This window comes from Gigantopelta aegis, chromosome 6, assembly GCF_016097555.1.
Source record: "Gigantopelta aegis isolate Gae_Host chromosome 6, Gae_host_genome, whole genome shotgun sequence".
NCBI classification, from domain to species: domain Eukaryota; kingdom Metazoa; phylum Mollusca; class Gastropoda; order Neomphalida; family Peltospiridae; genus Gigantopelta; species Gigantopelta aegis.
Window position 1 is genome coordinate 96,289,940 of NC_054704.1, and position 113,904 is coordinate 96,403,843.

At 37.4% G+C, this 113,904-nt stretch overlaps 2 protein-coding genes across 4 annotated transcripts; one reads left to right on the forward strand and one right to left on the reverse strand.

Annotated features, from left to right (window-relative positions):
* Positions 1–9,451: 9,451 nt before the first annotated feature.
* LOC121374096 (dynein intermediate chain 4, axonemal-like) lies at positions 9,452–76,269 on the reverse strand. 3 transcript variants are annotated; one of them, XM_041501018.1, is made up of 24 exons: positions 76,178–76,269; positions 42,287–42,455; positions 41,629–41,745; positions 40,899–40,990; positions 39,585–39,679; positions 38,755–38,936; positions 37,995–38,102; positions 37,578–37,647; positions 36,511–36,657; positions 34,726–34,749; positions 32,626–32,747; positions 31,639–31,741; positions 28,350–28,489; positions 27,144–27,230; positions 26,723–26,800; positions 25,690–25,763; positions 23,631–23,785; positions 22,923–23,049; positions 22,485–22,572; positions 21,701–21,829; positions 21,126–21,223; positions 20,306–20,381; positions 19,529–19,606; positions 9,452–10,094 (listed from the first exon to the last, which is right to left on the reverse strand). In XM_041501018.1, exons 2-24 carry the CDS (start codon positions 42,431–42,433, stop codon positions 10,017–10,019), a joined length of 2,415 nt encoding a protein of 804 aa, XP_041356952.1. In that variant the 5' UTR covers positions 42,434–42,455; positions 76,178–76,269; the 3' UTR covers positions 9,452–10,016. The 3 variants fall into 3 exon arrangements, with proteins under 3 accessions (XP_041356952.1, XP_041356950.1, XP_041356951.1); XM_041501016.1 differs by lacking the exon at positions 76,178–76,269 and adding an exon at positions 45,269–45,315; XM_041501017.1 differs by lacking the exons at positions 34,726–34,749; positions 76,178–76,269 and adding an exon at positions 45,269–45,315.
* LOC121374815 (mesoderm induction early response protein 1-like) lies at positions 45,647–59,540 on the forward strand. Its single transcript, XM_041501927.1, has 12 exons — positions 45,647–45,655; positions 45,959–45,986; positions 49,879–50,006; positions 50,807–51,071; positions 52,757–52,839; positions 53,309–53,378; positions 53,643–53,699; positions 54,787–54,884; positions 55,388–55,469; positions 56,911–57,005; positions 58,157–58,284; positions 58,816–59,540. Exons 1-12 carry the CDS (start codon positions 45,647–45,649, stop codon positions 59,360–59,362), a joined length of 1,590 nt encoding a protein of 529 aa, XP_041357861.1. The 3' UTR covers positions 59,363–59,540.
* Positions 76,270–113,904: the final 37,635 nt, after the last annotated feature.

Below are 113,904 nucleotides of genomic sequence, written 5' to 3' on the forward strand. Positions count from 1 at the left end.
TGATAATATCTGGGGTGGGTATGGACAATGATAATATCTGGGGTAGGTATGGACAATGATGATATATGGCGTGGGTAAGGGCAATGATAATAATACCGATGATGTAACTGACAACCGCTGTGTTGATACTTGTAACATACTATCTAGACAAACGTTTTTAAAAAGGAATTGAAAACAGCATTAATAATTAAATTTGTCCTCGCTTTTAACATTTATTAATTTATAGTACTCGTTGCATTGTGGTGAAGTGCTTTGTTGTCGTACGAAGTAGAGGGCTGATCAAATTTACATCGATTTTTAGTCAGGTCACGGCTTTCACTAAATATCCCAAGACACTTTCTCCACTAGATATGTTATGGGTTGCTTTCTTTTTTTAGTTTGCTTTGCTCAGTCTTGTGCACTTGTTTTTATTTTTATTTCCATTTGTTCAAACAGAGAAAAGCAAAATAATAATAATAATAATAATAATAATAATAATAATAATTGTGTCTGTGTTTTGATTGTTTGTTTGTTTGTTAGATCTCAAGCATCATCCAAAGGCACGAAAGTTGACGTTAGAATAATTACTTTTCATAAACTAGACGGGTTCCCGTTTCATAATATATATACTCTTCAAAAGAAGAAACGCAAAACCACATTGTCGTAACATTTGGAGAATTGATTTAATTATTGAATGGTGAGTCCCATAATTACCAAATGTTGCAGGATTGTTCACAATTCACTCTAGTCCATTGTAAGTAAGTGATAGGACACACCACCAAGGTCAAGGTCATCTGGAGTCAATACCGGGTGTGGCCTCCGCGTGTGTTGACAACTGCCTGGCACCGCCTGCCCATTGAAGCAACCTGAGTACGGATGACGTCCCGGGGGATGGTGGCCCACTCGGCCTGCAAGGCTGCTGCCAGCTCGGGCAGGGTCTGGGGCTGATGTTGTCGCTGTCGGAGGCGTCGGTCCAACTCGTCCCATAGATGCTCAATTGGGTTCAAATCCGGTGATATCGATGGCCAAGGAAGGACATTAATGTTGTTGTTCTGTAGGAAAGCCGTTGCGAGACGTGCTGTGTGAGGCCTGGCGTTGTCATGTTGGAACACTGCGTTGGCGTTGGCCATAACTGGAACGATGTGTGGCCGGAGGATCTGGTCAATGTAGCCCTGTGCATTCAGGTTGCCCTGCACGTGGACCAGGTCAGTTCTGCCAGTGTGTGAGATGGCTGCCCACACCATGACACTACCCCCGCCAAATCTGTCCACTTCCTGCACGCAGTTTGCCGCATAACGTTCACCACGACGCCTATACACGCGACATCTTCCATCATGACGTCGGAGCAGAAATCGGGACTCGTCACTGAACCACACCTGTCTCCATCGCAGTTGAGGCCATTGTCGATGAATCTGGCACCACTGCAGTCGGAGTCGACGGTGTTGTGGTGTTAAGATGATACCTCGAACTGGACGTCTGGCACGAATTCCTACCTCACGTAGGCGGTTCCGTACGGTCTGGTCGGATATCCTGCGCAAACCTGGTATTGCTGCGGCTGTGGAGGTGGCAGTAGTCAATCGTTCCCGAAGGTGGCGTACCCGGATGTAGCGGTCCTGCCCGGGGGTAGTGACCCGTGGTCGACCGGATCTAGGGAGGTCACGTGTTGATCCATGTTGCTGGTAACGGTCCCACAGTCTGGAGATGGTGCTTGGGGACACATGGAATGCCCTGGCAACGGCCGTTCTGGATTCGCCTGCGTCTAGTCGGCCGATGGCATTGTTTCTCTGCGGTTCACTGAGACGTGGCATGTCCTGGATTGTCAACTGTCGGCCAGATACAGAGGCCAGGCAAGCGAACACCCTGCACTTTTATACTGTCGGTGTTCATGTTGCACATGCAGACAACGCACGTGCAGTGGTGACATGGTTTGCACGTGGCTGCGTTTTTGCGAATATTCACATTTTGGAACTTTATTGTACAGTAGCTGCGTTTTATCGAATGTAACCGTGGGAATGTGTTTGGGACATGCAATGACCTTATATTCACAAAGCATGAACCGGTAGGAAACATAAAATCGGAGTTATAACCCATTTGTACCCTTTTGCGTTTCTTTTTTTGAAGAGTATATAACGTGCACTTGTTTTTTTTTCTCTCTCTTTTTCTTCTTTTTTAATTGACTCAGGCCGCCTGGATAGTTGTTTTCATTTTCATTTCAACTTATTTTCGTGCTAATATCCAATTAAGGTTCAAACACGCTGTCCTGGGCACACACCTCAGCTATCTGGGAAGTCTGTCCATGACAGTGTGTTAGTTGTTAGGTAGAGAGAAGAGGGTGTAGTGGTCTTACACCTATCCATTGAGTCGTTAAAGCTCGCTCTGGGTGGAAGCCGGTACCGGGATGCGAACCTTGTACCTACCAGCCTTATGCCCGATGGCTCAACCACGACACCACCGAGACCGATTCTTTTCAACAAAACCTCTGAACGTTGTTGCAATCAGCGGCTATTAATTGCCAAGCATCACAATTCAGGCAACACACCACTATCTGTTGTGTCGTTACTTGCTGTAGCACTTAATATAGTGCGGTTTAGGAAATAGTTCCTCATAAAAAAATACTTCAAACAAATTTTGATGTATTTTTTAAAATCTTTCTTTGACGATTATACGTAGGTAGTATTTAAATAGCCCATTGGTTTGAAGTATACTTGATATATTTAGTACTAACTGATAACTGTATGGTACCACTTGTATAACAGCAACACGAGGCGGTGGTCAGGCATAAAGGCCTAAGTTGATTTTTTACACGGTACTTGTCAGTCGAGAGCACTTCCTAAAATTAGTAGTCACGTGACCCTCTCGACTGTGTTGTATTTTTCACATAATATATTCTGACATAGAAATTGTACTGAACTGCATGGAGTAATTAATGGTGGTGTGTAACCTTCAGTTCGATCAATTCAGTCCTATTCTATTAAGTTATTGTACAGGTATATTCTATGGAGCACCACGTACAATGTCTGGACCTTGAATGGATGTGGGTTTAATAACCTGCTTTGGATTGGGAGTATACAATATAAAATAAACATAAACGTGTAACAACGCATATACCGTACAGAGACAAATATATTTAGATTAGGGTCCTGGGCACACTTTTCTTTCCCTTATGTATTGTAATTGTACACCCGACTTCGTCAGTTAGTAGTGGAATCTAATTCAGTCGGTAGAGTGCTTGGGTCGAAGGATTGAATCCCCTTGGTGGACCCTTTCTCCGAGGTTATTATTTTTTTTACCCATTACATTTTTTTTTCATTAATAGCAAGAAATATTATATATGTACTTTGTCACAGACAGAACTGAAAAATATATCGACCTTTGATATACCAGTTGTAGAGCACCGGTTGGGACGGAGCATAAAATAGACGAACATACATAATTATAGCCTACCATGATAATTAATGTACCATTCGTGACACTGTTGTTGGAACAGGAAACAACTGAATGGATCCACCGAGTGCATACATGGGCTCGATTCCCCGATTCATCGACAGCACCTGAGGTGAGTACTCAACCCGATGGAATCATGGGCGTACATGGGGGGGGGGGGGGGGGGGTGGGTGTTCGATGGGTTCGACCGAACCCCCCCTGAAATCGCTTTTTTTAATAATTTAATATATCTGACATTATTATATTTACTCAACACAGAAATATATGCCCAATATCTCTGCAATCTATTTTGGAACCCCCCTTTTCAAAACTCAACATAGAAATATATGCCCAATATCTCTGCAATCTATTTTGGAACCCCCCTTTTCAAAATCCTATGTACGCCCATGGGAATCAATGGGAAAACAATAAAGAAAATTGGCAATCCCGTTATCTGTGAATCTGTCAACCAAATATCCGGCCGTACGTTTTAGTGACCATGTTGAGAAATCGACTGTGTATAATCAATTATATTGATGTTCTAAACAACAGTACAAAATGTTTCTGGGTTTTTTCTCTCAAGGTAACGCAAACATGTGTATCTATGTTTAGATAGAGATTCGCAGGAATCAAAATAGAAACACACATAGACACACACACGTACTGGTTGGCTCCACTAGATAATGGACATTTCATTTCAGGCATGGATCTATAGAAGGAAGGAAGGAAGGAAATGTTTTATTTAACGACGCACTCAACACATTTTATTTACGGTTGTATGGCGTCGGACATATGGTTAAGGACCACACAGATATTGAGAAAGGAAACCCGCTGTCGTCACGTCATGGGCTAATCTTTTCCACTAGCAGCAAGGGATCTTTTATATGCACCATCAGGCCCGTAGCCAGGATTTTGAGGAGGGGGGAGTGGGGTGTGTCGTTCAGGCCGAGTTGCTTAGGGGTTCCGGGGGCATATTGAAAAAAAAAGTCACCGGTAGGGGGTCGACCGAGTCCCCCCCCCCCCCCCCGATCCCCATTGGCTACGGGCCTGACCATCCCACAGACAGGATAGTACATACCACGGCATTTGTTACACCAGTTGTGGAACACTGATTGGAACCAGAAATAGCCCAATGGGTCCACCGACGGCGCATCAAGCGGACGCTTTACGACTGGGCTACGCCCCGCCCCGCCCCACCCCCCTCCAGAAGCAAAGGATGCGCGCCCTTCTCTAAACCACTTGCGTAGCTCCCTAATACCTCTATTTTTCACCACCACCTTTTATGTTCGACTGTCGTTCCATAACACGACGACCGAATAGACAGGGTACCGCGCCCCCTCCCAAATGTGGGTGCCACCAATATCAAATCTTAGCCACGCCAATACTCCAAACTTTAATGTGCCCCAGAAATCCTGTATTTAACGAATAAATATAATGAATTGTTTTCTTTTTAGAGATGAAAATGTAATAGTTTGATGAATTGTGTGTTTCTGTAGAAAAGCTGCGCTTGCATGTTTAGTGTTCTTTGGAAGACTATAGTTGGCCATTTTTACAAATCACGCAGCTTTCCTTGTACGCGTTTGACGTGTTCAAAAATTTCGATGATCAAGAACCAATAACCCTGACCGTGCTACAGATGCGACTACTGAGTCATCTATTTGTATATATTAAGAATTCATGATAATTGTAGCCCTAAGTAATGTGTCTAGAAAACCCCAAGGCAAATACTTGACAAAGCCGCGAAGCATGCACTGTAGGTCAAAACAAAGATGGCACTAGGCAGTTGCAAAAGGTTACATTACCCCAAAGGCACCGTTCGTACTGGTCACCATCTTGGATTTCTGTGTGAACAGAGATTTAAACAGGTTTTGACATGTTTCATGGTTCATTAGATCTACACTGCAAGAGTGATTAAATATATATATATATAATGTGGATTTAAGAGTTTAAAGAGAAAATATAATTTAAGTTATTTTGAAGTTTGTACTCTAGAATGACCTCATTTCTTGAATTTACTATTCAGGCTCACTTCCTAGAAGGGGGCTCGCTCGGCTGTGATGTGAGTGCAAGTAATTTTGAAATTGTGCTTCTTAAATGAACTTCTCTAATTTACAAAGCAGAAATCCTGGCTGGATGATTGAAAGAAGTGTGTTTCACGACATTGTATTACATAGGTTAACAGCCCCAGTACATAAAATGCATGATCAAAATGTTTGAAGGGATTCTATGCATAACATTATTATGTAAGACCTACAGTTAACCATCAAGTGCATAGCCAGTGATGAACGCCTCTCGTAACACAGAATTCGGAACATCCTAACGAATGTTGTCCCAGACGAACGTTGTGCTGTTCCTTGACAATATACCTACTCTCGTCAGTGGTCGCCATGGATCCTCTACATGCCTGTAACTTCCACTTTATCAATCAATCACTGTATTCCACAGATCTAACACTGACGGACTTCCATCTATTTTTTATCCCCCAAAAGGAGTTAGCTGGGGGCATTAAGCAACTAATAAAATGATGTCATTTCCGCTATTGAGGAGTTTTTGACCTTTAGGAAGAATCCTCCTTCATCAGATAGATCCAGAATTTCTGGCCTACTACCTTGAAAAATAACAGGTAGCTAAATCCATCCTAGTTAAGCGGATAACTTTTTGTTAATCCCTCGTACCATAGCCTCAACTGACATACTAGAAAATAACTCAGTGGGACTAACCGAAAAAATTACATTATGATCCATCACACCTTTGACCAAGCTTTCTTGGAAAGAACTATGTGAGATTGTTGCATCACACTGTGATCAAAATTTAGAATTGCCACATCGGTCAATGAAATTAATATTAATAAACCTGACTGCTCTGTGACGTACAAGTTAACTGTGGAAGCACGACTGCCATAGTAGTGTGTTTTGGGTTGTTTTGTTTTTTTTTCTTTTTCTTAAAGACATTTAAATCTCTTCTAAACCTTTTTTTTTAGGATATGTAAGAAAGAGAGTGCATTAGATACCATTTATCTTACAATTATTTAAAAATATATATCCAACTTGCTTTCAGCAGTTTGCTCATTACTTTTGAAGTACCGGTAGTCCATCATAACATAAATGGAATCTAACGACCACTCCTATATTCTATATATACTCTTCAAAAAAAGAAACGCAAAAGGGTGCAAATGGGTTATAACTCCGATTTTATGTTTCCTACCGGTTCATGCTTTGTGAATATAAGGTCATTGCATGTTCCAAACACATTCCCACGGTTACATTCGATAAAACGCAGCTACTGTAAAATAAAGTTTCAAAATGTGAATATTCGCAAAAACGCAGCCACGTGCAAACCATGTCACCACTGCACGTGCGTTGTCTGCACGTGCAACATGAACACCGACAGTATAAAAGTGCAGGGTGTTCGCTTGCCTGGCCTCTGTATCTGGCCGACAGTTGACAATCCAGGACATGCCACGTCTCAGTGAACCGCAGAGAAACAATGCCATCGGCCGACTAGACGCAGGCGAATCCAGAACGGCCGTTGCCAGGGCATTCCATGTGTCCCCAAGCACCATCTCCAGACTGTGGCACCGTTACCAGCAACATGGATCAACACGTGACCTCCCTAGATCCGGTCGACCACGGGTCACTACCCCCGTGCAGGACCGCTACATCCGGGTACGCCACCTTCGGGAACGATTGACTACTGCCACCTCCACAGCCGCAGCAATACCAGGTTTGCGCAGGATATCCGACCAGACCGTACGGAACCGCCTACGTGAGGTAGGAATTCGTGCCAGACGTCCAGTTCGAGGTGTCATCTTAACACCACAACACCGTCGACTCCGACTGCAGTGGTGCCAGATTCGTCGACAATGGCCTCAACTGCGATGGAGACAGGTGTGGTTCAGTGACGAGTCCCGATTTCTGCTCCGACGTCATGATGGAAGATGTCGCGTGTATAGGCGTCGTGGTGAACGTTATGCGGCAAACTGCGTGCAGGAAGTGGACAGATTCGGCGGGGGTAGTGTCATGGTGTGGGCAGCCATCTCACACACTGGCAGAACTGACCTGGTCCACGTGCAGGGCAACCTGAATGCACAGGGCTACATTGACCAGATCCTCCGGCCACACATCGTTCCAGTTATGGCCAACGCCAACGCAGTGTTCCAACATGACAACGCCAGGCCTCACACAGCACGTCTCACAACGGCTTTCCTACAGAACAACAACATTAATGTCCTTCCTTGGCCATCGATATCTCCGGATTTGAACCCAATTGAGCATCTATGGGACGAGTTGGACCGACGCCTCCGACAGCGACAACCACAGCCCCAGACCCTGCCCGAGCTGGCAGCAGCCTTGCAGGCCGAGTGGGCCACCATCCCCCGGGACGTCATCCGTACTCTGGTTGCTTCAATGGGCAGGCGGTGCCAGGCAGTTGTCAACACACGCGGAGGCCACACCCGGTATTGACTCCAGATGACCTTGACCTTGGTGGTGTGTCCTATCACTTACTCACAATGGACTAGAGTGAATTGTGAACAATCCTGCAACATTTGGTAATTATCGGACTCACCATTCAATAATTAAATCAATTCTCCAAATGTTACCACAATGTGGTTTTGCGTTTCTTTTGAAGAGTATATATACCATTCGACAGTAATACACAAAGTTCACGGTTAGTAACTGTACAACACAGGGAGAGATTTAGCTCAGTTGGTCGAGTGCTCACCTGAGATGCTTGGGTCAAGGATCAAACGACCACTCCTATATTCTATATATATATACCATTCGACAGTAATACACAAAGTTCACGGTCCGTAACTGTACAACACCGGGAGATTTAGCTCAATTGGTCGAGTGCTCACCTGAGATGCTTGGGTCAAGGATCAAACCTCATCAGTGGACTCATTCTCTTATTAGGTTTTCCCATCCCAACCATTGTTCCATGACTAGTATATCAAAGGTTGTGGTATATGCTGCCCTATTTATGGGAAAGTGCATATAAAAATATGCCTAGCTGCTAATGGAAAAATGTAACAGATTTCCTCTGATTATAATCAAAGCTGATTATAAAAAAAATCAATGTAGTGTCATCAAAGAAAACCAACTAACTATACAGCACAGTGAGGTGAAATGCTATCTTGTCCATGGAACAAGGGTGTGATGTAGCTCAGGGGAAGAGTCGGTCCTTGGGGTGTGATGTAGCTCAGGGGAAGAGTCAGTCCTTGGGGTGTGATGGGTCCGAAAATGGATCATCCTTCATGTATTTGGGGTTTGCATCATAAATGAGAACATCAAAGATCTTGGTATGTACTGTCCAGTCTATGAGAAAAATATCATAAAAGATACTACTGGTTTTTTTGGTAGGAGTAGCAGTAATGGGTTTCCTATATCTCTCAACCAAGTGTCAGAATAACTATATGTCAGACACCAAATAGCTATAGTTCAAAATGTACTAAAAAGTATCATTCAACAAATGAAGAGTTCCTTTCTAAAATGTGATATATGCCACTTTCCAAATTTTGGAGTTAACAGTGTTGTTATGCATCTCAGTACAACTCAACTAATTCAACATTCAGATTCCCATGAATGATGAAAATGAGGATGTTTTGTCCAATGTCATGAATTCCTGTCCACACCAAGATGCTACCAGCACCACATCGGTCACGTTCAGTGCATGAGGCGACGACATTGTACAATGTCAATGCCCAATGTGCTCAGACATGTTTCTGACAATTTTCAGATTTTCGCATATGGACCCCAAGCACCATTTAACAAGACAGTCACACATTTTATTTTGTATTGAAAATCTCCTGTAACTTATACTGACAAATGATGCCTCAATTAAATGCAGTGTCGGATTCTATTTTTTAAGTCACACATTTTCTTTTATTCCAGCACATTTACCAACTTGCTAAACGTTGTTGACAAACTAAATCATGTTGCAGCAAAATTACTTTTTTCTAAAAATCATGTACATGAATATATCACATTTTGGAAATGAACTCTTCAAATAATCATTTCCTTTCCACTGGAACAAAATCATGTCCAAAACATTTTCAAAAAATAAATTTTTATTGTCCCAGTTCTTGATTTGTCCAAAACATTTGTCCTAAAACATGTTGTGTTCAACATATAATACAATTTCAACTGCACAGTCAAATGATAGCTTGCCCAATGAATATAATCACCTTCAGATACTTCCTATAAATGTTGGAAAAGAGACAAAATAAATAACACAGTTAATAATACACAACAATAAACATAAACGTATGTCAACAAAAAGGCTGACAGAAACTCAGCACATCACAGCTAAGACATTTTAAATGTAGTTTTCATTTGGACGGAATGTACTTAACTCAAAATCCAGGTCTTACCGAGTCCGAGGTTTGATACCGAGTCCATGAACACAAAGGTCACAAGGTGTATGACCATGCATCAATAAGCAACCAAGTCTAATTTACATGTGGTTGATAGCAGCTTCCAAAGTGATCTCACACTAAATAATGGTGGTGGTCTGTTCCACCGGAGAATTCAATGGAGTCTTGACTACATGCAGTGTGTGAAAATTCAGGACCACGGTGTGTGTATAAACTCCTGTACATGTTTACGCTGCTAAAGCTACTGTTCTGTTGCTTCTGTAGTTGTCTCCAGCTGACTGGCCAGTGTTGACTTGATCACACGATTTAAAGCGGCCACCTAATGTACAATAGAAATAAAAAGAAAGATATAATGTATTAACTCTCAAAATCAAATTTAAAAATAAAGAGAAACAAAACACAACCCCACACCCTGAGACCGTTAAAGTGAAGGAGAAAGAAGAAGAGGTGTGGCTAGAAATTTATGAGTGGTGGATACCATTGGCATAGTAGGGGCACGGGGGCCAGTCCACCCTCAATCAAACCCTTTTTTGTTTTAAACTGTTACCCCCCACCTCCCAATATGGGTTGCCCACCCACCCTCCAATATAAAATACTGGCTATGCCATTGGTGGATACAGCATATCAAATGCATGTTAATGAGTTGTCTGGTGTGAGATTAAGACTTAATTATGCTGACATTGTACCACAAGTGATGGTCAGCAATACTATACTACTGGCAGCAACAGTGCTGTTGAAAACCTTTGAAGAACTGGGGCAATTTCCAGTCGGTGACATATAATCTGCTGTCGGTTGGGAGCGTCACCGATAGCACTTTTGTGCCGCTGGATAAAAATTACTGACATTAGTAAAGCTCCTCACTGATGGCAAAATATATAAACGTGTATGAACATTATCTGCCAGTATTTAACATGGTCGTTTGGGTCCTGGTTGGAGTTAATGGGTGTTTAGTTAGTACCACTTGAACGAACTAGTCGTGCGCGTACCCCGTATTGTTGTCTAATATACGTTCTCACTGCATTTTGCCTCCTCGCTTTCATGTTATACCGCCCCTTTTCACATTTGGCAGGCTCATTTGTTTTTCTAGGCCCCTCTTTATTTTTCGGCATCCTGTTATCATTTACAGCATCCAGCTCTGCTATTTAAAAATGCACACTTTTTATTACACTGTGCCCCATACCAGTATCTATTTATATATTTGATACACACAATAAAAGTTATATTTTATTTTAGCAAGAAAAACATTTAGTTTTTATCGTTTCGGCTATCTCCGACTAACAAAAAAACCTATTTGGCACCAAAGAAGTCACGTGATCAGAACAGTCATTCTATCTTTTGTGTCCACTAACTTGTCTGATATTGTATCCTCAATTGCAGATTTAATTGGGTCGTAACTAATGATTTTTACTTACTGTCATTTGTTTATTCAGCAATTCTTTATAATATATTAGAAACGTTTAATTATTATTATTATTATTTATTTTTTTTGGAGGGAGGGGGGGAATCACCACAAATAAAAACAACGGAAGTAGTAGTGTTCATTATTAAAATCATTTATCTTTGGTGCCAAATAATATATACACCGCCTTTACAAAAACGAAACTACTTTTTATCAGCTGATACTGTCAATGCTATTGATTCACTCGATGAAGATGGAAATAAAAAGAACTGGAAAATGTTATCCCACAGTAGGGGATCACTTAAAAAAATATCTTTATTATTTTTCAGATATCTTAAAATTTGTATTAAAATAATAATTTTAAAACTTTAATCGGTTTAGCAAAACGAATACTAGTGAATGTCAGACTGACACTCTGTTTTAACTGAACTATGTTGTAACTAACAGTGCACAAAAGATAATGCAGCTTGTACATCATACCAACTTTTCAGTACCAGATAACAAGGTGCAAAATAAGGGATAGGTATTTCCACAAAGTCTACCAAAACAACGGTATACGGTAACCAAACATTCACTTTTTTTTTGCTTTTCAGTGGGTTTTTTTTTTTTAGTAGTTTTTTTAAATGATGGGGTGGAAGGCTGTGTGAGAGAGAGAACTGCTAAAGCAATACATGTCCCCTACTGAGCCCCACAAATCTAAGTTCAAACGCCATAACACTTTCAAAAATGGATGCTGTGAATACATTCCCATCAAAGGCAAACTTCATCTGGCCATAGCTCTGTCAAAATTGGGTCAAACCCCACGAACGTTGTACACAATGTTTCAGCTCAATACCGTGAAGCATTGTGAAAAAAGTCCAAAAAACTATGTGGGACAGATGGAGACCAAACCTATAGTACCTTCCGGTCGGACCAGTACACGACTAAAAATAGCACAAGAAGAACTTATCTTTAATTGTCCGATCACAAGGATCCAATACTTATAACATTTATCATGACACTTATATGTACCTTTAATTGTCCGATCACATGGATCCAATACTTATAACATTTATCATGACACTTACATGTACCTTTAATTGTCCGATCACATGGATCCAATACTTATAACATTTATCATGACACTTACATGTACCTTTAATTGTCCGATCACATGGATCCAATACTTATAACATTTATCATGACACTTACATGTACCTTTAATTGTCTGAACACATGGATCCAATACTTATAACATTTATCATGACACTTACATGTACCTTTAATTGTCCGATCACATGGATCCAATACTTATAACATTTATCATGACACTTACAGTTAATTGTCCGATCACATGGATCCAATACTTATAACATTTATCATGACACTTACAGTTAATTGTCCGATCACATGGATCCAATACTTATAACATTTATCACGACACTTACAGTTAATTGTCCGATCACATGGATCCAATACTTATAACATTTATCATGACACTTACATGTACCTTTAATTGTCCGATCACATGGATCCAATACTTATAACATTTATCATGACACTTACAGTTAATTGTCCGATCACATGGATCCAATACTTATAACATTTATCATGACACTTACAGTTAATTGTCCGATCACATGGATCCAATACTTATAACATTTATCATGACACTTACAGTTAATTGTCCGATCACATGGATCCAATACTTATAACATTTATCACGACACTTACAGTTAATTGTCCGATCACATGGATCCAATACTTATAACATTTATCATGACACTTACATGTACCTTTAATTGTCCGATCACATGGATCCAATACTTATAACATTTATCATGACACTTACATGTACCTTTAATTGTCCGATCACATGGATCCAATACTTATAACATTTATCATGACACTTACATGTACCTTTAATTGTCCGATCACATGGATCCAATACTTTTAATTGTCCGAACACATGGATCCAATACTTATAACATTTATCATGACACTTACATGTACCTTTAATTGTCCGATCACATGGATCCAATACTTATAACATTTATCATGACACTTACATGTACCTTTAATTGTCCAAACACATGGATCCAATACTTATAACATTTATCATGACACTTACATGTACCTTTAATTGTCCGATCACAAGGATCCAATACTTATAACATTTATCATGACACTTACAGTTAATTGTCTGATCACATGGATCCAATACTTATAACATTTATCACGACACTTACAGTTAATTGTCCGATCACATGGATCCAATACTTATAACATTTATCACGACACTTACATGTACCTTTAATTGTCCGATCACATGGATCCAATACTTATAACATTTATCACGACACTTACATGTACCTTTAATTGTCCGATCACATGGATCCAATACTTATAACATTTATCACGACACTTACATGTACCTTTAATTGTCCGATCACATGGATCCAATACTTATAACATTTATCATGACACTTACATGTACCTTTAATTGTCCGATCACATGGATCCAATACTTATAACATTTATCATGACACTTACATGTACCTTTAATTGTCCGATCACATGGATCCAATACTTTTAATTGTCCGAACACATGGATCCAATACTTATAACATTTATCATGACACTTACATGTACCTTTAATTGTCCGATCACAAGGATCCAATACTTATAACATTTATCATGACACTTACATGTACCTTTAATTGTCCGATCACATGGATCCAATACTTATAACATTTATCATGACACTTACATGTACCTTTAATTGTCTGAACACATGGATCCAATACTTATAACATTTATCATGACACTTACATGTACCTTTAATTGTCCGATCACATGGATCCAATACTTATAACATTTATCATGACACTTACAGTTAATTGTCCGATCACATGGATCCAATACTTATAACATTTATCATGACACTTACAGTTAATTGTCCGATCACATGGATCCAATACTTATAACATTTATCACGACACTTACAGTTAATTGTCCGATCACATGGATCCAATACTTATAACATTTATCACGACACTTACAGTTAATTGTCCGATCACATGGATCCAATACTTATAACATTTATCACGACACTTACAGTTAATTGTCCGATCACATGGATCCAATACTTATAACATTTATCACGACACTTACATGTACCTTTAATTGTCCGATCACATGGATCCAATACTTATAACATTTATCATGACACTTACATGTACCTTTAATTGTCCGATCACATGGATCCAATACTTATAACATTTATCATGACACTTACATGTACCTTTAATTGTCCGATCACATGGATCCAATACTTTTAATTGTCCGAACACATGGATCCAATACTTATAACATTTATCATGACACTTACATGTACCTTTAATTGTCCGATCACATGGATCCAATACTTATAACATTTATCATGACACTTACATGTACCTTTAATTGTCCAAACACATGGATCCAATACTTATAACATTTATCATGACACTTACATGTACCTTTAATTGTCCGATCACAAGAATCCAATACTTATAACATTTATCATGACACTTACATGTACCTTTAATTGTCCGATCACATGGATCCAATACTTATAACATTTATCATGACACTTACATGTACCTTTAATTGTCTGAACACATGGATCCAATACTTATAACATTTATCATGACACTTACATGTACCTTTAATTGTCCGATCACAAGGATCCAATACTTATAACATTTATCATGACACTTACAGTTAATTGTCTGATCACATGGATCCAATACTTATAACATTTATCATGACACTTACATGTACCTTTAATTGTCCGATCACATGGATCCAATACTTATAACATTTATCATGACACTTACATGTACCTTTAATTGTCTGAACACATGGATCCAATACTTATAACATTTATCATGACACTTACATGTACCTTTAATTGTCCGATCACATGGATCCAATACTTATAACATTTATCATGACACTTACAGTTAATTGTCCGATCACATGGATCCAATACTTATAACATTTATCATGACACTTACAGTTAATTGTCCGATCACATGGATCCAATACTTATAACATTTATCACGACACTTACAGTTAATTGTCCGATCACATGGATCCAATACTTATAACATTTATCATGACACTTACATGTACCTTTAATTGTCCGATCACATGGATCCAATACTTATAACATTTATCATGACACTTACAGTTAATTGTCCGATCACATGGATCCAATACTTATAACATTTATCACGACACTTACAGTTAATTGTCCGATCACATGGATCCAATACTTATAACATTTATCATGACACTTACATGTACCTTTAATTGTCCGATCACATGGATCCAATACTTATAACATTTATCATGACACTTACATGTACCTTTAATTGTCTGAACACATGGATCCAATACTTATAACATTTATCATGACACTTACATGTACCTTTAATTGTCTGAACACATGGATCCAATACTTATAACATTTATCATGACACTTACAGTTAATTGTCTGATCACATGGATCCAATACTTATAACATTTATCATGACACTTACATGTACCTTTAATTGTCCGAACACATGGATCCAATACTTATAACATTTATCATGACACTTACATGTACCTTTAATTGTCCGATCACATGGATCCAATACTTATAACATTTATCATGACACTTACATGTACCTTTAATTGTCCAAACACATGGATCCAATACTTATAACATTTATCATGACACTTACATGTACCTTTAATTGTCCGATCACAAGAATCCAATACTTATAACATTTATCATGACACTTACATGTACCTTTAATTGTCCGATCACATGGATCCAATACTTATAACATTTATCATGACACTTACATGTACCTTTAATTGTCTGAACACATGGATCCAATACTTATAACATTTATCATGACACTTACATGTACCTTTAATTGTCCGATCACATGGATCCAATACTTATAACATTTATCATGACACTTACATGTACCTTTAATTGTCCTAACACATGGATCCAATACTTATAACATTTATCATGACACTTACATGTACCTTTAATTGTCCGATCACAAGGATCCAATACTTATAACATTTATCATGACACTTACATGTACCTTTAATTGTCCGATCACATGGATCCAATACTTATAACATTTATCATGACACTTACATGTACCTTTAATTGTCTGAACACATGGATCCAATACTTATAACATTTATCATGACACTTACATGTACCTTTAATTGTCTGAACACATGGATCCAATACTTATAACATTTATCATGACACTTACAGTTAATTGTCTGATCACATGGATCCAATACTTATAACATTTATCATGACACTTACATGTACCTTTAATTGTCCGATCACATGGATCCAATACTTATAACATTTATCATGACACTTACATGTACCTTTAATTGTCTGAACACATGGATCCAATACTTATAACATTTATAATGACACTTACATGTACCTTTAATTGTCCGATCACATGGATCCAATACTTATAACATTTATCATGACACTTACAGTTAATTGTCCGATCACATGGATCCAATACTTATAACATTTATCATGACACTTACAGTTAATTGTCCGATCACATGGATCCAATACTTATAACATTTATCACGACACTTACATGTACCTTTAATTGTCCGATCACATGGATCCAATACTTATAACATTTATCATGACACTTACATGTACCTTTAATTGTCCGATCACATGGATCCAATACTTATAACATTTATCATGACACTTACATGTACCTTTAATTGTCCGATCACATGGATCCAATACTTTTAATTGTCCGAACACATGGATCCAATACTTATAACATTTATCATGACACTTACATGTACCTTTAATTGTCCGATCACATGGATCCAATACTTATAACATTTATCATGACACTTACATGTACCTTTAATTGTCCAAACACATGGATCCAATACTTATAACATTTATCATGACACTTACATGTACCTTTAATTGTCCGATCACATGGATCCAATACTTATAACATTTATCATGACACTTACATGTACCTTTAATTGTCCGATCACATGGATCCAATACTTATAACATTTATCATGACACTTACATGTACCTTTAATTGTCTGAACACATGGATCCAATACTTATAACATTTATCATGACACTTACATGTACCTTTAATTGTCCGATCACATGGATCCAATACTTATAACATTTATCATGACACTTACAGTTAATTGTCTGATCACATGGATCCAATACTTATAACATTTATCATGACACTTACATGTACCTTTAATTGTCCGATCACATGGATCCAATACTTATAACATTTATCATGACACTTACAGTTAATTGTCCGATCACATGGATCCAATACTTATAACATTTATCATGACACTTACAGTTAATTGTCCGATCACATGGATCCAATACTTATAACATTTATCACGACACTTACATGTACCTTTAATTGTCCGATCACATGGATCCAATACTTATAACATTTATCATGACACTTACATGTACCTTTAATTGTCCGATCACATGGATCCAATACTTATAACATTTATCATGACACTTACATGTACCTTTAATTGTCCGATCACATGGATCCAATACTTTTAATTGTCCGAACACATGGATCCAATACTTATAACATTTATCATGACACTTACATGTACCTTTAATTGTCCGATCACATGGATCCAATACTTATAACATTTATCATGACACTTACATGTACCTTTAATTGTCCAAACACATGGATCCAATACTTATAACATTTATCATGACACTTACATGTACCTTTAATTGTCCGATCACAAGGATCCAATACTTATAACATTTATCATGACACTTACATGTACCTTTAATTGTCCGATCACATGGATCCAATACTTATAACATTTATCATGACACTTACATGTACCTTTAATTGTCTGAACACATGGATCCAATACTTATAACATTTATCATGACACTTACATGTACCTTTAATTGTCCGATCACAAGGATCCAATACTTATAACATTTATCATGACACTTACAGTTAATTGTCTGATCACATGGATCCAATACTTATAACATTTATCATGACACTTACATGTACCTTTAATTGTCCGATCACATGGATCCAATACTTATAACATTTATCATGACACTTACATGTACCTTTAATTGTCTGAACACATGGATCCAATACTTATAACATTTATCATGACACTTACATGTACCTTTAATTGTCCGATCACATGGATCCAATACTTATAACATTTATCATGACACTTACAGTTAATTGTCCGATCACATGGATCCAATACTTATAACATTTATCATGACACTTACAGTTAATTGTCCGATCACATGGATCCAATACTTATAACATTTATCATGACACTTACAGTTAATTGTCCGATCACATGGATCCAATACTTATAACATTTATCACGACACTTACAGTTAATTGTCCGATCACATGGATCCAATACTTATAACATTTATCATGACACTTACATGTACCTTTAATTGTCCGATCACATGGATCCAATACTTATAACATTTATCATGACACTTACAGTTAATTGTCCGATCACATGGATCCAATACTTTTAATTGTCCGAACACATGGATCCAATACTTATAACATTTATCATGACACTTACATGTACCTTTAATTGTCCGATCACATGGATCCAATACTTATAACATTTATCATGACACTTACATGTACCTTTAATTGTCTGAACACATGGATCCAATACTTATAACATTTATCATGACACTTACATGTACCTTTAATTGTCCGATCACAAGGATCCAATACTTATAACATTTATCATGACACTTACAGTTAATTGTCTGATCACATGGATCCAATACTTATAACATTTATCATGACACTTACATGTACCTTTAATTGTCCGATCACATGGATCCAATACTTATAACATTTATCATGACACTTACATGTACCTTTAATTGTCCGATCACATGGATCCAATACTTATAACATTTATCATGACACTTACAGTAAATTGTCCGATCACATGGATCCAATACTTATAACATTTATCATGACACTTACAGTTAATTGTCCGATCACATGGATCCAATACTTATAACAAAAACTGCTAAATATTTAAAAAAAACAAAGAGACCAAAAAAATCCCTGCTTTTATAATGCTTGAATGTTCAGACAATGTGTAAAAAGTAAGAAAACCCCCCCATTCCAAATGATGTCTGCAACTGCTTAAAGCTTCAGCTGTCTCTAAGGAATTGTTTCACAGAGGCAAAACATATTAAGAGTAACAGTTCTCTTTTCTCGTACCTGGTCTTCTGGTGGATTGGGCATACTGCTCAACTGGTACACGGTTACCTGCCCTTCACTGTCGCCCACTAAAATACACTGAAACAACAACAAAAATAATAATATTAACAGCCTCTATGAAAGTTATTTTTTCTTAGAAGAAGCATTGTAACTTTGTCAGAATAATTATTAAGACTTATTTTTATAAACATATCATTGGTGTTTTGATTTTTGTAGTAGAAGCTCAAAAAAGGGTTTTACATTGCTAAAACATTCAAGTTAATTTTAAGGGTTTTCCTGTGGAATTTCAATGGTCAGTGGAATTAAAAAAAAAAAAATCAACAAACATTAGCTAAGTATAGCCAAAAACATCCCCACAAATTGGTGGATCAATTGTAATTGAATGAAAAGACTCAACAATTTAACTGCAGGTCAGTTACTCACCAGGCTACAAATTCAATAGGATTCCATGCTTCTGCAAATCCCATATTTGGGATCAGAAGTGTAAGATATATACAGTGATCCCATTGACACTACTTGAATAGGATTCCATGCTTCTGCAAATCCCATATTTGGGATCAGAAGTGTAAGATATATACAGTGATCCCATTGACACTACTTGAATAGGATTCCATGCTTCTGCAAATCCCATATTTGGGATCAGAAGTGTAAGATATATACAGTGATCCCATTGACACTACTTTAATGGTCTGAGAATCATTTTCTTACAATATTAACATTTTAAACTTCTTGTGCTGTAGACTGCATCAATTAATAAATCCAATTTACTTCACTTACGTTTGAATTTTTGGCAAATACAACAGTGGTTTGTGTAGCTTCTGAGGTTGGATTGTTTATAATAACTGGATCTAACCTGTAAATAAATGAATAGATAAAAGTGTAAAATCGGTATGCAATATTACATATATTTGATATTCATTATAAAGGCTTGTCTTAATCTTTAACAAAAGAAAACCTGCTCAGACCTCGACATTGAAGTAAAGCTGTGACTTTCACTCCCCAACACTCCCATGACACTAGTTGAAGCAAAGTAATTTTTACCTCCCCTTAGCAGATCAAGTCTCGTGGTAATATTTTAAATGGCTCCCCATAGCATGTAATGCCTCATGATAATATTTTAAATGACTCCCCTTAGGATATCAAGTCTCAGGGTAATATCTTAAATGGTTCCCCATAGCATGTAATGTCTCGTGGTAATATTTTAAATGGCTCCCTATAATTTAAATTCCCCTCAATTTGTTAATGGCAATGTCTGACTACATACACTTCACTTGATCGAGCATATTGCAGTACATGTACCAGTATCACACTTGACCGTGACAGCTCAGTCGGGTGTCTCCATCAGTTTCATCCTATGGAGGTAACTCAAACTCAATATGATGTCACCTTTTTGTTCTTTTAGAATACTGGCTTCTGAGGTATTCCCCAAACCTTTCCTAAGCCACCTATCTCCATGTCCCCCCCCCCCCCCCCCCCCAATCCTGTGTACAAGGCACATACAAATAGATGATAACGAGGATTTATACCATTTCTATTAAACAAATTAAGATTCAAAGTGACCTGCAAAACACAAAAGATGCCAGCAGACAGAACTCACGTGCTAGTACTGAGATCCCAGACTTCCACGGCTCCGTTGTTGACACAGGCGAACACAGTCGAGGATTGCGGAGACCAGTCCACGTCATTGACAGGTTTCTAAAAACAACACACAGTTTTATACACTGTACAATTAGCTCATTTAGAATTAAAACGTCCGGACAAGTGTTTCTTAATGATTTGGACAGCTCCCCTCTTATCAATGGTTCAACTTTATCTTTAAATTTTCTTGTTCATGCAGTTATGAACCGAAATAACACTGTGCACTCTTTCTCATAACTCGGGTACACATGTGCTCTGTGTTTTTTCAGTTCGTAACTACATCAACTGTAAACAATGTAGGCTGTCAATTTGTACTGGAATCGTGGGGATCATGGCTGAACTGTTAACAAGAAATCGGACATAAAGGTTCAAACATGTCTGTCTCAGGATTGAAAGTTAACTTTAAAACTGTAATGGCGAACTGACCCGTATCAGATTTCACTAGCCCTTTAATAATTGCAATAAGTGTTTTTATTATCTAACATATTTTGAATAAATACCAGTTTTTGCTGTCTTGTTTGCACGTGTACTCACCGTGGAAGAAAAGAAACTGAGGATGGGTTTCTGCTGATCTTGGTGCCACAGCCGCACACTCCAGTCAGCACTACAGCTGAGGAAGATATCTTTGATGTACGGTGACCAGTGGATTTTATAGACTGGACCCTGACACAAACACACAAACAGAGGTACGTTAATCGGCTGTATAAATAGCATGATACTGAACACTGTATACAACACCTAACTTACTTCACATCCAATGTACACCACAACAAAACTGTAGCATACTTATGAAATACTAGAAGGTACATATACATATAGTGACTCTACTTAATATTTTAATACAAGAGTTAAGACACTAGGCAAATCAGAAACATTTAGTTGAAAATGCAGAACAGTGCACAGACCACATTTTACTTAAAACAAATGGAAGGTGGAGAAAAAAATTAATGTCTTGTGCTTCAAACAATTTCAATTTTATGTACACACCACTGGTTCATATCAACCATAAAAGGTATAAGCACTGTGCATGTATTCTTGTACAGGATATCAAACAAAACATTTACGTGGTTATCTCCACTTTCAACAATTTTAGACATACCATGTTTTGTAAAACATTCTTCAATTTACATCACTAAATGCATCCATCAGACCAATTTTTCACAGCATATATACACACCAAAGTGGAATTAAGATAAATCCTTTTCACATTTTTGTTTTGGTTTAGGACAACCTTTAAAAAAATAAAATAAATAAAATTAACTTTTGAAAGCGAACCTCTAGATAAGACAGAACCACAGTGTGTGCTGCATGTACTCACTGTGTGGCCTGAATAGGTCTCCAGATATTGCTCGTTGTACGAACACGAACACTTGTGGATCTGTCCATCTTCTGTACCAGCTAAATAACTACAAACAAGCAGATTCATTTAAGCTACTAACCCTTAATTATCAAGCATTATAAAATAGTTTAATACATGTCAACATAATATCTTGTACAATAATGCTAGGCTCACAACTAAAACAAATGAAACATGGCACTTGCAACTATGATAATGTAAATTGCATTTAGAGTAATGTTTATAACATCATAACTTTTAGTTTTTTAGTATTAAAAGAATAATTAACTTTTCTTCTTAAATATATGAAAGTATGTTTTATCATAAGAGATATTCAGCCTTAAACGTGCTACATTTCATCATATATAGCTAAATTCTCTACCTGTAAATGGGGCAAGAATCAAATGGTGTAAAACTCACACATTGGAATCTCTTGAGTAAAAGTCGAAACACAGCCCACCAGCGTTTCTTGAGATAAATGCTTCTGTTTTCTTTTCTTTGGCCTTGCCTCCCATTTTCATTGGCACTCTTTTCAGTCTCATCAGTTCTGAGTTTGTCAAACAGAATGTTTATCAATATAAACTTGTTGATGCATATATGCATGCATATTTTTTAAAGAATACTTTTTCAAACATTAACAGTACATATTAAAACTAAAATTAAAACTAGTATTATTTTAGTTTTTGGAAAAGAAAAGAAACTCATTATTTATTTTTTTGAAAATAAAATAAAAGTTAACATCATGTATAAACTTTAAGCTATTATTTTAATTTTTATAATACCCTCTAATCTGGACACCCATGGAACATAGTAAAAAGTCTGGTTTAAGGGGTACCCAGTTTAGACAGTTTCTGTTCTGTACTGGTATTTAAAAAGTAACCATAAAAAACTACCGGTTTTGAGGGAATTTCAGTTTACTGAGAATCTGGTTTTGAGGGAATTATGGTTTACCGAGGATTAGGTTTTGAGGCAAGTCCAGTTTACTGAGAATCTGGTTTTGAGGGAATTCCAGTTTACTGAGGATCGGGTTTTGAGGGAATTCCAGTTTACTGAGGATCGGGTTTTGAGGGAATTCCAGTTTACTCAGGATCGGGTTTTGAGGGGTTTCACTGTACATGACAAACTTACCATAGCTCTCAAAACCTTTCCTTATTGACCACTGTGTAATTTTCCCATCTGTCGAGACTGAAACGACGACCTCAGTTTTCTCCTCCCCACTCCCTCGCTCCTTTTCAATCCACTGCACCTGCCAGACTGGTGCTGTGTGCTTTCCGGGGTTCCCACTGTATAATAACAATAACAACCTTCAGAGAGTACAGCTAAAGCAATACATGCCACCTACTGGGCTTCTACATGTATGTTCAAGGGCCATAACTGTCAAACTAAATAAATTTCTTTTTCTGACAGAGTTATGGCCGTTGACAATATTCCCATGAAAGTCATCAAAGATTTAACAATAACACCATTCTTGGTGAGAGAGCCATCAAGGTATTGCACTCCAATTAAAACAAAGGACCCAGAATTTGCAACTGGTTACAATCAACACCTATGTACGGAGCTCTGTTGGGTCGAGTGTCCTAGTCCGAAGCAAGAGGCTTTTGTGCAATACAAACTGCTTGAAATAGCATAAAATATACTGAAATAATCTATAAATGTATTTATTGTTGACTGTTCAATGTAGTGTATCCAATAAATAATAAAGGATTTTAAAATTAACATAAGGGATCCACCTTTTTTGTTAACAAGTGGGAGTGAGTAGAACAGCTATATGTACTGGTTATCTCTAGAGCCAGTAGAGGTCAAATTTCATCCAATCAACGATGACGTTATTTAATCTCTTTGTCTAAACATGTGCTTGCCCAGGGTGTCAAACGCTTCAACAGTGCCATCTTTTATTAATTTTCAGGACACAGTACTAAATACTCATACTTTTTATACATATATGGGAATTAAAATTCATAACTTTTATTCCCTTTTTCATATTGTTTATTCCATTATGTAAAATATATACAATTTGGGTTGTTTTTTTCACTGATGTGATAAAAAAAAATTGTTTCATGTTTTCATGTTTATCGTTTCGCATTCATAATTCAAGATAAAACTATACAAACGTCAATATGATTAAAAAAAAAAAACTACCCGTATATGGCAAATATCGTCTTTTAAATGTTCTTTTTTATTTTCCTTTCTTTCCCCCCCACCCCTCCCCCCCCCCCCGATAATGATGACATAAGTGGGACCGATTGACAATTTTATTTTCCCCCAATCCTGCTCACAAGTCTAATGTACTTCTTTCAAATAAAGACATTTTAAAAAAAGAAAAAATCCTTATTCATTACTACAAATGCATCTGAAGAGCAGATGGTCTATAATAATTATCTCATAGTACATGTACCATTATTATCTAGACACAGTTTTCAATGACATCGTTCAGGGATAAAAAAAACCCCAATATATTCAATTTGGGGTAAACTGCAAGGTAATAATCTTACAAGTTGTCTACAATTGGTTCATCCTTGGTATTCCTGACATTGTATATTGCAACTCCACCATCGTCTAAACATGTGCTTGCCCAGGGTGTCAAACGCTTCAACAGTGCCATCTTTTATTAATTTTCAGGACACAGTACTAAATACTCGTACTTTTTATACATATATGGGAATTAAAATTCATAACTTTTATTCCCTTTTTTATATTGTTTATTCCATTATGTAAAATATATACAATTTGGGTTGTTTTTTTCACTGATGTGATAAAAAAAAATTGTTTCATGTTTTCATGTTTATCGTTTCGCATTCATAATTCAAGATAAAACTATACAAACGTCAATATGATTAAAAAAAAAAAACTATATGGCAAATATCGTCTTTTAAATGTTCTTTTTTATTTTCCTTTCTTCCCCCCCCCCCGATAATCATGACATAAGTGGGACCGATTGACAATTTTATTTTCCCCCAATCCTGCTCACAAGTCTAATGTACTTCTTTCAAATAAAGACATTTAAAAAAAAAAAAAAAAATCCTTATTCATTACTACAAATGCATCTGAAGAGCAGATGGTCTATAATAATTATCTCATAGTATATGTACCATTATTATTTAGACACAGTTTTCAATGACATCGTTCAGGGATAAAAAAAAACCCCAATATATTCAATTTGGGGTAAACTGCAAGGTAAAAATCTTACAAGTTGTCTACAATTGGTTCATCCTTGGTATTCCTGACATTGTATATTGCAACTCCACCATCGTAAAGCCCAATCTGTAATAAGAGAAACAAACACATCACTGTTTAATAACAAACATGATTTAGATTTCACCACTAATTCCTAATCACATAAGCCACATTAGCAGACAGCATAAAATCCATAGTCATTACATGGACATGAATGCAGAATATAATCATTAACAGCTCTTATTGTAATTATACCAAAACCATTCAGCTGATTTTCACTTAACACCACTGAAGAAAATGTCAAAAACTTTTAGAAAACTTAAAAAAAAGAAAAAGAAATCATGATTAAAGACCGGATCAAACCGCCTTTGACCTGCATGTACTTAATAATCACATTACAAAATATTGCTAAAAAATATATCTACATTTAAGTTGTCTTGAAAGGTCTTTAGTTTTTTTGTTTTTTTTATGAGACCACTAGAGCACATCAATAAATGTTCAATGGCTAATGAATGTTAAACATTTGATAATTCAGAAACTTAGTAATCAGAGGAAACCTGCTACATCGATTAGTAACAAGGGATCATTTATTTGCATTTTTCCCACAGACAGGACATCACATACCACAGCCTTTGATCTACCAGTCATGGGGAACTTGTTGGGATGGGAAAAAACCAACTGGTCTGCTGAGGAGGTTTAATCTTTCGACCTAACCATCTCAGGTGAGCACTTTACTGACCGAGGTAAACACGCTCCCTATTTGTCTTGAAAGAACTTTATTTAATCGGTGACATAGTCATCACATCCCACTCGGTATTAACACTTTGATATATAATGAAATTATAGCTACATAGCCATAAATCAGACAAATAGCTGTACTCGTTTTCAGTTAATGCCAGCATTCAAATCTTCTCTGTCTTAATTTGGTAGGCCAACTCTTGGCAACTGTCATGCCTTTGAATTCTTTTTCTGATTAAGCTTATTCCATACATCAACCAACTCAGTCATATCAACATTTCTAATTTTGTTAAACCATGAATACTCACCGTCAGAAGATTTGGATTTGTACGAGAGAAGTCTAAAGCTGTTACTCCTTCTTTGCAATTGTATACTCGCTCTGGATACTAAAACATGAACAAAATAGGGTTATCTAATTAATCACAACTTCTCTCAACTTATAAAAACAATATTTTAGTTTAGGAATTTATGTTTGTGTTCATCTATGAAAAAACCAAACCAAAGTCGCCAATAGGAATTCACACGTATGTAATTAAGTATTACCGTAACACAAAACATTTTTCAAAATTAAGTAAATAATATAAAGTATTATCTTTACTTTCTGCTTGCAAAAGATATAAGGGCTTTAAATATTCAGAAACATGAACAGGACAGAAAGACATATAATGGTTTGAAGTCAGGGTATTGGGCATTGTGAAAAAAGAATATAGTTTAATACTGTCCTCTTACCTCTATGTTTTTCAGTGACCAACAACAAACAAGACCTCCTTTTTGATTGGTGAATTCAAACTGTCCATAGCCAATAGCAATAAGATCCTAAAATAGAAATAAATAAATTATTAAAGTGCATGTTATATTGCTTTGAAAACCAGATGTCACCAGCTGGTGATGTTTGTAATGGTTATTTGGACAACAAATCTGCATTCTGTGTTGTTGACGAAAACAGCTGAAAATAGAATATGGAGAACCATATTGTGTTTTTTAATTTGCTGACATTAAATCAATTAAATATATTGCACATTACTACATAATTGTGCCAGCATACATCAATAAGAACAACATATACTGGTAGCTGTACTGTCACAAATGTTCCACTTTACTGGCTCCACTAATGCTAATTTATAACAGAAAACCACTGATAAACTTGAGAGAACAATGGTTCTATCATCTCAGTTTATTATAATGATGAAATCACTTACGGGATTGAGTGCGTTCTCAGTTTGTCGTAATGACGAAATCAGTTACGGAACTGAGTGCGTTCTCAGTTTGTCGTAATGACGAAATCACTTACGGGATTGAGTGCGTTCTCAGTTTGTCGTAATGACGAAATCACTTACGGGACTGAGTGCGTTCTCAGTTTGTCGTAATGACGAAATCACTTACGGGACTGAGTGCGTTCTCAGTTTGTCGTAATGACGAAATCACTTACGGGACTGAGTGCGTTCTCAGTTTGTCGTAATGACGAAATCACTTACGGGACTGAGTGCGTTCTCAGTTTGTCGTAATGACGAAATCACTTACGGGACTGAGTGCGTTCTCAGTTTGTCGTAATGACGAAATCACTTACGGGACTGAGTGCGTTCTCAGTTTGTCGTAATGACGAAATCACTTACGGGACTGAGTGCGTTCTCAGTTTGTCGTAATGACGAAATCACTTACGGGACTGAGTGCGTTCTCAGTTTGTCGTAATGACGAAATCACTTACGGGACTGAGTGCGTTCTCAGTTTGTCGTAATGACGAAATCACTTACGGGACTGAGTGCGTTCTCAGTTTGTCGTAATGACGAAATCACTTACGGGACTGAGTGCGTTCTCAGTTTGTGGTAATGACAAAATCAGTTACGGGATTGAGTGCATTCTCAGTTTGTCGTAATGACGAAATCACTTACGGGATTGAATGTGTTCTCAGTTTGTCGTAATGACAAAATCACTTACGGGATTGAGTGTGTTCCAGACCATACAAGAAACGTTCCTGCCCTTTGTCAGCTGACAGTTGTACGTCCAGAGTCTCTCCAGATTTGGGCCCATGTCTTGGACAGCAACCTGTCCTTTGTTGTCAGCTGCTCCATCAATATCTGCAAGCAAGGGAAATAAGCATTCTGAGAGTAAGTACTGCTAAAGGTTGGACTATACCAATTCAAATCCCATAGGCGACCATGTTAACGTTTGTGCTTAAAAACACTATATGCAATATATCAACCAAACTTTGACCCATAAATATCAGTACTACAACCCCTACCTCAAAGTATTAACTGCAGAAAATGGGACCCCTTCCATGGCTCATTTTTGGTATAACCAGATGTTTCTGCAACACCCCTAGTTTCGCACAAAATTTAAGTACTTTTTTTTACAGGTACCCCATACATGTTCCAAGCACAAGGCTACTTGACACGGTGGTACTACATCAAATAAAATTGCATACATTTTTAGCCCAGATGAAACTAATTTTTTTTACAACCAACACACTCACATTTATAACCAATCACAGGACTTGTGGTGTTAACTTCTCTATCAAAAGTTCGGTGCACCTCGAACTTCGACCCAGCCGGAAATTAATTGGTATAGTGCAACCTATACTGATAACATACATGTTTCAAAAGGTGGCGATTCATGTGTTTTTATGAAAACCAGGATCTGGTGTCTTCTGACATAAACTGACAACCTCACTGAAACTGTTGTTTCTACAGTGCAACCTAAGTTAATGTACACCTCACAAAGCACAAGTATTTTGTACAGTTTTGTACAAATGCAATATGTCATATTTGAAAAAATAATAATAATAATAATAATACTGCTGAAGATATTTACTGTCAGATGTATGTGTGTGCTCAGCTATATATGTAGAGACAGCATGGCTATTCAGAGTACCTCAACCCCGTAAACTTATTCCATTGAAACACATGTACTTGACTGACCCCTAGATTATGAAGACCTCAATAGGCACATCAAAGAAATATCAGTATTAAAAAAATACAATGTCTGAGGAAGGAAACACCAACATGACTGCATCTGTATGAAGTAATGACTTAATGTCCTGCACATCACTGTTGGAAGGAAATCCTGTATGCTGAGTGTGGGCATCTTCAAGTTACCATGTGCGGGAATTTTAAATCCATCAGCTATGCAGATTTTCAAATTGGACCATCAAAACCATAGGCAGCCACCAATATTCCTGACTATATTTTATGTATACCCTACTGTAGTTGGAGGTTTTAAATATTTGTGATATCTGGAATTATCATGCAGCTTTCGCATATTTATTTTTGATTCATTACTAAAAAAACCTGTTTTTAAATGACATAATTACCCGAACATCTATTTTATTGCATTATTTTCTAATCCAAATCAATACAATATGTATATTGGATGTATTCCTACAATCTGTAATCCAGCATATCATTTAGCTATTAACATTGGATAATACAGCATTAACAATAAAATAAATCATCAAATTACACCAAGGTGGATAATCAAATCTGGAAAAATTGGTTCTAAATCTAGTATACACTTAAAATACATTTCATGGGAGCAAACTAAGTGATTATTTTAAAAAAAGATTTGATCTGGAGACCTAAAGATATGTTTAACAAGCTTATTGTTATGTATAAATGAGAACAGAAGGCACAATAGTGACCAAAAGTTTAATTATGGCTTTGGTAAAGTTTTTCTTCAAAGTAAAATTTTGTTTCCCCTAAAACTACAAATTAGTCTAAAATATGACTTAGCACCCTATAAATATGCCAAAAGGACAATAAAAATCAAGGTCTTTAAAAAGTTAAACTATCAGAAGTACATACATGAAACATTAACTATGTTTATAGAAGTTAAAGACATTACCCCAGTATTGGCACATGTTATTTTTAATATAAAAATAAATTGCTATTAAAATATAAGTTCAGACTGCCTAGATATATTAACATACTTAAGAGCAGTTGTATATGGCAAGTCAAACACCATGTAAATAAAAACATTCAAATCTTTATAGTATGAATTATAGGCCAAAACCAACTTTTCCTCAGTGCTAATTTTTTTTCAAACTCCATTCACAGTAATTATTGTCAAGGTCAAGGTCATTGTGAACTTGCATGGCCGAGTGACGGCTAATTAATCAAATAGTGTAGTTTAATTTAATTAAATCACAAAAATCATAATCTTTTTTATTATGCACGGAGTATGTGCTATAGGTTGGACTATACCAATTCAAATCCCATAGGCGACCATGTTAACGTTTGTGCTTAAAAACACTATATGCAATATATCAACCAAACTTTGACCCATAAATATCAGTACTACAACCCCTACCTCAAAGTATTAACTGCAGAAAATGGTACCTTTCATAGCTCATTTTCGGTATAACCAGATGTTTCTGCAACACCCCTAGTTTCACACAAAATTTGAGTACTTTTTTTTATAGGTACCCCATACATGTTCCAAGCACAAGGCTACTTGACACGGTGGTACTACATCAAATAAAATTGCATACATTTTTAGCCCAGATGAAACTAATTTTTTTTACAACCAACACACTCACATTTATAACCAATCACAGGACTTGTGGTGTTAACTTCTCTATCAAAAGTTCGGTGCACCTCGAACTTCGACCCAGCCGGAAATTAATTGGTATAATGCAACCTAAAGCAATATATGTCCCCCACTGGGTCAAACAAGTTCAAGGGCCATAACTCTACCTCCACATATAGCATACACTCAATAATTAGCAGCAAGGAGACCTCTATATGTACCATTCCAATGACAGGACAGCACATACACATCCTATGATGATGGAAGTTATACCATGATGTTCACAAACCTGATATGACGGGGAACCCACTGTAGTGTGCTTGTTTTGACTGGTACGTGTTCAGCGATGTTCACAAACCTGATATGACGGGGAACCCACTGTAGTGTGCCTGTTTTGACTGGTACGTGTTCAGCGATGTTCACAAACCTGATATGACGGGGAACCCACTGTAGTGTGCCTGTTTTGACTGGTACGTGTTCAGCGATGTTCACAAACCTGATATGACGGGGAACCCTCTGTAGTGTGCCTGTTTTGACTGGTACGTGTTCAGCGATGTTCACAAACCTGATATGACGGGGAACCCTCTGTAGTGTGCCTGTTTTGACTGGTACGTGTTCAGCGATGTTCACAAACCTGATATGATGGGGAACCCTCTGTAGTGTGCCTGTTTTGACTGGTACGTGTTCAGCGATGTTCACAAACCTGATATGACGGGGAACCCTCTGTAGTGTGCCTGTTTTGACTGGTACGTGTTCAGGTTGATCACTCGCTCCATGAAGAACAAGTCTCGCTGCAGTGCCTCCGACTAACAAAATACAAAAAACTTCTGTTAATTCAGTAATTACAATCACACCTAATTCTAAAGGTAAAATCTGGGATGGATGTGCCTGAACCTATTTTTGGATGTGGGCATGTTAAAATAGTTCCCATACCCATATTTATTACATACCTATTTAATCTTACTATAGTGATAAAGGCCTTTTGAAACCGTGTAATAAATTTATCCTGTATCGCACATATGTTCTGGACCAGAACTTTTAAATGGGGAATTCCCTTTTTCTTTTTACTGCAGTTAGTGCCTTTTATTTACTTACGTTGTATATGATTTACAAATGACGTCATATCGTATTTGAAACATTACACAAGGCTGCCGCAGAGTATGATTCTTAACGTTAAATGAATCCATGAAAGGAGTTTTGATCATAGATTTAATAGTGTTGTTATGACGTTAAATTAAAAACCGTTTTTGTAAAACATAAAAGAAGGTATGTAATAAATAGAGAACTTCACATACGTTGTTTTTGCTTCCTATTTATTGCACTCGTTTATTTTGCAAAATACATAGGCTACCTCGTGGTATATATTTTTGCACAAAATAAAGTTGTGCAATAAATAGGAAGCAAAAACAATGTATGTGAACTTCTGTATATATCTACTGGAGCGAGGGGAGGGGAGGGGTCATAAAAAAAGTGCACTAATAAGGGGAATAATTAACTGCTCCCAAACACATGATTTAGGGGAGCTTTTTGAGATACAAGTATTACCATACTGTTATAATGTAAATTCACATGCTATGGGGAGCTAAACATTATTCTCCTTGAATTAGGTTTAGGGGGGCAATAGGGAAACAATGATAACTCCCCTTAAATGGTGAGGTCTGTAACGTGATGTTAAATAAAAAGTACTGACATGCATTATTTTTTCTTCGTCATGGACGTTGATTTCGGTGGACATAACTGAGCCAACAAGATCACGTCCAGGAAACAGACTCTCCAGCCCTGTGGTGGACGACCCAACTGTTGCTTGACTGTCTGTAGAATAATGATAAACAGAAGGTTATTTTTACTGACAAAAGATTTTGTCACAATAAATAAATATGACCTGTACCAAATAAAATCACATAAATATCAAAGTCAAAAGGTGTTTAATCCGTGACTTAAATATTTGATACTAATCTATGGACTAAAAATAAGGTCACCAGTATGGGTAATAAAATTGACATAGTCACAGATATAGTGGTGAACAATTAACTGATCATGGTTTCTAACAGGCTATATCTTTTAAAACATACACTCATTAAAAAATTCATCTGCTGTTTCCCTTGTAGTATATCATATAACGGAATAAACAATGAGCTGATATTGGCCCAGTAATAACTACTAAAAGGTGTAGGCCAAACCATGCTAATATAATTTTTCCACAAACAGGGTGACTGGTGGACAAAATGTAGCCATGATGACAGCCATGACAGATGGTGCACAGGAAACAAGAGAGAATCAGTTTTATGCATACACTACTGGAATGTAGTGATTAAAGACCCCACATGGGTATCTTTACTCCACTCATTCCAAACCCTAGTCAGAAATAAAACTCATAAACCAAGGGAAAATTGAAAAGAAAAGGATTTTAGAAAAACAGTATGCACCCCCAGCTCCTCAAGACAAATAGTGATCGATAATATCATACACAAGTATTTATGCGCAACACAAAGACAACAATAAAAACAACAATAAAACAACAAAAACAAGATTAAATGAAAAACAGAAAAGCAATCATATAATATAATATATTTTCACACCAAACCAGCGGTGTAGGTTTTTATGAATACCACTGATTAATTATTGAAGACACCAGAAACATGATAATGTGACCAATTGAAGTATAACAGATTAGTGAACAGACAACCACCACATAAAGCCATGCATATAACAGCAAGGGTAAGTATTTTGAAGTATGAACAAGAATCACTGGAAGTACATGTGTTAGAGAAAGGAGTATTAGACATGACTGTCAGCAGAGTTACAAGGCCAGTTCTAACAGATGTGCATTTTTAACTAAATAAGTTGTGTTGTTTGTAAAACAAATTCTAACAATTGTTTATAATTTTGGAGTAATTTATCCATGTATAACAAAAGATTGTTTTTATTTAATGACACCACCAGAGCACACTGATTTATTAATTATCAGCTGTTGGATGTCAAATATTTGGTAATTCTGACATATAGTCTTAGAGAGGAAACCTGCTACATTTTCCCATTAGTTACAAGGGATCTTTTATATGCATCATCCATCCCACCGACAGGATAGAACACACCACAACCTTTGATATACCAGTCATGGAGCACTGGCTGGAATGAGAAATAGCCCAATGAGCCCACCGATAACAATTGATACCACACCGACTACACATCAGTCGAGTGCATTACCACTGGTCTACGTCCTCCCCCCCCCCCCCCAATGTATAACAGTCACACATTTAGTAAAAAAAACATTATAAGAATAGTTTGTTATTTTGTGATAATTTATCCATGTGTAAGTCACAAATATAGTATAAACTCACTTTGCTATGGTACACAATTTTATATAATTTGTGACTGCTACACATCGATAAATTCACCACAAAATGACAATGATAATATAACAAGGTTCAAAACTGACAGGAAGAAAGAGGCAATTGCCACTAAAAATACAAAATATAAGTTTTACAATGTGCTCTAGATGTATTGTTAAATAAAACAAATTTTTTCTCTTCAAGAATACAATTTGAGAAGCAAAGATTGCTTCTGACTCCACAAGATGAATTTCAAGCCTTGAATAATTATATAACATGACCACAAAATATTATCATGCACACTGCTTTTGTTTGAAGTATAGGGATAAGAACCCACCACCAGTAAAACGTTGGCATTCCCAAGTGTTAGGTGAGAGAGAAAGTTCAACGACAGTGGAGTGAAACATAAGGCCAGTAATACAACAAAAACCTCACTGACAACACGATCACTATCTCACCTGTCATGCTGGATATACCGCCCTCTGACATTTGCAAAACAAAAACAAATTTTCATAAGAATACACACGCACTCACATATTAAATATGTCACATCAGTATTTCACATCAGCATCTCTAAATCATGCAAGAATACGGGCAGCCTTCAAGATTCATCTCTAAATCATGCAAGAATACGGTCAGCCTTCAAGATTCATCTCTAAATCATGCAAGAATACGGGCAGCCTTCAAGATTCATCTCTAAATCATGCAAGAATATGGGCAGCCTTCAAGATTCATCTCTAAATCATGCAAGAATACGGGCAGCCTTCAAGATTCATCTCTAAATCATGCAAGAATACGGGCAGCCTTCAAGATTCATCTCTAAATCATGCAAGAATACGGGCAGCCTTCAAGATTCATCTCTAAATCATGCAAGAATACGGGCAGCCTTCAAGATTCATCTCTAAATCATGCAAGAATACGGGCAGCCTTCAAGATTCATCTCTAAATCATGCAAGAATACGGTCAGCCTTCAAGATTCATCTCTAAATCATGCAAGAATACGGTCAGCCTTCAAGATTCATCTCTAAATCATGCAAGAATACGGGCAGCCTTCAAGATTCATCTCTAAATCATGCAAGAATACGGGCAGCCTTCAAGATTCATCTCTAAATCATGCAAGAATACGGGCAGCCTTCAAGATTCCATTCATAAGTTGTTTCAAAACATATCTAATGAGCAAAGTGAGTTTGATATATTTTTAAACAACAAGTTCTAAGATAGATGGTATCTAACAGACACGAATGTAGTATTACATTTTTTACCTCAAAAACCACATTTGAAATAATTTAAAAGCCTTTTTCAATTAATACATATTTACAGCGCATGTGCTTGCAGTTAACATATCCATCAAAGAGCAATCAGTTTTTAGTGACGTATACACCAGAGAGCAATCAATATTGACTGTGCTCATTTCACTGGCAGGCTTTTGTAGGAGATATCGCTGGCACTATCATTTGCAATATCTCCTGCGATATCTCTGCAGGAGATATCGCTTCTTATAATCTTGATTGGTCAAATTTTAATCACAAGACAATGTTTTGTGACATCACTGTGTTTGTTTCAGCGCTAAACCTACCATTAATGACGTCATGCCACTGCTGTTCTGCTAGTTAACGAGTCTACCGCTGACATTCAACCCACATTACTGACATTGTTTACAACTGTCACAAATGAAAAGAATGATAATGGATGATAAAAAGAATACCCCCTCGTGTCGTGATATAATTTATCAGCACTTGTTGATAAAAGTGTACTATCCTCGGCAAGCCTTGGATTTCATACTTTTATCAACTCGTGCTGATAAATTATGATATCACAAGACACCCGGGGAGTATCTTCTATATATTGAAATGCCATTTCAGAATGATACACTTCTAAGTTAGACATTCTAACCCAAAATCGTGAATTCATCGTTGCATGGCACAGCCAGGATTTTATATTTGGAGAGGGGGGAGGGGGAGGGGACCAACCCACACTATGTATGTATGACTTTATAAAATTTAATACAGTAAAAACAAGCAAAAAAGGTTTGATTTGGAGGGGGGGGGGGGGGGGGGCATGGACCCTAGATGGCATGGCTGTGGTGACTGGTTCATTACCTAGGAGCAGCCAATTGTATGTCTTTAAATAAATAACACACATTATATGTATGTATGTTATTTCCGTATGATATCATAAATTAGCATGAATATCACAGAACCAGTCTAAAGAAGCCCTGACAATAACGATGATTGTTTACTGACCTTTTCTTTTACTGAAAGAGTCCATGGTGTTCTCTTTGGAGGAGAGAAGCAAGGAAGCGACATCATCCGCAGTTTCTCCCTCGGGACTCTTGGGAGTAGCTGGATGACTGATAGTTTCTTCTACATCGTCCTCTTTGTCTTTCTTAGCTGAAGAACGGAAAATATCAAGGAGTGACAACCACATATATGTTCTTAGTCATGGTTTTCAGATAAAGAAGTCTAAACATGTAAAAGATAAGAAAATACGAAAATAAAAGGGATTTTTTCTTCTTTACAATTACAGTTTTGTAGGACTCCTAGCTTGTAAGTACAATCTGTTGAAGGTCACTGATATTCTATTTTTGGATCCTCATTTTATTAAGTATCACCTCCAAAAATACAAAAACAAAAGAATTCAAAAAAGAGAAAAAAAGAGAAAAAAAGAGAAGAGAAACAGTAGACTACTCTTAATTCCACAGTGTGACATAACCAGTTGAGGTTCTGTGCTTATAAAACTTATAAAATCTAAACTCCAGTCTTTAGTACTGTCTTGACACTTTTAACATCATGGCAAGACTGTACAAATTTCATGCATGCGACGTCATTAAAGATTTGAGAGGAAACCTGCTACATGTTTCCATTAGAAGGTCAGGTCAGAGTGTTTAACGTGCACATTTAGAGCTAGCTGTTGTAGTGCATGCCTGTTGTGGGTGCAAGTTCTTGCGAAGCAAGCCCTTGCATCCAAAACAGGATGGGGTGGGGGGCAGGGGAAGGGAAGGCGGGACTCTCGCTTATGAATTCGGCACTGCTGAATTCCATTAGCAGCAATGGATCTGTTATATATGCAGTTTCGCATAGACAGAACAGCACATACCACAACATTTAATATACCAGTCATGGAGAGAGCACTGGTTAGGATGGGGAAAAGAAATTTGGTTCTGCTGATGAGGTACGATCCTGGAACCCAAGCACCTCAGACGAATGCTCTACCAACTGAGCTAAATCCTACCCCATATTTATGATTGTGTTTTGTATCAGCAAACAATATTAAAGACTAGACAGGTGAGATTGCAGCTTTTATAAGTTACCTTTAGTTTCTTTGTCTACTTTTTCATAGGTGTCAAACATGTCCCATGTTGTACACATGATTCCAATATCCTGAAGGAGACAATATCAATTTATATTCATTCAGCAACATTCACAATCTATAATGTACCAAGTGTGAAAACCACAAATAATTTAAAGCTAGTTCAGCCTGTTTTTACACATTTGCTTTGCATGTCAATTTAAACAAATGAAACATATGTACCAAACATTTACTTAATGGCACTATAGTACATTAAATTAACATTTTAAAAAATGAATAAAAAATATATATATCGATATTCAATGAAAAATACATTTAACAAATGCATCCATCGGTTTGTTTTTGTAAACATTTGCAACTTTGGTGATTGCTATCACATCTAAATACATGTCATCCACGAACATTGTAAGAATCTTACCACACGTGTGATTTTTGAAGTCTGTACGTTTTTCAATTTTCGAGGTTCATTGAAAGTATTCATTCCTCTTTCAGCATAAAGGTCATTGCCAAGCCGACTTTTCACCAACTGAAATGCAAAGAAACCAAGGTCAAGATCATAGGAATATGCAAGAGGATTTTTCGTGTTTACTGTCAACTGTGATCGGTAACTCATCGAGTGACGTCTGCAATCTTGTAACTCATACAGACATAAAAAAAAATTGCTTTGTAATCAACATTTTTCATTTGAGAAAGTATAAATGGGCAGAAACCCTCCCTCCCTCCCTGCCCACCCACCCCACATTCCTCCAGCATATAAAAGATCTCCTTCTGCTTTATCAGTTGGAGAAGCCTATGCCGAAGCAGCCAATCTCTTTTATCTCTCTCTTGACCCAGTGTTGAAATAACCCTATGTCTAAAACAGGCCCATACCCAGGGTGTGCACCCTGCTGTGGACACATAAGATCCACTTTTTAAAAAATATTTACAACAGTCGCTGCCTTTTACGATGTTGGCACTCACAAAAGACCTTTTTCAAGTTATATCCCCCACTCCCACCCCCCAAAAGTCCTGTGTATTTAATTAATTTACAGTAATCAGAAATTGAGTTACATTCGCATAGGTTGTATTCCATTCTTTGATGGCTTTCGCACTCACAACAGACCTTTTCCAAGTTATACCCCCCTCCCCCCATAATCCTGTGTATTTAATTAATTTACAGTAATCAGTAATTGCGTTACATTCGCATAGGTTGTATTCCTTTCTTTGATGGCTTCCGCATCTGTGGCCTCGCTCGACACCAACACATCTGGCATGTCCAGCAACCAAATGGTCTCTGTTTCCGACAGTGTCAGATCAACAAACAGTTCAAGGTCTTCCGGGGTTAAAAATTCTTGAACTTCTTCACGTTTGTGCCGAATTTCTGTAATGACATTTGTAATTAATTTAATGTGGCCTACACAATTAATGACTGTAAATGAAAAAGATTTATATCTGGATCTAAAATAGATGATCATCAAAACCAAAACAGCAAAAATACCAGCAACCTCAAGATGTTGGCAAAATTATTACAGAACAAAATTCCCAATTTGAAGAACACAGAAAATTTTGAAATGTACTGTTTTGTGAAAACAGATACAGTAAATGTTTTAGGGTTGTTGTTGAGGTTTTTGGTTTTTTGTTGTTTTTTGTGGGTGTTTATGATTTTTTTTTTTAATTGGGGCGGGGGGGGGGGGGGGGGGGGGGGAGGGCAAACAGGCATTTTTGTAACACAAAATACTTCATTTTCAGAATCAAACTCAATTTGCTATATTTTTACTTTACACTTTTGTGCCTCAAAATATTAGATTTTTTGGCTCAAAGACAATATATTTTGACAGATTTTTGCAAACACAAAATTCAAAAAAAGAAGAAAAAAAGAGAAAATATTCTCTCATATTTTACAGGTGATGCATAGGCAGGAATAAAAAAAACAAAAACATGCAGTATGATTCAGTGTGATAATTAAAAAAAAAAAAAAATTAATGAAAGAAGTGTGTTAAAAAGAGTGTTGTTACTAATTAAAACTGACCCGCCCACGCGGACTCTGTCGGGGCGTGGTCTGCATGATGTAGGTCCTCAGTGCCTGATCCTGTACCCGTGTCATACGACTGACTGAACACTGACCTAAAATGAAATAACAACAGGACTGACTGGACATATTCAAAATGTTTACAAAGTCTCATAGTGAAATACCTGAAACATCTCAATGGTATAGTGGTTAAACCATTCGGCTTTGAATGAATCAAATAATGAATGAATGAATGAAATAATGAATGAATGAATGAATGAATGAATGAAATAATGAATGAATGAATGAATGAATGAAATAATGAATGAATGAATGAATGAATGAACAGACGGACGGACGGTGGGTGGATGAATGAATGAATGAATGTTTATTGACACCTTAGCTAGCATGAAAACTATATCGGCTGTTGAGTGTCAAACGAAGGTACTATAAGGTTGGTAGGTACCCACTGGGTTCGCATCCCAGCTAGTACCAGCTCCCATCCATAGTTTTAACGACTCAGTGAGGTGGTGTAAGACCACTGCACTCCTTTCAAAACTAACCACCAACAACCATTAACGCCTGTGCTAGACAGCCAGACTATATAGCTAAGATGTGTACATAATTTAAAATTAAATTTTACACCGAGTGAAATGAAAAAATATTCCTGAAATTGGATTAAAAAAAATTCAGGCTGTTGGATTTTCATATTTACTTGCCAAGGCCCATATTTTTAAGCTATCTTAGCGCCATGAAGTCATAAAACCATTCGAAGCTATGACACCACTATGGCATATGCTGTAGTGATGTCATAGCCTACAATGGTGTTATGATTTCGTATCACTAAAATTACATTGAAAATTCTTAGCCTGGTTGGCTAGTAAATTTTTATAGTTCCACAGGCCTATTTAACTGTAACTAAGTTATTTAGTGAAATTACCTTGAAAATGGGCTCACTCGTAAAATGTTTTAGTTCCACAGGCCTGTTTAACTGTAACTAAGTTATTTAGTGAAATTACCTTGAAAATGGGCTCACTCGTAAAATGTTTTAGTTCCACAGGCCTGTTTAACTGTAACTAAGTTATTTAGTGAAATTACCTTGAAAATGGGCTCACTCGTAAAATGTTTTAGTTCCACAAGCCTGTTTAACTGTAACTAAGTTACTTAGTGAAATTACCTTGAAAATGGGCTCACTCGTAAAATGTTTTAGTTCCACAGGCCTGTTTAACTGTAACTAAGTTACTTAGTGAAATTACCTTGAAAATGGGCTCACTTGTAAAATATTTTAGTTCCACAGGCCTGTTTAACTGTAACTAAGTTATTTAGTTAAATTACCTTGAAAATGGTCCGCCACCCAGAACACTTGCAGCAGTTGAAGCCCCTGTGTTGTAGATGGACATAGAAGCTGTTGACATAAAGTCTGTTGGCTACAAATACAACACATTATATTTTTAAATTTTCATTAAAGTAATGCAATAAGATGTTAATTTAAAGCATTAATCACAAACAGTTTTGATAAAACTGCAAGGTAATTTCATTTGCAACAGTATTTGAATGTCTGTCTCGAAAACTATGACAGTATTTAATCATTTAGTTTTCAGCATCATCATGTTCTTATTTAATGCAATTACATATAGTACAAAACTGCATAGCTAGATTTATTCAGGTTTCTTGAAAAGACATATTATGTAGCTGTGAAATATACAACCTGCTTAAATCGGAGGGCATAATTAATCTGAACAGCCAAATAAATATGTCACTGGTAAAACAAAGATCTCAAAACATTATTTAGAAAATATAATTTTTAATTTTTTTTTCACATTTCTGTTTAATGCATTGAGAATGGTATATTATGATTCTATGCTAAAAACAGATTCTTGATAAAAGAAAACTGAATTATTTCTAGTTATTTCCTTCTCATGACAGCAAGTAAGGCCGGGCTTCCATTTTATAAGTGCAATCACTCTCAATACAAACTTATAAGTATGTTTTATAACAATGTTTCAAAACCATGTTCTTGACAAGGCTGCTTTAAACTATGACTGACAATACTAGAATGACTCACTGTCCCTCCGGAACTGTCTCCAAGTATATTGCCCTGATTTTTTCTCAAGGCATTTGGGTCAACATAAAGAAGAGGAAGTGGAGTCACATCAAGTCCAGACTCATCAAACACATGCACCTGAAATATTAAGTAAAAAAAGTTAAGTTTGTTTCGTTTAATAACACCACTAGAGCTATTGGATGTCAAACATTTCGTAATTCTGACATGTAGTCATCAGAGAAAACCTGCCACATGTTTCCATTAGCAGCAAGAGATCTTTTATATGCACTTTCCCACAAACAGAAATGCACATACCACAGCCTTTGACCAGTTGTGGTGCACTGGTTGGAATGAGAAAAAAACCCATCAGTTGAATGGATCCAATGAGGTGGTTCGATCCTGCAATGCAAACATCTCAACCAACTGAGCTAAATCTCGCCCCTGAAAAATTGAAATAAACAAGTTGGTTGAACTCCAACATCTGAACATCACAGAAATAATAACTTTCAGTAGTGTCTCTATTGGATCTTGGGAAAATCATGTTTTCTCTGTTCACGTAATTGCTACTTCATCAGATCTATGGTCGCAGATAACCAGTAAATACACAGTATATAATTTATATTGTTTGAATAATGTTGTGGAAAAAAACATAATCTAACAGTATGAGTAAAAGTGACACCTGGTGGACTTTCAAAGATTTCTCCATTCCAACACTAGGGCTCTTCTTGTTCGCTGATGATGAGACACGCGACCCAATGTGGCTCTTTGGGATCCCAGCATACTTGGGCCTCGACCCAGAACTCGTACTCTTCTTGGCAAAAGACATTTGGCCCTGGCCTTGTACAGGTCTAAAAATATATTAACGGGAGAACAAACATAAATTTTGCTCTAAAAATAAGACGTTTGGCCCTAGCCTTGTACAGGTCTAATAATTAATATATATTATTAAAAGAAGAACAAAAGTTAATTTTGCACTAAAATAAGATGTTTGACACTGGCCTTGTACAGGTATAAAAATATATTAAAAGAACAAAAGTTAATTTTGCACTAAAAATAAGACACTAATTTGGCCCTGTCCTTGTACAGGTCTAAAATATTTTAACAGGAAGGAAGGAAGGAAATGTTTTATTTAACACAGCACTCCAACACATTTTATTTATGATTATATGGCGTCAGACATATGGTTAAGGACCACACAGATATTGAGAGAGGAAACCCGCTGTCGCCATTTCATGGGTTACTCTTTTCGATTAGCAGCAAGTAGTGATTTCCCTAGAAATTAGGCAAGGCATGGTAGACCAAACAATTTTGGGGCATTTTCATCATTTTCGGGGCACTTGTTTTTCATTAAAAATACACAAAAATTAATTGAAATAAACATTAATGTAATTTATGTGCTTGCTTTAATAAATGAAAGGCAAAAGATATAAAAGGCATATTTTATTAATTAATAATACCTTTTTGGGTGTTTTATAAAGGCAATTTTAGAATTAATAACTGAAAAAGGCGTGTTTAATCTCAGGGCAGCATGGTGCTGATTAAGGCAAGATGGTGTTATAGATTATTGAGGCATGGTGCTGCACCATGCTAAAACAAGCTAGGGAAAACACTAGCAAGGGATCTTTTATATGCACCATCCCACAGACAGGATAGTACATACAACAGCCTTTGTTACACCAGCTGTGGAGCACTGGCTGGAACGAGAAATAGCCCAATGGGTCCACAGACAGGGATCGATCCTAGACTGACCACGCATCAAGCGAACACTTTACCACTGGGCTACATTAAGAGGAGAACAAAAGTTACTTTTGCACAAAAAATAAGCAAACATAATTGTAACATAATATCATCTATAATCTATAATTGGGTTTTGTATAGTCCAGTCCTCAGTTGCAACATAATTGAAACTTTAAGAACTGAAAGAACAGAACAGAGTACAATAGTTAAAAGTGTCATAGTTTGTCTTTTGATATCTGTTTGTGATAAATACCTAGAAATAGATCCCACACATAATCTTTGTATAAACAAGTCATGAATATTTAATTGTAATCTGCTTTCAAACAGTGTCAAGACAGCCATGCTGCACAAAGACAGCAAACCTGTCGGTAACATCGCCTGTGTCACTGTACAAAGTCTGAGTTCAGGAGTATTTACCTCAAACATAATGCCCCGAATTCCTTTAGTTGTTCTCTAAAGATTCTCCAATAAAACAAAAACTCTGAGCACTAATAAATTGGATTATTTGGTTGTAATGTTTTATGGGAATGTAGTTGAAGGTACATGTATAATGATTACATTTCAAAGACATCCTTATAAAATGCTCCAAATTATATAAATATTTGACCGAGCAGTCAATTCTTTTTATTTTTGGCTTGTAACTTTTCTTTTTTTTAAATTCTATTAACTTTTTTACTAATTGCTATTTTAAAAATTCTGCCCATTTTCAACAATACCCCCCCCCCCCCCCTCCATCCCGAGTCAGGCCACCGATCTTATCTAATTTCTTTCTGACCACCCGATCTAATTTAGCGACCAAATTTAATGAGTAGAATTTTCTTTATTAATTATATTAATTAGAGATGCACATAAAAATTTTAAAGGCCCACTATTTAATTTTTGGATGTAAATTTCAAAATTGTCCGCTTAATTTTTTTTTTTCACAGGACAAGCCCCTGGCTATCCAGAGACAGGCCCAAGGACGGACATGCTCGAAACTCTAGTGGTATATGAACATGTAAAAATTATTCGCACTCGCACTCAAAGACAAAGTTGAGAAAGAATATTGTTGTTATGCAATTTCAAGACTGCACCTTTAGCAGATGTATGTACCTTTAATACTGCATCATAAAATATGTATTAATCAACTATGTAGCATAGTCTGTTTTAAATGGATGCATCACACAACAGAGAAAATTTTACAGTATGGTAAGGATTATTACAAAATGTAATGATGATGCTTATAGTGACTTAATGTATTATCATTATCACCTTTAATGCAACGAGTCAGTCTGAAATAAATCTCTAAAGTTTGTTTTAGGTACAGTTCTAATCCCTTCTGTGTCATAATTTTCCACTGAGCATTTACTTTAATTAACTTAATAAACACTATCAGTAAATAAATTATATTTCCCAGTGATGTTCTTTTGAGAGAGAGAGAGTTTTTTTTTTAAACTTCATTTCTTATTGGTTGTTCATATAGGCTATTATTGTATTGCATGGTACAACAGACTACACATTGTTACAGCTACACCAATAAAAAATATATTCTCAATACTGAATACAGGACATAGGCATTAGAAACAGGGTTTTGGTGGGAGAGGGCACTTCCATCAACATAAAGCACAACCCAATCCTCCCACTGAAAAATCAAAATTTAATATACAACTGCCCCTCCCTCATCCCCACTCATCACATAAACTAGTGATCTGCACTCATGAATATACGCATTTGTTATATTTAACAAGCTGTATACATTCATACACATGACCGTGTATATCGTTTACGCTACACATTTACACGGTGACCGATAACATAGCCTCGGTTACATCTACTGAATCATATTACACATAACTATAGCTTTAACAGTTACAAAATGATGTATAAATAATACTATATTGCAATAGTTCGCAACATGAAATAAAAATACATTTTAATTATTTACCCTGGGGCCAGAAGTGTTTTGCCCTTTCCAGTTGACATGTTTGTGTGATACCCATGTAATACTACTAGTAGTTGCTATGAAAAACAAAAATGTGTTTATAACGTGCCTTTTCATTGGCTAGTTATTATAAAGCAAAGAATAGCATTAATTTGTGATGCAGGCAAAAGGATCTCAAAACATACAATTAGAAGAAGAATGTAATCAATATGATTTTTGACAATTAATATTTCACACCACATTAATTGTTGTATGTAAAATCTTATTGAAGAATATTGACCTAATTAAAAATTTACCACTTCCAGAATTAGCCAATGATATTGTATGTCTGTTTTCTGCAAGTTGCCTCGTTTTGGATCTTATGCCATCTAATTTAGGAAAATGGCGGAGGTTTGTAGACTGGGTTTCATTTTTTTTTATGGAATCTCCTTTAGACCTTATAATCCTCGTATTTGCTGTTATCCGCAATGGTGGATTTTAGTAAACAATACTCTACCCTACATATATATAAAGCAGTGGTTATCGGTGTAATTTATGTGATCCTTATTTCTACAATTTCTTTCAGTGATTTCGCGGGAAAGATTTGACATTCCGGTTATTCGATTAGTTATTGTTAACTATAAACTAATTTCGTTGCTTTATGCATGTATTTAATTTTTTAGAAGGTTAATACTGTACTTTTGTATTTTACAGCACAATGGTAGCGAGTCCAGCAGTCCGGGTTAGTGCATATTAATTTTTAGTTGTCGGCTAGCGGCGTTCACAAAGTTTTATGTAAATGAGGTCATCATAGCTTCAGTTAAAGGGGGATATCCCAAGTTGCTGATTTTTGATTGGACAAGTTGAGAACTGTCAAATTGTTAATTTTTGTACCCCTAAGACAGATAAATTTGTGTTTTAGAAAACAAATGATATAACTTGTTAGTGACAGGAATAATAATTATTATTGACAACAAACTGATAAATGTGAAGATGTTTTAAAACCATTTATTATCATTATAGTCCATGACTTTTCGCACCCTCATTTTGACTTTGCACACAATAAATTTTTAATATTATAAATATAACATCCAGTGTAACAGTGTTAATTTGTTATACAATATATTTGACAAATGGTATTTTGCATTTCTTTTATCTTTTAAAACTTAAAAACTCAGAGCTTCTAGAATTTTTTTAAAATCCACTAGCTATGGGATCATTGATTTAAAATTTTTACTAGCCGGGATTAAAAATTCACAAGCCCTACTTTACTTTAACTTAATACAATTTGACTAAATAATAGTAATAATCAGATATGTCACCTAAAGAGGGAGATAGAGCTTAAAAACACTAACATTGGGGGTTGGGGTGGGGTCAGGATATTCATATTTACAAAATAAACTTAACTGCAACATTTGACCAAAAAATTTCACTAGCTGTCGGGCATGACAATAGTAGTTATTTACTAGCCCAACATTGAATATTACTAGCCATGGGAATGGGACTACCATAATCTAGAAGCCTAAATAGAAAAAAATATTTTGTCTATAAATATAAAACATAAAAAAATTCAGACCTGTAACCAGCATTGTCTACTCAATATAGGACTTGTAACTCTTTTGACAGAGGTCAACAGTGTTTCTGCCAGAAATAAATTTTTCAGTATGGTCCTATGTCTTGAATGCAATCAGTCAACAGAGGGTATTGGGGGCCTTCCCCAGAAAGAAAATGGGTTAAGTTTATGGTTAGGGTTGGAAAATCATACATTAATGATAAGAGCAATTAATTTTGTCAAAAAGGTTAACCTAAAAAGAAAAACCCTCTGGCAGAAACCCTGGTCACGGTAAGTAGACAGTTTTTATTTTAATGTGGTGATGCATTGTAATAATATAACTACTTTTAAATTAAATTACAACAGTACTTCAATGAAATTACTTTGCATCTGCTTACAATAAAAATAAACTGGGTACAAGACATTTCCATTTTCAGAATACTGGAAAATTTCATTGAAAAATTGCTATTGAAAATATATGAATTGGTAATTATTATGTTTATGAGGGTTTTTTTTCTTTCTTTCTTTTCTTTCAAAATTGTTGCAGTTAATGTTAAAATTACAAGAAAAAATTGACAAAGTTGCACTTACTGTGCATTATTTGTAATGATTGTTTTGCTGACAACAGCTTGATTTGCACATTACCAAATAAAAATATTTATCTTTGTCCCAACAACATATCTTGACTTCCATGACTAAAAATAATAAAGAAATGAAAAACATTTTAAAAACCCAACAAACCACTTACCGGACTATGTAATTCTTTGGGGCCTCCCACGATACCCAAGTGATAATTTTCTTTTCTTTTGGACCACATAATTGGTAAGTTTTGTGATTTCTAGATGGGGAAAGAGTTTTACATTTACAGTAATGAAGTATGACAGAAAACAATGATGTCCATAATGAACATTTTAGGGGTGGCAGATTATTTCACAATATACTGTGGTGTTAATAATACCGATATTTATTTTTGTCTTGACGGAAATAATAAATTTCCATGTCTGGTTACCTACTGAATATATACCCGCCAATCAGGAATCACAGGTGGAGGCAGTTAAAAACAAAACACTCTGATTCTCATTTCAGTACATAGGTTAATGCATGGAGAAAACATGATACAGTTATTTCGACTTTGACAATGGTGGTTTATTTTGTATTGAGAAATAATATATATTGCTGGCTTACTGTGATAGATATTATTACAGAACATTGCGATGTATGCCAGTTTCATCATCCCACAAAAATAAGGCACGTTTGTTTGTTTGTTCAGTTCTAAGACTAATTCCTGATGTGACACGTGAAGTATACTCTTCAAAAAAAGAAATGCAAAAGGGTACAAATGGGTTATAACTCCGATTTTATGTTTCCTACCGGTTCATGCTTTGTGAATATAAGGTCATTGCATGTCCCAAACACATTCCCACGGTTACATTCGATAAAACGCAGCTACTGTACAATAAAGTTCCAAAATGTGAATATTCGCAAAAACGCAGCCACGTGCAAACTATGTCACCACTGCACATGCGTTGTCTGCACGTGCAACATGAACACCGACAGTATAAAAGTGCAGGGTGTTCGCTTGCCTGGCCTCTGTATCTGGCCGACATTTGACAATCCAGGACATGCCACGTCTCAGTGAACCGCAGAGAAACAATGCCATCGGCCGACTAGACGCAGGCGAATCCAGAACGGCCGTTGCCAGGGCATTCCATGTGTCCCCAAGCACCATCTCCAGACTGGGACCGTTCCAGCAACATGGATCAACACGTGACCTCCCTAGATCCGGTCGACCACGGGTCACTACCCCCGGGCAGGACCGCTACATCTGGGTACGCCACCTTCGGGAACGATTGACTACTGCCACCTCCACAGCCGCAGCAATACCAGGTTTGCGCAGGATATCCGACCAGACCGTACGGAACCGCCTACGTGAGGTAGGAATTCGTGCCAGACGTCCAGTTCGAGGTGTCATCTTAACACCACAACACCGTCGACTCCGACTGCAGTGGTGCCAGATTCATCGACAATGGCCTCAATTGCGATGGAGACAGGTATGGTTCAGTGACGAGTCCCGATTTCTGCTCCGACGTCATGATGGAAGATGTCGCGTGTATAGGCATCGTGGTGAACGTTATGCGGTAAACTGCGTGCAGGAAGTGGACAGATTCGGCGGGGGTAGTGTCATGGTGTGGGCAGCCATCTCACACACTGGCAGAACTGACCTGGTCCACGTGCAGGGCAACCTGAATGCACAGGGCTACATTGACCAGATCCTCCGGCCACACATCGTTCCAGTTATGGCCAACGCCAACGCAGTGTTCCAACATGACAACGCCAGGCCTCACACAGCACGTCTCACAACGGCTTTCCTACAGAACAACAACATTAATGTCCTTCCTTGGCCATCGATATCACCGGATTTGAACCCAATTGAGCATCTATGGGACGAGTTGGACCGACGCCTCCGACAGCGACAACCACAGCCCCAGACCCTGCCCGAGCTGGCAGCAGCCTTGCAGGCCGAGTGGGCCACCATCCCCCGGGACGTCATCCGTACTCTGGTTGCTTCAATGGGCAGGCGGTGCCAGGCAGTTGTCAACACACGCGGAGGCCACACCCGGTATTGACTCCAGATGACCTTGACCTTGGTGGTGTGTCCTATCACTTACTCACAATGGACTAGAGTGAATTGTGAACAATCCTGCAACATTTGGTAATTATCGGACTCACCATTCAATAATTAAATCAATTCTCCAAATGTTACGACAATGTGGTTTTGTGTTTCTTCTTTTGAAGAGTATATTATGTAACCACCGGCTCGCCAGAGGGATTATTCACTGGGATTGAACAAAATGGCATCACCCATTATATATAATAGCTGTCACATATAACCATTTTATTAATTCAGTATACCAATATACTTGTTGATATTAATCAGTAATGTGCATTATATATTGTTCAATATGCCTACCAGTCCAAAAGCCTTGCTTTTAAAAGCATTCCTTTAATTATTTATTTTTTCACTTAATCAGTTTATGGGAGGCGAGTCCTATAATTCCACTGAATTTTTGTTTATTTATAGAGACTGACAGAGATTTTGATCCATCAGCAGAAATGCTGATTCATGATTATGATGATGAGCAAACAATGGAAGAAGAAGAAGCCATGAGTGGGGACAGTTGTTCTGGAGAACTAGATGATCTGACCAAGGTAATAGACTGGAAATATCCTAACATGTTTTCTGGAGAACTAGATGATCTGACCAAGGTAATAGACTGGAAATATCCTAATATGTTTTCTGGAGAACTAGATGATCTGACCAAGGTAATAGACTGGAAATATCCTAACATGTTTTCTGGAGAACTAGATGATCTGACCAAGGTAATAGACTGGAAATATCCTAACATGTTTTCAGAATACTTTCAGTGCTGTGCTATCATCAAGAATGCCATTTGCAACCACAAGTGTAACAACTGGTTGCCCATTATATTGTGAATAAAAAAAAAAAAAAGGTCACCAAAACTTTACCGATAATGGATTACAAAAATGGTTGAGACTTCCTTGACCTTTTGAAGTACAAGTTATTTTTGGTGTGATTTGGCTCAGAGTATTTTAGGATTTTAAACTTTTTTTTTGGTATGTACCGATTGTTTTGTCATTTCACCGGTGTTTCTGAACAATATGAATCCTTTTATCGGGTGTTAATTCACAGTTACTGTCAAACCTTTCAATGTCATTTAATTCACAGTATAGCTGCTGAATAAATCACTCAGGTTTTGGGGATGCAATTTTACATTTTGGAAAGGAAACAAACCACTTCGCTGCATATGCTAAACTAATCTTTTTTAATAATAATATAATATAAATAAGATATTTTTGTGACGGGATATAAAACTCCATATAAAGCTTGCTGTGTAAATCGTATGCTAAATGCAGGGACCGTCTACAGCTGATGTAGCTTTTAACTTTAAAAAAGATCTTCCAGCAATACATTGTTTTGTTACTTTCAGGAAGGAGACATGCCGATAGATCAGCTTCTTTCGATGTATGGGTATGGTGCCGAGGGCTACAGTGTGCCTCAGCCTGATGATAACCAGGACAGTACTCGGTCAAGTAGCGAGGAAGAGATTCTAGAAAACCAGGACCTGACCCTAGACAAGGATGAGATTGCCCGTGATCTGCTCATCAACAACAGTGAAGCTGACAACAAAGAGACGTCTGTCGTCGACCTGTTTGAAAGCGTGGCCACGTCACATACAGTTCGACTTCTTCGATGTAAGGACAGTAAATTGTTGTTAATACAGGCCTCTAAAACTTGCGAAAGCAGTTATTTCGTTCATGTGTTGCTCGCACAAATCTAATTTGCATAAACAATTTTGTTTTACCATTTATTTGGAAATTATGGGTTACGCAAAAATGAAATTACCTGTTGCCTGGATTTATTTCTGCGTAACCGATACAGGGCATCAAATTACCTGTTGCCTGGATTAAATTACCTGTTGCCTGGATTTATTTCTGCGTAACCGATACAGGGCATCAAATTACCTGTTGCCTGGATTTATTTCTGCGTAACCGATACAGGGCATAAAATTACCTGTTGCCTGGATTTATTTCTGCGGAACCGATACAGGGCATAAAATTTGAATTTTTTAAACAACCAGTATGTCGTTTGTATGGTTTTAGTGTTTACACAAACAATTTTCTTCAGTTTTTCAGATACAAATGAAAAGATTAATGGGCAACGATATTCAAACAAACGATTTTCATAACTTTTCTCCTATCATAAATACGAAAATATACTTTTTTGTGTGCTAGGACTAACTTAAAAGCTACCAGGCGAATATAAAAATTAGGTTTGTTTGTCCTAACCCAACCAACCCACGGAAATTGACCTATGTCAAAATCTTTTTTGACCTCTTTTGGGGAAGATTTTTAATTAAAAAACTCCCCAAATATTTAACCAATTTCAATTTAGGCTTAAACAAGTATAATATTAATCTGTACATTTTAAAACCTCGATATAACCAAAATTTATTAACGTCTGTTTCGATTCGTTAGAAATTAGAATTTCTGTAAAATGCTATAGTAACGAGAACACAATTTTCCAGCAATGGTAGCCTGAGATCTCGCGCACCGTGGTGCATGTTCGTAATACATGGTACATGCTATTGTGACAGGCAAAATTGGATTTAAACTGAATCAATCTAATAGTAGCTGCACAGGTACCTTCGTGTGAGCCAGATGAGGCTATGTATTGTCATGCTTTGACAGTCACAAAGTTATTAGCGGTCATTTTGTCCCGACACTAGGTACAGTTGCTAGAATAACATCACGTGTGCTATTAATAGACCCGATTCAGTCCGAAATAACCTATACAAGTGCCATAATTGGCCGACTTATTCCAATTGGCTTGGAATAGCAGTGAGATATATTTTCGTGACACCTGTCTATAATTTGTTTAACATAGTTTATTTTTATTAGTGTCATTAAATTGTCTCGGTTTATAATATTCTAAGAAATTAACCATAAAGTTTCTGTGACGTGCTTCAAACTCCGAACCTTGTGACGTTAGGACTTTGAGAATTACAGCAAACTACTGTAAATTGTAAATTTTATAACAAAAGTACATGGATATATTGTATCTTTCTCATACTGGCAATTAGGCTTATTAAGTATAGGTATTACTTTTTTGGCAGCTGCAATAGTGTCACCTTTTGCGTTTAGCTCAGCATTAAAGTTTTGCATACTGAGATGGATGTAACTGTCAAAGACATCAAAATGGTTTATGGTACACGAGACTTAATTCCGTGTAATTCTTGTTCTTTAAAATTATTTACACTGTTAGTCTGTAACATTCTTTGCAGACATTAATCAAATATGCTGTGTTCTACATGTATAATGGTTATATATTTAGTTAGTTTTAGATGGTGTTTTCTTATTGAACAAATTACTATTTTCAGCAAGTAGTCGTCCTGGAAGTTCTGACGAATCCGATTCAGACGATGCAGACTACAATCCGGTACATGATGAGGATTGGAAAAAGGTACAGGCTGTTTGTAATTTACATTTGACAATGTATTTTTGTAACTATTATCACTACTATTGGATTAAAGTTTGACAAAAACTAGGTCGAGTGGCTTCAAGTTTATAACTTTTGTGCACTTGTAATAAATCCATGTTAAAAAAAATTGTGCTGTAATAAATTTATTGATATTGGTTTTGTAACCTCAATCTGTATAGGACAATTACAAACATGCTTAGGCAATCTTTCTTTTTCTTTTTAAGAATTGGGTCCAGAATTTTAGAAGTAACTGCAAATCAATAGCCCTTTACCAAGTTTCATGTCCGATACATATGCCATGGGTTGACTGCACTATAAATGTAGCATAACTGCTTTTCTATATTAGACTCTAGTAAAGAGCATACAAGCACTTACATATTTTAAAATAATACATGCATGCTATTGTCTGATTCTGTGTTTAGAATTATATCTTTATTTTTCTTTTGTATAGGTGATTCAGGTGGGTCATGATTACCAAGCTGTTGTTCCGGAAGGTCTTTCCAAATACGGTGATGCCCCAGGTTTGTTTCTTCAAACAGATAGTGGTTTTGAATTTCTGTGACAATCTGTTGCAAATTCAACGAAACATTTGTAACAAAACTATTAGTCCAAGATATATATATATATATATATATATATATATATATATATATATATATGCGTGCACGCGTGCACACACACCCTTGTTTTGTTTTTGTCGCCATTTTTAATTTTGGACTTCTTTATGTATATGTCATTAGATGTGGTTCAGAGTAAATATTTATACGTCTTTTAAATATTTTCAGCTTATGAAAATGAAGATAGACTGCTTTGGAATCCATCAAAGACAGAAAATGCAACTGGTAAGTCTTTATATACAGTGCAGATTCAGAAGCTGAATGTGTCCCTAATGGCGACACCTGACTGAGAACATGAGAAGCAACTCGAATACATAGAGATTATTATACAAGTTTGTGTGTCGTATTGATTTTACGAAACGAGTGTCAGGATTCTTGTATTACCAGAGTGACAGAGAGGGTAATAAATGAATCCTGACACAAGTTTTCTAAAATCAGTATGACACACAAGCGAGTGTAATAATTTCTTTATTATCCATATTATTTGTTGACAAAAAACATGCCAAGTTTTAAACGAAACTTGCCTCCATTGTGAATGGATTGTGAACAGGCTTATGGTGACACACTCACATAATCCTACATGCATAAACAATAATCCCATAGATACAACAACCAAAATGAGCACATGAAAAGGTTAATGCAACACATATTTTTTTTACTAAGTGTTTATTATGTTAGAAATATAAAATTAAAAAATGCAAATGAAAATGCAAATATAAATAAAATTGACAGTTCTGATTTGTAAAACACTAAGTGAAGGGATGTATGGGATTTAGCTGAGTAGAATGCTTGTCTGAGGTGCTAGGATTGAATCCCAACAACTAGGTTTTTTTCAGTGCCAGTGCCCTAATTCTGGTATGTGGTATGTGCTGTCCTGTGTGGAAAAGTACAAAAAATCCCTATCTACTAGTGCTAATGGAACAAATAATTAAAAGGTTTTCTGTATCAAAATTAACTAATATTTGAAATCCAATAGCCATGATTTAATGAGGTGCTCTAGTTGTGTCACAAAGAAGGCTTTACCTTATTGTACCATATTTTCTCCAATACTGTAATACTTTTTTTTTATGCATCTTAGAATATTATTGTAACTTTAAATTAATGGAAACTAATTCTCAAACAGTTTTTGTTAGAATTTCTGTTTTTATTTTTTACTTAATTTTTTTTGTTCATCTGAAAATAATTTTCACAACATTTGATCTGAAAGGCTGGAAAGTATGGTATAGAGTTTTCACCTTTTTATAAAGAGTTCATTTCAGTATTGTTTAAAAATGGAGTTCGCATCCCTTCTTTGAAATTGTTATTTTTGTAGTTGAAAAATACTTGAAGGATGTTCATAAGCAGAATCTGCAGATTAGTCAAGGTGTCAACTCCATTCCAACAGGTGCCCATGTAGCAGATGATGAGCAGGTGAGTGCATACTACACATTCGGTGTCGTTCTATTTTCAATTTAATTTAATCGTCATTTCTAGTCATCTCGATATGGTACTTTTATGATGCTACACTGAACACCTTTACTGTCTTTTGTGTAATAGTCATTTATTTTCTCATGCATTTGGCACCAATCAGTTAATTGTCCTGCATTCTTAACATACTCCATAAATTATAGAGCAACAGTGTTTATCCTTGCACAAGTAAAGTGAAAATGAACCTTCTGTGACTGAAAGTGAAGACAGAACCAGATTACAACTTCAAGTGCAAATTATGAAGCAAATTGCTGAGTAGTGAGTTGTGCTTCCCATTTTATTACCCATTGTCATTGTGACTTCATGGAAGATTTCAAACATACTAATCAAAACGTTGAATATGATGTCATGTCGGTTTATTTAAATGTCTGGCATCTTATTACCCATAGGGATAATATATTATAATACACCCTGCATTTAACCAGTCTGCTTTTTGGTATTTTTAGGCTTTATATTTGCTGTTACAATGTGGTCATAATGTAGAAGAGGCATTGCGGAGACGAAACATGCAGGCTGTGGCCACATCAGGTGAGTTAATTAGAGTTCCTTTGATGACTAGGGTCTTTTCTGGCATAACTCCATTTTGGTCCGATTGTGAAAGATGCTATGATTGGATTTAATTGTACTAGCACCATTACATGCACACACGCACGAGCCTCTGGTGAGCATAATACATTATTTTTATTCGTAATATATGATATTGACGATACCGAAACACATGTGGGCCTTGGAGGGTAATAATCTCTTTATCATATAATCTCAAGCTTAATACAACATATTTTTATAAAATGTACACAAAAACTTTAATTCCAGTCCGCCATTTTTAGATATTAAATGACTTAAGAATATGTGATGCAGTATCTTTTTTAATGGAAATGACGTCAAACTCGAATGATGTCATGTTGGATGTCATTACATCAAAATAAACTAGTGCATAACATTTTTTGTTTTCTGAACACTGGACATCTTTCAGTCTAAAATTGCTATTGAAATGTTTTTATTTGATGACTATACATACATCATTTATGGAGTGTTACCCGAATACGTTTGCTTAAATGTCAATAAACCTAGTGCCATGACCTCGATTAATTTACATCTAATTTGCAAGGTTGTCAAATTCTCAAAGTATGTGATCTGAAAAATATCACATGCTTTGATTGCACTGAAAATGTAAAATATTATGATATATATATATATATATAGAGGTTATTACCAGAGTGTTTTTTGGTATCGTCAATATCATATATTAGGAATAAAAATTGTATTATGCGAGCCTCTGGCGAGCATAATACATTATTTTTATTCCTAATATATGATATTGACGATACCGAAATACCCAAGGGTAATAATCTCTTTATCATATAAGCTCAAGCTTAATACAACGTGTTTTTGTAAACTGTACACGCAAATTTAATTCTAGTCCGCCATTACTAGATATTCAAATGACGTAAGAATATGTGGCGTGGTGTATTTTTGAATGGAAATGACGTCAAACTCGAATGACATCATTTTGGATGTCCTTACATCAAAATAAAGTTATGCCTAACGTTTTTTGTTTTCTGAATGCTGGACAGATTTCAGTGTCAAATTGCCATTGAAATGTTTTTATTTGATGACTATGAATGTATACGTCAATCATGGAGTGTCACCCAAGTACATTTGCTTAAATGTCAATAAACCTAGTGCCGAGACCTCGACTAATTTACATCTAATTTGCAAAGTTATCAAATTCTTAAAGTATGTGATCTAAAAAATAAGATATATGATAAATATATATATATACACAACAGGCTTAACATATAAAATGTACTTAGTCAGATTTTTATTGGTTTCATAGGTGTTTACTTTGTTATTGGCAGAGGTTGGCCAGTGTCAAATGTCAAACCTATGGTTAATCAGGAATATCGGATATGAAATATATCACACTGGTAGGTTCTGTCTTTTAATTGAGTTTATTTTAAAATTTTAGATCCAATGAGCCTATGGTCAGAGGAAGAGTGTAGAAATTTTGAAAATGGTCTTCGACTTTATGGAAAGAACTTTTATCTTGTACAGCAAATTAAGGTATTTTGTTAAGATAGTATTTATTAATTAATTGTTTGATTCCAGGACATGAGTGTTTGAAGGAGGGCTAGATGATTTAGTGTAATGTAGTAATAAGCCAAGACACATTTTTATTTGTGATGTGTTTTAGTCTCCACTTTAATTTCATAACCATAACTAGTGACTGAAAGAGATTTCATAACTGTGTTTTGTTATGCACATTCCCCAAAGAAGAAATGATTAAAAAAACAAAACAAATTATGTATATTTTATTTGATGGGTTTAAAAATTTGATTTCGTTTGACTTTTTAAAAATATTATATATTGTAAAATTCATAAAATATTATTGATCTTAAAATTTAACAAAATTCAAATAAGTGACATATTACAAGGTTTTATCACCTATGTTTCTATACCATTCCCCACCATTCCTTAAAAGCTATGTCGTTTTTATTCCCAATTTTGGAATAAAAAATTGCCAATCAATATAAATAATTCTCCTTTTTTATATTATATAAAGACATATTTTGAAAGCAATATATAGACTAGATATTAATTTGAATAAAAAAATACAAGTATATGTATAGTATTACTCTTTTCAGTTCTAACAAGGCATACTAAGATGTTTTTTAAATGGAACTAAAAATTCCCTTAATTTTGTAAAGCAAAGCTAAAATTCCCAAAGTCAAAGCCAAGGGTTTCAAGTCAAATTTTAGATATAAAACCCCGTATTGGCGACATAAAACTTTTGCGAGGTCGCTTATTAGAAACTTGAAAACCCCCCAGAAACTTAAGTTGTAGGATCAGGTGAAATAATATTTTTTATATATTATGACAATTTGCAGCTCACTTTAGAAAAATGCAGTAATATGCATACTAACAATTGCTATCCTTTTGTTTCTGTTAATCCTCCACAAAACTATCACATAAAAGGTTTTTGGAATGGTCTCTCGTACGTCTCTTTAAATTTAGTATTATGAAATATTACCTTTGTATGTCCTCGCTAAATTTGCTAATATTGTAGACTCGCTAACATTTCCTCCATTTTAGTAATTTGGAAAAACTGCACCCTAACCATTTCAAGACATTGGGTAGTTAACCTAATTAAGGGATGGTAATTGTATTTTTGTTTTTTGTTACATTATTTATTTTTATTTTTTGTTGTGTTGCAGGTTCGAACTCGGTCGGTAGGAGAATTAGTTCAGTTTTATTACTTATGGAAGAAAACTGAGAGACATGATGTATTTGCAAATAAAAATAGATTGGAAAAAAGAAAATATGCATTACATCCTGGTGTTACGTAAGTCGCTATGTTTTTTGTTGATTTTCAGGACTATTTGTTAATTTAATATGTACTGCCTGCATTGTTCATTTGAATATTTGTATCAAGTGTTTAAGCACATTTTATTGTTTGTAACTTATTTATACATTTTCTACATATTACCTCCATGTGAATGAAATAATGATTGATTCACTTAACGTGTTACAAAGCAATGTTTTGTGTTGTATAACAGTATACCGACTTGAGAGTATTATATATTTTTTATCAGTCCTCTGCTGGTTCAACCCGAGGGATTTTACCTCTGTCTCACATAGTTTTCTGTACTTCTGTACAATATAGTGAACTAACCTTTTGTATGTAGCTTTATCATGTAGCCTTGTAGATAAATTTGAGTTACATGGGGATTTGCCGTTTTTGTTTGACAGATTTTTGGCTCCTGAACTCAAGGGATTGAAACATTGTTGGGACCAGTAAGGAACATGTATTACTCTAGCAGTACTTTAAAAAAATGCTTGTTTTGTTCATTGTGTGTTCACTCTTTCCTTGCAGGGACTACATGGACCGGTTTCTAGATGATGCAGATCCTTCCAACCCACCGCGCGACCGATCTTCAAGCCCGAACTTAAATTCCTTAATATACGGCGACCCCAAGAGGGCCCACATCAAACAGGAGCAAGAGGAGCGGGCAGCATTCAGCAGTATACGACATATGGACGCTGATGTCGTCACGGCCACCACAACTGCCACAACAACCACTACAACTACTACAGCAAAAAGTGCTAATCGTGATAGCAGGACTAGCCAGTCTAGTCCCAAAGACTCTGTTCCTACGGACACCAACGTGAATGGAACAAAAGATTCGTATTCGCCTGTTTTAAAGAAGTTGAAAACTGAGTGTACAACAGTGTCTATATCAAAACCTAACGACAACTGTTTGCATGTGAACCATCGAGATAGTTTACCAGTGACATCGCTACCCAGTGTGTTGGGCGGTGGCGATACTAGTTACAGTGATAGTAATTACAGTGCCAGTTCTCGGGAGGTTGCTGGTCAAGAAGTGCGACTCATTGGTCAACCAGAGCCCATTGCTCAGTAGTCACAAGTCATTCCAAGTCATGCAGGATTAACAATCATCTTAATGTGCAATAAGAACCCTAAGCCGGAAAATTATTACTTACAAGTATTTCCTTTAAATGGAATCTGGTCTCAGTTGCATATGTACTTGTTTATTTACAAATGCCACCATCTAAAGCTTAATTAAAAACTAAATTGGGTATCTTGTTGGTTAAAAAAAATAGAGAAAAATCTATTATTGCAACAAGACTGATTCCAGGTTCTCAATTCAGGGCTGGAAATCATGGGCTGCAAAAAGTGAAAAGTGGTCTATTTTGTTAGACCTAGCAGGAGACATAAAATTCACCTGCTAAAATTACCAAAAAGTCACAGAGCTCATTTTTCAAGAAACAGATGTATGTATGATCATCTCATCTATGGCCGAACTTGTGACTGTTATATTTGTACTATATAATGCTCTAAGATGCATCTCAGAGATCCAAATTTTCTTCAGTCACAAACCCTCCACTCACCCCATGCTGTCTTACTTCCAGCAGGCAATATTTCTTTTGGCCTGCTATTTTAAAAAAATAACAGCAAGCCATATTTTACTTCCTATTTCAAGTCCTGGAATTAAGTTGTTACACTGACAGGAACTTGCTATCTTGTGCTTGTCAGCCTCCATTTAAAGGTTTTTTGTTTTTTTTGAACTCATTTCAGTTTGGAAAGAAGAAAAGTATATGTGGTTTGGGAAAAATAAAACTATACCATTTTTGTGTGCAATTGAAAAAAAATCGGTTAAGAAATAAATAAAACTGTAATACATACCATTTAAAAAAGAAGAAGATGGTGCTTACAGTTTTATGATCTCCATTTTGTTTTTATGGATTGGTGTTGTCTTGCAATATGAGAACTATTTTATTAATTTCACTACAGAGGGAGTGACAAGAAAACAATCTGAGCTATCTTATATACTATAGCAAGACTACACCAGTCCATAAAAACAAAATGGTGACCATAACGCTGTAAGCGTTTTCTTAATCTCGAGGCTGAAATGAGTTTGTACTAAAGATGAATATTTATAAGAAGACATTGTGTGAAGCAATGGAAGATTGAAGAAACATTCAACCAGTCAGTATGTGGGAAATTATTCTGCTATTAATTTTTGGTGTCCAGCTTAAACCCTATTTATTGTGTGGAGAAGTTGATTGCATCTTTCAGTTTCCAGTATTGACATCTCCATGCCTGTTGTCAGTTTTTAGTTTGGTAAAGCCAGTATATTAACATTCTAGTTGACAGAATTTGTGATTTGCAACATGTTTATATTCAGTAGGAATCATGCCAATCTTTGTTGCAAGAACAACCCCAATGGTAATGCTTTGGCTATCTATATGTTCAGTATAGAGAAAATGTAGCACTTGATCGAATATGTCTATCGGATATAGATCTTCAAATTGAGGTTTGAGACGAAAATTTATGAAGGCTATTTATGACAAAAAAGGGACAAATTACACCTACCAAATATATATCAAGAAAAACTACTGCATTGGATGTATAAATAGTTGGATAAGATTTGTTTGTCCTTCTTTTGTGCCAATTTATCGATGTATAACCATCAAAAAGGGGATAAATTTGTTACCGTTATACATCTATAAATTCACAGAAAATTACTAACAATTCTTATAATTACAAACAACACTTCTATTAAAGTTAAAAATATTAAAAAATCTGGCATTTTCTGATTTTCATCGAATGATAACATTCAGTTTTATTAATGATGTCCAATTGGAATAGAGTAAATCATATACAAATTTATAATTATAAACTGATGATCAAAAGAAAGTATACCAATTATTTTTTGAAAGTATTAGAAACAACATAAAACACAAGTTGATGCAAATGTTATATTTTGAAAGTATAATAATTTGGCGATAAATAAACACGAGGATACTCAATAAAACCCATAAAATAATATCACAGTGCACAACAGCACTAGGGTGAAATGTGCGATTTCATAAAGGACCACTCATAACGAAGGTGAATAAATTTGACCACAAAGAACATGTTTCAATAGCATGTATGTCCACCATGTGCAAGTATGCAAGCATGGACCCGACGTTGGACAGATTTCCGTCAATGACAATAAGGTCTGTCCGCTGTTGGCCACAGATACTGGTCCAAACCATCACAGATCGACCACCAAACGGTTCAGTCTCCTGAACACAGCACGGAGCTGTTCTCTCTCCTGCACGTCGGTATATCCAAGTCCTGCCATCAGCTCTGAATAACTGGAAACTGCTCTCATCAGAAAAGAGTACACATTGCCAGTTCCGATGTTGCCAACGTTGAAACTGACGTGCCCAACATAAATGTCGAAGTCGATGTTGCCTCATCAATGTCATCCCTCTGAATGGTCGATAGGCCCTGATACCATGCTGTCATAGTCGACGATGTACAGTGTGACGACTGATGACATGTCCAAGGCCAGTCGCTGCAGATGACGTCATAGTGAGGAATCTGTTACGTAAGTGTAAGATGCGGAGATGGCGGTCCTCGTTGGCTGTTGTGACGTGGAGTCTTCCACTTCATGGTCTGTCTGCAGTCCTGCTAGTCACCTTGTAACGCTGTATCAACCTGGTGATCGTCAATTTTGTGCAATTCAGGATTCTTGCCACATGAGCATAACTTGCACCCAACTGCACCATACCAATAGCTCTCTCTTTCTTCAGCAGTTAGCCTTGCCATTTTTTCTGGTGTTTTACTGTTGACTGAGGCATGTTCTAAGCAATGGCACCCTTTTTTACACCCTTAAGTGCACAAGTATCGTGTTTCTCGTGCAGTATAAATTTGATGAATAAACTCATTTTGCATGTGCGGCATCGCCCAAACGCAGCAATGTGCGACTATTCGTCGTTGATTAACGAACAATACTGGCACCTATCTAACCTTTCATGAACATGTATTGTGTTCATTTATAATAAAAATAATTGGTATACTTTCTTTTGATCATCAGTTTATATTAATAAATGACTCACTTCGATTTTACATACCACCATATACATAATAGATTTTAAATAGTTGAATTATTCACTTCATGGTATTGTCATTGTTTTCCTGTATTTTTTTTTCATCATGAGTGAATGCTGTACAAAAGCTTACAGTTACGTAATAAATATGTTCTACAAATATAATATATAAATAAATAATTAATATAAGAAATAATTTAAAGACCCCAATACCATAGCTATGAAATTTTTTTCAAATTAAATTATTTTTAATGATTATTATTATTTTTTTTTTTTCATTTGCAATTTAGATCTACCACATTGGGTAACATAAATAAACAAACAAAAATGCTGACATAGGCTACATTATTCTTATGTTTTTGTTTTTGCGACCTCATCTGATGTGGTGCATCTAAAAAAAATTAAAATAACAAATATGAATAAATATGTAAATATCTACAAATAATTTAAATGAAATAATGTTGGAGGCATTGTTTGAATGTGCATAAATATTTTTTAAATTTATAATACTTTTAATGTGTTCATTACTTGAGCTTGTATTCAATCATGACAAGGGAAAAAATACATGAAAACAATCAAGATTGGAAATATGTAGGCATAGTGTCCTTGAAGAAACATCGAACTTCATTTAAAATGTATTAAATACATGGTGGTATGTACAAAGAAGTGAGTCATTTATTAACATACAACCAATTATACATCCAATGTGGTGTAGTTCTAGTTGATTCATTTAGTATGTGAAGTTTGGCGATTTTTATATTTTTATATATTTTTTTTATAATTCATTTTATGTTTGTTGCCAAATATAGGCCATGTGTCTTATTTCCTCTATAAGCTACTATTAAAGACTCAAACACAAGCTATTAGGCAGTGTAAAATAGGTTCAGCTTTTATAACTTTCTTGCTTTTAGATTGCACATTACTGACATTGATTTTTAAAAATTATTATGGCAAGTCTAATGTGTTTTATCATCATCCTTGTGTTTTGAGGTACTTCAAAATGCATTCTGTGCGTAAATAAACTGATTCACATTTACTTTTATTCTCTGAATCAGTTTTAATGGAATTTAATGACTTTGTGCTACTTTCTAAAGAAGGGAATTTAAAAACGCTGTTTGCAGAATTGTTTTTGGCAAATATTGAAACAGTTTCTTCATGTCAAAAACCAGTAGTATATATAAGCGCAGACAAGTCACTGAGAAATAAATGGTTCAGGTTGGATTTTAAATGGCAAGAAAGGTTGGTCAATGTCATATCGAATATGCTGTTATAGCTAATTTGACATGAGTTATCTTCCTTGCCATAATGACTGGGAGGGAATAATAATATATGATAGTAATTATAGCAGAAAATTGAATAGCATCTAAATAATGTGTTGTACTTATTAACAAAAATATGTTTTAAAATATGTTTTAAAAAAGCATTATTAAATTATTAATCAATAAACCTACATCAAGGTGCATTCACTACTTAAAGACATCTATGATTGGTACCTGCTTCTGTCCCATATATTTTAAGATCATCATAAAAGCAGAAGACATAATTATTTGAGTAATGTGGGCAATACATGACCCTGTGGCTTGCTAAAAGATCAAGGATGCCAAGTGATTATGTAATGTCATAAAGAGGTATATTCAGAAGTCAGATGTATATTTGTCCTTAATTTGCTGTGTTAGAAGGTGTGAATTCCAGTGTAACAAACAGAACATAATGACATCATCGATGTACATTTGTTCCCAACAATGTTTGATTGGTAGATGTAAATGACATTGCAAGGAGGTCTGACTACACATTTGTTATTCCTAAGTAAAATGCTGCACAGTCACATGATTGTGGTTGTCAAATTTAATTAGCTTTTAGGTGAACTTACTATATATTTTGACAGAAGGTTGCTTATACCTAAAAATATAATTAACTGTTTACTGTGAAATCCTTTATTATCATGGGCTTACGTTTTCATGGTTTTGCTAAGATACACATTTCATTGAGTACTTAATTCGTTGATCGAAAAGGTACTATCATAAGTTTGTATTATGTGAATACATGTATTATATTTTTCTTTTATTCTTAAATCTGTTGACTGCACTAGTCCACTAATGACACGAAAATTAGACCACCATGAAACAAATTATTTGACAATATTGAATTTAATGGGTAGGGGTGTCATTAAAATTCTCTCTTTCTTTGTATTGCCTAGGTATATTATCTAAATTTTGATGAGTTTTGTGATACTGTTAAAGCTCTAATTATAATTTTGCTTTCTACGAGTAATGTGTATGATTGGTATTCTTGTAATACTAGTTATTTCCCCTTGTGCATTCCTGTATTAGATGACATTATGTTAGACAGTTAATATTGGAGATTTTTAATGAAAAAACAATGCTGTAATACAATCGACATTGTATGTAATAGACTGAAGACACAATAATAGGTCATTTTAAATTTAGTTTTGTAGTTGGTAGTGGGGGAGAGGGGAATATGCTAAAGAATTCTGTTGTTCACTTAGTGAAATGTGAACTATCAAGACATGGTACACAAATTCTTTAAATATCAAGTTGAATAAAAAGTAAATTGATTAAAAGGTCATAATCAATTTTGAATTTTTTTAGGGGTGGTGGTGGGTGGGTGGTGTTTCTATTGTATGGTGTAATTTATTTGAGGGGGGTACCTGTCCTAGTGATGTGCCAATGATCGATTATAATTGAACATTTATTGCATTGGCTCCACCGATATGATCATAAAAATCTATAATCGATTTTGTTGGGGAAATGTTAACTGTAATTGTTCCCCCAGTTTAGATGATGGAATTGATGTAAATATGTTGGGACTGGGAAGAAAAAAGATGTACAATAGTTATTAAAGGTAAAATTAGCCATTGTTAACGTCCCTTCCAGTTAAAATGATGTCTTTATAATCCAAATCCTCTTTATATTCATATAATAGTGTAATCGAAAATTGATTGATTATAACCCATGATCGATGATGAAATTCCAAGTTATTCCCAGCATTAACATGTACAAATAATTTTAGTCCTTATCATGACCTGATTTGAATGCACAAGGTTTATTTTCATGTCCACTGGATAACCACCAAGGCACATTCTGCTTGTTCGAATAGATTTTCACTTGTCAGGACAAACTGTCAAGTGTTTATTCTTTTCCACATTACCTGTCCTCAAACAAGTGCACTTCCAACTACGGCTAGTAGTCTGGTCCGAACATCCCAAAAACCAATGGGATGGCCTAAATTCTTCTAGTGTATGCTCCCTCATAGTTACAGTCACGCGACCGGAACTAGAGTATGCTCCCTCATAGTTACAGTCACGAGACCGGAACTAGAGGGAAGAATTTAGGCCATCCCATTGGCTTTTGGGATGTTCGGACCAGACTACAAGCCGTAGCTGGGAAGTGCACTTGTTTGAGGACAAGTAATGTATCTATAAAAGAGAAAACACCTCAAGTTTTCTCCAATTTCGAACACTGTTTGCTGTACCTCAAAGTATTGCATAATGTTCGCAGACATAATGGTGCTGCTGCATATTATTAATTTATTACATACCTATTCAATCTTACTATGGTGATAAAGACATATTCAAACAGTGTGATAAATTTATCTTGTATCTCAGATATGTGCGATCTGGACCGGAATTCCCATTTCAGATTTACAAATTGCATCACATCGTATTTGAAACATGAAGCAAGATTGTCCCAGAGGATGATTCTTACTGTTAAGTAAATCCACGATAGGAGGATTGATTAATAGATTTAACAAAGTCTTATGATGTTAAATTAAAAATCTGTTTTTGTAAAAACTAAAAGAAGGTATGTAATAAATACATACTTTGTTTTCGCATCCTATTTATTGCACAAGTTTATTTTATGCAAGAACATAAATATATATTTTTACGCAAAATAAATTTGTACAGTAAATTGGAAGCAAAAACAACATGTGAAGTTCTGTATATGTATCAATCTTTATTCTAATTTAGAGGGGTTATTCAATGTTTTGTCATTTTCATTAAAATCCTATGGAGTTTCTAGTTTAAAAATTTTTTTTTTTTTTTTTTTAAAGTTATAGGCGTAACTATATTCTAGGTCAGGAATTTGAATACAACACCATGTGCATTGTGGTACTAAACATGAATTCTATTTGTTCTAGCACACACCATTGACTGGGGGAAGTGTGCTAGAGTGTTATAATAATGCTGTATATCCCACCCAATTTCTTTTTTATATTGTACATGTATAATGTAGCTCTTTGGTTTAAAAGTGTGTTATTCTGTTCTTCTGTAACAGATGTGTTTAAGAATGGTGCTCATGTGTTTCTTTGTAAAAATAGTTTCATATGGTGTATATTTGACACTAATATCAAAGACAACTGGTTTATTTTCTCTATATTCTCTAAAAGAACATTTCACAACAATGCGACAATAAGTAACATTTAAAATCACCAGAATAGTTCCCTTATTTTCAAATTTAATTTTTTTCAGAGATTTAAAATATTTACTTTTCGTTTCCTTATAGAATAATTATTATATCAAATTTATTTATTCTACTTCATTTCAAACTGAGTTTTAATTTTAGGAATGCCTTAATGTATGGAATCTTTTAAGTACTTCAGAGCCTTTTGTTTTCCGGGCATCAGCTGATTGATGGGTTGATAATGTGGCTCTTGAATGCTAAGAAAACTAATACTCCTAACTTACTGCTATGTTGTAATTTATAAACTTAAATTTGATTCCACAATGAGGAAACTAACATGGTGATACTATCTCTGAAAAATGGGCGGGGAGGTGGAGCGAGGGCTATGAAATATGATTTTACAATCTTTCCATCTGTATATTCATGTATAGTTAATACTACATGTAGCCGTGTTTACCACAATACATGCACTTATGATATATGCATTTTTGGTATGCTTTCATTGTTAGAGAATGTTAAATGTGCGTTATGTGTAGAATTCTGTCAATACAGAAATTATTACCTTATGTCAACTGTGTGTGTAAACATGCAGCGTTTTTAATGAGGTAATGTTGTTTGTTAGACATTGTTTTCATCATTACTGTAACGTTGTTAGTTTTTGCCCTGTGAGTTTCTGTTAAGTTTTAGCGACATTAAGAAATATAACATGTTATTCACGTTTTGTTGAAATGCGTTACGGAATCTATCTAGTTATAGAAAACACACTGACTGCCTGTTGTACATGTTTGTCTGGTTGCAACTCTTCGAGGGCGTGTACAGCATTTGTATGTGTTTCACCAGGTCGATACTGTAAATTTATCGAGGTAATTTTAATTCAAATCCATCCATACTCGTATAGAGTTCTTGTTTTGTTTTTTTAGCCAGTTATACAGGCAATTATTGCCAGCTGTCAGCAAGGTTTACCTGCCTGGTTATTGCCATTACTTATTTTCTACATTGTAGCATACCGTTGTAATCTTCTGCTGTGGGTTTTCACAAGAAAACCTATGCACATATATATACTTGTATATTGATGCATCTGTTTTGTTTCGTCTAATGTATTCATTCCATGTAGCTAGTATAAGAAAGAGAAAAAGGAATTGTCTTGCTCAGCATATTTTATGTGCACCTAATGTATATGTTATGCATAATCATCGGTAGTATTTACAGGTGAAACTGTCAAATGATTTCCTAGGTAGATACCATTATATACCTGTCAGGGTTTCTGCCAGAGGCTAAAATGGGTATGGCGCCATACCCAGTTTTTTTGCAGGTTTTTTGTTTTTTTTTACGTTAATCTTTTGACACAATTATGATTTTTAGAACTTTAACCCTAAACCTAAACTGTTTTCTTTCTGAGGGAGGCCTCCCATAAAACACCCGTTTGACTCTGGTTGCATTCAGCACACACATTGTAAATATTCAATTTCAAAGTGCCATACCCAAACATTTCTTTCTGGTAGAAACACTGCCTGTATGGGTAGATATATACCTGTACGGCTTGTGGCCTTGTGTTACAGACACAATGATTGTATACACATTTTTTATTAAGCTACTCTTTTCAAGGAGTGTTGCTATCTTATATATTTGTATAAGTTTTTTATAGTTTTATAAATTACATGGTGCAAAATATTACTTATTAATATTATAAACTCTTTCAAGTTTTGTCTTTGGCAGTTAGTGCACCAGAGGTCTTGCTTTAATGTTCCTTTAAGCAATAGAATTGCTTGAACATTAAAGTTTATATATATATACGTTGCACATAATATCTTGTAAAATACCTTTAACTTTGGGGACATGAACATTAAATTTTATATATACTGTGCTCATCAACTTGATTCATTAACAACTGTAATATCTTGTAAAATACCTTTAACTTTAGTAAAGCATTTCCAATCCCATTATACAATGAATAATAACTGTCTCTATCACAATACATGATAATATTCATACATTTAGTGCATATTACATATATAGCAATAACAAAATATTATGCATCTGATGTAAAGTACATTGTTACAAAATGTGCCATGTTCATCTATGGACTACTGAGCCATTTAATTCACCATATGTTAAGGAAACCAAATATGTAGAACCGGTATTTATGTATTATGGGCTACATAAATAGGCTAATAATGGTGGAAAGATGTATATTTTGTGTGAACTGAGCTTGTGTTGTGTTTAAAAGGTTTCTGTTTATGTTCTCTGATAAATGAACATAATATGACATATTTATGATTGTATATAGTGTAATTAACTTAAGAATAAATTTTTATAATACGAATATACTGTATTTAGGTTTTTTGTTTTTGGTACACCCCTCCCCCATAAAATTTCTTATGTTTTGGGGGTTTTTTTTAAACGGACAATGATGCCAAAATTATTATCCCCTCCAGACGAGTTCTGGGCTTGTTCCACGAAGCAATCTTAGCCCTAAGATTACCGTAAGCGCATAGCTACCCTATGCACTTAAGTAGGGAAGTAGCCTAGTGGTAAAGCACTCGCTTGATGCGCCGTCGGTTAAGGATCGATCCCCGTCGGTGGCCCCATTGGGTTATTTCTTGTTCCAGCCAGTACTCCACAACTGGTGTAACAGGCCGTGGTATGTACTATCCTGTCTGTGGGATGGTGCATATAAAACATCCCTTGCTGCTAATCAAAAAGAGTAGCTCATGAAGTGGCGACAGCGAGTTTCTTTACAATATCTGTGTTGTCCTTAACCATATGTCTGACGCCATATAACCGTAAATAAAATGTGTTGAGTGCGTTGTTAAATAAAACATTTCCTTCCTTCCTGTATGTATGATTTATAAAATTTAATACATTAAAAAATAAGGGTGGGTGGGAGAGAGAGCATGGGCCCCGTGCCTACGTCCGCTACGCCGCTGCTTCTAAGAGAATAACGCTAGAGGACACTCGAGCTAATGGACAATATTTTGCGGTACATTCGTATTCGTTTTAAGTTCAAGGGCAATAACTCAAACCTGAATGAATTCCATGTTTGACAGAGTTATGGCCCTGGAATACAGTCTATGAAACTCCAACTTGGTCTGGCCATAACTGTGTCGACAATGGGTAAATTCCCACGAAACTTGATCTGTAGCTAAATTGATAAAAATGTACACAATATTTCAGCTCAATAACATAAAGCATTGTGAAAAAAAGTCCGGAAAACTATATGTGGGACACACGGACGGAGAGCGCGACAGAAGCCTGAGATGTGTCATGTCATGTCATAGGGTTTAACGTGCACATTCAGAGCAAGCTGTTGTAGCGCACGTCTGTCGTGGGCGCAAGTGCTTGCGGAGCAAGCTCTGTCGTCCAAGACAGAAAGTTGTGGGGGGGGGGGGGGGGGGGGGACCGCCTGCACTGGCAGGTGCAAGGGAGCACCAGCAGTCCGACCGGGATCGGTAGCAGGCGGGGGTGGGTGGTGGTGCTATGGAATTTTGAATGGAGCAGTTAATATGCCAGAGAAAAGGTGCGCAGTTTTGATTTGAAGCAATTTTGGCGCGAATTTTGAATGGTCAGTCTAAACTGTAAAGGGTAGTAGAGCTAGTATAAGTTTTGACTTTCGTATATCGAGAGTAGCTCGTTAATTACACCTAAGCCTGAGAAGGATGGACACCTATATATAGTGCATCCCATCCTTCTACAAAATAATTTTTTTGTACCTAATTATTTCAGTTTTGTTTGACGTAAGACGAAAAGTAAAAGTGTTTTGAGAGTAACACATTTTAAAAAAATTATTATTATTACTTTTTAATTATTACTATTTTTGTGTGCAATTTAGAAAACAATCTGCTCAGAAATAAAGAACTTGTAGTAAACATTTTTAAGTATGAAAAAAGGCGTTCCGTGGGAAGGACTATAGTCCGGTTGGACCAGTGGGGGACTAATAAAATTTAATGTTGTTATTCAAATTTGGGCATTTTCGTTTAATTCGGGCAAAAGCCAGCCTGTCACCCCACCCCTTATAAATGTGAGAGAAACCTGCTGCCGCCACATTCGTAGTGCACGGCGCACATTATAGTCCTGCAAACAGTACAGGGCCACCTAAATAGAGGGGTACCGGTACTGGCAGGGTCACATTAGTTCACATGGCTAGACTTATTCATTATGGTGTGGTGATCATAAAACCACATGACATATTCAAAACTGCGTGCGTTTCGCATGGCGGCCATTTTTTAAGATGGCTGCCGCCATATTAAAGAAAACTATATGCCATTTTTTCACACATTGAGGTGATTTTGGTATCAAAACTGTTTTTTGTTTTACTTTTTTTTTGGGGGGGGAGGGGGGGGGGGGTGAGGAATATGACAAACATGCTTCCAGACCAATTAGATTTATTCTGAACAACTTTTCAAGATGATTTCACAAAAATTAAACACTTGTTACTGTATTCCTGACATACTAACATCATACTAACAATGCCATATATACTCTTCAAAAGAAGAAACGCAAAAGGGTACAAATGGGTTATAACTCCGATTTTATGTTTCCTACCGGTTCATGCTTTGTGAATATAAGGTCATTGCATGTCCCAAACACATTCCCACGGTTACATTCGATAAAACGCAGCTACTGTACAATAAAGTTCCAAAATGTGAATATTCGCAAAAACGCAGCCACGTGCAAACCATGTCACCACTGCACGTGCATTGTCTGCACGTGCAACATGAACACCGACAGTATAAAAGTGCAGGGTGTTCGCTTGCCTGGCCTCTGTATCTGGCCGACAGTTGACAATCCAGGACATGCCACGTCTCAGTGAACCGCAGAGAAACAATGCCATCGGCCGACTAGACGCAGGCGAATCCAGAACGGCCGTTGCCAGGGCATTCCATGTGTCCCCAAGCACCATCTCCAGACTGTGGGACCGTTACCAGCAACATGGATCAACACGTGACCTCCCTAGATCCGGTCGACCACGGGTCACTACCCCCGGGCAGGACCGCTACATCCGGGTACGCCACCTTCGGGAACGATTGACTACTGCCACCTCCACAGCCGCAGCAATACCAGGTTTGCGCAGGATATCCGACCAGACCGTACGGAACCGCCTACGTGAGGTAGGAATTCGTGCCAGACGTCCAGTTCGAGGTATCATCTTAACACCACAACACCGTCGACTCCGACTGCAGTGGTGCCAGATTCATCGACAATGGCCTCAACTGCGATGGAGACAGGTGTGGTTCAGTGACGAGTCCCGATTTCTGCTCCGGCGTCATGATGGAAGATGTCGCGTGTATAGGCGTCGTGGTGAACGTTATGCGGCAAACTGCGTGCAGGAAGTGGACAGATTCGGCGGGGGTAGTGTCATGGTGTGGGCAGCCATCTCACACACTGGCAGAACTGACCTGGTCCACGTGCAGGGCAACCTGAATGCACAGGGCTACATTGACCAGATCCTCCGGCCACACATCGTTCCAGTTATGGCCAACGCCAACGCAGTGTTCCAACATGACAACGCCAGGCCTCACACAGCACGTCTCACAACGGCTTTCCTACAGAACAACAACATTAATGTCCTTCCTTGGCCATCGATATCACCGGATTTGAACCCAATTGAGCATCTATGGGACGAGTTGGACCGACGCCTCCGACAGCGACAACCACAGCCCCAGACCCTGCCCGAGCTGGCAGCAGCCTTGCAGGCCGAGTGGGCCACCATCCCCCGGGACGTCATCCGTACTCTGGTTGCTTCAATGGGCAGGCGGTGCCAGGCAGTTGTCAACACACGCGGAGGCCACACCCGGTATTGACTCCAGATGACCTTGACCTTGGTGGTGTGTCCTATCACTTACTCACAATGGACTAGAGTGAATTGTGAACAATCCTGCAACATTTGGTAATTATCGGACTCACCATTCAATAATTAAATCAATTCTCCAAATGTTACGACAATGTGGTTTTGCGTTTCTTCTTTTGAAGAGTATATATAGATTTCCCTGGAACATATGATTGATTCCATTGAAATTTGCCATTTAGAAAATTAAACAAATCTGCCATATAATTTAAAAACAACGGGTTTACTTTAAACTCGTGTTTCGGAGCGATCTGGTAGGGTTCAAACCCATTGACCATAATCTGATATATTATACAGTCTTAATTCAGTCACGTTTTCTGAGACCGTCTTCTCATAACTTCTGGTATATTCCTCACACGTAATTTCAATTTTGATATTTCCTGTAATTGATGAACGTCATCATATCAATTGTTTAGTCAATGCGTGTATATATTCAGAGTAACCATGTCCTCTGCCAGCGTGATAAAGTATGCCAGTATGATTAAGCCTTACAAGACTGTCCAAACCCGAATAGTATTTGGAAAACAGCCGGGATAGCGTGGGTGCAACAACTGTAAACCAGTTTCGCAGAGCAGCCTTTACAATCCATACCGTGTGAGCAAATGTTTTCGTGAATCGGCAGAGGGTGGTTTATAGCATTCCTCGCTGTTTTCGAGGGATTGACTGACGCAAACGCCTAAGCAAATCAGCGTACTGTTGACCCTTAATATGGACATATGAGGCATACAGTCGATATGGATTAGTCCCTTGGCATCATAGAGCATGGTCTTGCTCGCACTGGGTTCTTTGGTGTTGAAGAATTGACGTCCTTCCACTGTTTCAAATGTTGCTTAGAAATCAGGGTGACTGTTACGAATCCATGTTTGATACCTGGTTACTAAATGCTGCATAAAACGTTTCCAGTCCAGATTCATCATCTCGAGATTCTCTTCCGAACATCGAATCTGCTTTCGCTTTTTATTGTATGTCAACATTATCGGCATCAAGTGAGTCGAAGATTTTGCTCATACCCAAATGTTCATAAAGAATGGATTTCACTCAGCCATAACTAGCCCCAGAATATTTACAATCTGTCACACTGTCTCTCTTCAATCCTCCATCACAATTCGTTTCACAGTCTTAACGTTTTCCAACGCCTACCAGACCTGGGGTCATCTTCAACAGGTTTCCTGCCACAATGGAATTCTGCAGTCAACCTCTTGACTATAGAATATGAAGGTGACTGGTCCTGGTACACGTTGATCATGCGAGCAGGAAATCTCTGAAGGCGTTATTTCCTTCTAATGTTAAACTATTTAATGACGGCACTGTACTTCATTTTGACGTTTTCACTCCACTAGGATGTAAAGCTGTAAATAGGAAACCTAAAAGTTATAGGTTTTACATTAAAATTACACTTCAAATCATTATTTTTGCTTTACAGCTATAGGAGTGACACTTGAAACCTTTTGATCACATACATGTAATATACTATTACTAGTCATGTCATACCAGGCAAATAGAAACCGTGTCCCCACCCCAGCTCTAAGACGAAAATATACGGGTTTTTGTTTTTCTATCCATCCCTATATAAAGAAAACAGATTGGCTTTTGCCCCCTACTAGACTAGTAGAGACTACTAGAGATTGTGCCCACCCTCAAAATACTGTTCCTACAAGCCTGCATATAGGCCAACGTGTCATTCAAACAAATTTCGAGTTCAGTTGAGTCCTATTTATTACATACCAAAGACTATGAAAGCAGAAAAGCTTTTAGTGGGCTTCGTTTAAGTTCACATTCACTTATGATTGAAAAGGGAAGACACAAGAAACCACCTGTCCCTGCGAATGAGAGATATTGTCCACACTGTCCCCTAGAAGTTGAAGACGAATATCATTTCATTATGACGTGCCCTATATATAATGCTTTTAGAAATGATTTACATCACAAAATAATAAAACAAGAATCACATTTTTCTTTTTTGACTAATAATGAAAAATTCTTATCTCTTACACGCAACAATATTCCGGAATTATGCCCTATCATTTGCAATTTTGTAAAGAGATGCTTTAAGTTGCGTGAAAGCATATGAGTTGGAAGTAATTTCAAATTGTTTGCATTTCACATCTGTATAAACTAATGGAGAATGTACGAGGGTGTGTGGATTCGTGAAAAATAATTCACGAACGCCATAGTTGATGGTTTTTTATGGCTCTACACTTCTGACAATATTTGCTTTTACCTAAATATTTATATCACTAGTAATAAGGCTTAAATTACATACGTATTTGTTGATTCAGATGTTTGTTCATGTAATTAATGTATATTTATGTTAGTGTTACTGCAAATAAATGTATATTATATTGTTATTTTTGCTCTGCCCATATTCGGGTGTTATGCAAATAAATTATTCTTATTCTTACTCTTATAAAGTATTGTCGTTTTCATTGGGAAAGACTGCAAATCGCTAATTTTACGTTTACTACCTATTCAATATCTGTTTTCGTTTCTTTGTGTACACATAAAACAAAAACCCAAAGCCCAGCATATTCAGCGTACATGTAGTGTGAATATAGCACCTGGTAAGGCGGTGGCTGCAGGATCCGTGGGCATATAAGTTGGGTCGACGAGTTAGGTGGCTGAAGATATATAGATATAGAGCCGCAAGGAAAGCCTCTGTTGGGAGTAAGGGGAGTATTAGGGACAGTTCAAAGAAGCAGAAACTAGAGGTTTGTGCACCAATCATCAGGCCTAAACCAATTAGTATTGGCCACATATCCTCGGTGTATATACTGGGTGCTAAGTTGAGCCCAGAGTAGATAGTGGATAAAATATGGCGTTGAAAGTAAAATATACATATACACACGATAGTGTTTTTGGGTGGGTTTTTTTGTTGTTGTTTGTCTGTTTGTTTGGGTTTTTTGGGGGTTTTTTGGGTTTTTTAATCTATGTAAAATTTACATCAAATCATTTTCCAAATATGTTAATGTTCTCTGACCCCCAAAACACAGGGTTTGACACCAAAAGCACATTTCTATCTGGAACATTTTGAACATTGGCCGCAATTTGTTTTTCGCACACATTTAACGCTGTCATCAAGTGGTTTTATGCCCGCAACACCCCAATGATCAATTCTAGCCACGAGGACAAATTTTACCTTTCCGTGACCACCTACTCCAAAACTAACCCTCTTTTATGGCTCTGTTTGCAGGACGATTAACCACCACTCTCTATGTCCGTTTGGACTACCACAGTGACATTCGTTACTCCTACAATCAGCGCTGCAATGTATTTATTATTCTTTCTTTTTTTTTCTTTCTTTTTTTTAAGACAGGCTAGCACCGCTTTTTATATACAAGTCGTGAAACATCAACTGATAACAGAACCCAAATGTGTATGTCAATGTTCAAAATATAAAATTATGCAGTAGCAAAAAAAATGGCTTCTGTCAGTGTCACTTTTCGTAGAACAGGTTGTTTTCTTCCTTTCCTTTCCTTACCCCTACCCCCACCCCCATCCCCTATCCGCAGTACAAAAAAATCATTCCATAGTAAATGTTTTCTTTGTAATTGTAAAACAATACTTACCTCAACTCTTACTACTAAGTAACTGTCTTTTAAAATTCGCTTTCAGCTCGTTTTTACTTTATCTGACACCACTTACTATGGCCACGATCCACTCCCTTATGACGTCATTATTTGTCTCTATTACGTCATTCCCAAAATGTGTCATATTAAAGTTTAAAGATACATGTTCCACTATTCCACATTATTCCTTTTTCGATATTTATGTTAAATATTGACATACAGGACATGGAGGTGTGTGTGTGTGGGGGGGGGGGGGGGTCACAGAAGAAAGAAGCAAACCAATGGTATTGCAGTGTCTTGGAATATTAATTTCTAAGCGTTCGATACGTATGGTATATGTGGGCAAACTTATAAATGATTGTTATGTTTTCTGTCCAAAACTGTTCAAATGGGTATGTATTAACGCTAGTGAATTTTTGGGCAGGACAGGATATTTGTCTTTGGGGGCATGGTTTGTCGCCACGTATTAATGTTATAATGACAGACTGAAGTAAAACTCTAAATGTGCCCATTTTATTATGTATTAAAATGCATTTAACATACACATATATTAACACCTTTCTTTTTATTTTGGTACATCAAAATGTAATACACATGTATATCAAATTTATATCAAACATTTTCAGTTGTACATTTTGGCGCGTATTTGAAATATTTTCACAATGTAAATCAGGCAAATTAAAGTCGATAGAGAAGCTCCGTTAAACTCCCTCCCGTATACCCGGTATATATAGAGATCTAGGCTACACGGACAAACGCACGCACGTAGCCTATAAATGGAAATGGTATCTTGGCTTGTGAAGATGTCATTGGATAGAAACACGAAAATAGAATATAAACGAATGATTTTAGAAGGGAAAGCCTTAAGTAGCGTTCGTTACAAAACGTTTGTTATTTGGGATTTTTTATTTTTGACACACCCATTGGTGAGAGCATCATGCGTTATTTTTGATAACACATGGGTTGTTTACCCATGTACGTGTGTTAACAGTTTCAAGACATACGACTGGCTGCTCCTAGGTAATGACCAGGTCACCAGTGCTATACATCCAATGAAAAACAACACGGCAGAAATAGATTACACTGTGACGTAAAGTTAATCTGACAACCATGTGTCTGACACTTAAATTAGCTACAAGTGCAACGGCTGTAAATAACTTTTAGTCGAAAAAGATGTTAAAATTTGCTTAAAACCTGGTTTTTAGGGATATGTAAGAAATAGATTAATACAGTCGTGTCCGTTAGATACCATTTATCTCACAACTCGTTTTTTCAAAACATCCAAGTCGCTTTCGTTCGTTATATACATTTTAAAGCAACTCGTAAGATAAATGGTATCTAACGTATTATTCTCTATATAGGCCTACTTATTTTCGTGCTTAGGCCCTATATCCAATTAATAAAGCACGTTGTTCTGGGCACACACCTAAACTATCTGGGCTGTATGTAGGTTAGTGGTTAGTTGTTTGTTAGTGAGAGAGAAGTCGGTATAGTTAAACTCGCTCTGGGTGGGAGCCGATCCCGAGATGCGAACCCAGTACCTTCAAACCTTAAGTCTGGTCACTCTGGTGACTTAACCACTACCATCTTCGCACGATGAACACCAGATCACCGAAGCGTTACAAGGGAGGAGGTTTGTATAAAAATGCTACATTTTGTGATACGCTCTTCAAACAAGTTCACGCTGGATGTAGAATCGAGCCCATTTCACTAAACATCGTGAGTTTACGTCTGCTACTAGCAGTTATACCGGTCGTGCATTTATACGTGTTTGGCATCAATTCCTCGCAGGAAATTACATCATTATGGAAGCTGGAGTATTTTAAAGACAAAAGAAAATGAAATATGTGTTCTTCTAACTATATTTGTTAAACTATAATAGTATTATGAATTGTGGTTTAGTCGTAGATTTACGTTTACGTGCAAAACTAGGCTTACGATGTTTTGTGAAATTGAGCCCAGTACTAATCCATGTGAACCCAGCGTTAGAGCTCAGTGGCTTAACCATAAACTAGTATATACCGCCGGCGCCAGTTTATTTTCGTTTATTTTCGTGTTTATATCCAGAATAGCTTCAAGAATGTTAACCTGGGTACACACGTCAGTTAATATTACACATCTATATTCGTACAAACGTACAAACCACATGCTGAGATTGATGTGGGAGGAGGGGGGGGGGGGAGGGGGGGTGCCAAAAAAGAGAACGACATCCACACACACCCACCCACATATGCATGTATGTATGTATGTATGTATGTATGTAGCCTATGTATGTATGTTTGTATGTATATTTATGTATGTATACGGGTGTGTGCGTGCATTCGTGGGTATGGGTGTGTGTAACAAGTATATAGATATGTATATACAGTCGAGCACCGTTGTGTGGAACTTGCTTGAGTCGATATATCGCTTCTGCCGATATGACTGGCGGGTCCCGGCCAAAACATGCATTAACTATCATGTTTTTATCTCGACTGAGTCGATATTACGTTTGTGTCGATATATTTTTGGTCCCAACGTAGCCTTTTATATGGAAAAATGTCTATGTATCGATATTAATATTGTGTGTTAAAATAAATAAAATATTTAAAAAGGTAAATATGAATTGTGTGATATGAAATCAATACCGTACCGGTATTGTGAGCATTTAACCAACCATCAAGAGAGTTGCCAACATTTGACTGTAAACACATGATAAAGTATGTGATCTGAAAATGTAAGATATTATGTACATTATCATATAATATCTTACATTTTCAGATCACATACTTTAAGAATTTGATAACCTTGCAAATTAGATGTAAATTAATCGAGGTCACGGCACTAGGTTTGTTGGCATTTAAGCAAACGTACTAGGGTGACACTCCATAACTGACGTATGCATTAATAGTCAACGAATAAAAACATTTCAATAGCAATCTTACACTGAAAGCTGACCAGCGTTCAGAAAACAGAAAACGTTAAGCACTTATTTATTTCGATGTAATGACATCCAAAATGACGTTATTCGAGTTTGACGTCATTTCCATTCAAAAAGACACCGCGCCACATATTCTTACGTCATTTGAATATCTAGTAATGTCGGAATGGAATTAAAGTTGCGTGTACATTTTACAAAAACACGTTGTATTAAGCTTGAGATTATATGATAAAGAGATTATTACCCTTTTGTGTTTCGGTATCGTCAATATCATATTTTAGGAATAAAAATAATATATTATCCTCTCCAGATGCTCGCATAATACAATTTTTATACCTAATATATGATATTAACGATACCGAAAAACACTGGTAATAGACTCTATATACATATATGTATCTCTCTGTCTGTCTGTCTGTCTGTCTGTCTGTGTGTGTCTCTCTCTCTCTCTCTCTCTCTCTCTCTCTCTCTCTCTCTCTCTCTCTCTCTCTCTCTCTCTCTGTGTGTGTGTGTGTGTGTGTGTGTATGCACAAAAATAAATAAACAACTCAAATTGTCTTAAATATAAATAATTAAACAACTAAGTAGACCTTTCACCAATATATATATATATATATATATATATATATATATATATATATATATATATATATATATATATATATATGCATGGGCGGATCCAAGGGGGGGGGGGACCAGGGGTCTATATTGTAGATAAATGAAATCAAGATTTTCGTGTACATGCGCAAGCTTGCAGATATGTGTCTGTGTTATTGAGTCTCAATGGGGCCCCATTGAGGTTCTAACGCGAGTGACGCCAATTTACTTCATTATTGCTAGTATATTATGACGTAGAACTGTAGGAATTCATATTAATTGTAAATATCAAAACTTGTAGTAAGGTGCCCTTTTGACGAGTCAATGTGCCCTTCTTTTTTGGTCCCCTACATGCACTTTCAAACAGGCGTGTATTTATTTACATAAATATGATGAAATTATAAGGGTGTGCTATTGAAATTGAGACAGACACGAATTGTAGATTAGTTATTGTGTAGAGGTAACCTGTACCTGGACACCTCTCTTGTTTGGTTCCGCTGGTCGTTTGTTTACTGGAATCAATATCAAAAAGACATTAACACCCGTGACTAAAAAGCCACGACAGCACTCGATAGACGAACATTTTGTCGATTTTTGTTACATGTAATACTTTATGGTGAATGCCTTTTCAGTCAGATTCAATTAAATGTTTTATTCCGTTAGCCACCTCTTTTGTACTGCCAAACCAAAATAGATCACCCATTAACCAAAATAGATTCCAGATCAATCTAGATTAGTGTTCGTGACAATGGGCGCTAGAAATATGAGCCGTGACGCGAACCGCTAGAGGTATATGCGAAGGAAAAACGTCACAAAGAAAGACTTATTTTGCCAATCGTGGTGCTGGCTTGGAGCCAGTTACGAAGCATTGACAATAAAGCACCATTACAACGATATTTGTAATCAGGAGAGAAGCAACAAAGTAGCTGTTCCTTCAAATATATAAATAGAGAGACAGGGAGGGCAAGCCTCTTATCTTTAGATCTACGAGACAGACTTGAATCGGATCTTCGTTACGAGAACTACGCTCCTAGATGTGTCAAATTAATCACACTTCGGTTTTGGTAAATCAGTTCTAACTAAACTTGTTTTTTATATAAAATTTTAAGCACGACTGAGAGACAAAGCTCTGGTGATTGGAGTACAGCAATAATTGTAAACTACAAAACGGTTTAAGTGTATTCTTCGCAAAAAAAAACCCGTCATTGTCTCCCAAGACTAAGAGAGATTCTGTTTTACGATGGCGTCTGAGTTTTACAAACAAGCTCTTCGGTGTTACGAACTAGATATCCAGCTCAATTTCGAAGACGACGATTCCTCGTTGGATGACAGTTGTTTTTGTCAATCTGACAATAACTTTTCTTACAACTTTCAAAGACGCGAATCTTTGACAACGAAGGATTCAGAGGTGCCAACATGCAGCGGCTGCGACAGACCTCACGGCAGTTTGACCGCGCGCAGTACCCGAAGGGAGACAATTTCGTCGACCAAAGAAAGCCAAAGACACGTTAAGTGGGCAGACGAGTGTCAGCAGGATAGCAAAAGTCAGCACAAAAAGCGATTCAGACCTAACTTCGCAAAACCACAGAAAAGATCCATTCTAAAAGTTCAGTAGCAACAATTTCTGTGATACATTATTTTGACATTATCTACGTACGTCCCATTGTTCATACAACTGGAATGGATGGATGGCTATGTCTAGAATCGGGCTACTGGCTACAGATCTGACGGCAGTCTGTCTTTCTAAGATATCGCTGTTCAATCGGCCATGGCCGAATTCGCAAATGGAAGATCGGAAGAAAACGGACGTGTGGTGTTGGGTACTTTTTGAACTAATTTCAGTGCAATGTCGCTAGATTTAAATATTCAGCTATTCAGTGCCGGTATGCTTGATACACTAACTATCTAAATACTATCCACTACATCAGTTATGCTGTTTTGCCTTAAAAAATACTTTTGATCCATAAACGAGAACGTGTTTGTCTTAATTCAATGTTTTGTTTGTTTCAAAATATGTGTATATAGAAATAAAGCAAGCACTGAAACGAAGCAGAAATATCTTAAAACATTAATTAATATGTAATTGCTGTTAACATTAAGTGCCAAGTTTCAAAGCAAGTTAAGACGGCAAGAAAAGGACGATACAAAATGTTGTATTACAGCATGGTGGCCATTTTATTACAAGACGATATACAACTTGTTTCTAACGCAGATGTTACATATTAGAACTGGACAGAGTTCACGTGGCTATGTTAGTCATGTGAATCGTGTTATAGGTGGTGTGTAAGAGATGTCTTCTTGATGGTTCATAAATCATTTACTATATACTGTATTTTAATTTCGTTGTATTTTAATAGTTGTAGCAGAGGTCAGTACTATTTATATCGTTATATATTAACATCAGAGATGGGGCGATTACTTGACAGAAGTAATCGATTATGATTAAAAGAAAGAAAGAAATGTTTTATTTAACGACGCACTCAACACATTTTATTTACGGTTATATGTCGTCAGACATATGGTTAAGGACCACACAGATTTTGAAGGTAAACCTGCTGTCTCCACTACATGGGCTACTCTTTCCGATTAGCAGCAAGGGATCTTTTATTTGCGCTTCCCACAGGCAGGATAGCACAAACCATTGCCTTTGTTGAACCAGTTATGGATCACTGGTCGGTGCAAGTGGTTTACACCTACACAATGAGCCTTGCGGAGCACTCACTCGGGGTTTGGAGTCGGTATCTGGATTAAAAATCCCATGCCTCGACTGGGATCCAAACCCAGTACCTACCAGCCTATAGACCGATGATCTAACCACAACGCCACCGAGGCGGGTACTTACTTAAAGGAGTGAGACATTTTACAGCCATTTTGGCATGTGAATGAACTCTTGAGCAAGTTATACTGTATTTTCTAATTAAATGATTACATCCGATCAAGTGAAGCAGACTGTCTTGTTTCCACTTTGTGTTGAATAATAACCGTGTGGTTCCAGAAGCTGAATATCTAGATTAATGAACACGTTTATAGAGTGTGGGTTCGTTTTGTATTTCCGCTGTCCGTAGTTTCCGAACTACTGGAGTTTAGATTATCGAAGTCTCACTTTATACATATGATGATCCCCTGTTTCGAAGGCAAATTATAGTTCTACTATCAGTTCCATTGACTAGTGCTGCAATCATCTACAGGCACTGTTACTTGAATTGATGCTAAACAAAAGAAGTAGAAGACGAAGAAAAAGAAGAACAACAAATATTTTATTATAGTGTCACATGATGTACATAAATCATGTAATATAAATCTCCTAATTTCAACTTTAGGGTGAGGTACGCACCGAAACTTCACTGAAGTTCTTCGCTGAGATCTGTGTAGGACAGAGCGAACATAGGGCTCTACAGACGGAGAATTCTTGAATTGCCTATAAGTTTCCAACTTATTGCCATTAATTGTCCCCCTGTCCGTAAAGCCATGTTTCAACGTCTATATTAACCAATTTGTCTTTTATTAGAAAAGAAATTCGAGAGTGATACGTTAAATACATTAGCAATGTAATCGATTATGATTTCGATTACATGACCTTCTTATCTATAAATTTAACATACATGTACGTTTTAATATAGGGCGTAAAAATGTGTTATAATAATTAAAATAGCTTGCTTTTACGACTATAATCTATATGATGCTGTATTATTATAATATATTCCGAGACCTACAAACGTGATGACGCTTTATGGAGCTCGAGATTTGCATATTATTTCTTGTGATGATGATATCATGACTGATGACATTTATGCTGACGATGATGATAGCGCTGGTGGTGGTGGTGATGATGATGACAGCGATTGTGATTATGATGATGATAATATTGATGATGATGATGATGATGATGATGATATTAATTATTTTGGTGTCGCCGATGTTATTGTCAATTTTATCGGTGAAGTTTCTTTAATGATTTTGTACAAACCACAAAAACGAAACAAAAACCCACAACCCCCAACTCCCCAAACCCTCCCCCCCCAACCCCCCCCCAAAAACCCCCCCAAACAAAACAACAACAATAAAACAAATCCACAACAACAACAAACAAACAAACAAAAAACCCCAAACAAAACCCCACAAAAAACAACAACATAAAACCCCAACAAAACAACAACAACAGACACACAAATAATCAAACAAAGAAAATCAAACAAAACCAACACAAAAGCAGACAAACAAACAAATGAAAAACAACCCCAAAATAAAGTCGACAACTAGCTGACTGGGCATTAAATGTATTTGGTCCTCTTTCTATCTAACACGTACTTCATTGCTTCACTGCGCGTTTAATCATCTACAAACCCGCCCAGCACTCTCCACAATCCATAACTTTCACCATATACTGGCCAAAAATAACATGGACCATCTCGTTAAAAGGGCAACCCAATTTAATTTTACCCCTACCCCCGATATTAGAGGCACTTGTACGCAGGCATCTCCCTCCCTCTCTCTCGTTCGTTCTCTCTCTCTCTCTCTCTCTCTCTCTCCTCCTCTCTCTCTCTCTCTCTCTCTCTCTCTCTCTCTCTCTCTCTCTCTCTCTCTCTCTCTCTCTCTCTCTCTCTCTCTGTGGCTCTGTGTGTGTGTGTGTGTGTGTAAAACCGTATAACCGTATAACCGTTTTGTCAAATAGTTGGCCGTGGTACTGCAATAATGACATATAATCTATGCGTAGTTGCTAACAACAATAGTTAATACCCAGATCAAAAGATAATCTGACCTTCTTACACCCGTTGGTGAGAACATCATCCGTTAGCTACCATTTACCTTACAACTCGTTTAAATAGAGAATAAGGAAGGACATGTTTTACTTAACGACGCATGTCAGTGTCTGTCGGGTAATCATTCCCCATGATGGGTCAAACATTCGAGGGAAACCCATGATTGCATCCGATACCGACCTCCTTGCGTTGGTATAAGAAGAAATGTTTTATTTATCGACGCACTCAACACATTTTATTTACGGTTATATGGCGTCAGACATATGGTTAGGGACCACACAGATATAGGGGGAGGAAACCCGCTGTCACCACTTCATAGACTACTCTTTTCTATTAGTAGCAAGGGATCTTTTATTTGCACCCTCCCACAGACAGGATAGTACATACCACGGCCTTTGTTATACTAGTTGTGGAGCACTGGCTAGAACGAGAAATAACCCAGGGAAATAGAGAATACTACATGAGTGGCTGTACCGGCTTCGGCTGTGTCGTGCCTAAGCTATCGGACATAAGAGTAGTATAAGGGCCTGTACAGTGCCATGACCTACTTTCCATGACCTTGACCTTGGTGCACTTGGTAGGTGTCTGGCCTTGGCGTGAGTCATAGTCTGGCCTTGGCATACTTGAGAGGTGTGTGTCATAGACCGACCTTGGCACACTTGCCAGGTGTCTGGCCTTGGTGTGAGTCATAGTGGTGTGGTCTACTAGGGTGAACGATAATTTACGTAACTGGTCAGTTCTATGGTTTTAGATGGAAAAGTCTACTTAATCAATAGTTTTACAGAACTATTTACAGTAATAAACCATGTCCATTACAATTTTAGGGGCGACAGGTAATATTCCACAATACCGGTATGTACTTTTGTGTCTAGACAGCGTCAATAATTTGGCTCGTCTGGTTACCATTCAGGAATCACAGGTAGAAGCAACTAACAGCATAGACCAATTAAAAACACCCCGTGTATCATTTCAGTACGTAGGTTAATGCATGGTCAAAACATTGTTAATTGTTTCGACTTGTTGTGTAGCCACTTTGATAATGGTATTTTATTTTGTATTGAAAAATAATATATATAGTGCTAGATATACTTATTGCTGGCTTACTGGGATGTGTATTATTACAGAACATTGCAATGTATGACTATTTATCATCCCGCAAAAACCAGGTAGATTGTGTTTCTCTAGTTCTAAGGCTCATTCCTGACGTGACGCGTTAAGTATTACGTAACCAACAGCTCACCAGAGGGCGTACTCACTAAGATGGTACAAAATGGCTGCGCCCGTTATATATAATAGTCGTCACATTTAACCGTTTTATTAATTAACTATACGATTATACGTGTTGTTGATATTAAGCAATAATGTGCATTATATATCGTTGAATATGTATACCAGGCCAAATGCCTTAATTGTCCTCTCCTTTAAGAAGAAAGGCATATGCGTTAAGGAGAAGAAAGGAATATTTGTTAAGGAGAAGAAAGGGATGTTTGTTAAGGGAAGAAAGGAATGTGTGTGTGTGTGTGTGTGTGTGTGTGTGTGTGTGTGTGTGTGTGTGAAACATCCCCAGCCCATTGCTTTGAAAAAAGAACGCGTGACTGCAACTCAACCCTCCAACCTAACCTATGAGCTTTTAGCTGCATTTTAAACGCAAGTATTTCCCTAGAGTACAAGCCTTTTTACAGGCTTTTTAATTACCAAATGGGTAAATACAGTGGTCGATCTAGGATCGATCCCCGTCGGTGGCCTATTAAGCTATAGCCAACTAGTGTATTATGTCTGGTATATCAAAGATCGTGGTATGTTCTGTCTTGTACACACAGCTCTTGCTACTATAAAGTAGAGGTAGAAATATCCAATCACAAATCTAGTCATAGAGTAAAAAACAAAAAACAAACGCAATGGTTTGGTTTTTTAAAAAATTTTATTTCTAAATTACAATCACTGGTCTCTCTAGAGACAACTACACATGGAATGGACACACACTGGGTTACATCGAGAGGCCTTAAGGGCGACATGTGAATAATATGAGTGTTCATTTCTCTTCATCACTGTTGTCCTCCTCATCCTCGGTATCGTCGTCGTCTTGTTCATCCAAATATTCGCCGATCCATGAACGATACTGATTTAATTTAGAACGAATCTGTGGTCTCACATCTTTGTCTGGATTCACAAACTGTAAACATTTTCTGGTGTTGATACCTTTGTCAAAGTAATGCATATATGTCTTTATTAGCCATACACATCAGGTCGTCCAACACGATGAGATTTCTGACTCTGGGATCCAAATAACGATCCTTTTCCAAATTCTCGGGTATGCCTTGAACAAATTTCACTCGAACGGTTGCCCCAATGATGTCGTAGAGGGGTTACCATCGTTTGTAGAGCCAGATGATGCGCTGGGGAGGCGGCTGGATTGTACCATCCCTCAACAATTTGTATACCAAAAATGTCTTTCCACACGACGTGGGTCCCGACACGATCATGGTGAAGGGATGTAGCAATCTTAGGGGATGCTGCTGCTGCTGCTGTGGTGGTGGTGGTGGTGGTGGTGGCTGCTGCTGTGGTGGTGGTGGTGGTGGTGGTGGTGGTGGTTGCTGCCGTGGTGGTGGTTGTGGTGGTTGCTGCTGTGTTGGTGGTGGTGGTGGTGGTTGTTGCTGCCGTGGTGGTGGTGGTGGTGGTGGTGGTGGTTGCTGCTGTGTTGGTGGTGGTGGTGGTGGTGGTTGTTGCTGCCGTGGTGATGGTGGTGGTGGTGGTGGTGGTTGCTGCTGTGGTGGTGGTGGTTGCTGCTGTGGTGGTGGTGGTAGTGGTGGTGGTGGTAGACCTTTAGCATGTTTTTGTTGAAAATGTCTTAACATGGCGTCTCTCCTCGAGAATGTGAAACCACATTCTAAACATGTGCTTTGCATGACGACTCTAAATGAAATGACGATATCTGACCCACATAGTTCCTTTTATAGTTTATTTAGAAATGCTTCTGCAGTTTCAGGGCTTTCCACCCCGTACCACTTTGTTGTTGTTGTTGTTGTTTCCGTTTCAGATCGGCTTTGGCTTGCTCTACCACCTGTTGTGTTGGGGAGACCATGACGACTTTGGGTGTCGGGGGCTTGTTCTGTTCCTCGTTTTCTTTTTTCCACGTGGGATCGTAGAGTTCTAGACATCGATCCACACTGTACATGATCTGACTTTCCCCACCACGTTGAATTTCGAAGTGAGGTTGAAGTTTACCTTGTGCCTGCAGTTTATAGAAACGGGTCCACTTATCCACGTCGGGTACATATAACTTGTACTGGTCTGACATGTTGCTCCTCTGAAGGTTCTACCTCAAATGACGAGTTTTCCAAAACTATTTTACTTATATACCTTATGACGCATAACGGTATGGTACAGGAATGTTTGAATGTGTGTGATACGTATGACCAGTGCCCCTCCTCCCAAGCACAAATCTCATTGTGCGAGCTCCCCAAAAACATCGTTACCAAAATATTACCCTTTACCAGTGTCACTACCATAGGGACACGTCCAGAGACACACTCATGGACGCAGGACATAAATAAGGAAGCAAAACCTGTTATTCACGGTTTTATTCACAACATACAACATGAAAACATAGCACACAAGTGTCTAAAACATTTAATGTCTGAAAATGTTGTTCACATAAGGACATCTTGGAGAGAGTCTGTAATGTTCCATCACTGGGTCGTCTGTCTTCTTCCATCGGTAGACGCGAAGTCCGCAACAGTAACAGGTGATGGCATCGTGGTCTCCCGTATAGTAGAAACCGGTCTTGGCAAGTTCTTTTGGTTTTTGACGTAATTGTATGGGCCACCGAGCATACGTCAGCATCCGGGCATAGAAATATCTCATTTCGGGACGATGACAGAACACGTAACGTCTTGAATAGCAATCTTCTTCACAGGCAGCATCTGTTTCACAGGCAGCATTCGTCTGATCTGTGGGTTCATCCACGAGTTCGCCATCTTCAGTTCCAACCCCAATTTCACGTGTAGCATCCGTTTGATCCGTATAATGAATACTCTTCTTCTTCTCATCTTGTTTGGTAGTCACTCTTTTACATTTGATTGTATGTCTTTCTGAACATTTGCAGACCAAGACGTCGTCCTCGTCGCTACTGCTGCTGCTACTAACACTGCTCGAATACCCCGATGTCATTTTCTTCGTACCAGAATATCTTCAAACTCCAAAGCAAAAATAGATCTCGTTCACAGAACTTTCGGCAAGCGAATGACGCTACTAACAAAACACCCCTTTTTATATCCAAATACGAGCCTACAGAGGTCAAGGCCAGTCGTAAGTAGGCCAAGGACAGTAGTCGGGGGACAGTCCAAGGACGTCAGAACCTGGCCAAGGCCATCCCCCAAGGACGTCAGTAACGGCCCAAGTATGCCAAGGCTAAAATATGAGTCACGGCTGCTTACCTGCACCAGGTATGCCAGTCACTGCCCTCTAGATAGGTCAAGGCTAAGTGATGAGTCACACACCAAGTACGTCAAGGCTATGACTTACACCAAGGTCGCACACCTGCCCAGGTATACCAGACACTGCCTTCTAATTCGATCAATGCTAAACAAATCGGTCAGGGCCAGTCCAAGGACATCAGTACCAACCTAAGTCGGTCAGGGACACGGGCGAGCGTTCACCCTAGTAGACCACACCACTATGACTCACGCCAAGGCCAGACACCTACTAAGTGCACCAAGGTCAAGGTCATGGAAAATAGGTCATGGCACTGTACAGGCCCTTATACTACTCATAAGGTTGTTAGGTATTGAGTTCGCAGCCCGGGACCGGTTTTAACCACTAAATGGATAGGTCACAGCACTGACGCCTCTCTCACTAACCACTAACAACAAACCACTATCCCACTGTCCTGGACAGACAGCCCAGATAGTTGAGGTTTGTGCCCGGGATAGCGTGCTTGAACCTTAATTGGATATAAGCATGAAAATAAGTTGAAATGAATGAATGGATGAACGAACGAATGAATGAGTGGCTGTTAGATACCATTTATCTTACAACGAATTGTTTCTAACGAGTGAAAGCGATAACGGACACGAATATAGTATTCTATTTCGCTCGTTGTAAGATAGATGTTATCTAACGGCCAGTCGTGTAATATACTCTATATCCAATTTGTTTTCGCTCGTTAGATTCGTTTTAAAAATCTCGTAAGATAAATGGTATTTAACAACAACTTATGAATGGTATTCTTTTTTATCATCCCATGTGAAAACAATTTGCATACAAAGTTGGAAAGAAACGTGTAAACTATGATAATTATGATGGGGACATGTATTTATGGATAATTATCTATAAATACATGTCCCCATATAGTTTGAATACAAAGCTGGACAATTCCCTGTTATACCTGTACATGTATGTGTTTTCAGGCGCCGATCCAGGCTGGGTGTGTGCAACCCCTTCTCCACAAATATAGATATTCCCCGAACATTCTATGTTTAACGGATGCATACAATATATTTCGTTTTTGACAGTGAAATGTAACAACTGGGTCAGTTTCCGGGGAAGAATTGTTATTTTTTAATACCAGGCCCGAAATAGTAATATATAGCCTATGATCATATTCTTTTCTTTTTTCTTTCTTGATGCTTGATGCGCGGTCGGTATGGGATCGATCCCCGTCAATGGGCCCAAAAATAATAATTAAAAACTGTTCAGCTTCATGTTTAGCATCAACCATATATTCATAAATATAATCAAACACACGTCAGAATGTTTCTTTAATAAAGCGTTCAAAATCGCATACCCATAGCTCCCCCCCCCCCCCCCCCCCCGTGGATGAAGAGAATTGAATTGAACAGAATATTTAACAACATCCCAGCACGAAAAATACATCTGATTTTGGGTGTGTCAAACAAAAGGAAATGACCAACAACACAAACAATTATAAAATTAAAATAAGAACTTATGAAATGGCAATTTAACAACAAAATATACCAATATATATTTATATACATTTTAACGACGAAAACTAACTTTATGCTCAAACCATGGAAACTGTATTCATTAAAACAACATCAAAATAAAAATACATCATTTAAAAATATTTAACACCTAGCTACCCCAATGGAGAGAGAGAGAGAGAGAGAGAGAGAGAGAGAGAGAGAGAGAGAGAGAGAGAGAGAGAGAGAGAGAGAGAGAGAGAGACCGACCCCCAAGTATAAATAACATAAATAAAATAAAATAAAATAACATTTTGAACAGAAATCAAAAACAACAAAACAAAACAAAAAACAAACACCCCATCAACAACAAAGAATAAAAGCGACGCGTAAACATTTAAACAATTGAAAACAGAGCGAAAACCCCATCTGAATTAGCAATCAAAATTATCTAAGCTAGAATGGAATAATTACCCATCCAGTCTACAAAGATCCAATCAATTAATTTGCCTGGTGGCGAGAAATAATCCAAACGAGAAATAATAATTAACAAGAATAGTCAGGAGATAGATCAAAGAAAGGATGAAACGATTACTACTTATAATTAGGCAGCGTTCTTTATTGACATTAAGCTTTACAGCTCACTGGGACACACAGTACAGATACAAAATAGAGGAAAAAAAGTAAACAAACATGACAAGAAACATATTTTACTTTACCCGTGAAAGGAAAATGCTCTAAAAAATGTCTTCTTCTTTTTGTTTCCTTTTTTTGTTTGTTTACGTTACAGTACCCCATTTATTTACGGAAGGTTACACATTCAGTATACACTGAGTGAATTGTTTGATCAATTAACCAGGTGTTATTGAATAAATAAAATTGAATATGTACAGATTAAAAACATTCTTGGAAACATGAATATGATAAAAAAAAATTGTTACCAACTTACCATACATGTGAATGATATAAAAATAATAATAATTATATATACTCGGTTATTTTAAACATGTTTACTTTACAGTAATATTTGCAATTCGAAGGCATCCGTGCAAGTTGCAAGGATGTCTTCGTAGCATCTCTTCTGTGTGTTCGTTTCTTAATCTGACTGCTTAAAATAAATATTTTCAAAAAATTACATAATTGATTAATATTTTAACATTATATAATTGCAATAACTTGAAATATGACATTTTCTTCCAATGATAAGGTTTAAAGTATATTTTTCTTGGTATATAGGACATTTAAAAATAAAATTGAATGTGCCATATATTCTTGTTTGTGCCTTTATTACCTGTTATGGTTTTTTTTACCTGTGGAGATTAAACAAGAACGATTTTTTTTCCCTCTGCCGTTTTAAAAAATTGTTGAAGATCGCCGATACTTTCACGTACGGCATATATTCCAGGCATTTAATAAATGAACCATTTAACACATGTTTGCATCCATCAAAGGTTCAACCATGTCTGTGCTGGCACATCCTCTGATTAATTTAATGATACAAATTGTATCTTTCTGTTGAAACTGTATAAGGCCAAAATAGTATTCGTTTTCAAAACAGCGAATCCTTACATGTTAGTTGGGCAAAATGCCGATTACTGTTTAATAATGGTACTTTACATGTTATCTGTACACGTATATGAAATATCCCATTCACAACCGTCTTCGATCGCAGTGCATAATAGTGAAAAGAACGTAACTTGTGACGTCAAAACTAATCCGAAATACATGATCATTCTAATACTAGTGACCATGTTATGTACCTCATTGCTATTTTCGTGTCCATTATATTGTTGATTAAAATGTAATTTATAAAAATACAATGCTCACAATTACCCCCTTTTCATTATCAAAGTGGGATTATTTTTATCTGATTGCAGAAAGTTCTTATCCGGGTATTATCATTAGTAACTGTTTATGTTTTATTGCTGTAAACACGCAATTAATACCACTTTAATTGTTTTAATCCTTGTTGTTGTGGATATTGAGTATATATAGCACCTATGTTGAAGCAAGTAGCCACAGTAAAATTTGAAACCCTCTTTTGAGTGAAACGGAACACCAGATCAGTGGACGGAGTTGTGCATTCAAAGGACGAATACCGGGTACATTTTTATTGTCTTTTTGTAAATACTTATTAATCAATTTATATATGTGTATTTAGAGAGAACACCAAAGCCAACATGTATACTTCGTCTTTTAAGAGTGTGATATTTAACCCCTTTGGTTACGTGTATTATATGAATATCTATGTTTGTATATGTGTATATATATAACTAGCTTTGCTGATGACATGTTACTTACGTGATTATCTATCCCCGGTCTGATATAAAACTTCAAAATGCATATATGTAAATATGTGTATTATATATAACACAGTTTTGTTGTTAAACTGTCATTTCGCAAAATTAAGAAATATTTAGGTAATTTTTTAAAACGGCTTTTCAGAAGGCAAACATCTACTCATTTCATTAAATTATTGCAATATAGTGGTGTCCATTTTAGTAAATGTGATACAGTTTAGTTCGTTTGTGAACCGATGATTAAAGCAAACAATTTGTAATTTAGACAATTATTTAATAGAATAAACAAAGATTATATCAGAAGCCGATTTAGGAATTTTGTTTGGGGGGGGGGGGGGGGGAGGTTAAGGAAAAAGGACACATTGACCAACTCGTGGAAAGGGCAACCCAGTGAATACAAATTAAAAAGCCAGAAAAAAAGCCACTTGGATATATATATTCTTTTTGGGGGGTGGGTTGGGTGGGTGTCCAATAACCCCACTTTTGATCCGCTTCTGAAGATTATATTTGAGATATACTATATTTATTCTCTGCACTAACTGCTGACACTATTGTATTATTGTATGTTTGTACCAGTACTCAAATTCCGAATTATTATGTCACCACGAAATGTCTTGTGAGATGTTTCACAAAATCACTCGACATATACGAATTTTGTATCTTTAAAATTGTTTGTTTTATTAATAAGTCTGGACGTTTTGCAACGGTTTGTAACTATTTACACACTGAATTAAGGAGCGTTTTTAAAGTAACAACTGATCAGCTGATCTTGCAATACAGTTCATTTCAGTTCAGTTCAATTCATTCATTTGCCAAAGCAATTGCCTATAGGCATAAACATAATTTTACATAATAAATTTACATAATTAAGAAAATAGAAGTCGATTCGCATCCTACAAGTTGTTACAACTCGCGCAGTGAGAACGCTCCTTTAGTTCATTAACTATTATCTTCTAACAGAACAGCGTTGAACTTTAATTGCAATTAATTTTCCAAGTCAAAAGTTGTATATTATTTTTACAGAAGTAAATTATGATTAAACGAATTAGCATATAATAATTATATTTTATTAATTTCAGGATCGAAATTTAACCCTTGGAAACCAAAGGATTCAGAAATGCATTCGTGGCGAATGAAACTGTTGTTAGTTTTTATAGGTGAGTGTTAACCTGTTGTATGCTTCATATTTTTGTCGTGATGTAGAGTCCTTAAAACAAATTCACCCCTCATTTTACTCCTCCTTTTATATTTGCCTGTCGTCCCATAACACGACTCGTAGACAGTGTTGCATGGATGTAGACTGGTGGGCTTCTGGAGTTCGAGATTCCTCGCTCGCTGTTAATGGAAAACATGTAGCGAGTTTTCTCTAAAGACTACGTTTCAAAATCACCAATGTTTGTCACCCACTAGGCGATGATTAATTAATCAGTGTTTTAGTGGTGTCGTTAAGCAAAACAAATGTTTTAACTTTCGATACTGAAACACTTAACATGTCAATTAACACAAAGATTCTTCACAAACTTATATAACATTATTTGGGGGAAGGTATAAAATTTAACTTCAAGTTGTATTTCTCAACCCATTAGCTCTATTTTCAATTTCGATAAACCGCTCCAAATTATGCGTCAAGTTTACCTTCACAAATTACACAAACGTTTCCTTGGGGAATTAATCCTACACGAGACATTTGCAAATTCAACAGCACTAAAACCAATCATCGCCCACTACCGACCTTGGTCGGGTTGCTTGTGCGACCTGCTCTCCCACCCCTAAACCCTTTCCTATCCTCGACAGAGGAGCCGGCGAAAGACAACACCTGCGCCCACGATAGGCGTGCGCCACAACAGCTTGCTCTGAATGTGCATGTTAAACCCCATGACCTTGACCATGGCCATGACTAAGTATTTCTCATGCGATTCTTTGACATCATGTGTAGACCTTTTGAACAGTATTGTATTTTCATAGGTTATTAGCTTATATACCATTTCGATTCTATTCAGCACCACATTAAAAAACGAGCGAGTGTGTGTGTGTTTTTAAAATATGTTTTTGCTTCTAATTGTAGGTATATCAGCTCTTGTCGAAGTAGCAGACGGGGTGCATAGATACGATGCTACCCAAAGAGCTGCCACCATTCTAGCTAAGTCCCACCTCAGCCGCAGAACCAGACACAACATGGGAGCTATACTGCAGTTATCTCGAGGGGAGAGACTATCCACCGTCAATATGATGAGGACAGCCCAAGGACGCTACAAATTACGTCTGAAGGAAACGTATGCAGGATATGACGTAATCGGGTTTGGAGTGGAGGCAGACATGGATCCAAAAATTGGTTACACGGGAATTGTGAGCGGCGAGATTATCGTGGGGATACAGGCGGACCTTAAAGGTTTATCCACGTGTATTCAGACTAACGAAACCGCCCTTGAGATTGCCATGCTGGACTCGGGTCTGTCTTTCGATGAGCCACGCGTCACCGAGAAACACACCAAACGAAAGGTGTTCATAAAAGACGACGACAAAGCTGCATGGGTGTACGAAGTCGACTTCTTGTACATCACCGACACCAGAGTGAGCCGGCCGTTTTACATCATAGATGCGTGTGAACTCACAGTACTGATGAAGTTTGATAGAGTAAACAATGTGACAACTAACCTCCGTAAGTTCATCAGAGCTTTGCAGGCTCGTGCAGATTGTGAAGATCCAACTACTACCACTACCACAACTCCACCACCAACAACAACACCAGTACCTACCACAGAAACGTCTCCGGTTACTGAGGAAGACTGCGAGGAAGACAACCCCACACCCACACCCATGCCCACTGAATGCTCTTCCCCTGCAAAGGGAGTGGGAGGTAACTTGAAGACTGGCAAGTATAAATATGGCGTCGCACCTAGATGCCTCAACCCGAAGGTCAAAGGGGCGACGTGCATCCTAGAAACCGACGTAGTCAAGGTTATTGACCTGAAACAGTCACGTAACAGAAAAAATTCAAGTGCTGCTAGCTTCAAGTGCAGTATGGGTTACAATGATGCAGTTAATGGGGCGTTCTCGCCAGTCATGGATGCCTTTTTCTTTGGCTACACCACTGTACAAGCAATAAAACAATGGTACAAGATCGACCCACTGGGTTTCAAGCCCATTCTCTACGTACATTATGGAAAAGGATATGAAAATGCCTTTTGGGATGGGAAAAGTCTGACATTTGGGGACGGTAAAAATTACTTTTATCCTCTTGTGAGCCTGGACGTCGTTGCCCACGAGCTGGGGCATGGAATCACCACTAGGTTTTCCGATTTGTTTTACTCTGGCCAATCTGGGGGCATCAACGAAGCCTTCTCCGACATCACTGGCGAGTTGGTCGAAGCCTTTGCTCTTTCAAATGATTGGAAGGTTGGCTTCGAACTCCGCAAGCAAGCGAACAAAGCCTTGCGGTATTTTAAAGATCCTACTCTTGATGGAAAATCTATAAAGCATATATCGAATTACAGGAGTCGTTTAAATGTACATCACAGCAGCGGCCTTTTCAACCACGCATTCTATCAACTTGTTGAAGTCAGAAAGATGCCCATCAGAGAAGCCTACCACTGCTTCATCCAGGCAAACCAGATATACTGGAGGCAACGCTCAAACTTCGAACAAGGAGCCTGTGGCGTCCTGCGATCGGCCCACGACCTTGGCTACAATTCATACCTGGGTAAAATAAAGGCTTCCTTTGCCGTCGTGGGACTTACACTGAGTGACTGTCAAGAGTCTGGCTACATGGAGGCACTGAAGGACGGAACCGTGATAAGTCGGCTGAGAGTGTCCCCGGATAAGAACCCCATGTATCGTCTCAACCCTCCCGTGTTTGCCACATCAGTGACGATCAAAGCCAAGAGTTCAAGGTCGGGTCCTATAGGCATTGAGCTAACTACAAGCACGGATGGGCCGGAGGTGGCGTCCAGTGACAATGTTTTGACATACCAGCTTGATGACGCAGCACCACAGCTGTATGTGAGTCTTTCTGCGGATTCCGTCCACTATAAAGTCGAGTTGTCGATTAAATACACCTAGATGCAAAAACCAGCAAACGTCTAACGTCTACCTTTTAAATACGTGTGTATGGTATTAACCTTTAAAAAATATCCTTTTTAAATTATGTTTTGTAATTTTGAAATAAAATATCAGTCTGTCTCTAACAATATTAAGTGCGTTGTTAAATAAAACATTTCCTTCGAACAATATTTACGTGTTTCGTTATTTTTGTAAAATAAAAATAGTCATATGAATATGACTGATATGTATGGTGTTATTCCCCAAAGTAAACGTAGTACTTGCAAGTCTCGTTTTCAAATTTCATATTAGCATTACAGCCAAACAGCTATATTAGGCATGCAGGAGATGCCCCAAAAGTGCTCTAAAAGTGACCGAAGTGGCAACTATCGTACTACCAGCTAATTTTGGGTTTTTCTGAAGATATGGGTCCTGACTAGTTCCTGGGTCAAATGTATCCAGAATACCTGTTGGGGAACGTGGACAAATGACGTCATCAATATGGCCGCCTCAATTTTGATATTTTTGCATCTAGTTCCGGTAGAGTCTTCATTCTCTTTAGTTGCTGGCATTTTAAACCTTTACTAATTTTGGAAATGTTATAATACAGTTTAAAAACAACATTTATTAATTTTGGGGTATTAATAAATGCGCTTCCAATATGGTTGTCTCCGCGCCAATAATGCTGTTCCTTAGTGATGATGAAGTTAGATGTATTAAATTTAAGCAGCGGCAGCTTGTTTGGTTATAGCTAATATAATGTCTTAATTACTAATACACCGGCCTCGGTGGCTTCGTGGTTAGGCCATCGGTCTACAGGCTCCAAACCCTGAGTGAGTGCTCCGCAAGGCTCAATGGGTAGGTGTAAACCACTTGCACCGACCAGTGATCCATAATTGGTTCAACAAAGGCCATAGTTTGTGCTATCCTGCCTGTGGGAAGCGCAAATAAAAGATCCCTTGCTGCCTATCGTAAAAGAGTAGCCTATGTGGCGACATCGGGTTTCCTCTAAAAAAACAGTGTCAGAATGACCATATGTTTGACGTCCAATAGCCGATGATAAGATAAAAAAAAATCAATGTGCTCTAGTGGCGTCGTTAAATTAAATAAACTTTACTTTTAATTACTAATACAAATTAATTTTAAAAACATTGCATTATATTTTGGAACCTGATATTTAGTGTCTGATTGTATTCAAACAAGAAATATGTTAATTGCGTTTTGAAGCTATTTAGCTGTGTATGTAAATAACTTTCTTTCAAACACTCCCACACATGCAAGCATATACTATTACCACACACTAAAATAAACACACACACACACACACACACACACACACACACACACACACACACACACACACACAAACCGGATTTATTTTATTGTATACATCTAGTGCCATATGGACTTAGACTATTGTAACAACACTGCAGTATTTGAGGGTCACAGGTTTGGTAGTGCATATAGGAACGCAGGACTGGCTTTATCAAAAGACCACCTCCACCCCTCTGGAGTAGATGGTATTTATTCATTCTGTCCACTGATGAATCACAGGTTGAGCAATAGTGGGTGCTGTAGTAAGGCATCCTAAGGTGATGAAATGGTTTTTATTGTTACTCCATTCTGGCAGTACAACACATTCCTTGCTACGTCAACATGTTCCAGGTCACTGGTCTTATTATAAAACTTACGGCGAAGAGCTGGAACTTGCCAATTGGGACATATATATATATATATATATATATATATATATATATATATATATATATATATATATATATATATGTGTGTGTGTGTGTGTGTGTGTGTGTGTGTGTGTGTGTGTGTGTGTTACAGTGCACACAAGATAGCTGGTACAGTCGTTCATAATAACGTTCTGCACATGAATTAAAAGTGTGGTGTCTGATTCCTCGTAGTCACATGGTGGCATTGAAGGAACATTTGTTTGAAGAATAACTGTGGCACCAAACGTAATGGTTATTTCTCTTCGTGGCAGTCTACGGTGGCAATATGGGTAGTGTGGAATACAAATAGTTCCGCTATGTTGATTGGGTCACGTAAAATGTCAGTCCAGTTTCATAGAACCTTGTTTTTACCAGTAACCTGAGTATGCTAGCCACGTCTTTTTTTCCTTCTTTTTTTTGTTGACATAAACATAATTATATGGATGATGATAAGATGAATGGTGAAGCCACAGTACTTCCATTTCGGTATGGGAATACTGACAGAGCAGTGTCCCGTGTTCTCCTTCAGATGAGCTATCTCATTATCACACGAGCCCGGAATACACGGATCCTACAGTGTTTGTCGAGTAATCATGTGGGGTCAAACATTCGAGGGAAATCCATAATTGCACGCGATACCGACCTCCTTGTGTTGGTATAGGACACACACACACACACACACACACACACACACACACAATAAAGTCATCAAAGCATCCACGGGAGAGAAAAAAATAAATCCCTGGCCTTGCTGCTCACCAAACATTTTCGGAGAATGTTAACACTAATTTGCTTCTTTTTTTCCGGAAAACCCCCCAAGATGCATGGAACTGCTACCCTGTGATCTGTGTTGTTATGGCACTCAACTCTTACACCAAAGCAGATACAGATGGTCCAAATCTCCAGCTACTGAAACACATTACAGTTATCTTGTATGATAAATTCAGTGACCTGAAAATTGTCAAAGAAGCAAGGGGAAGATAATGCAGCATTCAAATCAGGTTGCCTACCAAGATAAATTATGGCTCACCAGTGAACAGTTACAAAAATGTACCCACTCGGTGGAGGGGGGGGGGGGGGGGGGGGGGGGGGTGTGTTACTTTTAATAAAGACAGCCTTTCTACCTGTAGCCTCCAAGACCTGCAGTAAGGTAAGTGGGTGTCATCCCATTACGTCTACGTCTTTATTGCAATTTTTCTTAAAGATAAAATCATAGTATTAGCTGCATAATAATGGACAAGTCGGTACAATCTGTACTTGGGGCGTTTCGGTGCCTAATAAATGGATTTGCTTAAAAGTACACGACAAGTTTCTATTCGTTTGGGTCTGTTAGTAATAATAGTAAAATAGGTAAAATGTTTAATTATATTAACTAATATATTAAATGAGATGTCTCTAATTTGTTTTGTATTTGTTTAAAATATCTTGTGACTGATTAATAATGATGTTATGCAAGGTGTATTCCGGTACTATATTAACTCATATTAATATTAAACTCGGATAACATTGATACTAATCACACAATGACATTCAGACTTTCAAACTATTCCTCAAGCATTATTCACTAAAATGTTCACTAAAATGTGATGTTTTCTAATAGTTTATAACATGTTATTGTTATATCTTTCTTTTTATTCTGTTAAAGAAATGTTGACTGGTTCAAATGGATGTAACCATTAGATGATTAGCGAATCACTCGTTATTTTATTTTTATTATTTTTTTTATTGTTCGACCAAATGGCATTTTAACGAAATGGAAGTGAACCGTTAAGTGTAGTTTCAAGTCTGAGGTGATACGGTAACAGAAGTGTTGCACTGGAGTGTACTGAAATATATTTGTTACTGTGATAATTATAGTTTTAATTAAGAAAAATCAATTCCTGTGCAGTGGCGTATGATATCAGCAAAGCATCTTCAATAATATATACCTCTGTATATAGCAATTATTAATTGTGTTAATCTATGCCGTGACTATAATATGTTACCGTATCTATTTTCAAGTACGTTCTCGTGAATTAATTGATTGCAATCAAAAAGGGTAATCCATGGAGACCCGGATGAGGGTTTCCTCTCTAATTATCTCCGTAGTCCTTAACCATATTTTCGAAGCCATAGTGTTTTGTACGCCGTTAAACAAAACATTTCTTTTTTTCTTTGTACAGTTTTTTCTTAAAGACTATCTAAAACACAACAATAATAGCGCAAGAAGCTGGTAATGTAACATAGACATTTCTTTTCCTCTACAATATTTCTCTATATTTCGTTCCTTTTATACAAATCTAGCCAGTAATATTTGTAATTACATTATTGCATTCCTTGCCGCTAAAAATGTTAGTTTAGACCAAAGAAATGCGATCCTAGGTGGCATAGGTGCTGAGATATTGGTACTAATAGTTTTTTTTTTTTTTTAATTATAGCGCCATCTTGAAAATCCAATTTAGCCACCAAAATGTAATTTGGGCAAATGGTTCATATTAAAAGTTGAAAAATGTGGCACTGGACAACTTGTGAACGGAATTTGATGTTTTTATCTGGAACGTCTACATCATTTTACTGGGCTGCTTGAAAAATATACTAAATACGGTCGCCATTTTAGTGACGTCATTTGAGCATGTTCCCCACAGGAATTCTGGGTAATTTTCACCTGTGAGGTAGTCAGGGCATATACTATCAATAAATACCAAAATTAGCTGGTAGTACGGTAGTTGCAACTTGACCCCCAAAATGAGCCTCAATCTACACGCCTATAGTGGGTTGCAAACAAACCACTACGCATTTTTACACGGATTACAACTAATATGGAAATACATGGTAAAAAGGTGTCAGGTCTAACACATTTTACCCAAATATCTGTCTAATTTTTGCACGAATTTCAGGTTTTGCTCCAGCACTATGGGGGCAGTTGCAATCAAGTACATGATCTCTTACATTAATTTTCTTCACAGACAGGATAGGACATTATATATGATCAATAGATCAACCAAAAGTCTCGAATACATTTCCTATAGCGCCTCAAGCTGGGCCGCCACAATAATCAGTTACAATTTGTTTTGTTCGACAACACCACTAGAGCACATGTATTTATTAATAATCAACTATTGTATGTCAAACATTTTGTAATTTTTGACATATAGTCTTAGAGAGGAAACCCGCTACATTTTTCCATTAATAGCATGGGATCTTTTATATGCACCATCTCACAGACAGGATAGCACATATCACAGTCTTTGATATACCAGTCGTGGTGCATAGGCTAGAACCACACCATAATAAGATGCATTCCATTCCTGTAGGCGAATATGAGCATTATACCCAGTCAAAGAGAGTATCTTGTTTAGCTGCAAAATATTTGTTTTATCTCTTACGTTCCTCACAAGTATAGGGTGGGGTGGGGTGGGTGTTGGTGGATGGGGACACGACTGGGCTCTGTGCTTGTAAAACTTTGAAGTCTAGACTCAAGGTATTAATAGAGTTTCAGCAAAACAAAGAACATGTAGGTAAATGTTTAAAGACTTCGCTAAAGTCTGTCAGCCTGTACTTTAAAATGTTATAAATCTGTTCAAGCCACCTCTCTTTTTCCCCACCACCTTTTATATTTGCCTGTCAACCCACAACACGACTCCTAAACAATGCGGTTGCCTCTCCATAGCCCGATATAAAACCCAGGCTGCGTGGTCCAAGTATGTCCACTGATGTTTACTAAGATCGATGACCTGTTGGTACTCCGAGCATGAGTACCATTTGCCACGCAATCCATATGGTTTTCCATTTGATAAAAAAAGAGAGTATTTTAAAAATCATTTTGTTAGACGATACTTAAAACCCACATTAACTTCATCATTGAATAAAACATTAGCAACCTGTTGCTCATTTCCCACCCACAACGGTGTGGATGCCCGAGTAGGTGTCTAATTTCGCCATCCTCACCCAAAACCTCATCCTCACCTATTGTCCATTCTTCGCACCCCCCTTCCCCGAGTGTAATAAGCCGAATTTGGCCATTCTTAAGACTTTCAGTTTCTAGTATAGTCAATAAATAGCTGTAGTTTAAAGTGTGCTTAGGTATTGTTAAAACATATTCCTTTCCTTTCGGTTACTCACCTAAATTCCATAAAAATTAAGTGAAACTAATTACATATAAAATTAAATAGATGAGCGTTATGCCGACATTTAAACACACGTACAAACAACAAACAATGATATTCAATCTAGCAAGTGCTTCTAATTCTCTTTGCAATGCTAACTCATATGGGGACAAGGGCTTAATTCTAACAGTCCTCTTAAGAGTCGACCTCTTCTTTTTCCTCCTGGAGATGGGGTGTTCCGTCTCCAGTTTCTGGTCACACTCATCGGCCCAGCGAACATGGCCTTTATCTTTGGGTGGTTGGTGATAGTTACACTGTCCTTGGGTCGTGTGGAATGCCTTTGTTAAATTTGTCCCCATAGAACATGTTCATTCAAAGACCTCCCTGCACGACACCACCACGAGAAGTTGACTATTGCATACTTGACCGGAAATGTTTCTCTGCGCATGAACTGAATCTGCTTTCGTCACGGGTCATAGTTCTATACACAACATTCTGAAGTAGGTAGTTTGTGATTTTGTTGATCTGTAAGAAAAATGAAACGTAGATGACTGGTCACAATAACTGATACTTGGCAATGTTCTGTCGGTCAGCACAAATTTAGATCCGTCAGTGGTAAATGTTGGTGAATATTAGTCTACGAACACGTGTATTCCACTGTTTTATGCACGGTTGTAGAAGTTCAATACTAACTTTAAAACAGGCCGAGTTTTGTTTTTCTTCTACACGATATTAGACCGGCCCGAGATGCGTGTATATCAGACGAGGTTTCTTGTGTTCTGTTGAGCTATTCTTTGATTGTCACTAAGGGATATCCCATGTCTAGGTATCTTAATTATGTAACAGAGTAATTTGTCGTTCAGATCAGGGTAACATTTCCAAGCAACACACTTATCGCTCTATGTTATTAGAGTTGATATGTATTAGACGCACTGACCATGATATATAAGCTGGGGTTTGACCGACAGCTGACCATTAACTGATTTAAACACACCCGGCTTGCTACGCTAATACTGTATTTAAGAATTTTATAGGAGGATTGTGTATTGCATCACACGCCTTCAGGAGGCCAAGGTGATATTACAATTTGTAAGAAAAATGTAAACTTTTTTATTTCCGTAATTTGTCATCTATATATTCTTCGATATTCTTTAGTTATAAGTTAGTTTGTTTTATTAACGACACCATTAGAGCACATTGATTTATTCCCATGGACCCTTGAAACATACCCCCCACACACAAAACCCCCCCCCCCCCCAAAAAAAAAAAAAACCCCCACACAAAAAAAAAAAAAAACCCAAAAACAATTCACATATGCTTTTCTTTGGGGGATCAACTTAATGATAAAAAGTAAAGTTTGTTTTATTTAACAACACCACTAGAGCAAATTGATTTATTAATCATCGGTTAACGGGTGTCAAGCATTTGATACTAGTAATTCTGACAGTCTTAGAGGAAACATGATATATTTTCCCATTACTAGCAAGGGATATTTTAAAATGCACTTTCCCAGTGGTAAAGCGTCCACTCGATGCGCTGTCGGTCTGGAATCGATCCCCGTCGGTGGGCCTATTGGGCTATTTCTCGTTCCAGCCAGTGCACCACGACTAGTATATCACAGGCCGTGGTATGTATTACCCTGTCTGTGGGATGGTGCATAAAAAAAATTCCTTGCTGCCCATGAAGTGGCGACAGCGGGTTTCCTCTCTCAATATCTGTGTGGTCCTTAACCATATGTCTGACGCCATATAACCGTAAATAAAATGTGTCGAGTGCGTCGTTAAATAAAACATTTCTTTCTTTCCTACAGACAGGATAGGCGTAGTATAGACCATAATATTTGATAGCACTGCTGACCGACTTATTTGTACTTATCCGATGTCGGACATCGCAAGGATCGTTTAACGCTCGGGTCCAACCGACTACTGTACACACATCGTGATAAACATTGCGTACACATATGAATTCCATAAATATAATATACTACTCAAAAGAATTTAAGGGTCAGACGATATTTTCGACATTATTTTCTGAATGTCAATTATATTAGCTGGACCATAATGTCACGCATGGTATTGTTCCATTTTGACGAAAGTGGGTCTAAGCAACCCATAAATGAATTAAAATTCACTGTCATTGACACTGTCGACTAGTTCTAATGGCGAAAACATGCTTACATTTGCACGTAAATTAGGGCGAAAGCGAAAGGTCTGCTAAGTGCCCATAACTTGCTTTTTCACAAAGCGCTTCATTTGCACGCTTTGCACGTGTATTCCATGTTCCCAATGCTGAATTTCTGTATAATTGGAGCTTGCGTTCGTGTACGGTGCACACTCCAAATTCGACAATGGTACGACTTCAACTGACTATCGAAGATCGAGGAAGGGCTATTGCTTGGCTTCAGGATAGAAAACGCAAAGAAATGTTGCTCTGAGACTTGGTGTCAGTCAGAGTGTCGTTGGCCTACTGTGGCAACGGTACCAAGCAACGAATTCTGTTCGAAATCGTCCACGTTCGGGAAGACCCCGAAGCACTACAAATAGAGAGGACCGCTACATCACCAATATGGCTCTACGTCAACGCACAACCACTGCACACCGATTACGTGACAATCTGCGGACTGCGACTGGAACTCGAGTGTCTGATCAAACCATACGCAATCGTCTGAGAGCCAATAATCTACGCTGCCGTCGCCAGGCTGTTCGACCACCACTCCTACCACGTCACAGAACGGCCAGACGTCACTGGTGCACGCTTCATCTGCGGTGGCAACGTGTTCAGTGGGGTCGAGTGATGTTCACTGATGAATCCAGGTTTAGTCTCCAGTTCAACGACGGTCGGGTTCGTGTCTACAGACGTCCTGGGGAGCGCTTCGCTAATGTTAACGTTAGACAAAGTCACCGGTTCGGTGGAGGCAGCGTCATGGTGTGGGGCGGCATCTCTATCCACCACAGGACCCCCCTCTATGTGGTGGATGGCAGTCTGAATGGAATCCGCTATCTGAATGAGATTATCCGGCCGTTGGTTCTCCCAGGCCTTCAGCAGATTGGCGGCGGGGCAGTTCTGCAGGATGACAATGCTAGACCCCACCGCGCCAGGGTGGTAACGGACTTTCTCAGACAACAAGGTATCGCCAGGATGGATTGGCCAGCATATTCGCCTGACTTGGCCCCAATAGAGAAAGCCTGGGACGAATTAGGCAGGAGAGTTCGGGATAACCATGCCCCTCCGGCCAACCTTCATGATCTGGGTCAACTTCTTATGGCAGAGTGGCAGGCCATTCCCCAAGAGTTCTTCAGACGTCTGATCAATAGCACGAGGCAACGATGTGTCGAGTGTATTCGCGCCAGGGGTGGATTCACACACTATTAAACGAATGTTCTAATGTGTAAAATCCATGTTTGACAACCTTCAACTTTGACAGCATGTCATGTGACTTTCTTGTATACAGTGACGTTTATTTGTGGATTTTTGTAAATATGGAACAATAAATTAAATTTTTGGTGTAGTTTACATCATCAATCTAATACACTCTGAAACTTATTTGGTTATAAATTTTTGACCCTTAAATTCTTTTGAGTAGTATATATAGAAATGTTTTATTTAACGACGCACTCAACACATTTTATTTACGGGTATATGGCGTCAGACATAAGGTTAAGGACCACACAGATTTTGAGAGGAAATCCGCTGTCGCCACTACATGGGCTACTCTTCCGATTAGCAGCAAGGGATCTTTTATTTGCACTTCCCACAGGCAGGATAGCACAAACCATGGCCTTTGTTGAACCAGTTATGGATCACTGGTCGGTGCAAGTGGTTTACACCTACCCATTGAGCCTTGCGGAGCACTCAGTCAGGGTTTGGAGTCGGTATCTGGATTAAAAATCCCATGCCTCGACTGGGATCTGAACCCAGTACCTACCGGCCTGTAGACCGATGGCCTACCACGACGCCACCGAGGCCGGTAATTAACATAGAAGTAGCTATATAAACGGAGACCCTATGTATAATATATAGCCTCGGCTAATGAGGACTGACTTTTTACACGGCCGTCATAATGTTGACGGATAGCCCAAGTTATTCATTTAGTTTTATTTCCGTGCTTATATCCAGTTAGGTTCAAACACGCTGCCCTGGATACACCTCAGGGCCGTACCCTCATCAAGTCCTAAAGGGGGGGGGGGGGGGGGGGGGGGGTGTTTCACTACTTTTTATAAACAAATGAAACACTATACATATTAAAAACTGAGATGTGTATGCTATTTTCTGTAGTAAAGAAAAGAAAGAAAAAAAGTGAGATAATGTTAACGTTTACTTAATAAAACTGGTATAAGCTACGTGTGACGGAACGTGCTCTTATTTCTTTTCGCCTGTGGCGATATTAATTGTTTTAGAGGGCCGTGTGCAGTTCCAATATGCACTTAAGCCCAGGTGGGCACCTTGTTACGTAATACCTCCGCTGCGCGACGGTGGTCGAGCTGTCTAATACACACCCAGAGCAGGTGCGCAGGCCATGTGGCCAGTAGTTACGTGATACCTCCGCTAGTTCGGTACGTTCGGGGTATTTCTGGCGGACTAGGCGTCAGCAAGTCTGGCGATCTAAGAAAAATATGCCGGCTTGGTCGCTGTGGAAATATCACTTGTAGGTATTCGGTGCCGCGATGTGCCCCCAGGCGATATTCGGTTTTATGATAAATAGCTAGGGTTTTAGAGATATCGGGGAGAAACATAGGAAGGCTGCAGGGGAAACGGACGTCGTCCACTGAACGAAATATATAAGTCAGTCCGGACGTGGTAATTATATATTATTTCTGCTCTGTGTATAACCTTGATGTGATTGATGTGACTTTTAATATTTTAATACTGTATTATACCAATATTATTTAGACGGTGCTGCCGGTCATCTGACGCAGTAAACTGTAGGCTCACTGTCTAAATAATTATTAAAGCTTAGCCAGTCATCCTAGAGGACCTAGGTAAACTGTAGGTTATTGTCTTTATTGTGATAGGTACCAGTATTAATTCTGTGTTACAAGGTTACTGAATGAGTAGTTAAGGGTTAATTAAAAATTAACCAGTTAGGAATAGAGTTGTAATTCCTTTATTAATTAAGTTCCCCTGGCAGCGTTTCTCAATTATCACACGTTACTGAATGAGTAGTTAAGGGTTAATTAAAAATTAACCAGTTAGGAATAGAGTTGTAATTCCTTTATTAATTAAGTTCTTCTGGAAGCGTTTCTCAATTATCACACGTGTGGGTGTTGTGTCACGGTGAAGTGATTAGCATATTGTGTAAACTAGACACCTAGAGACAAACTAATTAAGTGATCAGTTCTGGGTTGTTATTATTTGTTGTTGTTAATTAACTACTGCGGCAGTACATTTGTCAGCGTAGGTTAATACAGATTCCAAAGTGTATTGTGTTTTTGTTGTGTTTTCTAGTAAACTAAACGTGCTATAATAATATATACTTTATATAAAATCTTATCTCTGGTCATACCTAGACGAGCCACGCGGGTATAACTGCCCGTTACAGAGATATCTAATAGATATACAGTTAGGAGAGATATTTGGATAATCGTGTTTTATTCGGTTACGGGTATTATCGGATCCCCGTGACAGGGGTGAAAATTGGGGCGCTCGTCCCGGATCTGAAACGGGACATGCATATTTAAAAAAGTATTGTTTGTAAATGGGGGCTTTATAAATTATTTTTACAAATAACTAGAAGTAGCAACGTTGTTCACTAGAAAATTAATTAATAATAAGTGCGTCATATCTAAACATGGATAAGAATTTGCTGGATAGGCCTACGCTCAGTGTAGTGGAGATTAAGCGAGCACGTAAGGCCGAGTTAGTTGAAATCGCGGGTGAGCGAGAAATTGATTTAACATCAGCTAAAACCTTAGGAGATATAAGGACAATTATTATCCAGGAAGTTTTTGGTGATAGTCCTGTTATGGAAGAAAGTGAGATTGTTCCAGAGATAGAGATAAATTACTTGAGTATGGAACAACAGTTAGCTTTTAACAAGCTTGAGTACGAAAGAGAAGAACGTGCATTAGATAGATAGATAGAGAGAGAGAGAGAGAGAGAGAGAGAGAGAGAGAGAGAGAGAGAGAGAGAGAGAGAGAGAGAGAGAGAGAGAGAGAGAGAGAGAGAGAGAATAGAGGGATAGAGGGATAGAGAGAAATAATATAGAGATAGAGAAGATAGAGAGAGGAGAGAGAGAGAGAGAGAGAGAGAGAGAGAGAGAGAGAGAGAGAGAGAGAGAGAGAGAGAGAGAGAGAGAGAGAGAGAAGAGAAAGAGAGGAGAGAGGAGAGAGAGAGAGAGAGAGAGAGAGAGAGAGAGAGAGAGAGAGAGAGAGAGAGAGAGAGAGAGAGAGAGAGAGAAGAGAGGGATAGAGAATTCCAGTTAGCAAAATTAAAAGTGGAACATGAGTTAAAGTTGAATACTGAAGAAGTTAGACGTGAGGCAGGAAATGGGTTTAACATGTCGGAGGCTTATAGATCAGTGCCTGTATTTGATGACCAGGAGGTAGATATGTTCTTCCAACTTTTTGAACGGGCCGCTAAGCAGCTAAATTGGCCGCAGTCTAAGTGGACATTGTTAGCCGTGTCTAAGTTTAAGGGGAAGGCTAGTGTAGCTTATAATTCAATGAGTGATGAGCGAGCAAGTCAGTACGACCTAGTTAAGGCGGCAGTGTTGAGGGCGTATGAATTACGACCTGAGGATTATCGTTTATGGTATAGCGAGTTGAGAAAAACGCAGGGTCAGTCTTATAGTGAGTTTGTGGCTAAGAAGGCAGGGATGTTTGATAAATGGGTGGTGTCTCATCAGGTAGAGTCATATACCGAGTTACGGGAGTTGTTGATCTTACAGGACATTACAAATGGATTACCAGTTAGCTGCCGTATTCATTTAGAGGATCGTGATGTCAAAAAGATAGAGGAGGCAGGCATAGTGGCAGATGACTACGTGTTAATACACAAAGCTAAGGCAGTACAGGGTAGCTCTTTACAACAGGGTGATAAGAAATAATTTCAGCCAGGTTTTTCCCGGGAAAGTAATTATCGGGGAGAGTCTTCTAGTTGGTCAGCTAGTCAGGCAAGGAATGTACCTGGTGGGCAAAGTAAGGATAGACCTGCATTATCAGCCAATGCACGAACTTTTCGTCCACATTGCAGTTACTGTAAAAAGGATAACCATCTTGTCGGGGACTGTTTTAAAAGGAAACGCGATAATGCGCAAGTGGTCGGTTTAGTGAGGTCAGCTCCGTTAGCGAGAGAGTTAATGGTTAGTCCCATGGCAGAAAAAGTAAACCCGTATGTGTCCACTGGTATGGTTTGTGATGTGAAACAAGAATTGAGTCTTAAGGCAATATCAATCTATCGAGATACCGGCTGTAGTCAGTCACTGATAACGCAAGAGTGTTTAGCTGGTATAGAGAATTCAGATACAGGACGTAGTTTGGCTTTAACCTCAGTTACTGGAGAACAAATGGTTGTCCGGTTACATAACGTTTTCTTGTGTTCGAAGTTTGTGACGGGACCAGTCATTATGGGTGTTGTAAAGGACTTGCCTGTTGAAAACATAGGAGTTTTGTTGGGTAATGATTTGACTAGTCAGTGTTGTCAGCCGAAATGTGACCAATTGTTAATTAAAGACAGCCCTTTACCAATAGAAGAGTGTGAGGTTGATGAGGTTAGATATCCTGCGTGTGTAAAGACTAGGGCTATGGCCAGAAGGGTAACACGAGACCCAGAGGATATTTGTGATTTGTCTGATACGTGTGTGAGCCATGAAATTGGAGTGGATGAGGTTATCAGTAATATGGTAGATAAGTCAACTGAGGAATTAAATGTGGTGGAACCTGTTGACCTCCCGCAGAGGGTAAATGAACCAGTTGTGTTCGATAGAGGGGACTTACCTTGTAATAGACAAGAGTTAATCCCAGAGCAGGGGGCTGATCAAAATTTGTTGGCAGCTCGCACTAGATTGTTAACTAAAGGTGAGAAGGAGGATCAGAGGTCAGGTTATGATATGGAAAAGGGAGTATTAATGAATAAGAGAGTTAGAAATAGGAAGGCTAGGAAGCAACTGAGCCATGCTTAGAGCAAAATAAAATCAGTGTTTGATAGGAAGGCTGCTGTACCTTCCCATTAAACGGGGTTCTGTGCGGAACAGGTATTTCAGGCCCTATGTTGTGCGCAAACGGGTTAATGAGACACGGTATGTGATAAACACTCCTGATAGGTTAGGAAAAGTAGGTATTGTCACATCAATTTGCTAAAAGGTTATTTTGACAGACTGCCGATAGTTCCACAGTTACCGGTCCAAACTGAAAGTCACTCAATTTCCTGTGATGACGTCAAGACTGCAGAGAACAAATTAACCAACTGCCAGATTCTAGCAGACTTGAACCCCCAGCGAGAAAAGTTTACTACGCTGATACAAGACAATGTTTCCATTTGTCAGGACCTTCCAACGGTTACCAATACCTTAAGTCAGGATGTGCGCTTGGAACCCAACGCTACACCGATTCGACAGCATGCCTATCGGAGAAAACCTGGAAAACGTGCGACACTGAAAAAGAAAGAAACGAAGTTCCAGTGGTCAGATGAATGCAGGAAGTCATTCAACCGTCTCAAGCAGATGCTCTCCTCGTCTCCCGTGATGGCAGCACCAGACTACCGAATGCCTTTCAAGCTGGCTGTGGATGCTAGTGACGTGGGAGCTGGAGCTGTGCTGTTCCAGGAAGACGAAAATGGACTGGACCATCCTGTAAGTTTCTTCTCCAAGAAGTTTAACAAACAACAGGTGAACTATTCCACTATAGAGAAGGAAGCTTTGGCCATGGTACAAGATCTGAAGCATTTTCAGATCTACGTGAAGTCGGCATTGCATCAAGTGGTGGTCTTTACTGATCATAATCCGCTTACCTTCATTCACAGAATGAAAGCCACCAACCAGTGAGTTTTGAGGTGGAGTCTTCTTCTGCAGGAATTCCCAATTACCACTGAACATATCAAGGACACATCCAATGTAATCGCTGATGCCCTGTCCCGAAGTTGAACGTTATGATAATGTGTTGACATTCTTGATTTCTGTTTTGTTTTTATATTTTTTATTTGTATACCAGGGACTCAGAGACTCAGTGTGATTACTGGTAGTCACCTTATTACTATGTGTTACAAATGCCCAGATGCGTCGGTTAACACACTTTTTGTTTTAATGTAGTATATTTCCCTATTCCTAGAGTAGAGGAAATATCTTTTTTGAGGTGGGGGTGTGTGACGGAACATGCTCTTATTTCTTTTCGCCTGTGGCGATATTAATTGTTTTAGAGGGCCGTGTGCAGTTCCAATATGCACTTAAGCTCAGGTGGGCACCTTGTTACGTAATACCTCCGCTGCGCGACGGTGGTCGAGATGTTCTAATACATACCCAGAGCAGGTGCGGAGGCCATGTGGCCAGTAGTTACGTGATACCTCCGCTAGTTCGGTACGTTCGGGGTATTGCTGGCGGACTAGGCGTTATCAAGTCTGGCGATCTAAAAAAAATATGCCGGCTTGGCCGCTGTGGAAATATCACTTGTAGGTATTCGGTGCCGCGATGTGTCCCCAGGCGATATTCTGTTTTATGATAAATAGCTAGGGTTTTAGAGATATCGGGAAGAAACATAGGAAGGCTGCAGGGGAAACGGACGTCGTCCACTGAACGGAATATATAAGTTCAGTCCGGACGTGGTAATTATATATTATTTCTGCTCTGTGTATAACCTTGATGTGATTGATGTGACTTTTAATATTTTAATACTGTATTATACCAATATTATTTAGACGGTGCTGCCGGACATCTGACGCAGTAAACTGTAGGCTCACTGTCTAAATAATTATTAAAGCTTAGCCAGTCATCCTAGAGGACCTAGGTAAACTGTAGGCTATTGTCTTTATTGTGATAGGTACCAGTATTAATTCTGTGTTACAAGGTTACTGAATGAGTAGTTAAGAGTTAATTAAAAATTAACCAGTTAGGAATAGAGTTGTAATTCCTTTATTAATTAAGTTCCCCTGGCAGCGTTTCTCAATTATCACACGTTACTGAATGCGTAGTTAAGGGTTAATTAAAAATTAACCAGTTAGGAATAGAGTTGTAATTCCTTTATTAATTAAGTTCTTCTGGAAGCGTTTCTCAATTATCACACGTGTGGGTGTTGTGTCACGGTGAAATGATTAGCATATTGTGTAAACTAGACACCTAGAGATTAACTAATTAGGTGATGAGTTCTGGGTTGTTATTATTTGTTGTTGTTAATTAACTACTGCGGCAGTACATTTGTCAGCGTAGGTTAATACAGATTCCAAAGTGTATTGTATTTTTGTTGTGTTTTCTAGTGAACTAAACGTGCTATAATAATATATACTTTATATAAGATCTTATCTCTGATCATACCTAGACGAGCCACGCGGGTATAACTGCCCGTTACAGAGAGATCTAATAGATATACAGTTAGGAGAGATATTTGGATAATCGTGTTTTATTCGGTTACGGGTATTATAGGATCCCCGTGACACTACGTATTAGCACACCCTGGCAGTACACCAATAGAACAAGCTGAGGCACTTCACATTCAATCTACCTGCAAGAAAACTGTGTGGTGTGGGGTGGGGGTGGGGGGGGGGGGGGGGGTTCACATACCATTTAATAGATTTAATTAATGTAACTCGAGTCACCTCCACCCCTCCCCTTATTGGTGATATGTAGGGGAATATCAATAAGGAGAGGGGTGGAGGTGATTCGAGCTATAATTAAGGTTGATGTTTTATTAAAAATAAATCACAGTTCCTTATTTTTGCTTGATGATTTCCTACACTGGTTTCAGCCTCTTGTCTACATAATGAATAAATGGATGAATGGATGTTTAACGACACCCCAGCAGAAAAATACACATCAGCTATTGGGTGTCATAAAAGGTAAGTATATGGAAATATTATTTATAAAATTATGTGGGTGAAAATACAATACAATACAAATATCAAAGTAAGTATATTTTAAAACTTTGTATAGAAATCAAAGTATTTTAAAAACTTTAATATTAATTTTGGGTGGCATTTAAAGGATTCCAAAACATTTCTGTTGCCAAATATATCATTTCTCGTCGGTTTCGATGATTACATTCCACCAGAATGTGGCGCAGTCAGTGTACACTGACAATGTTCACAATGAGGAGGAGGGTCCTTTAAAATAAATGAATGCGTCAAATATGTATGGCCAATGCGGGCACGGCACAAGACTACTTCATCCTTCCTGCACCACCCGAAGGAGGACTACCACTGTATGTATTCATTGGCAATGGATAATAGTTTTTGCATAAA

What these genes read in the sequence shown, in the direction of transcription:
- LOC121374096 (XM_041501016.1), bottom strand. Translation starts at nt 45,306, where the DNA reads ATGTCAACTGGAAAGGGCAAAACACTTCTGGCCCCAGG. An exon ending in TACTCAAGAGATTCCAATGT is followed by an intron (nt 22,573 to 22,922) that starts GTGAGTTTTACA and finishes GCTTGTTTGTAG; the next exon opens with TTATTTAGCTGGTACAGAAG. An exon ending in AGACCTATTCAGGCCACACA is followed by an intron (nt 21,830 to 22,484) that starts GTGAGTACATGC and finishes TGTTTGTGTCAG; the next exon opens with GGTCCAGTCTATAAAATCCA.
- LOC121374815 (XM_041501927.1), top strand. An exon ending in AACTAGATGATCTGACCAAG is followed by an intron (nt 50,007 to 50,806) that starts GTAATAGACTGG and finishes TGTTACTTTCAG; the next exon opens with GAAGGAGACATGCCGATAGA. An exon ending in GCATTACATCCTGGTGTTAC is followed by an intron (nt 58,285 to 58,815) that starts GTAAGTCGCTAT and finishes CTTTCCTTGCAG; the next exon opens with GGACTACATGGACCGGTTTC.